Source organism: Mya arenaria, chromosome 12 (assembly GCF_026914265.1).
Source record: "Mya arenaria isolate MELC-2E11 chromosome 12, ASM2691426v1".
NCBI lineage: Eukaryota > Metazoa > Mollusca > Bivalvia > Myida > Myidae > Mya > Mya arenaria.
In genome coordinates this window covers 33,461,742-33,605,920 of record NC_069133.1, presented here as the reverse complement: position 1 = coordinate 33,605,920, position 144,179 = coordinate 33,461,742, and the positions used below count along the sequence as shown (strand labels likewise).

General features: G+C 35.2%; 4 protein-coding genes and 1 pseudogene across 5 annotated transcripts; 3 read left to right on the top strand and 2 right to left on the bottom strand.

The window, feature by feature from the left end:
- The first annotated feature begins 48,990 nt into the window (after positions 1 to 48,990).
- Positions 48,991 to 67,046, top strand: LOC128210623 (antiviral innate immune response receptor RIG-I-like; annotated as a pseudogene).
- Positions 67,047 to 67,341: 295 nt separating this feature from the next.
- LOC128211308 (uncharacterized) lies at positions 67,342 to 98,451 on the bottom strand. Of its 2 annotated transcripts, XM_052915961.1 has the most exons (40): positions 98,038 to 98,451; positions 91,946 to 92,047; positions 91,253 to 91,434; positions 90,300 to 90,444; positions 89,795 to 89,893; positions 89,541 to 89,645; positions 89,011 to 89,219; positions 88,627 to 88,768; positions 88,379 to 88,480; positions 87,168 to 87,812; positions 86,713 to 86,766; positions 86,214 to 86,312; positions 85,899 to 86,003; positions 85,498 to 85,706; positions 85,109 to 85,250; positions 84,855 to 84,956; positions 83,638 to 84,282; positions 83,272 to 83,325; positions 82,097 to 82,768; positions 80,801 to 81,625; positions 80,275 to 80,409; positions 79,854 to 80,047; positions 79,466 to 79,651; positions 78,665 to 78,751; positions 78,175 to 78,367; positions 77,721 to 77,941; positions 77,265 to 77,344; positions 76,477 to 76,540; positions 75,770 to 76,075; positions 75,327 to 75,429; positions 74,841 to 74,916; positions 74,489 to 74,631; positions 74,017 to 74,126; positions 73,560 to 73,700; positions 72,828 to 73,038; positions 72,061 to 72,248; positions 71,635 to 71,868; positions 71,260 to 71,374; positions 70,537 to 70,678; positions 67,342 to 68,149 (listed from the first exon to the last, which is right to left on the bottom strand). In XM_052915961.1, the coding sequence occupies exons 1-40, from the start codon at positions 98,102 to 98,104 to the stop codon at positions 68,035 to 68,037; spliced, it is 7,749 nt and encodes a 2,582-aa protein (XP_052771921.1). In that variant the 5' UTR covers positions 98,105 to 98,451; the 3' UTR covers positions 67,342 to 68,034. The 2 variants fall into 2 exon arrangements, with proteins under 2 accessions (XP_052771921.1, XP_052771922.1); XM_052915962.1 differs by lacking the exon at positions 82,097 to 82,768.
- Positions 98,452 to 105,990: 7,539 nt separating this feature from the next.
- Positions 105,991 to 111,173, top strand: LOC128212509 (uncharacterized). The gene is made up of 2 exons (XM_052917994.1): positions 105,991 to 107,304; positions 110,725 to 111,173. Exons 1-2 carry the CDS (start codon positions 106,176 to 106,178, stop codon positions 110,910 to 110,912), a joined length of 1,317 nt encoding a protein of 438 aa, XP_052773954.1. The 5' UTR covers positions 105,991 to 106,175; the 3' UTR covers positions 110,913 to 111,173.
- Positions 111,174 to 113,144: 1,971 nt separating this feature from the next.
- LOC128210622 (uncharacterized) lies at positions 113,145 to 114,525 on the top strand. Its single transcript, XM_052914974.1, has 3 exons — positions 113,145 to 113,195; positions 113,624 to 113,833; positions 114,371 to 114,525. The coding sequence occupies exons 1-3, from the start codon at positions 113,174 to 113,176 to the stop codon at positions 114,523 to 114,525; spliced, it is 387 nt and encodes a 128-aa protein (XP_052770934.1). The 5' UTR covers positions 113,145 to 113,173.
- Positions 114,526 to 128,408: 13,883 nt separating this feature from the next.
- LOC128210621 (keratin, type I cytoskeletal 9-like) lies at positions 128,409 to 135,477 on the bottom strand. The gene is made up of 4 exons (XM_052914973.1): positions 135,350 to 135,477; positions 133,874 to 134,212; positions 132,338 to 132,535; positions 128,409 to 128,706 (listed from the first exon to the last, which is right to left on the bottom strand). The coding sequence occupies exons 1-4, from the start codon at positions 135,475 to 135,477 to the stop codon at positions 128,409 to 128,411; spliced, it is 963 nt and encodes a 320-aa protein (XP_052770933.1).
- Positions 135,478 to 144,179: the final 8,702 nt, after the last annotated feature.

The following is a 144,179-nucleotide window of genomic DNA, read 5'->3' as shown; positions in this document are numbered from 1 at the left end:
ATGGTCGCATGTGCTTCGTCTCTATATTACAGAAAACCGTGTTCTATATTTATATACTGATATAAATGGGAACAGTTCATTTCAAAACCATTTAAGGTACATATACTTACAAATACGTTCGGATATGTTACTTCAGATAAAATGAATATGCTCGGAGTTGCAAGCTAAATAAAGCACATATTATATCTTAGTTAGTAATTGAACAATTGTGACTCACAACAGTTATCTGATATATTTTTTATAATGTGCCATAATAAATGATTTTCACTGCAGTTTTATAGTTTATTCATGTATCATATGTACACAAAATGACAAAACATAAAATACAAATATTTAAGAGTTCAGTGCACATCCATTCATAAAATTGAATTACAGGAGACTAAAAATACAACAACATATCTTGATATTGTTAATAAAGGATAACAAACAATTAAGTCTATTCTAAAAAAGATAACTACTCTTATTTACATGACTTTTTTAAGCTAAGAAACTATGATACATCTAAAAGGATTATCACTTAACTACTTGTACAAAGCATTGAATCGGAATTCAAGTATATTAAAACAGGTTTTGGTGGTTAATTTAACAATATCTGTATTTGAGAGTAAAAATATACACTTATGTACCTGCACGTATTATTTTATCATGCAAACTGATATGTTTGTCTTGAAGCCTACGAAATATGTGATTGTATATATACAAAAGCTGTCATCTTTTAATGCTACTTAACTGGTCTGGATCTACATAAACATTAATCAAAGGTAAAATATTTTCTTTATGGAATGCGTAAGGAGTGCATGCTGCTGATAATCATTCCATAAATTGAGTTCAAATCGTACAGGCCATTAATAGCCTTTTCTATTTCCGTTGTCAACAAATGTTGCCGAAATCATTAGAAATTTTTTATTGGTTTACAGGTTCAGTTCATATATGCATATTACTTTAGAAAAAGAACGGTTTAAAAAAGTAAAACACAAGTTTAATTCTGTTACATTACTGTTTAACGCGTAATGATGCGTTAATAGTGATGATTAGATGACTGGCTGTTTCCGTGTATTTATGTGTTAACTATTATCGGCGAAACGAACTGCGAAATTATGCATTTATGGAAAATATTTCTTACTCATAACAAGATTATAAACGTGTATTCAGTAGCTAAAACCGTACAAAACCTAAATGACTGGTGGGTCCTAAGATAATAACAGCCATCAAGTAAAAGAAAAAAAGAAAAGAAAAAGAAATACCGTTTTTCCTTTGTTTCATATTACAGACGGTGTCCTTCATTATATTTTTAATTATATTTCTTTATTTTGATAAATTGAAACACTTCTTTCAATTGAGGTTACTCTAATTTGGGCGTGAGAGTGAATCTTTAAATGAGATCTTTTGACCAGTAACTCTTCAACTAAATTTGAAACACATGAAATGTCACAGAAGTCCTCTCTTGCTTAATTTCCAAAGAAAGTCCAATTCTAAGAATACTAAAATATGATTTTTGCGAACATTCAACAGTCAATCGCTTGAATCCTGAACTGTACGACGTAGAGACAACACTAGTGTCCCGTCTGACAATGACTGGCCGCTGACACTTAAACCGAGGAATTCGGACTTCATTGAGTAGTTCCATTTTGTTGTTTGCATTACCACTTCACAAGTAATGCATGAAATATGTCTACCATATGCAAATGAATAGTCTGTAAATGCAAGACCCTTTACTCATATCATGTATGTTTTAGTCGCTGTAAATAACTCATGGATACTTAATTGCCTTTATATAAGGGTAAGTAAGAGTTAACATTTTCAAGAATAGCATAATACTTGTGTCTTAGAGATAGTTGTTTTTTAAATGTTGACAATTAAATGTGTTGTAACCGAGTATATAAGGATATATGTTCATGCAAGTCGTGTTTTATTACTTTGGACACACAGTAGTTGACTTTTAAATTGAAATGTGAAAAACACCATAAATATCTTGAAAAGTCGATTGAATCTCTGAAAATAAATCAGTAGGCGTGATTGTAGGTCAAGGGGGGATTGTGCATTGTAAAAGTATGTGCTTCTAGCTTCTATACCGACATAATGATATTTTTTTCATAACCTTGATATATGCATTTTCTCAACATTTAGGTTCTCAACTATGTGTAATCTTTATAAGAAAAATAATTTGGGTTTTCTTAATTATTACAGTATAGAATATCGGTCACTTAGTGTGAGGGCCTAGACGCGAACCCAAGCAATGCTCTTTTTAAGCTTTATTTAACAGCTGAAAGTGATAAGATTAACTTAGTTGCAACCTTCAGACAATATAAGTCAGAAACCGAAAACTGTTAACTCAAAATGGCCCCTAAACGGTGCCAATATTAAGTATCCAGTATACTATGTTTCCTAGATAAGCAATAGTTCCACTCGGGATTAGGATTCGAAGCAGGGTCTCTTGCGAAACAACTATGCCGCACAACCGCATGGTGAGAATGACTCATTTTTATATTTTTATGGTAATTGCCCCATTTGCATTATCGTCACTTTCAAGTGTCGTGGCACCAACCTCGCACTCACATCTATGAGTCAATGTCTAAGTTTGTGAATAGATACATTTTCAATACTTATCCTTCCGGCCAGCCCTTCAGTGTCAAGCTTGTTTTAAACCTTTATGGTACTTCTGTGGGACTGATCAAACCATTTCTTAAGAGCAGAAGGTGATGCGCCGAAATCTCATTCGTTATGATTACATGTAATTTTGAGCAGACTGCAGACGCCGCACAATTCATCTCAGGATTTCTCATTTCGACACAAATAGGTCTAAAACCCATGAGGCAGTGGACATAAATTATGGTTGATCTTCATATTTTTATCGGTAATGTTTTCTATGAAAACTTATTGAATGAACTTTTTTTATTTTATTTTTTACAATTTCAATGCAATAGTTATGATGTTCAAATTGAAATGAATATTTCAAACCACGTTTTTTCGAAAGATGAATCCGCTCGAAAAAGAATTTCAAAAGTATACACTGTCGAAGAATTCACTTTTCAAACGTTATTTGTGATATGATTTTCGAATTTTAAACAATACGACGAATAAACAGTTATTGTTGCTAAGACTAAAATGCACATGGGCGATATATAAGTTTCAAAAATAATCAGATCGCGTTGTCAGACTTTCTGAATACATGCAATTGCGTTAATATATCAATGCACAACTTTCGTCAATTTGAATTGAACTTACCAGATGTATTTAACAGGGTATTTATTTTTATTTAATCCATGGCGCGATCATGACTCTAAAAAGCGGCCGTATAAATAACTTTCATGTTTGTTTTTTTAGTTTAGGGTTAAAGTCATCATTGTTCATGTCAAATAGGCACTCAAAAAACACCGGCCCGTTTTAGTAGGGCATGCACATTAGATATAATATTTAAAGTATGAAAAAAATATGATTTTTAATGCAACAGTACACACATCCTCATAAAAATCTGATGAATAAGTGTCCAAAGTGCAATAACGGGGTTATAGTAGGTACAACCCATTATAGTTGTGACCTGCTGAATGTCTTTGTCTCACGAGCTAATTCAAATTTCTCGCATGTTTCAACTTTATTTAGTAGTGGCGGGTTTGAATCAATGCTGAAACAGACCCAGACTACTACGTTCAGGAATGGGCTGTGAAAATGTGGTGACAAAATTCGCCGTTTGTGATATTGTGCAAACAATGCATTTTGCACTTCTTGTTTTAACAATCAACCCAATAACAACCATTCTTTGCAAAAGTGTATATCGAAACATTGAAGATGACACTTATTATCTGCTTGAATTGGATTCTTACAACCCCGGACCAAGCAATTGGTGTGCATCATAATATTACCTTGTACATACGTTCAAATCCCCATTACACTGCAATGTTTACAGTAGAACTGCAGGTCTATTTTGGCCGTTATACACATATATTTGTCTTCCAGCACCTTGTTCTCGGATACAAGTGTCGGTCGATATCCGTCACAGGTTAGTAATATTCAGAGTTAAATGGACTATCAGGCGCGTAAATATAGATATACGAGTACTCGGCTGAATCCATATGATATTGACACAAAACAGACAACGTTGCAATACGCATACTTGACTACCTGATGTTTATTTCAAAATACTTTAAAAAATACTAAAAATACTACAAAAGCACCTCAGAACGACCAGAATGAACCAGATTGCACCGTGGTTTACAAATGTTCCGAGGGGGGTGCAAGCACATTCATCAATAGAGGGCTAGCTACGCGTCTGACTATGGCTGTAAACCAAACACTAAGATATTTGTATTGGCATGCTTTTGAACGTGTGTTTGGTTTTACCTAAGATCAAGGCCTTCCCCTAGAAGACACGTGCAAGTATTGGTGGACGAGTGCTGGAGGCGGTGTTCACTCTTCCGTGCGTCAAATTTTTTTCAATGCCAATTTTACAACAACATAAAATGATTGCTTTGTTTCCAAAAATTGGCCTGCCCAATATGTTTCTCAATCACAAGGGCAAGAATTTTGATAAGTTGTATGTAGCCTCATATTTTTGCTGTTAACTAACAAAAATCAAATAATATTCCTTTGGCCAAAGCATGCCTTGGCCTTAGTAAATAGCGTCTGAAGTAAAAAAAAAATAAAGAAAATTTCCTGAAACCTCAAGTCGCAGACCCTTGAAATAAAGTTTTTGACCATGGTGTAATGGTGCTTTACACAGTTTGTTCAAATTAAGGTTTTTTGCTCTCTAGACTGGCCCTGTGTGGTACAAGGATTTCCATTTCCTTTTTTAGTCTTATTTTAAAAATCTTCTTTAAAATTAGGGCCGAATGAACATGCACTCTCACTCACACTCCAACCACAATCCCGTTAGGGACACTCAAGTGATCACTTGAGTTGAATGAATGGAGTGACACTCAAAAGATCTTTCTGTTTTCAAACGCCTCGCTTACACTCCATCTCATCAAATGACCAATTCAGTACAAATACATGTATGTTTTCATGAACATATCGGATTATCTGTTTCACTATGGTGGTGTTTACAGTATTTAATGTTAACATATGTTTTGAATTGTGAATATTTAAAATAACAGTTCCAAAATTCGTTAAAATTCGTTTTCTGTTGTTGTTTTTTTTTAAATATAACCGTTTTCAATAGTATCACGTGATATGGATATGTATTCGAATAGTGTAATATAGTCTGCATAAAGTGGTCTAAGAGTTTGAAAATAAATTAAGACTTTATAAAAAAGCACATTATATGGAAATAATAAACGAATGAATCTACTTTTTAAAGAAAATTACATCTCGGACTGAAAGCAAATCAAGAAATGTAGGGAGCCTATGATCGGATGATGATGACGGTAACAACAACAACAATAATAATAATAATAATAATAATAATAATAATAATAATATCATTATATGATGATAATAAAAATAATAATAGAATAAATCCAACTGAATGTAGGCTGGAAAATACATATTATTTCTCTGACCAAGGTCTGAAATGAACATGTTGCGTAAAACCATGTACGCGAAGTTAGCGGCCTAACAGCATGAAGTTTGAGGCCTGGCGGTCCCGCTTCCTAGCGGCCTAACAAAGTTTCGTATTTCAAAACTTTTAATATGCGTTCTTTTCAACAATAATAAATTAGATGTTTTTATTCAAAGGTCAACGTTCTTACGAACATATTAGCATATTTCCTTATTTTTTAGGCTGCTGGATTGAGTGGCATCGGAATTTTAGACCGCTAGGCCATCAAGCCGTTAGGCCCCAAGATTTACGCTGCTATGGCGCTGGATTGCTCGATCAAGTTTTTGAAACAAATGTTAATAATCGCTCCAGAGTATTGCATTTTGCATAAAAAACAATGGTTTTAGCATTGTTCTAGAAAAAAACCTAATATAAAAATGTTTTGAATAAGAAATAATATAAGGCCGCTATTATAATATAATTGTGAATAAAACATTGATTTATCATTTGTTTCCAATTAAACACAATTTTTGAAGTCCACTTTATTGAAGTAAAATGTACTTCAATGGATTATCCCGGTCTCTTGAATATTATCTGAGAACGAGCGGCCTTGCGGAGTGAAGTTGGTGGCCTAGCGTCCTACTTCTCTACTTCAATGCAATTGAACATTTGTTTCATTTTATGAAAACAATGATTAATCAAAGCATATGTATTCATAGATTAACACAAATCATTTTTATATGTGTTTGCTTCTTAAACAATACTTGTTTACGAAACAATCAACACTCTAAAGCGAGTATAAAACAAATTTGATCACCAATCCATTTAGGGAAAATGCCGGTATTCGCATATTGATTTGTCAATAGGAACATAAGATTAATTATTATTTTAGAAGAAAGCGCATATATAATGTTTTGAATTAGGAAGCAATTCTTCTTCTTATTATTCTTCTTCTTATTATCATTATTATTGTTATTATTATTATTATCATATTTATTATTATAAAAAAAATCCTACATCACTTGAGTTGGTATTCACTTCGATGTGTTATTTTCACACCCGAAGCCGATTCATTCGCTTATTCTGTCCATGTGTTTTCGACTTAACATTTAGTATTTTTAAACGCTAAAAAACAGTTTTTGCAAACAAACAAAAAATAAATTTATACACGAAAACACATTAATTAACGTGATACATTGCATAACGGCTACATATTAAAACACACACACACACACACACACACACACACACACACACACACGTGCATTTCAATGCGTTTTGCATCATTTTGTTTATTTCCAAAATGTTTATTCAAGCGATTGTTTTAAAATATTAATTTCAAATTATAATAGTAATTGTCTTTTATTTGACACCATTTCTAACAATAAGGTACCCAAATCTTATATAAACATATTGTTTATGTTTACTGAAAACACCCCCATAATCCGAAATGATCATGAACAAGTACATGTATTTGGTAATGTATTGGTGACTTAATGAAGTGGAGTGTTAGTGAGGCGTGTGATTACGAACATATCTCTTGAGTGTCATCCCCCTTGTACCACTAAAGTCACTTCAGTGTCCCTTGCGGGAATGTGGTTGGAGTGTTAGTGTGAGCGGCTGTTCTGAATTTGTCCCTTAGTTCCCGAATAATGAACATAGCAATACATATAAGATAGTTTGACAAAATAAATTTTAGTTTTCCATTGCAAAAAGACAGCAAACATTTGCACACTAAGATCTTATAGTTTGTATTTCATTTTCTCAATAAATATCCATGTATTAAGATTGATTAATTTGACCTATGATTAAAGGCTATTCTTTCTGATCAATATACAACTGTCGTACCTGATTGGCAATGCGTTTAATATCAGTTGAATTCTCAATTAACTATACTGTTATCATGACGTGATGCTACGTCATGCGTTATCATGTAGATAAACAGCTATTAACTTTTTTTTGTGAAATAATATACAGTTGTTGTTAACCTCAAAATCAGTATTCTCTATTCTATCGTCTCGTTCGATAATTTATTTTGGGTCAATATGACCTCATATTTCCCAGCTTAAAAGTAAATAAGTATATATTATTATTTATTTATTTATTTATTTATTTATTTATTTATTTATTTATTTATTTATTTATTTATTTATTTATTTATTTATTTATTTATTTATTTATTTATTTATTTATTTGTTTGTTTGTTTGTTTGTTTATTTATTTATTTATTTATTTATTTATTTCTTTATTTATTTATTTATTTATTTATTTATTTATTTATTTATTTATATTAATCCATTCTATTTTTAAACGAGTCGTGTTTTCATAGATATAATTGTCTTTACCTGTTTTGCAGCCTTATTTTCTTCACATGTTACTGTTTTTCCCAATCGCTCCACTCCGACAAGCTGTTTAAGTTTATTTTCTGCAAACATTCAAATTCTTGCTTGTTATACCATCCGCATACAGGATAATCATATTTTGTATTTCAAAGGTAATGCTATTTACATTCATGCATAAGAAACATGATGAGTCCTAGAATGGAGAACTACATAGTTTATTAATCTTCGTGAACATTCATTTCAAGCTTAATAATTTGATGTATATCGTTCAAATACAAAATTAAATGTTTTAAGGACTTATAGCTAGAAATTATATATTTTAATTGATGTTTAAGAATTTCGTGATTAACCTATTCAAATACTATGATATTTTCATCCGGATGGGGAAATCAATTGTCTGCATTCGAAAGGATTATTGGAGTTGTTTTGGTCATGTAATTAGACATTGGATTAGTATTCATTCTCATTCATCAGAGGTTTGATAACGGTATTTCTAACGCATAGCATCAACACTTGGGTAAAGAGATTAGGTTGTTTAAGCTGATTAAGTATGGTTCGTTCTCAAATGGTTTAACACGTTCTCAAAGGTAGATAAACAAACACTGTTATTGATATCTACTGTATAAACATACACTTCGCCATTTTCCCCCAATCATTTAAGATGCTGGTACAGATAAGTTGATACATTTAGCAGTTAGTTTCCTGCTTCGAGTTTCCAGCCTTGCTGTTTTACACATAAGCATCACAAATTTAAGTGAAGTCAGCCATTTTTAGGGTGTTTTTGCATATTAGATATAACAATCGAGAATATTATGTTGTATTTATATTGATTAACTATTATATTAGAAAAAAGTGGTCTAATTGAATGCATTAGAATATTGCTAAAACTAATCGGGTATTGTTTTAATTAAGTGCACAGATCTTTGTTCACAAATCGAATCGTAAAATCAATGTGTTCAAAATCAAGTTTTGCATGCATATTATATTTTATTTTTTACATACATATATAGTTCATTTGTAATGATTTTTCTTGATTTAAGATGTAGAAATGCCCCCTAACAAGTCGTACAGTTGAACAACAAGATTTTCAAAATTACATGCATAGCTTAATTTAAAAGCTAACTTTTGTATCAGAAATAAAATAATCATGCATTTGATTCGATTACATTTTATAACTTAATAAGTTTCTGTGTTTTTTTAATTAAATTAAACATGCAGTTTAATTGGGCAGCAGCCCCTGCACCTTTTATTTCCCAAGCATAATTTATTGTCTAAAAGGAAGCCAACCGTCTGAATTTATCATTTTGTATTGATTTAACTTAATTATTTCAGGAAAAAACCTTTAAACCTCAAACTGAGCTGAAGGTTTAGGGGGTACAAGCGCCACATGAAACAATAGACCCCATTTTGATCAAGTGATGATAACTGATACAAATGAAAAAGATGATAACTACAACAAAATTACTTTAAGTGTCAAGGACCACAAAGTTTTCCTTTATAAGCCAGCGTGTGGATTTTTGTTGGCGGTAAATACTACTAGATGGGGTGGTGTGACGCCTAAAGACTGGGTACCGGTACGTATGGGACATCTAGGGCTAATACTTGGTATAAGCGAATAATGGCACCCAAAGGCACCGTGTCCTGGCTTATTCGCTCAAAGTATTGGTTAAACATTTACCTGTTGAAACAATCGCATTTGTGCAAATGTGAAGAACTAGAAATGCCTCTTAAACTAGTTAGAAGATGGTTGTTATTAGTATGATAAAATATGGAGGAAACGCCATAATAGTAGTATATTATAACCTCCAGTACGCCTGGTGTGATTTTGACGTCCGTATAGGAAGTAATTATTAAACAGAGACCCCTTATGAGTACGCTCTGCTATATTTGGTTACCCACTTCGTTTTAGAAAATGTTAACATTGTTATGCGGACAATCTAATTTTATTTTATTTAAACAGCATTTTATAGCGCCTATAGTGGGTTCAATCTAAATAAGCTTGAAACATTTAAATGCAAATAAATAAACATATATTTGAAGCGTTCATACATTGAAATTCTTATTATCAGGTTAATGATTAAGTCAAATGTATTAGACAAAGAATAGGGAAACCATATCTTTTATTCACAAGAAAAAGCAAAAAAAAAAAAGTTCAAGTTATATTTCAAAATACATATACATTTATAAAGATACATATAACAGCAAATTCACTTTTATAAGCAAAAGAAAAAAAAATGATTTCGAATGCCATAAAGCATAAAAAGTGAACTTGCATAATATAACTTTCATACTTATCTTCAGTGCATTTTTATGGGGATGTATATTGATTTATCGGTTAAGACTTTATACCTCTCGGGGTGTTAACATAGATTTCTTTATAAGAAGATGCATGCCGCATTAGCGGATACGGTTGTTGATTAGTCAGTCCTGTTATCTCGACACCACCTACCGTCTGGTGATCGGCATTTTCACAATCAGCTGGGTTTAATCGTTTATAGCTCAAATATTTCACATTGTTTATAATTGAAGCCTTGATGAAAGCATAACAGTTAGATGGCAGTATTTTGTATTGGTTAATTCATTTTTGATTGTGATCGTTTCTGACCGAAAAGGTTTGGGAAGTCAAATTTATATGATTTAAAGAAAAAAATGCACTGCCTCTTCCTAACAAGATGTCACAGAGAACACTGACTATTATTAAAAAGAACAGAAAACATGAATGTACCAACAACCAGCCATAAAGCATAAGTCTAAGACGGAAAATTACACAAACCTTCAAAGAATTGGCTGGCTCCAGTTGTTTTGCGCAGTCACATAAAATATTCCTTAAAAATGTCGGGCAGCAAAAACAAAACAATGGTAGGGAAGGTGTGTGTTTTTATGAATATCTCATATTGAAATAAGAAATTGTCAGTAATATAATGAAATATAATGAAATAAATAAGACTTATGTGTGATACAGGGCAGTATTATTACGTTACTAAAATGCAGATTTTGCCTTGATGTATTTTTAGGCAACATGCAGAAACCCTCCCAAAGCAGGGAATGTAGTTAGTGAGAAGTATGCCACAAAACACGTTTTGCATATTTCTTTATAAGACTTATTGCTATGTTTCTTAAATGTTGTATGAAAAATGATTTTAGCAAGAGATAAATCAGTGATCGTAAAGCTTTAACGTCACTAAAAGCCAGAACACAAGAAGAGACGCCACAAAAAAGGTGGAAATATATTGACACCTAAGACTACATATACATCGTAACCAAAATAAAATTGATGTTGTTTTAATCTTATACAGACTAAACGAATTATATCTGTATTTTGCATGTACTTTGAATAGCATTTTTGTAATATTTTGTTCGAAATTATCCTTTTTTATACGCCATAGCGTTTATTTTTTGTACGCATTTATACTGGATTTACTTGTACTGCTGTAATAAATAACTTGTTGATTAAATTGTAATTTATCATTTTTAAAAGAATCATATGTCTATGGTGTTTAAACTATTCAAGATCTTTGCATAAATAAACTTATTTCAGCACTTATGTACGTGATAAATAATAAAGACCTTTTATCTAATCGAGCTACTATTTTCTTTTTGTCTTATAATTATATTAATGTGTTGAGATATATATTTCTTGTTAAACCAAAATAATTATCAGTCATCGCTATTCCTAGAAATGTTCATTATTATAAAGCTAAGACTATAATCTTGACACTCGTTATCCTCCTTGCATGTTCAACTTATAGTGTTAATAAGCCGAACGGACGCACTTACGCAAACACTGACGCACCCACGCACGTACGCATCTACACGGACCCGCCTGTTTGGTTTACTCATATCTTAGGCCAGATTTTTTTTTTTTTCGTTTTACGGGAGCGCCGTATCTAAATATTGCAAAACCCAAATAAGAAAAATATTCAAATTCCTAACTTTATTTTTTTTCCGCCGCCCGTTTTTTGATCTCGGATAGAAAATAAAATTTAGTGTGTTTTTTAACTTATTGCTAATTTCACAACAACAACAAATTATCGCGCACAATTTCCAAGATGGCGGAAGCCGGCGCTTCTTGGTTTTGATGTTAACTGAAATGTGTTTCATTGTTTTGTGATATCACATGCATATTATATGTGATGATGAAAATAAAACTTGAAACTTGCTTATTATCATCATCTAAGCGATTGCAAGGAAAGTGGCCACCTTTACGAAATTTTAATGTGGATTTAGTTTGAAGACTGTTGTTTATAAAATCAGTGCGTTTGTCATTTTGTAATATTTATACCAAAGCATAAGATCTCTAAAATATTTCTGTGTGTAGTCAGACCTGTTTACACGGGGATACACTGAGAATTGTAATTTGCTGTACATGTTCCGACTACAGAAAAAGACGACAATGTGACATTGAATTTGGCTTGTTTGTCTAAAGACAATTAAGTTATACCAACATATCGCATACCATTTTAATGGGCATTGGCTCCTCTTTTCATGTCACTCATTTTAAAATGGTTTGTTTGTATGTTGATTAAGAAACTGAAATAAATGGACTCTACTGTGAAATCTGGAAAGTTTGAGTTGCATACCTTGTTTCTTTTCTTGTATATCAAAGACATTAAATTTGTTCAGATGTGTTGTTTATCTCAATATACGATGTACCCACAATGATATTAATCAACATTTTAGACACAAACAATATGCCAGATGCCTTATGTTTTGCCAGTGCAGTTTTAGTGACTATAAAAAGCACGACAAAAGTATATATGCTCATATTAAAATCATGCATATATAATAATTTATGTGTAATTTTACTAATTTTTATTTAATAGTGCAGTGTTAAATACTGTGGAGTTACAGTTGAAGAATATTTTTACATGTGGTGTGAATCAGTTGCCTTGTGGCGTTTAGGGAGTAAAATGAATAACAAAAATAATGTTGAAATAAGTTCCTTAAACGTGCATTATGCACCAGGTTATGAACCAGTCAATTGTAACCACGGCCCCTAGGTCCGGGGGTATAAAGGGGATAACGAGAGAAACGAGCGGTTATTTACCTTCCAGGTGGCCCCGCAGTGCTGAGAGAATGCGGTGGTTTTGATTTTGCGCCGAAAATAGTGGGGAATGGGCCTTACCTCAGGGTGCAGGGGAATTGGCGTGGATTTGACCAGTAGACTGTCGTCTGTCTCTACGCAGGACAGGGTTTTACCAAGGATTAGCTGGACTGAAAGTCAAAGTCTCCGCTATTCTCAAGACCTGGGTTGGGGGAGGGGCTGGTTACAATTCAATGGTGCATGATTGAGGCTACTTGTGAAAACGACTTCTTGTTTTGACATTATTATACAGATCTATTATTCATCAATCGTTGCCTCTGTATATACCTTCTTTAATCATAAGTTTATGTTTAGAACACCTGAATCGTGGTAATGATATTCTATACTTCATAATATTAATATGGTTGTTATTGTGTTCATATATATAACTTTTCCTCATAACTGCATACGATTTTAACTTTCTGCTATTATTAGCATCTTCAAACCAACATAATACGCATTGATCATGAGCACGTTGGATTAACATCTCCAATTCAACTTTCGTAACATTTGCATTATGCTACATATATGTATGTCAAACTCATCTAATAAGCGTTTTACTTGTATGGACAGGTATAAATCTGAAGGTATTTTGATAAGGCGTATTGATGATCAGATAAAAATATTTCGCTGAATGTTTCTCCAAATAAAAGAATTAATACAAATGTCAAATGGTGAGCAATCTCGAGAGTACTCGGTACAACATAAGATATTCGTACTAAATTAGTACCAAGATTGCTTGTTTATTGTTTTCATCTGGATGGGTTTATATTTTTATTACGTGAATATTTTGCATGTATGAGAAACGAAATATCACCCACATGACACTTTCAATCGCAGATGTAGAGCCACAGTAAGAAAATACTAAAAATGCTTGTAAATAGTGTCCAAAGTATTTGGTCAAATCCGACCTTTGGGTAACATCTTGCGACCTTTGGGAGACATTGAAAATTTTCACCAGAAGGTCATATCTTCTTTCGACCAATAGTCATTGTGCGTTATGTGTATGCTTATTCAAGATTACTTTACGTCGTAAGTGAATTATTGATTTGCAAAACATTTATTATCTGCACAGTTTCAAAGGTCAAGTGATAATTTCATTTTTTTTTATATAATTTCGACTTTCTGATTATCCGTAATTGTTAATATAACAATACATAGCTCCCAATTTAGTAGTACTTGTAATTTGCAGTCAATCGTGAAATACAAATGGACTTCGTAGAAAACTTGGCGATACTAAATTTGTGAACATTATATGTGAATATGATATAGTAATTTTAACAGAGACATGCCTATCAGAAAAACATACTATAAATTTAGACATAAGAAATTTTCATTATGAGCCTTTCTTTGGTACTAAATATAAAAATACAAGAAAATCGTTATAATGGGAGGTATCTCCAATTATTTTAAGGATAGTTTTAGAGAAAATATTACAATTATTGAAATACATAAAAATGTTGTTTTGTAGACTAAAATATGTTTAGGTGTCCTTTCAGCATTCGAAGATTTATATGTATGCAGTCTATATTTACCACCAAGTAATTCCACTATTTTAAAACAATTTTAAATATATATATTCGATCTTATTGAACAGGGAATCGAAATATAAAGCACTGCTGGCATAGTTGCATTAAATGGCTATTTTAACGGCCGCATGGCGGATGAAATTGATTTCTTAAATTGTGTTAATTATATAAACAACGAGCAATTTGAACAAATGTTGACAAATATTATTTTTACACCAATCGTGTATAACATGGAATAAACAAACTATTACATTCAATAAAGTGAATACAGTTTCGTGAAGTCAAACGGCATTATTCTTAAATATATATACGAATACTTATGCCTATGGTTTCTTACTAAATGAAGCCAAATGTATAATTACAGGCAATCGCACATTAAGATCAACATAGTATAGAGATTCGGGTTTTATTTAACATAATTTCGTATCATGATAGTAAGCACATAATTATATTAGATTCAGTAGTCAGTACATCATTTCAAAGTTTTATAGAAACCATTGGTTACCTGTAAGAAATCTAGGATCTAATCAACTATTATTATTATTATTATTATTATTATTATTATTATTATTATTATTATTATTATTATACCTGATTTATATAGCACTCTTGTCATATGGCAATATACGTCCAAATGTGTTTTACAATACATATACACAAAATATGAAAACAAACAATTAGGCTACAAATTAAGTTAGCTAAGTCTAGCTAATGCAGAACTAGCTTTAAGACCGACCGCCTGGTAGTGTTCTTGATTTGTATATATGTTGGCTGAAATTTTATCATCAAAGGAATCAAAATAATGGTAAACAACACAAAATGTTGCGTTTCTTAAAACATTGTTTTGAAATCCGTATATTTCAGTTCCAACGTGACACGCCTTCACTGTTTAATATATGCGTCTTACTTATTTTACAATGATTGCGAAAACTGTTAATTTACTTATCAGTAAACTTTACTTTCTTCACAATGGACCATTCAACACTGGTTCAGCAAAACGTCGAGGACTATAAGTTTTGGTAATTCAAGCTCCTTGAATATAATCCTAAATATTGCACCAATTAAAGATAGTTTGACAAAATATACTTTAGTTTTCCATTGCAAAAAGACTGCAAACAGTTGCACACTTGGTGTTTTATTATTCGTTTTTCATTATCGCAATCAATATACATTTTTAAAGATTGATTTTTTGAAGTTTTACTATGATTTTAGGCTATTATTTCTGCTCAATATACAACATCCGTTCCTGAATGACAATACGTTTAGTATGAGGAACATTTTAATTAACTTATATTTAATTTAAAGCATCATCTGATACGAGTAGTATATATAAAATTGGTTCTGCCATAGTGAGCTCAACTTGTGCAGTTCTAAAAAATAGATATAACGTCACACCGATACTTGATTTTGTTGCATATGCAGTCCATTGTGACCGCAAAATCAGAATTATCAATACTATCGGTCAATAACGCAGCTTTCCCGGCTACTTCTAGCATCACATAACAAACAAACAAAACGCAAGTCAATTAGTCCAATAAAACATTTTCAATTAAACAAATCAATCATTTATAAGAAATATGAATGCCCGCGTGTATCACACGCTCGCACACGCGCACATGCACACTCACAGATTACACCATTTTATATCGATCCATCGATACCATCATGTTATCACATAAAATGTTTATAAACTATTTACAGTAAATTAAGGAACACATACAATGTATTCAAGACAGTATATTGATCAATTAAAACAACTATAATATCGTAAATACAATTAAAGGTTATCTTTTAATATGTATCTAACAGAATTTACACAAAAAATCCAATTTTTTATTTGCATCTGATGTTGTAAAGCAATTCTTACATGTTTTTAGATTTATGTTTATCTATTCGTAAAAGTTCTAAACGTTTATTCTACAAGCATGTGTTTCTTCTATTGTTTTGTATGCCTAAAATGAGCGATATCTTCTTCGTTTAGAGACGATGTCCTATGCTGCAGTATAAGACATAGTTATGATTTCTCAAAAATAGCTAGTGTGACGATTTAGTAAGGATTAATATTCAAATGCAGCTGTTTGATACTACTAATCGTTTATATATTGAATCCGTTTTATTTTTTCAAACAATTTTTATTCGCGTTTTAAAGCTGTTATTTCACAGATTGAACGTTGTGACAACTATTTTAGAACGAGTCAAATTATGTGAAAATGCATGTAAACAAGGCATATAAGAATTCAGACAGAAATTGGTCCCAGATATTTTTTTATTTAAGTTCGAAATATGATGTTTTATGCATTTGTTGTAAACAGTTAGTAACACTTTTAGCTTAAATATAAATTTAAGAACGGAACTATGAAAATCTGCGGTCTTTTATCAGCAGTCTTTTATCGCTGGTTTGCAGATATTTAGTACTACGAAAAATTCTGCTCATTTCTGTACAAAAAATAAAAAAGGTTGTAAAAAACGTTAAATATGTGCTGCTAAGCAAAATCTTGTTTGGACCTGTTAGTTAAAGTCTAGTTATTTTCTTCACACGTGATAGCTTTTATTTCCGATACGCACCACTCTGATATGCTGTGCAAGAATAGTTTCTACGTACATTTATTTTTTGTGCATTTACGTTAATTATTTTGATAAGGTAAGACACAATCCATATACAAGACAATCAGATTTTGTATTTCAAAGGGAATGCCTATGATGTATATATATTTATATATATAAAACATGAGGTGTCGCAGAATGGACCCTTGGTCAACTAAAGAGTTTATAAATTTTCCTGAATATGAAATATCAATTTGATAAATGTCGTTCAAAAACAAAAGCAATGTTTAAAGGGATTATAGCAAAAATTCTATAATTTTAATTGATGTTTATGAGTTTCGTGATTAAGAGTTTCAAGAGTTTATTGGCGAATCGGCATGTTTGCCTTTGACCATTTACAAACTATCTAATTATGGCCAAGACACAAAAGTATATTGATTTATAAAGCAATTATGTGATAACATTACATATATATTCAGTGATCAACAAAATCAATTTCTTGGCGTATGATATTTTTCCTGCGATAATTTGAATGGATTATCGGATTTGTTTTGGTCATGTAATTAGAAATTTGGGTTGCATTTATTCTCATCCATCAAAGGTTTAACAATTAATATCTAACGCATAAAACCATCACTCCGTTCTAATAGATAAGGTTGTTTTAAGCTTATTAAGAATGTTTCGTTCTCAAGGGGATACACGTGTTCTGCAAAGTAGATAAACAAATATCTGCTATTTATATATGCAGTGTAAACAGTAACTTCGCCATATCTCCTCAATCCTTAGATGCTGGTACAAATAGGTTTACATATAACATGTCGTTTCCTGCTTCAAGTTCCCTGCCTATTTATAACTGACCAACATTTAAAATTTAAGAGAAGTCATCTATCATTAGTTGATAGTGAATTTCAGATAATGATATAGAATTGTTTTAATGTTTTATTTGTATTGATTAACATATATATTGATGCATTGATTACATTTTAGAATAACATCAAAATGACGAATCCACTATGAGTTCATATATTAAAGTAAGGTACATGTTTTCCATAACAACAAGACGTTTTCTTCATGTCTAGATAAAAATGCTCTGGGTTACTACTAGATAAAAATTTCAGACGAAACACTTTATATAAAACATAACCCGAACAAACGTCTTGTAATCAATTATTCCGACATAAAAGCGGAACTCTGTTAAGCAAATATAATCTATTGTTCAAATGGACGGCAAAAATCATAAAATACGTCGAAATGTGTTATCATGTACTGATAAACCAAAATCAGTTCAGGGTTAAACCTCCTCACCAAAAACAAACATTTTAATCAGATGGTGTATAGTTTACAAGCGGCATATCTAACTAGTTTTCCCCAAATCCTCAAGATCAAATATTGTATCCCAAAATAATATTTTAACATGTAAATGTTTATTCGAAGACAATAAACGTAGTTACTCATACTTAATACCTAATACACGTACATCTGCAATAACCTGAGTCGACTATACTTAAAAAAACAGTTATAATTAATATCTTCTTTCCATCGACTTGAGTGCTTAGTTGCTAAATTCAAATTCATTCTGCGATATCAGTAATGACTAATGTGTATCGCATGACTGTGAGCATCTACAGAAACTTTTAAAAATGCAGTCAATTTATAAATCACTGTAACTGAGGTTCACTCCATGTGTGATTGACATGAACCTTATATAGGCTCTATTTTAACCAACCAAGGATAACGGATAAAAAATGAAAACAATAAATAACGCAGCTTAAAACAAATAACTATGCGGGTTACGTCGAAATATAACAAATATCCAAGGTATTAATAAATAATATTACCGTAACAGCAAATTAGGAAATATTTCATGAAGGCTGATGAATGGTGAATTACTTAACATTCGTTATTAATATAATATAATAGTATATGTTATGAATAATATGGTTCAAAATACTAGAACGATGTGGTTTGACTTTTTAAGACCGGATACTGGTACGAAGGGGACAACTTGAACTACCATCTTATATCAGCAAACAAGGGCCAGCTTAGAGAACCACGTATTTTTCTATTATAAGCCAGTTTGTTGACACTGGATGGGTTTCATGCTATTATAAAGACGCGATGTGGCACCCGAAGACCGGACAAAGGCACGTAGCGGAAATCTAGTGCTCAAACCTGATCCCAACCAATGAAGGCGCTTTGGGTAGATTTACTTTTTGAATAAAAATACATAAATGGTCTTGTACCGCAGATGTTTCTATACCAGTGTGGGGAATTTTGTTGGGAGCTTAAACTACTAGATAGAGGTGATGTTGACGCCCGTAAAACGTTAGTTGGTATTTACCAGTCAGAGATTTTAGGGTTTGTGCATATGCTAACATGTATAAAAGCCTCTAACAGTTAATATTGATGGCCACTATTATGATGAAATATAAAGAAAAGTACGTTATATTATATTATAACTTAAGTACACCGCGTAATTTTGACGTCTTATTAATACGCTCTGCTAACCTTGGTTCCCGTCTTTATTTTAGAAAACGTAAACATTGTATTGTAGACCACATTTTGTGAATTTGAGAATCATTTCAGTGCGCAAACTTTGTCATTTTTAAAGTGCTTAAGGACTAGTTTAAAAATGTTTATCATTATTAACCCATCCTGTGGTTCATGCGTTAATCGCACTGGTGTCACAGTAGGGGCCATTTTCTGTGTACTCGTGTATCGTGTTCAGAGCCATTTAGAGTAGACGCTTTGCTATTAGAAATTGGCATTGTCTTACTAACACATTTAAACAATGTGCTTAGCCAATGTATTTATTAATTAAACCACCTGGAAGTAATAATAGTTATATGACATGTATTTAAATCCATTTTGATTGAATGGTCACCATTGTTCTATCCAAATTGTGACGCATTCCGGTTAAATTGTATAAACGGACTATCTACATAATTCTTTTCCTTATTTAAAGGCATTATGATACAATCATCATTTGAAAGCAACATAAACTAAAAGACAAGATGTATTGGTGCATTTCTATAGCTTCACAGCTCGCCACCTAGATCGGAGAAAAAATAAGCTAAACAAGCGCCTTGGCAATAGTGCATAGTCAAGAGAAGTCATAATTAAGGTTTATATCACGGAATATCAATAGTCTTTCAATAACAAAAGTAATATAACAGCCTTTTAGACATTATTAATAAGTTTGATATCATATTTTCAACAGACACATTGACTTCTAAACATACTTATATTTTTTATTTAAGCATTTAAATTGAAATAAGCGGTGGCATACCAATGTCTTTGTTATACTTCGTTTTTACCCTAAAAACAACAACACAAATGTGCAATACCAGACGAGTTGTTTATTAGATGATGACGTGAAACCAGGTTGAGTAAGTATAAAACGAGCACATGTATTTATGTAGAGCACAACACAATGAAATTCACTGGCGAAGTCCTATGCAGTGCAACCGACCGGCCAGGCAAAACCAAAGACGGTTAACTCTGGAAACCTGTGTTTGTTTGCCAAGTGTCGATCCACAACGTATGAATGTCGAACCTCATTCATTTGTCTTGTTTCAAATATGGATATAAAACAGTGAAACAAAATATTGAAGTGAAAATTTAGGTTACGAAGTGAACTGAGTGAAGTCGACTGGTAGAATGACTCTTCACGCTAATATACCAATATAGCACGAAATCCTCGTGCAAGACTGACCACTACTGTATTCAAATACTATCATTTCGCCAAGACAAATATTTAACGCTATACTAACGAAACGCGTGAAATGAATATTATCATCACAAATCATTTAGCAAATATTTTGAAATTGCTGAGAAAAACCGATAAAGTGACTGTGAACTATTACGATATGATCAATTTGATTGTTTTCGGTTTTGAAAAGGATTACCAACTTAATAAATGTTTGGTTACAGCGGATCTTTATGGCAGTAGCTCTAAATCATAGATTACCTAACATTCGACGGGTAATCAGCTGTCAGATTGTGCTTACATTCCACCACGTGATTCAAAAGATTATGTGCTAGTTACACAAGTTAAACGCTTCATCGAGTTATGTCAATCCAAATTTGATATTTTTTGTTAAACGTCGACTGCACACCGATCAGGTATGGGCGAATATACATTTTTTTAAAAGAATCAATCAGGCGTATTGGATTATTAAATACTTCAGCTTCAAAATATATTTTCTGTTTCAGACTTTCAAATACAAGATCCAAACGAATTTTCGAATCAATCATAAATTGTTTTCGCTTGTAATAAGCAGGTAGGAAAAAATAATGCCAAAAATAATATTAAGTGTAATAATATCAATAATGATAATAAAATTAAATGGAATCCATCCAGAATTGATGAACTTAAAAGTAATTCGTCATTCAAATATAACCAATTGTCTTGATTTGTAGAAAATTAGATTCTATTTAAAAATTGATGGTTCAACGATTTCGTTCATACAGATAATTCAATATTCGTCTTTGTGTCGGTCTGCCAAAAAAAAGAAACAGCTTCTAGAAAATCGCTACCCAAAAAGCCGTGAGAGCCTGAGCAAATCAAACCCTAACGATATTTAGAAATAAAATAAAAACGAATATAAAAAGTCAACCAAAATCTGAGAATCAAAATGCGTCCGAGTTATATGATCATTACAAAACACTATATAGTACTTCTGATTATACTTACAACTCAAAATTAAGATAAACATTTGCGATGAGAATCTTGATAAAATGGTAATATTGGCAGATTAATGAAGCTGTAATGCTGAAATCTATAAAACCATATTCACAGATATATCACCGTTTCTATTGAAACTATTAAATCGTATCTTTACCACAGGAGAATATCCAAGATCCTTTTAGGGGGGATTATTAATACCTGCATTTAAAGGGGGCAATGAAGACGAGCCAAAGAACTATAGAGAAATAACTCTCATTGGTATTTTTCGAACTTTAATTCTCAAATATTTCTTAAAAGACTGATGTGAAGCAGTCTTAATAAAAATATTTAAAATCAATTTCAAAAAGGCAAGTCTACGATTTATTGATATTTTACATTCAATTATGATTGTGATCGAAATAATAACTAATAAGACAAAGAATAATTGACATATATGGAATGCAGATATTAATGAATCGAACAGACTAGAAACATATCGCTGGTGTAAAAATGAACTCAAGCATGAAAATATCTAGACAGTATGCACATGAATAAATATAGAACGGTCGTTACAACATTTCCTCACATGACCTTTTAATCGAAACAGGAAGGCATCATCTCTTTCCAAGAAAATATAGAATATGTAGCTATTGTAACATGAATGCAATCGAGATGAATATCATTTTGTATGTCAAAAACATCATAATCTACGAAATCATTTCTGTAAACCATATGTTTGCTTTTGGCCAACAAAACAAAATGTATTACCCTTTGCCTCAGACAGCGGAAAAAACTATGCCAAGTTAATAGTAAATATTTATAGTATGCATCTTTGCAACGATCGAGAACATTATTAAGTTAAGAATGTGATACTATGATGTATAGTATATTTCTCTATTGATAGAAAAAATCAGAACAAAAAGTTTATTTTTGACGTAAACATAAAAAGCTCATCGTCATTTTATATGAATAGAAAACAAAAATATAGAAAACACACATAAACAATCAAACTATATATAGTTTCATGTATAACACGTTTTAAATGATTTTTTTTCATCATTGACAGAATTTTTAGAAATTACTCAGAAATCGAAAGAATAAAAGAGTAAAAGAATATATCAACCAAGTTACACACAATTCAGTGTGCATGATGGTTGAAATGATATCACGATGATTTGTTTCATATGTTTTTGCATTTTGTCTTTGAACGTTATATATCATTGAACAGAACAGAACATTTATTGTTATCTGTAACATTTACAGTTTATCGTTGTTACAATAACATAACACATGGCATGGCAATAGTTGATAAATGCGAGAGTGTATTAGACATATATACATATATAAACTATCAATGATTTCAACATGTTAAAAGTAAAGCATTATCATTCAAAGCAGTATATCGTAGCTTAAAAGTATGTTTGCAATACAAAGCTAGTTTTCGTATAGACGTGCAGCATTTTCCGAGTTTAGTAATTGAATGAATTCAAACATGCTTGGTCTTGCATAGTAAAATTTAGTAATGTATTTTTTCCTATTGTCATGATATTTCGGACAAATCAAAACAAAGTGATATTCATCTTCGATATCATTATGAACACATTTACGTTGATTTCTTTCAATATTAACATATCTGCCTCTTTCAGCATTTAACACTATTGAACTTAATGAGTTTATATCATTTTTCCACTGTCCAATAAATGAGTCGATTAATCTTCTTCTAAAAAAGGAATAAAATAACCAATATTAATCGACTCCGGATATAACCATACTTCATTGAATCCTGCATTTTGTAATACAGTGCGTACATTAGAACACCAATTGTTTGAATTTGCGTTATTTTCCGCATAGTATCGAAGGCTTTGCAATGTATTGTATAAAATGCAATTGTCTGTTTTAAATTGATACAGTTATAGAACATATTTTACAATTCGTACAGGTCTAGTAACATACAGAGGGTGCCGTTCTAGTTCAACATATATTGCTACTGGTGCTTATTTTTACACTATTTAATGCTGAATAAATGTTATGTAAAAAAGGAACACAGGACAATTGAAAGAAAGATCAATACCCAGAAGTTATTCACACGAGTTTCGGGCCGGGGATCATTTGTCACTAAAAGAAGGTTTGAAATAGGTCTCGAGACATTACAATGATATTAAATAACACATACTTGTTTTGTAGCGTTCATTAAATGAATGCCTCATTGGTAATGTTTTATGATTAAATCAAATGTATAAGACCTACATTAACGGAAACCATATCAATTTTCACAATCAAAAACAAAAACGTGTGCAGAAATGACTTTAATATCGTTTAAGGATTTTATTTTAAATTATGTCTATATTTATAAAAATACCATATGCCCTAAGTATCTAAAATATAACATCAAATTCACTTTAGCAATTGAAAAAAAAATCATACTAATAACTTGCTTATAATTCCTCTCCAAACGTATACGCAAATGCATTTGTAGTATGTGGTTGTGTATTTGTTTATCAGATAAGACCATTAATCCCCGTGGGTGTTTACAGAGGCCACGCGTCCAGTACATTTTTCGATACAGGGTGCTTATCTCTGTAGTGGATTCGGATCGTTGATTGGTCGGTCTTGTTAGTTCGACTCCGCCTACCATCTTGTGATGGGTATTTTAAGTCAGCTTGGTTTAGGCGTTTATAATGGAAGGTTTGCAGTTTTTCAAGAGTGTTTTGATGTTTTCGTTAATAAAAAATGACTCTTATTGTTTTCTGACCGGAAACGTTTAGAAGTATAATTCAAATTATTAATTAAAAACGCACTGCAATGCATATGATTAAAACGAACAACATTAAATCAGTCTTATTTTTTATTTTTACATGTTTATCTGTTGCTGTTTTATCACAAACTGTGTATCTCCAATCTATATGTATCAGGTGCCTTTATATACGGAAATATTGCTTCTGTTTTCTTATTTCATTTTATCTATTTCTGTAATATTCAAGGTTCATGTGTTAAATGATATATTTCGAACATTCTAACTTTCATAGCAACCATCCTGCACACTGATTTGTGTGCAACGTGGTTGATGTTTTTCATTTTCTTTCCATTTTTGAGAAATTTCTAAAAAATCAGTTGTTGATACAAAAATCATTCAAAACGATGTCTAATGTAAATATTTTTATATAGTATATGTATATAGTTTTGATTGCTTGTGTTGTGTGGCGGGGGGTGTGCGCACGTTTGTGCGTGTGTGCGTTCGTGCGTGAGTGTGTGTGTATGTGTGCGAGCGCGCGTGCGTGCTTGTTCTTGTGTGCGTGAGTACGTGCATGCGTGCGTGTTTTTTTTTATATTTTTTTTTTATATTTGTGTAATGTGACGATGACCCGTTATGCTTAAGTCACAAAAATCTGTTCTGTTCATAACTGTTCCAACAGCCAAAACATCTAGCTCTAAGACAGAAAATCACATAAACTTTCAAAACGTTTGACTTTCTCGTTTTATTTTTTTTCAAAACTTTACATCGGCACCAAAGTACTATTGATGCAGTCTGTATTCATTAAATCTTTATTGTGCATGTACTTTAAAGGTACTTTTGTTATAATATGTTCGTCATAATCTTGTTCTTCTTTCGCCATGGCTGTTATTAAACTCTATTGTTTTAATATTTGTATATAATTTAAATTATATTGATTTGCATATTAGATTTACCTGATATTTGTTTTCAGAAAAAACATTCACATCAAAAAAATCATAAATTGAAGAAAAACAGATGTACGTGAAGTTAGCGGCCTAGCGGCGTGAAGTTAGCGGCCTAGCGGCGTGAAGTTAGCGGCCTGGCGGCAGGCCGCTAAGTTCACGCCGATAGGCCGCTAGGCCGCTGAAGTGCTCGATCGACTTTTTTGAAAAAAAGTTGAAAAACGCTTCAGAATGATAATTTGTGCATAAAACCGTAAATTTAAAATTGTTTTAGAATAAAGGTAAAGAAAAATATTCTGAATATATAAAAATTTAAGACCGCTATGTAACTATATGAATAAAAAACCTTGATTTATCATTGTTTTAAAAAAAACCGCATTAACAATTGCTTGGAAATAGAAAAAAATAATTATGCCGCCAGGCCGCTAGGCCGCTAGGCCGCCAACTTCACGCCGCTAGGCCGCTAGGCCGCCAGGCCGCTAACTACACGCTGCTACGCCGCTAACTTCACGCCGCTAGGCCGCTAGGCCGCTAACTTCACGCCGCTAGGCCACTAGGCCGCTAGGCCGCTAACTTCACGTACATGAAAAACAGAGACAAACTGGAATTACTGTTAGCTGTCACACTAGGCATTATATAAGGTTGTAAGAATTCATCATTAAATATGTGATACGTGCATTTGATTTAAACAGTATTTATTTCAAAATAACATTATAATGATCTACACATTTGTAGCATATACAATATAAAATGTTTGTCGGAGATAGTGATACATGGAAGCATTTGATCTGATCATTTTAAAGTATGTTTTCGAGTAATGATGATGAATGGTTCGAGCTTAACAAATACCAGGTTTAGTGTTTGGAAACAAAACTAGAAGTTGAATTTCTGAAAGTGAAAAGTATTAAAGGTCACTGTAAATCTTTTAAAATATCAGTGTTTGCAGGATCAATACGTTTTGATAATTGACAATGCAGTTTTCTGACATCCATCGATTATGAATGAACAGTTCCAAGGTTCACAGACCTTTCATTAGCACAATACTTGACTTACTCGTACTGATGTTCTTGTTTATTTAATGTGTCGATTGAAATGTAATTTATTTTAGACTGATCGTATTTCAGATATTCAAGATATGTGCACAACAACCTTATCTCAGTATTAAAATACGTAATAAGAAATACAACTATTTCTTACTTAATCCATCTTCTTTTAAATTTATTGTTAGTATTGTTTTAAAACAACTTCATTTTAATGTGATTTAAATTTCTCGTTTAACCAAAAAATATATTGGTTTAGTCTTCGATATTTCTATAATTACTCATTTTTGAAAACTAAGTTTATAATCATGATACTTATAAGATCATCAGCAGTATCATTAAAAACCATGTTATTTTCTTTAAATGTCCACCACAGACCACCGCTAAGAAAAACTTTTGGAAAATTGGAGATCAGGTGTAAATGCGAAGAACTTGATATGTTAGAATTGAATGGGTATAAAGTTCATACAAAAATGCTAAAATTTTGATTTAAGCAATTAAAATTCGCGCATAAAATATTTTTACGATTCTAAGGACGCTCGCGAGTATGTTACTATGCGTTCTGGATAAGCATTTTTTTTAAAAAAACCTCTTAATTTCGGGATAATATCGGAATCAGAACTTAAGAATTATATATCTTCTATACAGAAAAAGCCCCGAAAAGCGAAAAGGGTTTGAATAGTGTTGAATACATGTATAAGAACAAATTTGACATAAATATCTCATTGATGAAAACGTGCACGATGATTAACAAATCGCCCACTATATTAGTTTAATAGAATTAGACTTTTTAATGTTGGTTTGAATTCTGGTTTTTATTTATATATTGATGGATTATCTTTTTAAAGTGTAAAAGTTGTTGTTCTAGTTAATTTGTAGATAACAATAACGTGTACATATTTACATCTTAATTACTAGTATTACGTTGGTCACATGCAAGATATACACAGTTTGCAAGTTAATTTAGCGTACATACTTGATAACAATTCATTAAATATTTAAATTCATGTAAAATTGTAATGTTGGCCAAGAACAATAATATCTTGGTAAACAAGATCTCAGATATCTATTATATGGACACACTAGTAGAACATGATATTCTGTTTCGACAGTACATATATATTTTACGTTGTACACAGTCTTACTGCTCTATCGATGCCTCTCTTACTACCTTAATCAAGTTTATGTTAAGAACACAACTGAATCGTGAAAATGCTATTCTATGTTTGATTATATGAATATAGTTAAGATTGGGGTTACAACACTTATTTTCATAAGTACATACGTTTCTAGCTTTTTACTATTATTAACATCTTGAAACCAACAAAGTACGCATTGATCATAAACACGTTGGATTAACATCTCCAATTCAACTTTCGTAACATTTGCATTATGTTACATGTATGTATGTCCAAACTCATCTAATGTGCGTTTTAATGGTAATGTCAGTACAGGTATAAATCTGATTGTGTTTTGATCAGGTGTCTTCAGATAAAAAATTTGCGCTGAAGGTTTCTCCAAATGGAAGAATTAATACAACTGTCAAATGGTGGGCAATCTTGAGAGGACTCGGTTCAAACCAAGCTATTCGCACGTATTCCTACTAATTTAGCATCAAGTTTAGTTGTTTATGTTTTCTATGGATGGGTTTATATAATTTATTGAGTAAATCAATTTCAAAAAGAATCAAATTTGTCATATTGTGAACTGTACGATATGCCCACGGTAATAATTACTCTTGAGGAGATAACATAGCAAACAACAAACAAGGTTAACGAGTCTTTCTTTAACGTATAAATATACACATACAATACGCAAAACCGCTTAGCTCAATATTCGCGAAGCTCGAAGTATTATGGCCAGTCCCTGATATATCGAGCCAACGGGTTTCGATTGTATAGATAATTGTGAACGTCTTAATTGGTACGCGTCAAAGATATTTAACTTGAAGTACCATGTAATTCATATTTGTTTGTTATAATAAACGATGCCTTATTTAAGACATTCTTAAGCAAAGAATTAATAAGGTGTGATGTCTAGGAAATTAAAAAAGTAAAAATCAATTTCAGTCCGAATTAAAACGCGTGTAGCCACTTAATCAGAACGTTGGTTAAAAAACAACAACTCAAATATACTTATCAAATAACAACTGGGATAATAAAACATGTTACATAAAAAACGTTAGCAGTAATATATTATTATTATTATTATTAAACGCGCATTGACTATTAGCGAGAAGAAGAAATGACCTTCTGGTGAAAATTTTCAATGTCTCCCAAAGGTCGCAACGATGTTACCCAAAGGTTGTATTTGTCAAAATACTTTTGAAATTATTAAAAGCATTTTTTGAGTATATCCTTAATGTTGTTCTACATATGTTAATGAAAATGTCATGCCAACGGTGTTCGACTGTATATATAATTAAAAACGTCTTATTTGGTACACGGTTAAAAAATAATAATTCGAAGTTCATGTAAACCACACTATAAATTTGGACATCGGAAATGTTCCCATTGAGTATTTATTTGGTACTAAAAATACAAGAAAAGATCGTTATAGTGAATGTATCTCCATTTATTTTAAGGATAGGGTTTAAGATAATATTACGATCACTGAAAGGCATACAAATGGTAAAACTAAACAGGAAATCAAAATATATAGCACTGATTAAATACTTGCATTAAATTGCGATTTAAACGGCCGCATGGCGGATGAAATTGGCTTCTTAAGTTTTCATAATAATACAGACAACGAGCAATTCGAACACATGTTGACAAATGTTCCTAACATAATAAGTAAAGATAAATGTTTAGACAACCACGGAAAAAGTTATTAGTAAGGATAGTAAAATAAGCGACTTTACTTGCCATAATACTAACGGAAATAACCCGGTAGATTATTTTATCATTAACTATCGATATTTCTCTCTTTTGAGCAAATTGAAATACTTCCTTCCACACAATTCTATGACCACTCGGCAATAACAATATGTTTTTAAGGTATTTGTTTACAAACAGGAATTCAATTACTTGATCAATTGGATATCCGCAGTACACATTGCGTGGGAGAACGTAATCCATTCTTAAATTTACTACAGTCGCACAGTAACGATTAACCGCGTTGTGTGACAATATTTATAATACAAGCATTGATGATTCAGTTAATTCATTTACTGAAATACTGCAAATTGTGCAAAAACACAATGAGGGTGTATAATTGCTAACATGGCAATAAAACAACAAAACAGTTTGGAAAAAATTGAAAACTCAGTACAAGAAAAGTATACCCAGCTCAGAAGGCTTATCTATAGATGAGTTGTATAAGCATTTTAAAAACCTTTTGGTGCTGCGAATAATGAAAAAGAATTCAATGTGCCTTTTAAGGCATATCAGTCGCTAGATGGGATAATATCGGAATCAGAACTTAAGAATTATATATCTTCTATAGCGAAAAAGCCCCGGCAACAATATTTTAATGGCTTTTTAAAGAATTCATTTGCAATGAGTTCCGCTAAATTTGCTCAAATTGTAAAATATAATGTTAAATAACGCAGAATACCCGGAGTCATTGAGAGAGGGTAATAATAACACCAATATATAACTGAACGCGTGGTGACACGAGTGAATATAAAAATTATAGAGGCATAGCGTTAAGCAATATATTAAATAAGGTGTAAAAATTGCGACCCAAACTTAAGTGCAATCGGAAGTGACAAAATGATGAATATGATAGGTTTTCATGTCGGCAGATCGGCCACTGATGCCAATGAATAAAAAATATTCGAATACGTCGAAACTCGGTGTCTCGGTATTGCAAGGTTCGATATCCTCGTTGGCTCGAACAAGATTTAAAGCTTTTGTTTTTTCAATATGTTCATATAAAATTCGATCGGTTAGTTGGTATTTTGAGGTTAAATATTTCTCAACGCTCAATGTCATTTTGCGGTCTCTAGTAAACATTTAACATTTTGTTTTGTTTGTATTACTCGATGTCAGTTTTCACACCTTGATTTATTTGCTTTGCTAAGCTGATCGATTATATTTGCTTGATTGGTATTATAATCATTATCAGATTCAAATGGTTTAACAGTTTGAGAAAACATGCTTTTACTTTAATTTCGGTCTTTAGCTGGCACGAATACAGACGTTCAAAGTATGTCAGAGTCAAGTTTTAGTTTTATTAGCTTAAACATAAAAATGTCATTGCTATTATACATAATACAATTTAAAGACGGTGAACATGTAATTTATATACAAACACAAATGTCAGATTTATGATGTATCATTATGTTTTTTATAATAATACAGACAACGAGCAGTTCGAACACATTTTGAGTAATGTTCCAAACATAATAAGTAAAGATAAATGTTTAGACAACCACGAAAAAAAATATACTAGTAAGGATAGTAAAATAAGCGACTTTACTTGCCATACTACTAAAGGAAATAAACCGGTAGATTATTTTATCATTAACTATCGATATTTCTCTCTTTTGAGCAACTTTAAAATACTTCCTTCCACGCAATTCTATGACCATTCTGTAATAACAATATGTTTATAAGGTATTTGTTTACAAACAGGAGTTCAATTACTTGATCAATTGGATATCCGCAGTATACACATTGCGTGGGAGAACGTAATCCATTCTTAAATTTACTACAGTCGCACAGTAACGATTAACCGCGTTGTGTGACAATATTTATAATACAAACATATTCACTCATTTAATTTATTTACTGAAATATTGCAAATTGTGCTAAAACACAATGAATAAAGATAGAAATACGGTAAATGATTGTAATAATAATATAAATTATTATAACATAGAATGAGGGTGTAGAATTGCTAACATGGCAATAAAACAGTTTGGGAAAAATTGAAAACTCAGTACAAGAACAGTATACCCAGCTCAGAAGGCTTATCTATAGATGAGTTGTATAAGCATTTTAAAAACTTTTGGTGCTGCGAATAATGAAAAAGAATTCAATGTGCCTTTTAAGGCATATGAGTCGCTAGATGGGATAACATCGGAATCAGAACTTAAGAATTATATATCTTCTATAGCGAAAAAGCCCCGGCAACAATATGCTAATGTTTTTTTTTAAGAATTCATTTGCAATGAGTTCCGCCAAATTTGCTCTAATTGTAAAACATAATGTTAAATAACGCAGAATACCCGGATTCATTGAGAGAGGGTAATAATAACACCAATATATAACTGAACACGTGGTGAAGCGGGTAAATATAAAAATTATAGAGGCATAGCGTTAAGCAATATATTAAATAAGGTGTAAAAATTGCGACCCAAACTTAAGTGCAATCGGAAGTGACAAAATGATAAATATGATAGGTTTTCATGTCGGCAGATCGGCCACTGATGCCAATGAATTAATATTCGATTACAGTCGAAACTCGGTGTCTCGGTATTGCAAGGTTCGATATCCTCGTTGGCTCGAACAAGATTTAAACTTTTTGTTTTTTCAATATGTTCATATAAAATTCGATCGATTAGCTTGGTATTTTGAGGTTAAATATTTCTCAACGAGCGATGTAATATTGCGGTCTTTAGTAAAGATTTAGCCTTTTGATTTGTTTGTTTTACTCGATGTCAATTTTCACACCTTGATTTGTTTGCTTTGCTAAGCACTGTATATATACTTTTAAAATTTTAAATTCGCTTGATTGGTATTATAATCATTATCAGATTCAAATGGTTTAACAGTTTGAGCAAACATGCTTTCACTTTAATTGGCACGAATACAGACGTCAAAAGTATGTCAAAGTCAAGTTTCAGTTTTATTATCATAAACATAAAAATGGCATTGCTATTATTCAGAATATAATTTAAAGACGGTGAACAAGTCATTTCTATACTTACACAAATGTACCTATTAATAATGAAAAAACTATGTTGTTAAATATTTAAAAAGCGAACTAGAATAATCTTATTTATCCATAACTTCCCCATTTACACAATAATAATTTATGTTTGTAAATAACATGCCTGACGAAATTATATGGCTTGAATATTGTTGAATATAAGAACAAATTTGACATAAATATCGATTTGAAAAGAACGTGCACGAGGATTTCGTGTTTGACATATCGCTAACTGTGTATGTTTAATGGAATGATACTTTTTAGTGTCTAAATGTTGGTTTTAATTCTGGTTTTGATTTATATATTAATGTATTATCTTTTTAAATGGTAACACTTTACCTTGTTGGTCTAGTTCATTTGTAGAAAACAATAACGTGTACATATATACAATTAAATTATAACGTTGGTCACATGCTAGATATATACATTTTGCTAGTTTATTTAGCGTACCTACTTAATAACTATTCATTAAATATCAAAATCCATGTAAAGTTGTAAAGTTGGCCAAGACCAATAATTTCTTGGTAAACATGAAGATCTCAGATATCTATAATATGGACAAACCACTAGTAGAAAATGATAATCTGTTTCGACAGTACGCATTTTTTTGTTTTGTGCACATTCTCTCTCCACTATCGATGCCACTGAAACTACCTTAATCAATTTTATAAGTTTATGTTAAGAAAACATGAATCGTCAAAATGCTATTCTATGATTCATTATATTAATTGTTAAGATTGGGTTCACATACAACACTTTTCTTCATAAGAATTCCAACTTAATAAGTATTAAGTTTGCTTGTTTATTGCTTTTCTATGGATTGGTTTATATTTGCATTGCTTAAATAAAATGAAGAAAAAGTCAAATTATTTCAAATTATCAAATGTGTCATGTCAAATAACAACTGGGATAATAAAACATGCTACATAAAAAACGCAGTAATATATTATTATTATTAAACGCGCATTGACTATTAGCGAGAAGAAGAAATGACCTTCAGGTGAAAATTGTCAATGTGTCCCAAAGGTCGCAACGATGCTACCCAAAATACTTTTGAAATTATTTACAAGCATTTTTTTTGAGTATATCCTTAATGTTGCTCTACATCTGTTAATGAAAATGTCATGCCAACGGGGTTCGACTGTATAGATAATTAAAAACGTCTTATTTGGTACGCGGCTAAGAAAATAATTTGAAGTACCATGTAATTCATATTTGTTTGTTACAATAAACGATGCCTTATTTTTAACTACTAAGTAAAGAATTATTGAGGTGTGATGTTTAGGAGTTAAGTAAGCAAAAATCAATTTCCGTCCGAATAAAAACGCGTGTAGCCACTTAATCAGAACGTTGGTTAAAAAACAACAACTTAAATATACTTATCAAATAACAACTGGGATAATAACACATGTACATAAACAAACGTATATTATTATTATTAAACCGCATTGACTATTAGCGAGAAGAAGAAATGACCTTCTGGTGAAAATTTTCAATGTCTCCCGAAGGTCGCAACGATGTTACCTAAAGGTTGTATTTGAAAAAATACTTTTGAAATTATTTACAAGCATTTTTTTGAGTATATCCTTAATGTTGCTCTACATCTGTTAATGAAAATGTCATGCCAACGGGGTTCGACTGTATAGATAATTAAAAACGTCTTATTTGGTACGCGGCTAAGAAAATAATTTGAAGTTCCATGTAATCCATTCAATTGGTATATAATTTCGAAGCCAAATGTAAAGAACACATAGCTTAGTTCACATGAGGTCACGTCCCTAGTATGTACCTAAAAGATCGACGTTCAGTTTGTAGAGGTTAATATGTGTTAAACTCACGTCTAGTATGGTCCTTGTTATGCGCTTTTAGAACAAGGTCGACAACTAGCAGGCGGTGGTTTTCAAAGGTTCAGCTCAGGCCCAAGCCGTTCATAACATGTGCCTACTCAGTGGACTATCAGCTGGCGGAGGTTACTATATTTTCAGCCTATTCCAAGGTTATTTATGTCTCTTATATGTGCCAACAATGCAGTTCAGGTATAGTATTTAGCTTATATGTGTATACTAGGGCGACAACCAGTAGGCGGCGGTCACCATATGTTCAGATTAGGCTTAGTATAAGCTAGGGTCCAAGGTTATGCCGGCAGTCACTATACAATCAGTACAGGACTAGTAAGTCTCTTTTATGCATATGCTAGGGCGTCAGGCATAACGAGGATGACACTGTGTGATCCAACTATATTGATTTTCAACAATCTGTTTAGTTCAAGCCTAGTATATCCCGACACTGTGTCTTCTAGCGCGGTAACAAGTAGGCGGATATCATTCTTTGTTCAGTTCAGGACTCATATGTCTTTATTGTATGCCTACCTGGGCGACAACCAGTAGGCGGCGGTCATTAATTATGTGATCAAATCAGGCCTGGTATGTCTTTTTCGTGACGAACAGGTTGACAACAAGTAGGCTGATTCACTAGATGCGCACATGAGGGCGACAACTGGTACGTACAGGCCAATTTATGTTTACTCAGGCCCTGTATGTTCCAATGATAAAGATACTTGTGCATTAAGCAGCATGGCCTGCTAATGTTTGAGTCTGAATGATGACCTTATATATGCCCGCTAGGGCACTAGGACATGCAGAGGCCACTGCGCATTCACTTTAGGTCAAGTACGTCACACTTATGTGTCTGTTAGTGCGATAACCAGTAGTTTGATGCAATTTTATGCCCAGTTCACGTCAAGTAACTCCCTAAAATGAGTAAACTATGGCAACAATCAGAAGTATGGGGTCATTATATACTCTCTTCAGGCCCAGGGAATGTTTTTATAGGGCGCCAGGTCATGATGAAGACCGCTGTTGATTAAGGTAAACACTCGTATATGTTTTGTTCAAGACTGAAATGTCCCTTTTATGTTCCCAAACTTTTGACAACTAGTTGGCTGAGGTCTTCTGGTCTTCTATTCAGGGATACAATGTCGCTATTATGTTCCTACTCAGGCGAGAAATAGTATGGTGCGGTTTAAGATATATGCCATCTGGGGTATCAACCAGTAGATGGAGGTCATTTTGTGTTCAGCTGAGGCTGATTGTTTATATGATTTTTATAATGTCTAAAATATATATAAACCAATCTGATCTTTTGGTAACATTGTTGCAACCTTTGAAAGACATGAAATGATGTTACCAGATGGTCAAATCTTCTGCTTTCCGAAAGTAAGTTTTGTGTTTAAAAAGAATATAGTTTTGCATACTAGATTTTACATTTAATGTTATCGCATTTCTTTCTTTTTTGTGTTTTATTGTTTTGTTGTTGTAAATCCATGGTTTTAATGTTGTGTAAACGCATTTTTTTATAACAGGACATAAAGGTATATCTGATTTTTAACTTCCTAGACATGACATGAATATTTAACCTCTGCCTAAAAGCATTGTTTAGGTCTCAGAAAATCTGTGGTCAGTAACAGTAGTACGTGCCATGCTATACTAAACCAAAAAAGTTATGTTGAAATGTTTTATGCAGAAATATGTGTGCAGCTCGTATATCGTTTTTGGTGCTTACTAGTGCAACGAAATGTAGGCAAAAGTAACTATGTCCAGTTCGGTTCAGGGCGTGTATGTTGCTCTTTTGTGCCTGCAAGTGTGGCAGCCAATAGACAGAGATCGCTTTATGTTAAGTTCAGCTCCAATATGTCCCTGTTTTGTTCGTCCTATGGAAAAAAAAGTTGGCAAATGTCACTGTGTGTTTAGTTCAAATCAATAATGTCCCTTAGATATTCCTTCTATGGAAGAGCGATAACAAGTAGCAGGAGGTCACTCTTGTTCCGCTTAGCCCTTTTGGGTGCTTATTAGTGCAAGAACTACAAGCAGGTCATAATGAACATTTCACGTCTATGATGTTTCTATAATTTGCCTTATAGTCTAGAAATAGTCCGTCCCTATTATTTGCGTTCTATTGAAAAAAACAGTAGGAGCGATCACTATCATGTCTATTCGGTTACTATTTTGAGTCTACGAAGATGAAAACCGGTTGGCGAAAGTCTCAGCTTTTTGTTTTCTTTAATCGAAGTATTTTCCTATTTTGTGCCAGTTAGTGCAACAACCAGTAGGCGGAGGTCACTTATTTTAGTCAGGACTAGTATGTCGTTTTCTTTCGCCTACTATGGCGACAAGCAGTAGGCGCAGTTCACTATATGATTACAGTATGTCTAGTTTGTCCCTACCATGCAGCTGGTAGGATTACAACCAGTTGGCGGAGGTCACCATGTGTTCCGATATGGCCCAGTAAGTCCCTATTATGTTCCGACAAGGTAGATAATAGTAGGCGATGTCAATAGGCTGGTATCACTCTGTTTTTGGCTCATACTTAGTATGTCGCCATCATGAGCCTACCAGGGCCAAAACCAATAGCAAATGGATATCATTTGTTTAATAGGAAAAAAACACCAGTACGTTGAGGTCATAACTTGTTCACTTCATTAATATTATATCCTTATATGTGTTATATGTGTTAACTTGGACGACAGCCAGTAGGTGCATGACAATGCCAATTTATGTTCATTTAAGGACTAACCATTCACTAGCATGTGTTTATCAGGGCGACAACCAGTAGCCGGAGGTCAATACAATTTAGTTCATGTACGGTATGTTCTTTTTATGTGCTTACTATGATGACAACCAGTTGACAGATGTCAATATATGTTACCGTTTGACTCAATTATGTGCATAATAGTGCGACGAGGAATGGCGGACGTCACAATAAACCCATTTGGAAACAAATTTGTCTCTATCAGGTGTCTGCCCATCAACCAGTACCTGGATGTCAATGTATGTCCGGCCTTAGACCAGTTCGTTCATATTAATTCTTATTGCTTTTAACGCTAGCATGTGCGTAACAGGGTGAAGCCAAGTAGGCGGAGGTCAATAAGCAATCAGTTCACGCATATCATGTTCATATTTTGTGCGTACTAGGATGACAATTTGTATGCGGATGGGACTATATAAACAGCTGAATTTGCTCTGTTTTGTGTTTTAGTGGTTGTCACATTATGTTCTATTCAGGACAAGTACGTCTCATGCGTCAACTAGGGCATTGGCCAGTGGGTGCTAGTACTCTTTTGTGAATACGCGGACCACAATTAGTAGGTGGAGGTCACTATTTTGTAAGTTCAGGCAACAGTAAAAGGAAACTAGAGTGTCGACCCCCATCAACTTTCAACATGGTATATGTGAAATTGTCGTGTGTAGAGCAGTAGAGCAACCGTGACCTTTCTAGAAAAAGATTGTAAATCGTCTACGGAATATTTAAACAAATCCGACCTTTGGGTTACATGGTTGCAACCTTTAGAAATCTTGCACTTGTTATCAGATGGTTAAATAGCATGTTGCCCAAAAGGTATTGTGTTTAATAAAACATAATTTGGCATATGGTTCATTACATTTTGTGTAATCCTATATATCTAAATTATAATATAATATATTTTATGTAGTTGCAATGTTCTGATGAGATTTGGATTGACACACTTATGGTATTAAAGGATGGAGAAGATAATCATTTTTACTGCCTAAAAATTAAATGAATATTAACCTCAGCCTAATAGGTTAGTAAAATTAGTATTTGCCATGCTAGAATATGATATATATCAAATAATTAATAATGATTAAAATTTTATCATAAGTTATGGTGCTACAAGAAATACATATTTATGTGGATAATTTGGAACGATTCCAAACGTATCACTCTTTTTTGAGACGTATTGTAATAATTATTAAGATTACCTTTATGCTCATATTGGCATACTTTACAAGTCGGTGGCAAGATATCACTGTTTTTTGCAGAAGTTGGTGTCAACTTGCTGAGATCTTCAGACATATAATGCTACTTTCCAACTGACGCGTTTCTTTTGACCCAAATCGCATAGCAGTTAGATTTCTACACTTTTTCATAATCATTGACTTGCTCCCTCGATAGTTTTTAGTAACTTTATGACAATATATTTCCAATATTTTTATTTTCCACATGTACTATATATCCCCATTATCCTCATATTCTTGTATTTTTCCAAACATAGTTCTTAAAACTCGAATGATATAGATCGCCTACAACACTTAATGTATAGTGGATGTTTACTATGTCCGTTTTATGAGATTTTTTTGCTGCCAGTCATGGCGTATATCCATTTATGTTCAGTTTAGTTCTGATTTGTACTACCATGTCTCGGGTTTGTTTCTACAAGGGCAATAATCGGTAAGCCGATGTCAATATACTCATTTATACACCGTTAATCCTAAGTCGGGATATGGATTGACGGTATGTCGAACAAACAATTTATAGAAAAAAACAGCATGCGCGATTTATTAGTGACATAAAACATAAAGTCGTGAAAATGTGCAACACCTTAACACCGTTATGAATGTTAGTTGAGTGATAGTTCAGTATATCATTATGTCGAAACAGTGTTTAATTAATAACAAATAACTTTGATAATACTTGTTTTATTTGAAATTTATGTAAATCAAAATTTAAGCTCATGCATGCATTCATAATGTAAATCAAGTCCCTGTAAAAATATGACAAGGACATATAAATCCTGAAATGAACATAAAGCGACCTTTGCTTTCTTGTTACCGTCCCAGAATGCACTTAAACGCGACACTGATACTGCCTGTCGCATAAGTAGGCTAATGATAGCGACGGGAGAGGGCCGTAACTGATGTTGGCATATCTCGTGGCCCAATCCCTTTGCATGCTTGATTTTATAATGTCGGTCTAAATATTGTGTTAAAATTTGTATTGATATTGTCATTGTGAAATGTGTTCTCATGCAATAAAATATTATTAAATTTAAAAAAAAAAATAATGATAGCGACATAATAGTTCTGAACTGAAAATAATAACCTCCGCTTACTGATTGTCACCATTAAAATAGGCATACATGTCCAAGCCAAACACATAGTGACTTTAGCCGACCGGTCGTCACCCTAGTAGTCACTTATTAGAATTTGTTGTTTTTAATCAACTATTACGTATTTGACGAGATACAGAGGAAACGCGGTACCAATACCAGACAATTGAAGACAATTTTCGCCGCGAAAACACTCTCAATATCAACTAAACTCGGCCAGTATCAACAAAACTAGGCCAATATGAGTTTCCTCCGTTTTGATTGGCTACAAAACTCGCCTAATATAGGATTTGAGAAATGGGTCATTTTCATTGGCTGTCGAAACCCGTCTATTATGAGAAATATGCTAGAAATCATTTTTAAAGCAGCCATTGTGTTTTCCGTTTTCTGACTGTTTTGAAAATTGTGTGCATCGCATTAACTTATTTTGAATACTTGAACCACTTTTTACGGTTTGATATTACAGTTGTATTTAACCCGTTGGTAGATTTTACGAATATTTTGTGCACACCGACAAAATGGACGACGAAGGTAAAACATTTAATATTTGGCTAACGATTTACGAAATTAAGATAAAAATAAATGCTTTCTTTTAATGTACAGAGCTTTTTTCATAAGCATTTGCAATGTCACTTTAAAGATGAATGTCAAAATCAACATAGTCGATTCTAGAAAAGCAGACACCAGGAATGAGTAAGGGATAACTATGGCTTCAATGTGAATTGGTAAGTTATAAAAATGTTTTTAACAAAAATGGTAAAAGTCAATTAATTAAACATTTATCAATTAGGTGATTTCATAATGGTCCAGTTATTTGTCCGCGGTCAGATGTATTTGCCTTCGCCCTTTTGGGCTCGGGCAAATACATCTAACCTCGGACAAATAACTAGGCCACTATGATAGCACCTTATTGATAATATTATATCAAAAATTGGGATTTTCTATATACTATTCTATAACATTGTAACAAGGCATGCATACATTTGATTATTAATCAACTATTACTATTAGACAATTGCGGTAGCAATACCAGATAATTGAAGAAAATATATTCCAGAACACGTTCCATATCGACCAAACTCTGCCAATATCAACATAACTCGGCTAATATGAGTTTCCTCCGTTTTAATTGGCTACAAAACTCGCCTTATATAAGATTTAAGAAATGGGCCATTAACATTGGCTGTCAACACTCGCATGACGTGACAATCAGTATAAGGAGGTCACTATATGTTCAGATAATGTACATAAGACATAATCTGTTCACTTCGTGTCTATTATGTCCCTAATATGTGTCTACTAGGGCAAACACAAGAAAGCAGAGGTCACTTGATGCTCCTTTCAAGACGCTATCGCTTTAATATTTATATCAGGGCGACAACCAGTAGGCGGAGATCAATATAGAGTCAGGTGATGTGCCAGTTTGTTCCTATTATGTGCTCTATTGGACCACAAACAGTACTTTGTTGTCACACGATGTAACATTATAAGAGGCTCGAGTGTCCACTTTAGAAAATCATAAATTGTATACACAGATATTGTTTATTATTGTTTAATGAACATTCTAACGAAATAGGAATATTTTGCATACATAAAAATTAAATATTTACCGCTCCCCAACTTTAAACATCACATAAATAGCCTAAGGTCATATCTCGTATGTTCCTAGTATGTGCTTATTGGGCGATGACACTTTGTGTACAGCTGAGTACCAGTTTGTCCCCATATTTTGACTACTTTGCCGCGTTGTCATGGCAAAGTACATTAAATGATCTGTTCGGGACATTATGTTTTCTATTAGGTACATATTATGGCATCAACCAAAAACCGGAGTGACTTTATGCACAACTTAGAACTTGATTTGACCTGTTAGGTGCCAACTTGGACCACAAACTGTAGGATGAGGTCACATTCTTGTCACATAACATTATAAATAATATCGACTGTACGCTTTAGGCTGTCGTGTATTGTTATACACGGGTATTTTATCACTATATAGTAAACATTCTAACAAAACAAATGAATAAATTGCATGTTTGAAATTAAAGTAGTTGCCGTTTCCCCGCGTTGAACCTGACACTTGCGACATTTATTCCTCATAACATATGAAGAGCAACAGTGACCTTTCAAGAAAATGACTTTATATAGTGTCCGAAATGTTTAACACAATCCGACCTTTGGGTAACATCGCAACAACCTTTGGGGGACATGGAATTATTTTACCAGATGACAAAATTTTCTTTTGCCCGAAATTTACTGTGTTTGAAAAGAATACAGTTCTGCATACGGGTTTTTATATTTACTGTTATCGCATTTGTTATTATTAAAGGACATAGAAGTAAATTGCCTTTTTAAATGCCTACGCATGACATGAATATTTCACCTCTGCCTAAAAGTAAGTTTTGTTTAGGATCAGAAAATTTTACCGAAAAGTCACTGTGTTAAGAAAAGAATATAGTTTTGCATACGGGATTTTTACATTTAATGTTATCGCATTTGTTATTGTTTTGCTTTTTATTTACTTTTGGTTGTTTTTGTTTTTGTGGGTTCATTATTTCTCTGAGGTGTAAACACATTTTAATATAAAAGGACATAGAAGTAAATTGCCTTTTTAATTGCCTACGTATGACATTTATATATTATCTCTGCCTAACAGTAAAGTTTAGGGATCAGAAAATATATTGTCAGTAAGAGTAGTATGTGCCATGTTAGAATATGGCATATATACATTATTGTCAGTAAAATGTTATCATCAGTTATGGTGCTATAACATATATATGTATATGATTATAATTTTAAACGTTTCTAAATGACTCTTTCATCTTTTAAGCACGCTGTAGATTTTAGATTACTGTTTTCGCTTAATAAGCAAAACATACCAGTCAGTTGCATACTATCACGGTCATCGCAGAATCTCATATTTGGCGGGGTTTGTCCGAGGGTTCAATAGTGATTTGATAATTATGATGATCGTAGAAAAGCGGATCTTAAGAAAAACTGTTGTTTCGGAATGGTAAATTCTGTTCTGTTAATAAAGATTGATCTTATTAAGCCACGATTTCGTAGTGATAATGTATGTACCTTTATTCTGTCTGTTTATGAAGTTTGGACGATCGGCATCCCGCCTAAGTACAAGCCTACAAGCGGTATGAACGCACAGTAATGATTTGTACGTCAAATGTCAAGGACACAATACAAGTTAAATATCAAAATGAATACTGTAAATGGAACTAATTTTGACTGAACTTAGTCCGGGTTGAAACTTTACCATGTATACTAGTATTTTCAACAAAACGTAAGTACACAAGGTACTTCAACTGATCCTGAGCAAACATTGTCCTGGCTGTATTGATCATTCATAGTAGGATTTGCAAAACGTTTTCACAATTATAAGGCGCCGTAGCACACACATCAGCCAGACCTTAAGGTAACACTGAGAGGTCAACATTTGAAACAGTTCTATTGAAACATTAATTAATTGAGTACACAATAAATTGAGATGTTCGAGTTTGTTAAATTTTAAAGTTGATCGTTATCAAATTATATATCATACTAAATATAAATAGTTGTCGTCTTACTGTTGAACTCCATGTAAGCCTGTGTTGCAATAACATGGAAAATAGTCTGACTGTGTCTGAAGCTTATTTAGCAGGCTTGACATGTCGCAACTTGGCGTCTATTATTGCCGTTGTTGAGTTTATAAAGGTCTGCCCGCACTCTATAGAGGCTGCGTTATGGCTTGACTCCGTCACAGCCCCAAGTGAGACTGAAACATTTTTCTGAGGCCGAGGGTTAATCCCATTTGTTTGTGGGAAATTTGCCAAATGAGTAACTGCGGGCTCTACTATAAATGAAATATGTGGTCCCACAGCTCTGACTTTTGGATATGTTTTTTTTTTCATTGGTCTTGACTTGTTGTAATTTAGAAATTGGATAGCAAGCGTGTCTTAAAAATCTAAAAGCTAGAGTACTGTAACTTTGATATTTTTAAAGGATGAGTAAGACTCGTGGACAGTTCATTGGCAAGAGAGTGTTCTGAGATCAGGATGTTTCGTCCACTGTGTATACATATATAATAATGTGAACTGACCTCTTTGTTGTGGAATTCCCAGTTGCCTCACTACTATCTGAATTCTAAAACTTCTTCAATACCAAAGAATATGTTGACATTTCTTATTGATTTATTTTTCTGATTGTTTTTTCAAATGTTTATCTACATATTTATGTTGTTTTTGTTTGTTGTTTTTTTGTTTGTTTTTCTTTTTCAAACGGCCCACGTTCGATTGTTTTCCAATTTAGTATTCAAGAACGAGATAATTATTACCAATACTGGACTATCTAGACATAAACATGTCGCCCCTAGTCCAGCGTATGCTCTTTTTCACTGAATATAATTTATTTTCTATATTTGAATATTTGTTATTGAATGAATTAGGTGTGGGTCAAAAACCTACAATGTACTTGGACCCGAAGCTTTATCAAAATAACACCATCAACTTGCATAGCATACATCACGTATCACTCTGGACTTCTATTAGTACAATGGTTGTGTACAAGCTTTAAATGAGAAGAATTGAAACATTGCTTATAACATATACATTTTTTCCGATATTTTCTTTCTTGATGCGTTCGTTCGTTTGACGTTATGTTTTTGTGGTGACATGTATTTAATAGTTTATGGTTAGACCGATATGTAAAATCATACTCTGAAATACCTCATTCTTTCATGTAAAAACGAAATCAAAAAAAAGAAAAAGAAAAGTTTTGTCACCACAACGTGGATAATACATCATCAAAATATTTGTAATAGTAAGTGTTTGTTTACCGGGCTCGGTAGGGTTAAAAGTTGATTAATATATCGTTCTTTATGCCATGCATAAGTCCATAAAGTTCTTTTCGTTTTATTCCATAATTTCAAACAGTAAAATATATGTGAAACACTGAATATTCTATAAGTTGTTCGATTTAGAAAAAATGGCATCTAGTACACTATATGAATTTATTATAGACTTAAGGACAATATACCTGCCAATGAATGAAACGGTTGTGTCTTAAATACAGAATCATTTACGTTCTTACGTCAAGTTATGCGAAATCAAAGATTGAAGTAAATACATAAAAGTTGATGATATGCTTGTCACAAGATTTTCAGGACATTCGTACTTAAGGACCTATGCAAATTTATATGTCCCAAAAGTGCATTTTTTTTTTAATTTTCAATCGATAATCTCTGCTCAGTGTAGATTATGAATAAAATTCAAACAAATTCAAATATTCGTAAAATTATGTTAATGTTATTGTTTTGTTCTTCCCTCTATTATTTTGCAGGAAAAATGTCCTCTGTAAGCTTCATGTAAATAACGATATGATCTTAAGCGTTCCTTCCTGAAGAAGTAATAAAAATCAATGTATATTGCATGTCGCTTAAACGTATTTCATATGAAATCTCTTTTCCATGTAAACTCAAAAAGGATTTTGTTTAAACCTTGATAATTATAAAACATACGTTTTTATTTCCGACTCAGTTATTTATTCAACGTATTGATTCAGATATATCATTGGTGTATATTTGAGGTAAAAGTCATGTTAAGAAACACGAAGAAACCTTACATAAAAACAACTGTGCATTTACTGCTAGGATGTGTTTGCAAAGTGTTTGTTATGTGTTAATTTGTCTTTAAAACATGCAGCAAATGCCTTTTAATAATATAACAGTGATATACCTCTTCGTCAGTCAAAATTAAACAAAATATTATGTCAATCGAATCAATTTCAATTTAAGCCTCATTATCCCGTTCAAAATTCCGCTTCTGTGACCTCATTCCTTTTGGGTTTTTTATACTCCAACGGTTGTCTCGTCTTCTATCGTGTAACCATAACCTGGGTTTAAGTGAAAACATCAACCCCCACTTTATAACAATATAATCCCACAAATAGTAAAAATATTTGAAACTAAACTAGGTGTCGTGCTACCAATGAACACATTCTTTATATCTGAACAATTAATATTTGCAGTCGGACTCCTCTGGGAGAGACATCGTAAAACGAATGAGTATGTCTGAAAAACTGAAGTTCGATTTGTAATTGAAATACTTTTTATAAATTGATGGGAAAACTATATAAGAACCATTTTTGAATGAATTAAAATGTTCCTAGATTCATTTTGATACATATTTAAACGAATCTTTGAATCTTAAACGTAATGTTCAAAATATCTTATATTTGTTATACATTGTCTACCCCACATTTACATGTGTTATGCCAAAGTTTAAAATACAACAACACTGTTTTAAAACGGTTTGCTGTTTAATACACCACGGTTTAATTTTTCGGACTCTACTTAATAACTGGAGCCGTATAATAATTAAGTATGTAAACCCCTTTTAAGGGGCGTAGGTTAGAAATGGAAAAGAGGGGCAACCTATCTCCTTTATATATAACAAAGAGATCGACACATGGAAGAAGTTGTTCCACCGCATACACGATGGAATCAAGAAAACAACGGTTAGTGGCAATATCAGTTTGCTATTCAATCTAGGGAAGGTTCGTGTGTCGCTTTGTTTAAATGGGCTATAGAAACGCGGAAAGATGATGTGCAGACAGTCTTGGGCTCGCGCCGGGACCTACCGCCTAGAGCGAATGTTGTACCTTCTTATCGTTTATTGTGCATTTTTCACCCTGATGTTACCGCTTTTATACAGTATCAAATATTCAATTATAATTGTCAAGTGCACCTTTAAATTTGTTTTGGAGAGATTAACTGCACTACATTCATTAAAACAAATCATTTTTCTAAGTGGAATTATAATGTATGGTTTCTGGTGGTTGTTTCTCAAGTGAAATAATACGTTACTGATTTGTTTTGTCATTATCTTCTTAGAAAAAGCGTCATATAATTAATTCGAATGGTTTAACAATCGAACAGATACGAGTGAAACTTAATCAAAATGAATATGTACCTATTTTCATAGCATTTCAGCTTTTCAAATTAAAATCATAATAAGTTTACATTGTATATAGATTTCACTCTTATTTCAGTTCTGAAATTATTTTGAAAAATGCACGTGCACTACGTGTGTCCCTTGTACTTTAAGGAATGCCATAACGGTAGATATTAGCAAAGAGTAGTTTCTATTTGTTATTGAAAGTACAGGAACAGTTGGTTTATAACGACACGTCTGTTTAAGTCGAAAAGAAAATGTATGAAATTGCAGACGACATTACACCAGAGACATATATATAATCCAATCGCCAATTCTTCCTCCAAGTATAGGGTCGTCGATGTCTGCGCCTCCATCAGACAATGTCGTTTTGGCATTGGCATAACAGGATTAAGGCATCATACACAACAATTTCAACTTTTCGTATTAAACTATTACTTAAATGAGTCATTCATGCTGCAATGTACATATAGTCATAATAACTTGTATTTTTTATACCCGTTTCATCATTATTGATGTTCTTCCAGCACACGAAAATAAAAAGGCTAGCTGCTAACTACGCTTTTGGATACAGGGGACACGTTTTTGACATACATAATCCCGCCGGAGGATGTATTCCGACAACCATATCATTGCTCACCGGTATCGCCATATATAGGGAGAAAATACCGAAATACACGGTTACTAGCTTGTCAATGTTTTCCGGGTGGTTCCGTGGTCACACTAGTCAATCCAGGGACAGCAGTTTCGATTCCCAACCGCAACATTAATATATTTATCATCTTCAGGGATGGACGTTAATCGGGGTCCCGTGTGACATTCCTGTACTTTGCGGCACGTCAAAGAATTGGATTGGCTCAAACCAGGGCTGTATTGTGTCTGTGCACCATTCTCGGAATATTTTAAATAACTAATACTCTTACCAGAGCACTCGTCGAATGGGCAAGGCCCGAGTGCGAGTGTAAAGAAGCTTACACACCAACGGGTGGTTGAAGCAATTAAGCAACCCCGTCATTACTGCAAACAATGCTGCTTTTTTACAAGAGTAATGCAATGATGAAAACGGCAATAGAGTATGTCATTGGACAAGCAACATGTATTTGGTTTAATAATAATGACATAGATTTTGTTGTTATTGTTTATTAAGGTTCATAAACCTTTGTCTTAGTGTGAGGACAAGATCACAACCTAGCCCGACTTTGAATTAAAATTAACTTCAAATATTGTCATGAACACAGCAAACAAAATGCAAGGAATAATAATTTGATAATATATTGAAAGGATTGAGGAGATGGCTACATAAATCATGGTTACCGAACTGGCATCTTAACGTTGTCAGTAGGACTAAAGTATTAGGTTAACCGATATTTACCGCTTTAATTCGAACAGGGTCTGCCGCGAGACATTCAGACCTCTCTACGGACTGAGTTAAGTAGTTAAGTTACATTATATATTATTGAACCTTTTACCGACATATACAGTACAACCTTTGGGGTACTTAACCCAAAGGTTGTACTTTTTCATGAACATCCGGCGCTTAACCTTTAGGCGACAGTCAAAAATTGTATATTCTCGATGGCTAGTATTTTTGAAAAAAAGCATCATTAATAATGCTTTACTACATTTATATATGCATATTTTATGAAGGAAAATGCAAAGGATATATTATTATAGGATATATAGCATTTAATGATAATGTCTTCCAAAGGTTGTTCTAATTGGCAAAATATCCCAAAGGTTGAATTTGTATATATATATATATATATATATATATATATATATATATATATATATATATATATATTTCTTATAAAAGTAGAGAAATGTTATATAAAATTCAAACAAGATATAATATTTAAAAATATACGAATAAAAGTAGATTTTTTGTTTACTTTGAGCATCAAAGAGTACAAGAACACATTTTTTTTTATAATTCTGACACTTAGAGATCCACATAGGGACCGATTCGCTCGATTCGGTTTCTTCGACTGGCCAAAACTTCAGTCCAAATAACAGGTAACTGTGCCGGCATACACCCGATGTAGTTTTCGATGAAAATTTTTATGTATTCATTTATGTTTTTAAACTCATGGTCAGAAATATTCTTGACTCCGGGAAGAACAAGGGGTGTATTCAAGACTCGATGAATAAATAGGCGATATTCCTAATTGCTTTTCACATTTTAATTCCGAATAAATACCAAACTCAGAGTAACGTCAAAATGCGCTCTTTGATTTTTCTCTATCAGAGAAATAGATATATATAATAAAAAAGAAAAAAAGAGAAAGAAGAATAGACGAACTTTGACACATATTTTAAAATATGCATTTTCATTTACTACTTACACTTGCCTTTCTCAATCTTTTATAACACACGGTTGTCCGGTTAGCGCAATGGGTAGCGCACTCGCTTCTAACCGACGGTTCGATTCCCGGCCTGGGCGCATGTGAGTTTGGTATGTGGTCACCAAGCCGGACAAGTGGGTGTCCTCCCGTTGTTCACCAACAACACAAGACCACACTCTCGCGTAACATCGTGTAAACGAGATTAATTAATATACTGTTGTAATAACTTGTTTCACAATCGTTGTAAAATAAATAAGTTTAAACTATCTTTTTATAAAACAAAACCAAAAACAGATGGAGCATTTTTATTGCCATCGCATCTTAGTTTAAATCTTTAACAAATTGCATAAATTAAGACATAAAGCTTATATTTTATTCATTTTTGTTACATATTAAAAGCAATTGAGATTGTAAAATTTGTAAACCAAACATCGGAAACACATACGTTGCCTGAAGCCATTGCTTATGAATAAGTAGACCGGATGAGACCGGAAAATACGGGAAGACCATATAATAGTGCAACGTGGCCTCTGTACATATACCAAGTAAACAAAATACAATGCACCGCTAACCGAAAACGAAAGTAGATCGTTTCAAAATTCCTGAAAAACCGTTGAATATGCTTTCAATTTTAATTCATTTAAGCGTAACAATGTTTATAGAAGATAACATGCATGCAACAGGTATCTATTTTAATTTTTTTTATTTAAATGGTACATTCCATTGAAAATTCTAGTTCCGCACTTTATTCTTCTTTTGACTTCTGAAGTAAATTTTTTCCTCGTTTTATATGATTTATAATTATATTGGCCTTACGTCGTTTGGTTTTTAGAAAATTGAAGACTTGGTAATGTCATATTGCTCATGCATACCATTTCTTATTATTATCCTAAAGAAATAGTCAAGTATACGTTGTAATTATAAGACAACCAATAATATTTACGCTGGTACCAGCAGCAGTAGCGAACCCAGGACTTGCATAGGCTTCGCTTGAATTGGAAAGCTCGACTGGCCAAAACTCAGGTAAGTGTGCTTAGGAGCACAACTTTGAACAAAATTTATGGTTTAAATGTAGGTAAAACGTTTACGGTGTCCTCACTCAAGAACCTTTTAACTTTATTTTCAGCCTTAAAAGTAGCTACAATATTGAGCGTTCAGGTATACTTATTATTATTTGTCATTGCTTATTTATCCCTCTCGCGAGTCTGCCATAGTCATAAAATCGTCATGTGATTCGCTGACAGCCATTTATGGGCATTAGTCTGAAATGGTGCATTGCGGTGTATTTTTTACCTTTGATATTGAAACAAATAATGTGTGGGTACTCTGATACGTATAATAAACTATAATGATTACACAATTTTATAAGAACCTCGGTCACTATATGAATCTTCATTTTTACTGCACAATAACTAAGCTATAACATGTTGAATTTTAAAAATTTTGACAGGTGTTTCCAACTATGCAACCTATGTAATTAATCAAGTAAGATAAATACATTTCGTTTGTAATGTAAATTATGGCACTTTATTGTTCGACTTAAAACATCTGGATGAAGTTTATATCTCAGCAATTACTTGAGGTATTGCTTTCAAACTTTATACAAGGTCTCCCGACAATACAACCTACTTAATTAATCAATGAGATAACTGTATATTGCATGTTATGCATTTTTTCCCTTTATCTAGTATTTGACTTAGAAATTGGATATTGAGGCTTTGCAAGTTTTTACTCAGCAGCTTCTTGGTTTATTTCACAGAAACTTTTAACATTCAAGTAAACTTAAACTCTATCTTGCATATTATGCATATTTTCCCCTATACTTTTGACATAGAAATTCTGGTTAAGATTTTGCATTTAAGTCAATAAATAAAATAATATATAAATAATAAATAAAAAGTCACATATAAGTCAATATCCCGTCAACAACTTAATGTGTTGCTGCTGTTGCATTGAAACTTTTTGCAAGGGTTTTTCAACCACCAATCATACTTAATTAATCTGACAACTCTATTTTGCACATAATGCAAGTAATGGGTGTTATAGGAACAATGTTGCATTTTGGCATATATTAATTATTTCTATAATGACATTGACGTCACCATGTGTTATAAAAGCATATTCCAAATTGCTACAGACTGTGTACAGGCAGACTTCTATCGGATTTGCATGTCCATCAATGCCAATAAAGTGTAAGCAAAACACCAAAACTGATGTCTGAAGGAGCAACAAGACCAGTGCCCCTGGGGGAGGAATGTCAACAGAATGATCACATGTCACAACAGGAGAACACCATTGGTTTCTACCTTGAGTCCTGTTTTGAATACATTGTTGACCATTTGGATTGGACAGACCTGCTGCAATATGAATACTTCGATATAGGTGGGTAAAGTATAAGAGATTTATGACAGCAATTTATTTCAACTTAATGAAAAAAGAAATGTAGAGTTGTATGATTAAAGGAATTAAAATAACAACTTATTTGATCTACATGTATGTGTCAAAAGTCTGAGCTCTGTTTCCTTTTTATTCTTCAATGTATTTGATAGTTCATTCAGTTAAACTGAGCAATATTGAGTCGATGTCGACGTACTTGTATATGAACTTACACTTATATAAAGTAATCGCAGTTCCCAATTATTGACCTTGTAAAGAAGACCATCACTTCATATACAACATTACCTATTTTAAATAACGTCATCAAGTTCAAATTTGAAACATTTTTGTGATAGTTATATCAGTTCTACTCATACTTAATATTTGTTTTAAAGTTTTCATTTCAAAGAAATTGCGCTTCCATCATCAACTCGCAAATTCTAGGTACAACTTTTGTAGTTGGAATAAGTCTCTTCTACAACATTTTCTCAGGAAAGCATTATTTTATGGGGAATTATAACTTGTTATTTCTCTATGAGAGGACATCCAAAATTTGAGATGTTAGTCTACATTTTTATTTAAAAGACAAACATCACAGCAACAACCATCTACAGTTGAAACCGTGTATATATTCTAGCAACGATACAGGGACAAGCTGAGTAACAAATACACTTAGACTTGGCTTTACCCAATGTACCAAGAACACAGACAGACAGACCACACATGCAACAACATATTTTGATCAGTAAACATTTGGGTCACCAAGATTAAACCCGTCAGTTAAACAGGTTTTTGTTGGACGTTTGCGAATTTAGGAACCTCTTTTCATTTCAGACTTTCTAAGGAAAATGGGAGGTTTGGCGAAAACAGATCCCAGAGCTGCTACTCAGTTGTCGTTGAAAACTATTATTGGCAAGAAACAACAGGACAAATTTTTGAAGCTGTTGAAAGTTGTTAAAGAATCAGGTAGGAATGGGTAGGCGGGTACACATATTTCTTTAATTTAAAACTTGTCGAGCAAGTACACAACGTTAATTGTTGTTGTTTTTTTTTTGTTACGGGGTTTCTTTCAATGTGAAAGGAATAATTTAACATTTAAAGGTGCTTCCAAATCGATATCAATTAGAACGATTTCACGTTCACCCATTACACGTCCAAGAAGGTAGGTCAGCATCAATATGAATTTGCCTACCTTATTTATGATATTTTTTGACAATATTTAAGCTCAAATAGGCTGAACTCTAGTTAAAAGGTGTCGCCTGTACATTAGCACAATTCTACAGCTGTTGTCGTTTAAAAACAAGCTTTATATATTGACTATTCGAAGTAAATGGCAGCTTTACTCCTCACCCAGACAGCGGCCTCACACCTTGGTTAAGTTATGCATGTTAGCACATTTGAGTCAATTTCTCACCACATAAATCAGGTATTGCATTGAAACTTGAGACACATTATTCCATTCATCCCACCTACTGAATTGATCAAGTAAGATAGATTTATCATTCATATAATGAAAGTTATGGCCCTTTATTATTTTACTGAGAAATTCTTTTGCATATAAGCACAAATAAGTCAATATCTCAGCAACTTCATGACGTATTACATTGAAACTTCATAAAACGTTTTTCAAACATCCAATCTACTTATTCATTCAGGTAAGATTACTCTTATCTTTGTATAATGTAAATTATTGCCCATTATCATTTGACTTGGAACTTCTGCTTTGCCTTTGTCTTACGTGATAGTCAAGTAAATAGCTCTACTTTGAAAAATGCCAATTATGGTCCTTTCTTATTCGACTCAGAAATGTTTAGGTCAGGTGTTTCATGTAAGCTGGTACAAGTCAATATCTCGGTAACTATTTGATATATTGTATAAAAACTTAAACTGTACAATGGCTCCAGCCAATCCAACCTTACCTTCCTCAAGCCAGATAACGCTATCTTGCATGATATGCAGAATATGATGCTTCAATGTATTCAACTTAGAAATTATGGTCAATGTTTGGCCTGTAATCAAATAGAAGTCAATATCTTAGCAACGTTTTGGAAGTATTGCATTTAAGCTTTATATAAGAGTTATTAACTATCCAAGCTATGCACTTTGTCAAGCTAGATAAATGCATTTTTCATTTAATGCAAATTATGGCCCTTTTGTTCGACTTTGAAATTAAGGTTAAGGTTTAATTTGCATTTAAGAGTGCATATAAATCTATATATCGCAATTCTTGACGTATTGAATCTACACTTGAAAGGATCTAAACTGTTCTTAACAAATCAATAGATAATTGTCTTGTATGTAATGCATATTATGACCCTTTATTAATTCCTTTAGAAATTCTGGTTAAAAGCGTTGAAATAGTCTCTGTGACATCTCTTGTTTATAATTGAAATTACCAGTCTGTTGGATATTTCAGATTCCTTTCAAAGAGCAAGGTTTAATTTGTACAACTTCATTCTTATAAACAGTTGAAAGTCATCCATAAGGTTATGACATTTATCACAAATACTAGTTTGCGTTTATTGAAATATTGTTACTTTTATTGGGTTCATGTAACAGAGAAGATATATAAATGACCATAGATAGGTGTTAGCTCACTTGACACAAAGTGGTTAAGGTGAGCTATTGTGATCGGTCTATGTGCGGTGTCCGTCGTCCGTTGTCCGGCGTCATCTCCTAAGAACAGAATTCCATGTTGAAATCTGGTTGACTACAAAACACTTCTCTACAAAAACAATGTGGCCTAGAGCATAGATATTTGATATTAATATTATGCCCCTGGGGGTCAAAACTGGCCCCGCCTGGGGATCGCAAATTTCTAACATACTTACATAGTGAACTCTTTAAAAATCTTCTTATCTTAAACTCTTAGGCGGAGACCCTCGTTATTTTGTGTGTATCATCATCATATAGTGGTCCTCTATCAAGTGTGTCCAAATGTGGCACGGGGTCAAAACTGACCCCATCCTGGGAATTACAAGATTCCTATCAACACATTTTGTTAAAATCTGACAGTTAAGGGAAGCAATTAATGCAATATTGTCTCCCTTGCTCTTGAAGCTTAATTTGGGAACTATTGTCTATTTTTAGAAACAAGGAATTAGATTTTATATATTAGGATTCTTAAAAATAGTCACTTCTTATTATTGCTCTTTTTATAGGTTTATAGGTTAAAGTATTTTTTTGAAGATTTTTCTTACTCAAAAATGAATTAAATAATCAAGCTTCTTCGTTGATTTTGACCATTGTTCTGAATTCTACAGATCCTTTATTTTGTTTGGATAGTTAATACATCTTATATAAACATTAATTTAATGCATGTTTAATGAAGGAAAACTATGCTGTGTACGTTTGAGGTAGAGTGACTCGAACATTATTTGTAATTCTGAAGTCTTGGTTCTTATTTATTTTAAATAGCTGGAAGGCTTTTTAATTATTTAAAGTTGTTGACTTTATTGTATTATATATAATTATAGTCAATTACTTTTTATTCTTGAATCACTTTATAAATAGTTTAGGTATGATAAATTTTGAATATATTCTTGTTTGATCAGTGTGCAGGCATCTATACTAAGTCCCTCAGTGTGTAGGCAACTGTATCAAGTCATGTCAACGAAAGAGGATTGGTTGATTTTTAGCTCTACTGGCTAAAGACCAGAAGAACTACGGTATGGCACACTGCTCGTTGTTCGTGTGTCTGTCTGCACACAATTGCTTGTTCACAAGTTTCCTGTAGAATAATATAGGGAATTCTTGCAAATCGTCTTGTCTGAAACCGCTCGGCCCAGACAATTAATATTTGTATACAGCATCATATTTTGGTCCTCTACCAAGATTATTCAAATTATGGGCCTGTGGTCAAACCTGGCCCTGCCCCTTTCGACCTGCTTTTTCATTTTCGAAGCTATAGTAAAGGAAATTGGACCAAGTGCACAATTTTAAAAACAAATATCATGTTGTGCTTGGATGACCTTGACTGTGACATGTTGACCGACTTTCTTCTTTTTGAAGTTACAGTAAAGAAATTTGGACCATGTGCAGAATTTTTAAAACAAATATAAATGTTGCGCTTGGATGACCTTGACTGCGACCTTTTGACCTACTTTCTTATTTCTGAAGCTACTGTGATGTAATTTCGCCATGTGTACAGTTTTGCAAACAAATATCAATGTTGACATTGTCAGCTTACCATTTTTACCCACTTTTTTTGAAGCTACAGCTTGAAATTTGAACCATATCAACAGCTTTGAGAACAAATATCAAGTTACGGTGATAACAAAGGTCAAAAATATTTACTAAGGTGAGCGATTTAGGGCCATTATGACTCACATTTATGCAGAGGTGTTCTTGATGCTAAGGGAAACTTTGTTTAAAACAAGCTCTAATGTAACTTATAGTTAAACATATATTTCAGAAGTAAAATGTTAACTCCTTATTTCTTTGATTCAACACGTAGGAAAAACGTAAAATTTGAAATTTATATCATATATAATATATATGTCCGAGATTCTTAAATAATCAATATACCGATAAAACATGTTTTAGTGATTTTTACAATTTAACTTAGCTGTCTTTTTGTACTAAATTATTAAACAAATTCTCTAAAGTTAAGGTTTAATAATGAGATTAGGATTTAGAGCTTTTAACCTCAGACAATCATGCAGTTGTGAAAATTGTTTGTTTTGCTCATAGCATTGCATAAAAACAGTATGAACTACCCTGACTACCCTGAATGTTGGAAACAATTTCAGAAGGGGATATAAGTCCCTTAACCTTCCTTGGATAACGAATCCGTCATACTGAACAGACCCCCGGCTATTTTTCAGGATCGACGATTATCAGCTGTTAGAACCTTTGTTTAAAATATACAATGAAGTACAGTTATTACTAAAAACATTTCTTTCCCTTTCAGAGAACCCCAAAATAGTGAAGATATTAACGGCTAAGTCGCTCCCACAGAACGCTAACAAAGGGTGAAATTTTATAAGCAAATGTATGACTAAGATCATGGAAAATCTCAAAATTGTTGAAATTCTACCCTCTCTCCTTGCACACGGCGTTATTCTACAACGAGACGCTGAGGCTTTAACACAAAGTCTAGCCGTTGACAGATGGAAGGCAACATTTGAACTTTTGCTAAAGATTCCCATAAGACATGAATTCTGGCTAGCTACTTTTATTTTGGCTTTGGTTGAAAGTGACCACAAAGATAATCATCGATCTCTTGCTAAAGAAATACACGGTGACCTTGTTCAAAGTATGCAATACGAATACCCTGGGCCCAATTGCTCGAAAATCCTTAAACGAAACAAACTTAAGTAGCTGATTTTATCATGCCATATGTCTTGCTTAATATTGATTTGACTAAATAAAGCATAGAGTATCGTGATAATTAAAGCATGTTAATGTTTTACAGAAATTATTCTGACACAAAAATAGCTTAATCCTAGGATTTAAGATGTTTCGAGAAATTAGGGCCTGGTTTTACATTTATTTTTAGCAACACAATGACTATTCCTCGATTAATGTCTTTATCTTTATTGGCGTTATGTTTAAGTTTCTCAAATGATTGTTTTGTTATACTCAAATGATTTCAGTTTATGTCTTTGTTATTCATGGTCTGTATTAAATACAGATAGCTATGCTTTGAAGAAACAGACACTTGGTTTACAGTGATGTTATTTACATTTGTTCCCTACACACTTGGGTTGTTGAATTTAAAATGCTGGTGAAAATTCCATTGTTTTGTCATTCCATAGCTTATACATTCACATATGTTTTGCAGTCGCCGACGAATATCTGAATTTGAAAGAACCAAGGCCGGAATGGAATGACTTTTTGAAGTCTAATGGAGATGTTTGCCTGACTTCACTTAGTTCTGTTGTTTCATTCCGGGAAGCAGGTAACACCCGAATTACGTGCAATCTAATTTCGTTCCTGCAAGGATGTATTAAACGTTTTTCGGCATGATATATATATATATGCATTACATAAACTGCAGCAATTACTAGATTTTTTGGTCATTTTCAATTTGCCAGGAATGATACATTATTGATGCCTGATATGCTGGCATTATTTCAAATTTATTAGGTTATCGATTATATGTTGATTTCCCTGTATTTAAGATGGAAAACGTAGACAATGTCCTCCATCTAAGCACGCCGATGGCACAGCAGAGGTTCCCGAACCCAGGATGCACGAGCTTCACGTTTCCTTTGGTAATTTAAGATTGAAACATTTAAATTAAACAATAACTTAAACATGTAATACTATAGATCACCTGACTATTGTCCTTTTCAATTTGCCAGGAATACTTTATTAATGATGACTGATATTCTACTTGCATTAATTCCAATACATTAGGTTATCGATAATATGTTGATTTCCCTGTATTAAAGATGGAAGACAAAGACAATGTCCTTCATCTGATCACGCCGATGGTTCGGCAGAGATTTACGAACCCAGGGTTGCACGAGTTACGAGCTTCCTTTGATAACATTTAGATAAAACAATTTCATAAACTGTAATAGACCACCTAACTATTACATTTGTACAATTTGTTGAATTGCTAAAAGTATTTAAATTTTGTATCATTTAGAAGATATTTGTTTCGTTTAGTGTCAGAAAGCAACATGTTTCAATGGGTGATCACCGACCTTTATATTGTTCACGACGTTCATGTAATAAGTTTTAACTCACCTTATACTTTTCAATTAACAACCTGAAAGCATGAAACATGCCTCATGCAAACTAAATTTTATATTTTAGATTCTGGTGAACTATCGCAAAATAATCTTAGCCCAGCAAAGTTTGAAGCTGCAGTAAAAGGTATACTGACGAAACAAGAAGACAACTCGTCCGTGCAGTCGATGGACCTGTCGTTTTCCTCGTTGCTGATTGACACAGAAAATACTAGCGAGTCTGGATCACAAGAGACCAGCGGTCGTGCAAGGGATCATTTAGATTCTTCATCCGGTGAGGAAGCTCTAGACAACGCTCTTAATGATCTGAAAGTTCCCGGAAAATCACACCATAACTCTCAGAAGCAGAGTTTTTCATTTGACACGAGCAATGATGGCAAGGTAATTTCATTGCGTTTTTAGTTGCAGATATACTCATTTAATTGCAAAACAAGTGCCCGTAAACGAATTGTTAAAACGGGTGTGAACATTTTTTACTCTAATATTAGAGCAAAGTCATAAAGGTTGTTATATGTTATAAACCATCGCTACATTCCCGTTAATTTGAAGTCAACGGTTCATAGCCTATGATTCATACTAAAGTGGTCCTAGTCAATAGTTGACAGCTCTGTACCTTATAGAGTAAATATTCACGTTGGATATATGTTCTGACGTGTGACGTTCACATACAGAACATTAATTAATAAATAACCCGAAGTCTTGTATCGTTTCATATCGGTTCGTATATACGAGTGTATGAACATTATTTTTATGCCCCCTTTTGAAAAAAGTGGGGTATATTGTTTTGCACATGTCGGTCGGTCGGTCGGTCGGTCTGTCTGTCTGTCGGTCGGTCGGAATACCAAATGGTTTCCGATCAATAACTTGAGAACGCTTTGACCGAGGGACCTCATACTTGGTATGTGTATTGGTCATCACCAGCAGATGAACCCTATTGATTTTGAGGTCAGTGGGTCAAAGGTCAAGGTCAGTGTGACCTTTACATGAAAAACGGTTTCCGATCAATAACTTGAGAACGCTTTGACCCAGGAACCTCATACTTGGTAGGTGTATTGGTCATGACCAGCAGATGAACCCTATTGATTTTGAGGTCAGTGGGTCAAAGGTCAAGGTCAGTGTGACCTTAACATGAAAAACGGTTTCCGATCAATAACTTGAGAACGCTTTGACCCAGGGACCTCATACTAGGTAGGCTTATTGGTCATGACCAGCAGATGAACCCTATTGATTTTGAGGTCAGTGGGTCAAAGGTCAAGGTCAGTGTGACTGTAAGCTGAAAAAAGGTTTTCTGATTGTCCATATTTTATTTAAGTGTCCAAATCCTACTAACAATTCGGCTCCCAAGGGGGCATAAATGTTTCACTAACATCTCTTGTTCACTATTCTGATACTGAAGCATTATGGGGAACGACATGAGGTTTTCTTTAGTTAATCAGAGATACGCGAAGGTTAGTGAATGGATGGTTAGAGAAACCCGAGGACCTAAGAGTGGATTGATAAAATAGATATGAAAGAAAGAATATCTTTAACGCTAAGGAGGTGGAAGTGTTTGCTTGACAATATATAAAAGCTAGACGAAACTATTAGTAACGGAACCGGTTACAGGACTCATTTGGGTTGGAGTGTGGTTTGTACCGTGAATGACGGTTACTCGTGCATAGATAAGACAGCATTGGAAACCGATTGAGGTTGCCATGTAGGAAGGGATTGTGTTTGAGGTCCAGTGAATACGAGCGGCTAAAACAATTCATATCGGAAGTAGGAGCCTTACTTCCTGAACTCAATAGGGTCGGAACTTAGTAGTGTCATGCCGTGCATGTTTCAGGACGATCATGCCGACGGACTTTGTTTGAGATGCGACATATGTTATCCAGACGATAATACGAACTGGTAGTTATAATCACCAACGTCGTATGTACCGCCAAATCAAATTTTCATCGACAAATTGGATTAATTAAGTATGTAACTATCACGTATAATCCATTAAGAAACTCGGGCGACCGATTGAAGCATCCAAAGATCGGAGTTCATTGCATCGTGCTTTCTTCTGGAATATTGATGGTCAATAGAAAAGAACGTTTCATTACCGAAGCAAAGATGAAACTAGGTCGTTACGCCAGACTCCTACAATGTCTTTGCTTGTCAGTAGCATAATCTCAGATCTGCGTCGATCACAACCATGTTTGCGTCTTTCAAATCGGAATGGAATGCCCCTTGAAGTAAATTGAAGTGGTACGATTTTCTTAACGGACGTTACGGACCCGAATTATTTCTTGCGGTCCTGTTGACCATATAATCTGTTAGTTTCACAGATCATTCAATCATTGCCTATGGCCATTTGATTATAAAAGATTTGCAATGAACCATTGTCTACAAAGTAATGGGAATGTAAAACCGTCCCCTACATTTATAGATCTAATAGACAATATTAAACTTGTTTTCAGAGAACTAATGTTCAAGCAGAAAAGAGTTTGAAAGACAAAGATTGCTGTGGGGAGGTTCGAAATATAATTTCGTTTAATGTCAAATATGAATAAATAAAATAATTTATTTTGATTTGAACACACAATCAATCAAATGTATGTATGGTAAATAATTGGCCGATTGTTTAGAAAGTTTTATGATATGCTCATATATTTGCATAAAACAAGTGCATCTGAAACAGTTGTCTGAAATCTTGTAAGAAATACAGCAGATCACAAGTACATCAAAATAAACTTCCAGTGTAGTTACGCTTTTTAAGTAAACACCTAATTTCATTAACAACTTTGTTACTTTTAACAAATTTCGGAGCTATTGGCTTATTGTTAACTTGTCACTTACCGTGCTAAGGCGGTTACCCCCAATTATTACTAATCACGTATTTTGTTTAATGTTATTTGACGTGTAGTGCAGATAATCTTGTCTAGTGTTTGCTTGGACTTTAGCATTAACTGTGCCTTAAAACAGGACTTTAGTTGAATTTTGGCTTCTATGCCTTTTCCTGTAATGTCCATGGTTTTATTTAGAATTGTGCTGAACTACACAAGGTTCGTGAGAAGTCTCGGAGTCCACCGGAGAAAAATATTAACGAGACGAGGGAACTTTATCGGCGATCCCCCGAAGGTTTGAATATCACAGGTAAACATTGAACCGCCGTTATATCCTTGGGTTCATTATTTGAAGAAGACATTACCTTTTTGTACGATATGGTTGTTTAATTTCGAAAAATGTTATATGTTATATGTTGTATATAAAAGCAAGCAGCCAATTGTATAAAACCGGTTATTCCTTTGGTCAAAAATTTCAAAACTTTCTATTAGGTTGGCCAATATTTTTCCAATAATTACTATTAACCAAATCAAATTAGTTCATTGTGCAAAATGGCCAAGAGATTACTTGTGGACAAATTATCAAAGCGGTATACACTTGTCTGCTGTTGATTCTAAATTATCTAAATGTCGGTTGCCTTTAACACAATAATGTGATATAAGTATGTACAAAACAAATCCATTCACTCTTAAACTTCAGAAAATAAAAATACAATTGAAAAAAATGCATGGTCATTGATAATTTTTTTCATGCATCTTAAATTAATTAATATGTTGAATATGACAGCACTGTAATGTTTTATAACAGGAGATATGCCTGATTATCCTTCCATTGAGACCGATTTAGTCGAAGATAAAGACATTGAACTTAGGGATTACCAGTATGAACTTGCTGCACCAGCCATTGAAGGCAAGAATGTCGTCATTGTTGCTCCAACTGGTTCGGGGAAAACCAGAGTTGCCATCAAGATCATACAGGTGACTAATTGTATTTAAGGCAGACATTTAAAACATGACGGAGGTATATTGTTTTAATCATCGGGACATTTTATTTCGGTTTAAATGACATCAATTAACACATTATTTAAAGTTATAATCGTATTAATTTTCATGATTTTAAATAGTATCAGTTCCTTATAACGAGATTACGCGTAGCTGTCTTTTTGTTTGGGTATACATTATGTTATTGTCAGCTTTTCAGTATTGAGACTTTTTAAAGATATTATTAAATTAATCATGTTAAAAAACCTGTTTGTGTGTTAAGAAGTTATTTGACTGAATGACATATGATACTTAGACATTTAATGCTTAACTTATTCCGAACTATTTTGCCTGGGATATAACACTGTAATTTGGACAAAATGAAGAGCAAAAAGATAAATATTTCTCATCTGGAGACTATCTTTGCATAGTCTTGATTTTTGTAAACGATAAACATTTATTTTATTTTAAAAAGCAGTATTTACTACATTGAGAATTATTTTATGTATAACACAAAGAACACATCCGGTCATTAATATTTTCAGGAGCACATTCGTCGACAACTCGGTCATGGTATTCCGAAAGTTATTTTCCTCGTTAATCAAGTGGCCCTGGCAAATCAACAGGGATCCGAATGTAAAAAGCTTCTCCCCAAGTACAAAACCCATACGATCACCGGCGATTCACAGAGATCCAAAAACGAGTTTCTGAAGGACTTCTTAGACAAGTAGATACATGTATTAGTATTATTTATAGTATTTCCCCACAAGCAAAGGTCACTGTTTAGTTTTAGCATTGGTGTAGTCGACGGCGGCCGTATTGTCGTTGCAAAAATATATCATAGCTTTAATCAAAATTAAATATCAACCTTTAATTGACCTTGATATTTATGCATTTAAACATGACTATTGGTGATTTTTTTGACAACTGGTCGTGTTCATATATGTTCCTGGATATAGTGTTTCAAATCTAAATTTTGTGCACATGTCTACTTTGACATTAAGCTTTACAAGTCTCATCACAACGTCTAATATACCCTATGATCGAGAAAAAACAGATGACCGTTCGTAATCGAATGCAGTACTCGTGTGTATTAAATCAAGAGAGTATAGTTTTATCGTAGACACACGTCTATTACAATTGTATTGGTATTTTTTCTAGGAGAGATATATTGATCGTCACTGCCCAAGTTCTGTTGGATTCTTTGGTTAGAAAGGAGATTGAGAATATATGCAGATTCTCGCTCATCATATTTGATGAGTGTCACCATACCCAGTCCAACCACACCTTCAACCAGATAATGGGGTTGTATCTGGATATGAAGTTCAAAAAAGAAGTTGTTAATTTACCTCAGGTCAGATAATTTCTATAGTAAAAAATCACTTTGAACCTTCTTTGTGTTGGTCCTTTAAATCTAAATGTGTGCTTTGGTGATACATGTTTTTATATTTCCTCTTAATAATATATCGTTGGCTTGACAGCTTCAGTCGGTGTTGGAAAATCAAGGGACACTGAAAAAGCCGTTGACCATATAAAACACTTGATGGCAAATTTGGACGCTGAAGTCATTTGCACTGTTGAGAGAAATATCGGCGAACTTCGGGAACATGTTAGTCTACCAGATGAAGGTAAGAAAGAGCTTGTAAATCCAAGCCCTTCTACGATAATTAGGGAATGTGTCCATTTGTTGTTTAAATTCTAGAACATTACAGATAAATGGAGCAAGGGTTGAACACTGTCTTGGGGACCTTCTTACTTAAAAATATACAAAAAAAAATGTAATTATCATATCTGACTGATTTGATGATTGTTTTTACTATTCATGGTTTTAACTCTGATATGGTACTAAAAGCAGCTGCTTGTATTGCCTTGGTGTACATGGCAATGAGTTATATATTGATCTGGTTTGTTATATGCAAATGTAACTACATTCTAAGTATACTACATGACGGAAGTGGTCTGATTTTGCGAAGTTGTATGAATAATTATAATAAGGCCTTTTTGTGTTTTAGAAATAAAGACTGTCCAAAAAAGGGCAAAAGACTTCTTTGGAATTTCCGTTTATAAATTGATGTCAACTCTAGAACAGCGAATGGCAACGTCTTCTTGTAAGTTGTGAAACATATAATTCATAACTGATTGAAGAAGTAATGTTTACTTTATCACTTAAGGATATATTACGTTTTCTTCTGTGTCCATACAGTATGTAACCTTACAATATTGTAATCCATTGTGCGCACTGATGCAATAATGTCAAGAATACCACAAGCTAGAAACTAATATCAGTTTTTTTTCGTATACAAATATACTCGGGGATGTAAATACATTTATACAGTATTTTGATTTTAACTTTATATCTGTATTGACTTGCTACTGCATCAATTTTGGTATATTTTGATTTAGTAATACATTTGTACCTTATTAGTGATTCGTGAAGTTTAATGTTTGTAAAGTTATATAAGGATTTGCTGGTGTGTGTATTCATTCAACTATGTTTAGTGGTGAAAGAAATGTCTGAGGCAGAGAAATTTGAAGGTGCTCTGAAGGCACCGGCAACGAAGGGAAATGCAGCTTACACTCAGTGGGTCAGCAAGTTGTGGCAAGAAACGGCAAAGTTGAAAGACTCGAGGGCGAGAAAGTTTCTTCATCCTATCAGTGCTCATCTTGAGGTAATGTGTAATATGCAATGATAACTCGCTAATATCACGTATGTTGTTTACTCTTAGAAATTTCGAGGACAGGTGCCATCTTAGAATTACTTATGGCTATGTCCCTGATATAAATTAACACGAACATTGAAACTACATTGACGAAGTTATACTGTTTTGTGAATTACAAGATTTGATATTCTTGCGATAATAAATACTCACAATTTCATTTTCAGTGCTACAATAACGCCCTCATAATATACAACGACGCGAGGGTAGATGAAGCATTACGTTACCTTGATGGAGAAATGACAAAATGGAAAGAAAATGCTATCATGGATGAAAACGAGAAGTTAATATACAGGGCTTACAAAAGTGAGTTAATAGAATAACGATTGTTGAACAAAGAAAGACATAGGCGAATGAAATTTGAGAATTAGTATTTGTTCAATTTAGGTCATTTTACGTTTAAAGCTTTTTTAACATTTGTTAGTGCTAAACTTAATTACTCGTGTCTCTGCTGGAATATAACACACTTAGTGTATTCTGATTCAAAATACTTCGAATCAATGTCAAAATTTTTAGATAAATGTTTGCATATTCTGAACATCGAAGTCATTTTTTTCAGAACTCATATCATGCGACTTCAGAGTTAAATGCAGTGAAAACCCAAAACTCAACAAGTTACGAGAAATGATCCTGAAGTCTTACGAAGGCAAAAGGGGTGCTGACTCAAGGGGTATAATTTTTGTTAAAACGCGGGAACTTGCTCGAGCTATTGTAAGCTGGATGAAAGACACACCAGGTTTACGAGAGCTGAGCCCAATTCAGTTTGTTGGTCAAAATATGAGCGCAGACAAAGGAGGTTAGTTAACAATCTTTATCATAACATATATATAAAAAGGTATAAACTTATACTTGAAATCTTGAGACAGGATTTACACACTTACACATGCTATTTATTTGTTTAAAGTTTCCAGTGTTTTATGTAGAAATCATTTATTAAATTCTAGGCATGTCAATGTTAAGCCGGTTAACATAAAGGAATTACTATCCAAAGAGTAAAAAAATAATGTGGGTTCTTTATTCTTTCAGAACTACTTTCTGTAGTATATATAAATATCATTTTATGTTCCCATGCTCCCTTTCATTCAAAAATCTCGACCTTATTGATTCATGAAATATCGTTTAAATTACTTTCTATTTACAACACAAGGTATGACAAAGGTTGAGCAGGACGAGGCTCTAAAGTATTTTCGGGAAGGGAGACACAAGATCATAGTAGCTACTTCCGTTGCGGAGGAGATCTTGGATATAGCCAAATGTAACCTCGTCATACGATATGACCATGTTACCAACGAGATCTCCAAGGTGCAGTCGAGAGGTAAGCGGCTGTAGACAGTTTTACATTGTTAAATAAATGCAGGCATATATTCATATGAGATATAAGGCTGGTAAAAGCAAGTCATTACAATCCAAATCAAATGAACAATGAAAATTTTGAAACCAAAGTAGGTACTCGTGATATTGAATCGATGGCAAGTTCACCCAAACGCATGTATACTATAATCTTTTTTATCCGCTTTGCAGTTACTCGTCAATCAAAAAGGGTAAATTATTCTCATTTTAAGATTATCATCATATCGAGGGCTGGAAGAAAAAGATCTGATTCTGTTCCACTTAACACCTTTCCGCTTTGCAAAACCCTTTATAAAATAAATATCCCCTGTCCATTCAGGTCGCGGTAGAGCAGCAGATAGGAAGTATGTGTTGATTGCGGAAGAAAGCACGGGAATGGCAGAAAAAGAGGAACTAAATATGATCAGGGAGGTCATGATGAGGAAAGCCATTATCTCATTGCAGGTATGTCATAGAATAGGAGTAACATGTACATATACAGTCGGCATTTTCTGTGGTCGTGACGTTTCAAATAATAAAAGGAGAAATTTACTGGTAACATTGATACAAGTTTGTACGAATACTCAAGTGGTTGGTGGGGAATGACGTCAACACCGGTGTATTACTGTAATACTTCAACAGAGATCATTAAAATGTGTGAAAAAATATTGCTTAAAGCAAACCATTAACCACTAAACATCATGTTAAATGTGTGTTTACTTTGTTTTACGGACCAGCATTTGCACTCATCACAAAACTTGAGACAAAACCAAATTCATTCAATTTCAATGTCATCTGGTCGGAAGACGTCCGGGCTTTACACCCAAACGGAGAACATACTTTCATGCATGTAAAAAGTGCAAAAGAAATTATTTGTTTTAGAAGTATAGTATAACCTATAAAACGTGTAAGCGTAAGTCATAACTAAATGTTAAGTAAAATACCCTTTGTTTATTTCTTGACATTATTGTTCCAGTCTAGTACGTAGGTTCCATATTTAAACGACGCTAAATCTATGAGAAATGGAATGGCCTTAGTCGTCACTCAATTTCATTTATTTTCCAAGGCAAATCTTTAATACATACGGCATAACGCTTTTTTAATATTCTTCTTTGTAATGACCTTTCATTGCGTGCTAACAGTGACAATTGGAGAAAATATTAAATCAGTTTTATAACTAAATTCCAGGACTATATTCAACGATTCCCTGAACGTTTTCGTAGTGAATTGAAGAGGTATCAAGAAGAAACCAATTTAGACCGGAAGTTGAACTCGTAAGGGACAAGACGAAAACTAGGAATGAGCGGAATTTGCCAGTTTGAATTGAAATGCTTGAGATGTGACAGCTTCATTTGCATGTCCGATAACGTAAAGAAAGTGAAGGAGGCACATCACGTCGTAGTCGATGAGACGTTGCCGGATCGAGTGGATTTCGTTAATGGAGGGGCAACGAGATATGCGGACGATAGTATCCAATTCAGTGGGAAAGTCATTTGCAAAAGTTGCGGCGGAAATCTTGGAGTCATTTGCATATACCGCAATTTGGAATTTCCAGTTCCAAAAATTGAGAACTTTCTGGTCGTTGATAGAAATGGCAGGCAAAACACGTGCAAGAAATGGAAGGCTGCTCCTTTTGTAGTTGAAAAGTTAAGTAATGAGGATTTCAAGGAAATATTGGAAGCTCGTGGAGCAACAGGTGATTTGTAGAATCACCAACTACCTGTGTTTGTGTTGAATGCATATTGATTATTCCCCAGATATGTTTTGCGTTGTGTTAATATTTCTAATGCAAGTTCTGGTTTCGGTTAAATAAAACGTTGCATGATGATCAATATTGCTGTCATAAATATTATACAAGTATTATATTTTTGTTTTGATTTTTTAAGTAAATTTCATGAGCAGAATATTATGTTTAATAAATGTTTTGTTTATTTAATCAAACTTATGATTTGAGTATTTAAATTGAGCGCTTTATATTTGTTAGAAATAAAACATAAACAAATCTGTTTTATGGTTGATTTATTAGGAAAAGTATAACAAAATATTGACTAAATATCTTTGGTCACTAAATCAATAAGCTGTAAATGAAACACATTATTATCAAGTAGCAAAATTTGAGTAAAATACAGTTTTTGCCCTGTGGAATATGCATGGCATATCGCTTCTGTTTCACTGCTCACATTAATGTACAAAATGTCGTTTTACATTGAATTAAGTAGTTTATAACAATATAATGAATAACAGGTAGTATTATTTTTGATAATATTTGTGTTTTATTGATACGCAATTTTCAAATTTCTTTGATAAAGGTCTTTGCACATTTTTTAAATTGAAAATCTGTGATTATTTAGGTGTTCATACTCATGCAAATAGGAAGATCTATGCCCTTATTGTCTTTTTGCATCTGTTAACTGTTTGACTAGATCTAAAACGACAAATGTCTTCCATGACCATAAGTAAAACATATATCTGACTTAACTCCTATAAAAATTATCTTACAAAGGTTAAACATATCAATAACGACCTTTTTAAAAATAAGATAGCAAATATGTTATAAACAGTACATTTTAAGTATTTTTGTTTCGGCAATATCATAAAACACTATACAATGGGCTGTATATTCTCTTTACACATTTATAAACATGTAAATCCCCCAGATCAACTGGGATTCCCGGTTATATATAGTTCATTGTCATTACAATTTGGCGTCATAAGCCTGATTGTCAACTGCTGAAAATTGTTCTCTGTGCAACTTGTCGTCCCCACTGACTTCATAGGCGCCGAACTCCTTCGGTTTGTTTTTGTTCATCCTGAAAATATATATCTGGACATGAAGTGAATTACCATGACCGTAGACTAGCATTCATTTTGTACCTCTAAAAGGGATATCCGTTCAAAGTATATGTAGGACCGTAGACTAGCAATTTTCCTTGTATCTCCAAACGGGGTATTCGTTCAAATGGCTTTTCCTTGTAGTTTTCATTGTGTTATATTGTATTACGGCTGATATCAAGAACCGACAGTGACAATGAAAGAGGGATTTATTTTACTAAGCAATGGGCCGATTGTTCAGAACGTTGTTAAAGTTAACAACGTTATTAGCGTCATCGTTGTTAACTTTCAAAACAATATTGCTTTGTAACTTTCACAGGTACACTTATGATCTGCAGTATTCCTAACAAGAGGTGAGACAACTGTTTCAGCTGTATTTGTTTTATCTAACTATATGAGCATATTATCAAATATTTCCCCTTTAAAAGTTAACAACGGTGTCGTTAATCCCGTTGTTAACTTTAACAAAGTTCTGAACAATCGGGCCAATATGTTTAACAATATTCATAAGAAAAAACAACAGAAACAAGTCCAGAAGTTGAAAGTTAAAACATGAACCCCTTTAAGTGGCACAGGATCAATGAGAACAGAAAAACAAACATTCACAAACTAGAATCACGGAACAAGTTAACTCAGTTGGTGGCTCATCAAGCGAATGATCCGGCGATTGCCAAGCAATGATTTTTACAGAATTACTCATATAAGATGCAACATCTACTTTATGAAATTAAACAAAAAATAAGGTCTAGTACATTTTGTAAATAATTGTATCATTAAAGCGAGGTTTATTTACAATATCTTCGTACTTTTAACGTATTCTTATACTGATTGGAGAGATTCATTCTCCTCAAATATATCAAAGATTATGAATCAACAAGAATGCATTACAGTTGTTTAGAAAATAAAAGTGTGTGTAAATACGAGAGTCATTTCATTATGTTTGGAGAGAATATTAATAACAGTAGTATCATTTTTAAGAAACTGGAAGAACAAAATATTAAATACATTTTTTCGTATTTATTGGATTGCTTTAACCATCAAAATATATTTTCCCCACATTAAAAAACATCAATATGTAAAAATCTGATCTTGAAATTGATAAAAGAAATGGGAAAAGTCAATCATCAAATCAAAACATGGTGAAGCACAGCCAATTTCCGAAACAAGGTTTCTTGTAATAGTAATTAAACTGTCAAATGCTTTCCACATGATGACTCTACTTTAACGCATGCTACATATGAGAACAATTTTAAAGACGCACTCTTTCTCCCAAATAAGATTTACCACGATTAATTCAATCTTTTTAATATACCAAAAAGAATGAACAGATGTCGAAAACAATGGTTCTTGTGAAGGAAACCGAGTTTTATTTGAAAGAAAGGTGCAGAATACACGGTATTTATACCTTTTGAGACGATAGTAGATCAAAGTAAATCTTTTAACACTCACTAGTCATTTAATATTTTTGCGTTTTCGTCTATTTAATACATGATTATAATCTTGTAATCAGTAATTAATGTTATCCATAAATGCATTATTTAGTAAGTAGTTAAGGGCGTATCACTCAAAATGTATCTTTGTTATGCATGTGTATGTATTGATTTTAAATAAGAGTGTCAGTTTTATTGAAATTATCTGTTTCTGTACCTATGTTACATAAAAAAGTAAAATTAATACTTCAATGTTGGTGTTTATCACATCAAAACGCGAACTTCTTAAAAACAAACCTAGCAAAACAATCATAATTCTTGCCTAATCGTATTTGATATACAGTTTTGATGAAGATTACAATATCAACACATACATGAACTACTTGCAAAACTAGATTTAAAGCTAGCCAGTTACCTTAAATGCACATCGTACAGATTCTCGTTTTTAAGTCGCCTGTCATTAGAAAACAACCAGTTATGACCATTTTCTTTATTGTAGCCTTCAACGGTGTTGGCATTCATCTGCACTAAGTTCACTTTACGCTCGCTCACGTAAACTAATTGTGTTGTATTCCTGCTGTATTGCCGCGCATACATTACAGGCGGGGAATCGAATAACAAACCATGGCCGCAAACTTCTAGAGTTAGCTTTAACTCTTCTCAGGGTAGGTTTACATGAAGGTATAGCTCCAAATTTCAAAACATAATCAGCTTATTACTTTTGAACATTCAACTTTTTAACCCGTATTTTGATAAAGCCGTTTTTCTAAAAGCTCTTGATTGTTCATTTCAAACGTTCCTCAAAAACATTAAGGGTGAGAAAGGGATACGATTCTACGTATCATTAAATCAGTATCAGATATAACACTAAGCTGTCGTCCCTCGAATAAGTTTCTCTCTACTGCATACATTGATAATTTCGTTTCAATACTTACTTTCCCTTTATCAGATAGCACGTGCCAATGAGAATGATGGCGGCAAACACTGCACAGACGACGGCCAGAATGATGACCTGAGTTCGTTCCATCTTGCTGCCCGTCGCTGCCTCAGTTACAGGCACGGCTATACATTCGGTGGCTAAAATGTGTCCGAGGAAATACAAGTGCTTACTATACTGTTTGCTTCAAATGTTTAAGAATATATAAATAGAACTATATAATAACTACATACAACTCAAGATACTAGTTTTCAAGACTGATACAAATCCATGTGTTATGTTATTGAATTTCTCGTTAGCGCATTTAATGTCTCATACGTAAGATAGTACTCGGTCAAAAAATCAATCATCGCTAGAACCTATTCCAATACAATCCAATGAATCTGCTTAAACTCAATTTCTATGTATTTTAAAAAAAAAAACCAGCTGTATCATGAATACCTCAATGCACAATAAATATGTTTAATCATGCCTATTATTTGTTTAGCAATACAGTTAAAATTATTCCGGGGCCGAAGCACATATACGAATTCCCTCCATGTCTGAGTCAATACATATAAAAGATGTGAAATTCTAGTCGACCGAAAACGGCTTAACTATGTTTTGCCTGTAGATTAGTGGTGCGAAATTCTACTAATATTATGACAAATTGAACGGTTTGGAATACGTTTTGCTTGAAAAGGAACAATGAATTGCTGGAGCGTCAAACAAATGAAAATACCTTGACTCTGAGTCCATTGTTCATTGTTGGCAGCAGCTTGGCATGTCTGACAGCGGTCACCGTGTCTGCTCACTCCCTCCTCGTAACAAACACCGCCAATAACACAGTTGGCGTTCTTTAACAGACCAAGAATGATTTAAGTTTTCTTTTTATAATTTTAAATAATGCATGTTGTATAACATGCGCTCATATGAACTAGGACTACTCGTTTAAGCAAGCGTAATCGCAAATTTAGACTCTCGTTGTACATTATATGCCAATCATTATATTGCTATTACTGTTAATCTTCTTTTGTTTTAGAAATTCTTACCACGAATTATTAAATGCACAGAGTTTTGATTTTATACCCCTATGATGACTTATCAAGTGCCATACCGTTCTTGTGCACACTAGGGAGAAAGTAGTGTCGTTGGCTACAGAGCAGTCATGGCACAGCGAGTTGTACACGACATGGGTTGATTTATCGTCACTTGGAGATATGCCATTGTTGCTAATAGAGATGCGGGCGCTCTTCATTTTTGGAAGGACACAGCTGACTTCGTTGATTGACACATACCTCGCAACAGGAACTTTGCCGGTTTCACCGGTTAGTTTAATCGAGTCTGAAACCTTGACACAAAACGATACGATTAGATTCTCACACAAAGTTGACCTATCAAAGTTTCAGCATTTAAGTGAAAATACTGTTTCAGCATTTAAGTGTACAAACTGTTTGCAGAACACATCCATAATTCTATGATAACTACTCAAAAGAGCGTCAACAATAAAAAGCTATGATTTGCTTTATATTGCCGTATTTACCTCGACATATTCATAATGGCAAGTCAATGTGTCTGATTCCACAAAGTTAATGCCGAATATTCTTGCCGCCATGCAATCATCGGTTTGTGAGATGTCACAAAGTATTGGGACCGACGTCACTACCGGGACGGTATCCTTAGATACCTCACACTGTTCGCCCGAGTAACCATCATCACATCTACAGACACCTGCAACAAAGTTAGGATGTTTAATAAACAAGTTCTGGTGAATAACTTATATACATGTATCTTAAAAGCCGATTGTACCATGTAAGGGTGTATTTGGTTTGTTTTCGTCCATACATTAACTATCATATCAAAATGGTCGTAATCGTAAGTGTTTAGAAACTTACGTGCGGATATATCACAACGCTATTACTTTATACTGTATGAGAGTTATTGAACATTGTTATTGACACTATGGCATATCACGGTAACTGCACCCACTTCCCGCATAGTTTCAATTATCGGGTAGGGAGTGCAGTTACTATTACCTATACCATAAATACTAAATAGGTTACTTGGAGCAATATGATTACACTTAGTAAGTATATGCTGTACATAGTAAGTATATTAAGATATCACTATTAACGTATTCAAATTAGTAAAAAGTTGTTTACGAACAGGTAATCGGTCAAATAGGTCCAATTCAAATGTACGTACAATCTAGCTGCTAACTAAATGATCTTGGACATAATTAATTAAAGGTTGTAAAACTTATGTTAATATGTATGCATAGTTTTATATAGATATCAAGAAAGAAAATACCATCTTCCGGTGTCCCATGATCACCACAAGCTACCACGATTGCGTCCTTTACAATAGCATCAAGGTCAAGGTCTTGAGGTATATCCACACCACCCTCAGTTACGTTAGTATTTCCAGACTCGTTTAATGCTTTGATGGCCTTAGCTTGTTGCACACAGTCGACAACAATGTCACTCAAAGCGTCCACGGAAAAGTTGAAGTTGCCAGTAGCCTATTCGAAGTAGAATAAAGGATTTGGAATGGTTGAAACTCTACTTGTACGTGTACATGTATGGACTACTTTTTGAGAAATACGTCATCAATGTATGTGTAGAATATACACGTTTATAGCGCCGTTACTGACATCTGTAAAATGTGTGATCTACGTCACACAGGTTTGTGTATGCCCATGCACAATTTAAAATGGACATCACACAAATGAAACGTACACAACCACGAGAAAAACGTGTGTGTGAATATCAGTGAGCTTAACTTCTCAGCGATTTGCAAACGAATTTATGTACTAATACTAATAATGTTTGACAATTACTATCATATTGCTATAGAACTTTCGTCTGATCATGGCGTTTTCGTAAAGCATTCAACAATGATAAATTACACTCCGTAATGTCAATTTAAAGTAGGCATGTGTAACCTTTAAGAGACATTTTGTGTACACGAAGGTCAAACATATAACATATCACTCCACGAGTATATAATCCAATTGGAATTGAGGTATATCTAGTATCTTACATTATAATCGTCAGCACAGTTCTCAATTTGATTAGAGACGTTGCTAGACAGGATGGGTTCACAAGCTTGTGTTGCGCTGCTCCTAGTGATGTATTTTGTACATTCATCCTTCGCCTCGTCATAAGTAAACTCATTGTCGTCCTGAAATGGTAACATTGTTAAATATGTTTTATATAATGTCACTCGAACAATGAACATGCCACAAAGCCTGTCGGGATATCGGGATATCGGGATAGTCATGTTCATATTTCAAAAAGAAAACTTGAACTCATGAATTGAGCAGAAGCCCCAGACGTACTTAATCCATAACTTCTGCAAGTGATGTTTGTATTTCTATTTCCAAGTAGTATCCGATACCCTCAATTGTTGAATATCAGGAATTTGCACATGTAAATTTTAGATTTGTTTTACAGATAATGGTACTTTGACCAAGGTATAAGAAATATTAAACGCCCACCTCGGGAATGTCGACGGTGACCTCTTCGGCCTGTCTCCTGCGTCTTCCGTTTCCGTGGGTCAGTATTGGGTTCTTAGCCTGTCGGACAAGCGCGGTGGTAATGTCGTATCCTTAAAAAGATTAATGGTTAGTTTCTTTTATTAGCTCTTTACCTTTAAAAGGTGATTGGAAAATCAAAACACCGGTTAAAATGCAATGCGCACCTACTTTCCATGGAAACCGTCGTTGCTTAAACCAAATTAAAAAAAACAACAACAATGAACGGTGTTTCAAGATTATAAACTAAACTTTGAAGAAAACTAATGCATGTATAATGAGTATGGCAACTAGGTTCTGGACATTTTTAGTATTTAGCAAATAATAGTTATTGCAGATCAGCCTTCATAAAATACAAGAGACAAGCCTGGCAGATAAAACAGAACTTTGAGTATGTGCACACGAATTAAAAACAGACGTCTAACCGAACACATACTTGAGTTGGTGCATTTGATGATTCCGAGTCCGTTTGTACAAACGGTATTCCTGTTTTCGATGCAGCTACAGTAAGTGTAGCTTGGCACTGTGTTGGAAGACACCACGCTCACTCCGTAGAAGAAATTGCCTACTCCGTTAATCCTGCAAGATTTGTGATTTTATTTGATGGTAAAGGAAATCTTTGAGATCATCGCATTGTAAAAAATATCAGAGTAGTAATGCCGATTTTAAAATAGAGACATTTGAACTTCAAACCCATTTGCTGTAAACCACTATAACTGAAGAATAAATGAAATATCATTTGCAAAATCAAATGAGATTTTTACTAACTTTGTTGTTTGGTCACTTACTTCCACTTTTCGGAGAATGAATTCACATTTGGGCTAAGATCATTGTGTGTGTTGCCATCATAACTTCCACACAGTCCTAGAAATAAACATTGTAATATATACTTATATTTTTATTTGTGTACAAATATGCATATACACGAAAGTTGTTCAAAATGATGTTCAACATCCTTTATATTTCTAGATGATGTGAAAGATAATATTTCAAGAGCTAGCATTAAAAAAGAATGAGTTATATTCTTATAGAGTGTTATATATATCTTGATAATTAAACTTTAACTTATTTTGTTTCGTCTTTGATACACAAAACATGTTTTTTTCCAAAAAGAGGGCGACCAATAAAATTGTTTAGAGTTCTGAGTCTATGAAGAAACGGTTGTTTTCCCTACCAACAACATATAATAACAATGGGAACTTCTGTAAAATTCCATACTTTCCGGATCTGATACCATTTTATATACACAACCCTTGATCCTAAAAGGTGTTTACCTTCAGTGTTGCCGAAGTCGACGCTAGATGCGGTGATCCAGATGTTGATAAAGGGTTTCCAGCTTTGTTGAACCGTCACTATCATACCAGTTGGCAACTCGATCTGAAGCATGGAACATAACATGTGAAAGTTTTAATTATAAACAGAAACAAAACTCGTTGTAACGGGATAAACTACCACTTGATTTACTTCATTCTTAATGACCAAATAATATGTGACGAAAATCATTCAGTTATTTAAGTTTAAATCAGTTGAGAGTGTACAGACTGTTGTCTCATGTAAGTCTCAAACATCATCATGTTTTGAATTTGAATTCACATAAAAAATTTACATCTTTGACCTTTGACCTGCTTGTAACAAAGGTCATCGTAAATTGTTTGGCCTCTGGGCTTATCCCTGTAGTTTCAATTCAAATTCGTTTCTACTTAAGTTCAATACTCACCTCATATTTCTGTCCACAACCATATCTCCTAATATGAGTTCCAGGAGTAAGTTCCCCGTTCTTGTAAATTTGAATTGTCATTGGCGTTTTCGCCAGTTCATCCTTATCGTGTCCATGCGCATTCCCATGATGACCAAACAACTGTTGGAAAATTAATCCGATTCCGTGACCTTGACCTGGATGACCTCCGGATGTGGTACCTTGACAGCCGGTCACAGTGATGACGTCATCACCGGATTTAACCGCAACCGCACAGTTACAAGAAGCATGTGACCGTTTACTGCATTTGTGGTAGAGAGCTCTTACCTATAACGAGAAAAGTCAATGAGGGACATATTTTATTTAAGCTCCCAAGATTAAGTATCACAGTTCTCCATTACGTCAATGTAACACCTATAACCTGGGCTGTATTCATTATTGGTCTTAATTGGATCTAAGACCGATGTAGCTAATCGGAATATTTGTAATTGATAACCGACCTATAGAGTGAATGTCAATGATGTGTGAGCATGAGATTAACTTAAGTTTCATATGGAATACCAGCCCTGGTTTTATTCTAAATTATCACGGTAAACTTTTGAGTAACTGGTTTTTGGAGAAGTTGGTTCCGATTCGACAAGTATAGAGATAATTAGTTGGCAGCGAAAGTAAATAAATATTATTTTATATTGAAGAAACATAAACATCTCCAATAAAAAGCATCATACCTCAAACGGCAGTGATTTGTGTTTGTAGAGAACAAATTGGCCCTCTTTCATCATGTTGTATCTCCTAGACAAAAAAACAACAACATCAAATATAACTATTTTTGACGGGTATCTTTTCGTTTTAATTAACTTCGAATCAACAATTTAGATAAAGTAATTCAGCAACTTTGTTTAATGAAGTATTTCTTAGGTGTTGAAACATTGTTTGATATATACCCATCAAGAGTTCACCTGCATTACATATAGCAAATACGGTAGTCCGTATTCCACACTACTAAAGTCACTTCGGAACCGTTTTTTTGCCGGATGTTAAAATGACACCATCAAACAAAAGCGTGCGGCATTAAAATTACATTTATTGTAAAAACATGTGTCTTTTAAGTGATTTAACCTGAAATGCATATAATAAAAGAGTTTTTTAACATTTTGTTTTGATCCCGAACGTCGTCTTCAACTCTCGTGTTTTTTGTTTTATTTCTCGGCTAGTCTGCAAATATCCACTCGAGTCGAATACAATCTCTCGGATCAAAACGCAGTACTACTAACCCTATTATATCACCTGTGCTACTGCCTTTAAAACCCATTTCAATTAACGCTTTTTGGCATCATTTTCTATTTAAATCAATGATGCCGCCACGTTTTTCTAATTTCACTTTTGTAAAATCATCATCATAATAATCATTATCATTGGTAATATTAATCATCATAACTTTTATATGACTTATTTGCTGTGTGCTATTAAATAAGTATTAGGCTAGTTCGTGTATAAATGATCAAAGTGAACCTACTGTCCGTCAAACGTGCTCATGTGGGGGTCGTTTACAGATTTGCACTGGTGAAGTCTGTGGTCATTATCCTTGACCGTCGTCTGATATGGACATGGAATAAATCGAAACAAATATGAAGTTACGGCTGTTGTAATTTAAAACATCTTATTTTATTAACCCTATTCTGCTACTCTGTTACACTAAGTATTATCAAATGTAATGTTGGACAACCTTTACAATGAATTTGACCGATATGTGTAAGCCAGCACCAAATACTAATTGAGAAATATGGTGTTAAATTAGTGTCTATGCTGAAAAATGACAACTGGTTTCTCAATGATGCTCTTAACAAGTTGAATGTCATTCTTGGCATTAAAAATTGTCGGAGTAAATAGGGAATATATATGTAATTGATTTCGTGATTTCGTTTTAGGATACGTGTGGGGATTTCCAAACGACAATAAAGGCAATTCCTACCGCTATAGTCGTAATTTTAATTTCGGTGGGTTTCGTTGTAATCTGAACGTTCATTGGCTGGCTGTAGACATGCGCAATAACGTCAAGGTTGATTCTATGGTCGCCGTCTCTAACGAGGTCAATGGTGGCCTTGACCTCAACCTTGGTGTTCTGATTCCAGTTACTCATGGTCAGAGCAAACCCGCAGATTGGACTGTTGTAGTTTACCGGTGTGGAACTTCCTGAACACATGATATATGTTATTTTATATCTTGTATCGATAAATATCTTTTAAATGGTTTTCAGCTGGAACTTATATAGCTATTCTAGTATGATGCTTCCATTTCTTACAAACTATAGTATTATAAAGTGTTTAACTAAAGTTTTGCGTATTGGACTGACAGATGAGTAGTAATGTGATAGTATTACAAACCATAACATAACCAATGGTCTAACAGGCCCCTTCCAATCATACCTATGAGCGCCTGTGAGACATATTTGCTCTCACACTTCTGGAAGCGTCTGTAGAACTGGAAGATGCCAACAATGTGGACCTGGCACTGGCCCTTGCAGCCAGTACAGCAGAAGAACGGCGGAGGGACGTTGGATGTCACTGTGAAATGTTCGCCATGGTGTCCCTCGATGACTAGAAGTTGGTTCGGTGTCACCTATAGGGTGGATGTAAATGTTGTTGAAATGATCGTAAGATGTTAGAATACATGCTTACAAGTTGTATAATGGCATCATGATATAATGATTTAATTAATGAAAAACCTTATAAAGAGAAAGGTGTCAATGCCTGACATTTCTCATCTGAAACGAATGTATTAATGACATTGCAGAAAGCTTTGTTAAATACTAGTATATAAGAATTTATTTGATCTGACTGATATCATTTTAACGCGACTTGATCGGTAAAAAACTAATTCCTAGTAGATACACGTAAATGAGTACCATATACTTACAGTGACTTGGGGCTTAAAAATGTTGCTAACGAACGTAACAGTCGATATAATACTTCCGGTAAAACTGGCGCTCACGTTACACTGGATCTAAAAACAAAAGGCATTGGTTTAGGAACAGAACGAAATAAAAACAATTAGATGAGTGCATAAATATTCGTCATGTGAAAAGTATTCACATTTTCTGCAGTTGGTCAACCGTAAATGTAAGACCCGCAAAAATATCATTCGCAAGACTATTCGGCTATTTTCAATCGAAATTAAAATCGGATATATATGGACGGTTTGCCAGAGTTTTTTACATTTAACTTTGTTGTAAGTAAATCGCGTAGTAATCTCAATTAAGGAGTTACGCATTAGGAATTTACTCTCAGGAATCTTAATTATTTATGCCAAATACTTTTTACTGGACTCTTTACTGGAAAGAAATGTGAACGTAGTAATAAAAAATTCAAACACTACAATGTTTTTATAGTACTATTATAAATTTACGAACTACTTTTATTTATTCATATCCGAAGTTGTCCGAAATTGCTTTCGATGGGAAATGGCCAAGGTTTGTCAAATATATAGGTAAAGCTTTACCGAAATAGAGTATGTCGAGACATGCGTTCTGTGCAAATTATCAGTCAAGGCATTATATAGTTCGTGTTCATATCCTCAAACTATCAACGTATTCACGGAAACAATAAATGTAAATAAATGAAAAATGATAGAAATAAAGAAATTACATTATATCAAAATTAAAGAAATAAAACATTTTCTTGTTCCCAAAATAACTAAAAATGCCGCAAGTAGTCAAACCTGTTTGCCGTAGAGGTACGTGTCAACTTTTGAGATGTGCCACATGACGACCCCAGTGTTCCCACTGACTGTTTGTGTTAGTATCACCTTCCCTTGCACGATCAGGGAGGCCGTTATTTGCACCCCGGTCTCTACGGCGCCCGTAAATGTACACGCCAGGAAGACGTCCGTCTTGTCTACGTGAACCTATACAGAATGAACGTCAAATATGCGTTTTAACAGTTGTGTAAAATTATGTTGGTAGATATTTTATCATTTTTAATGAAGTATATGTATCCTGTGAACGAGTATATAGGTGACAGTTCACTCTTATTTGCGTTCTATGCTCTTTCTCTATAAATAAATTACTCCGCCGTACTACTTTTTTCAAAAGGAGGAAGTCAGGTACCTGAATGACGGGTTTCGTCTGATAGTTTGGTACAAGACTTCTTGTAGTTGTAGGTGCCGGGGTCGTCGTGGTCGTTGTCGTAGTAGGAGCTTTGGTCGTTGGTGCCTTAGTTGTTGGCGTTTTCGTTGTTGATCCAGGAGTCGGTTTGCCGCTGGAGGCAGTGACTGGAGGGAGTTTTGTGGTAGACAGGTCATCTGGTGTATACCGAAATAATCTTTATTGTTTATAATAATTCAAACGTTCTTCCATCTTTCAAGAGAACAATATTCATTAGCATGCTGAATTGGAAACACGAGGTATAACATCTATTAAAAAAAACAAAACACTATTTTTAAGAAAATTTAAATAATCAGAAGACTTACAATTTATCTTATAACCAAATATTTCTTAGTTCTGAGAAGATACATTTATCTTCACTTACTGATGCTGATACATCCCGCGGGGCATTGTTGGGGTGGTGTGCCGGTAACAATAGAAGTGTAAACCGGTTTGGCAGTGGTTAATTTTGCAGTCGATTTCTGTGTTGTGACTGGTGCAGCAGTAGTTGGAGGGGCAGCTGTCATAATGTTCATATAACATTTAGAATCATTTTAATCTGTAGGAAATCGGTAGAGCGATCTTGGTTTACATTCTACTTTAATTGCGTATTTATAATGTATGAACGAATATTCCTTTTGTTTGAAAGACCATATTAAGATTGTAAATGAAATGTTAAATGAACTATATGACTACACGTTTCTTAGAAGTATTTGAGTGATCGCGTGATTTTTTTTTCTGTTTTTCGTGTAAAAGTAAAATGTTTATATTAACTTCCTATCATTTTTTTTTAAATATACTAATAATTTTGTCGTAGCTATTACAAGATCCATAAAAGCTTGTTTGTCAGTTTGATAAAAGGAAAGATGCCCTTTGAATTGAAACTTTTCTTTCACATATATGTTACTTACTAGTCGGGCGAGTTGGTGGTGTGCAGATGCCAGCGTCCACAAGTATGTTGATATGCGCATACCAGAAGGTCACAACCTGGAGGGTGAACTCAACTTGTACCGTGGTAGAGGGTTGCTTGCCAATGAAGATGGTCGTTGCGTTGGTAGATGGAGAAGGTCTATGGGATGATGGATTCTTCGAGCCCTCAATGAATTTATTGTCGACGAAGATCTCTAAACCGATGCTGAGGCTCCATGATACCATGATTGTGTGCGGCTTTTGGGGATGGAGCTCATTTCTTCCGCATGTCGCATACCACGAAACGTTAAACGTTGAAAGAATAAACTGAACCTTGCCGAAGCGATAGATAACCGCGAACCCGACTCCATCAGGAAGTTGACCTCCGCTGGTGATAATGTACGTGTTTTCTTCCAGTTTGTGGAACTGCATGGTGAACTGTATAGTCAAGCCGTGAGTTAGGCAAGAGAGGGGGTTCAGAAGGCAGCTGTTTGGATGGGCGCTGATCTCAATATATGTATTTGTGTTAAAGTTGATGCCTACGTTGTGGATAACATTAGCATTGTGAACGGTAAGGTTGTAATCGACGCCAATGACAACGTTGTTAGTGATGTTGACCAGACTCCAGGTGTACGTTGGAATGGGTGTTGGTGTTGTTGTTGTTGTCGGTGTCGTTGTGGTCGGTGTCGTTGTTGTCGGTGTCGTTGTGGTCGGTGTCGTTGTAGTCGGTGTTGTTGGAACCGGCGTTGTTGTGGTTGTAGTTGTTGTGGTGGTCGTAGTTGTCGTTGTACTGGTTGTGGAAGGTTTTGCTGTGCTCGACACAGGGGCTAAAATAACAAAATAATAATTATTGTATAAGTAGATAAAAGTGTATATTGTATTTGTATTTAGGTATGTTACGCAAACATTCAAGCAACATTAGTCTATGTACACGTGACCAATTAATTCGTTTCTTGTGATCAGGCCAGTTTAAAGTTCTTTCAAAATAGTTAAAAAAGATTTTATTTATGAAAAAGATTCGTTCGTCGTCCTGCCTTTCTTTAGTTGTTTTGTCTGTTATTTAATTACTGTTACTCACTACATGTAAGCTCAACCAAATACTGTTTCTCAAGTTCATCGTTTTAAAATGTACGTATAATTAATGTGTCAAAAGTTTCATGAAAATCAGCCATCTATATAACATCCTTTTGAGAATCCGGTTCTTTAATAGCATAATATTGAGTTTATGTTTCCCGACATGAAAATGCACAAATCTGATTACAGAAGCAGGTAAATATAAAGCAGGATAGTAATACAACCTGGTAAAATTCCGTTATCGACAAGGACTTCTCTATGTATGGTCCATGTGAACAGGTCGCGTATCTTCATACACGAGGTGGTGTTAACGCCAGCTGTTTTCCCTATCAGAACGGCGTTGGTCTTGGCTATACTTGGGCTTGGTGTCCATGCGTTAGTAGATATAACCTGATATCCATCAATCAGGACTGATATGCCTGTTGTTGAGCTCCATGATATCTCATACTTGTACCAAACGTTCAAGTTGAGGCTATTGGTCATGTTGTAGCTGCCAACCCAATGGGAAATTCCTTTCTTCACTCCGAAAATTAGTATTTTATTATGGATATAGATTGCCATACCGCTGTATTGCTCAACATCACCTCCGCTCGAGAGTATGTACGTCTTTTCTGATTCAGTGAGTTTTGTGAACATCAATTCTAGTTTGAATGTAAAACCTTTATCACAAGTTCCCAAGTCCTCTAGGCATGGAATTCCCGCGTCAGGGAGTTCTACAAACTGATGTTTTTCACAGTCCAGAATAAGAGTTGTGTGACTGTCGTTGTTGAGTTCAATGATAGGTTTGTTATGTAAGGTGAAGTTGAAGGCTGGAGTCACTAGAAGGTTACCCGTGATGGTTACAAACGTCATATTGTATTGTTCATAGGGTTTAGGTGTCGTTGGAGAAGAAGAGGCTGAAAGGCAATTGCTAGTATAACAAGCAGACTACAAATAAGCTTGGCTTGTGATCGGAAACATTATAATTACATAACGGAAAGCTTATATGAGTTTGTTTTATACTTAAACTTTGACTGTCTCAAATAGGGCTTGATTTTATATTTGTAAGTTGTGTACCTTTATTTGTGATAATTTGTATACGAAATAACTCAATGAGAATTTACTTTATAACCAACCATTTGTCTTTATAGATCACAAACCAATTTATAACCCGTTAAGCATACCACATATGTTTCCACTTACCAAACATACACTAGGATACCATTATGGAATATATTTTTTATTCGTCTTTCACCAAATTTGGAACAAAACGACACAACTGATAATTTTGATATTATAATACTCTAACCAAAACGCAACAAAACATGGCAGTTGCAAACAAGCACGCAAGACAACGCAGTAACAGAAAACACACCACTCAAGACCAATTACAAACTACAGTCTATTTGAATTTTCAAACCTGATGTCAGGGCTGCTGTCGTAGTTGCCGGTGTTGTAGTGGATGACACGGGTGCTTAAATAAATAAATAAATAAATAAATAAATAAATAAATAAATAAATAAATAAATAAATAACACTGTGAATTAGACATGAACTATCTGTCAGATACATTGATCGTGATTACATATTATACAATTACTTCATATAAAGTGTTTTAAGATTGTTAGGAGATGGAGAAACAAATAACAATTTATCATCTGTTCACAGAATTATAAATAAACAGTATATACCGCGGGATCAAAACGAACGGTTTCTTTTCGTGCTTCTTTTTATTAAATGTCACGTTTCGTTTTCAGCCTTAAAACTGATAAATGTAAACATTTACCTGGCTTTACTCCTGCATTTACTAGCTCATTCCTGTCGATTGTCCAAGAAATAATCCCCGTGACCAGCATATTAACGTTGACTGTAGTTTGCGTATGGCTACAAGCAACACACAGTGGCAATGTTACTGTTCCACCTCCCGGAGCTGGTCTACCGCCTGTACCAAGGGATTGGCCATTGACGAGAACTTCGACTCCGAGATTATGATTCCATGTTATCTCAAAGTGTTGCCATACGTTCAAAACTGGCTTGTAGTTAACGACCAGGGTCCAAGTGAATGTGGATGTACTAACAACGTAGTGCAGCTTGTTGCTGGAGTAGTACAAGGCAACTCCTTTGTGTCCGGGAAGGTGCCCACCACTGTTTATGATGAACGTGTTGTCCAATAGCTGAACAAAGTTGACATCGACACTGAAAGTGAACCCAGATGTGCAGTGGGCAATATCCGTTATGCAAGAGACAGACGTCGTGTTCATCTGAATATAGCTGTTTGTTCCGCTTATGGATATTACAGGGTCCTTTTGTCCCGCTACAGTTTGAATCTGAACGTTGCCGTGGACTTGGAATTGGAACGATTGCGTTGCGGTGATGAGAATATTGTTGGTAATGTTGACGAATGCAAGACTTATTTGCTGAATGTTGTTGGCTGAAAATACAATATAATGTAATATCAATCATTAAAAAACACATTACACTCGATCACGCTTACCAGCTCAACATTTCTTTTCTGTAAGCGACAAATCACGTTGGCCTTCAAAAACCGCAAACTTCGACATTAACGCGCGATTTCGGTTGAAATAAAGAGCAAATGTACAAACCTTAATAACTTTATTTGTGATGTACGATTTGATCGTTTATTTTACATACTAGATACCAGTAAGCAGATACCTTTCAAATGAAACCAAAATGGTGCGAAGTTACCAGGCATAAACATTTAACATTAAGGTCAATGAAGCAATCAAAGAAGTTTAATATTAAAAAATCGGTTTCCTTAATTCGACAAAATGAAATGAAGATTGCTTTCCCTTTATTGATAACATCTTAAAAGGTTCACTCTTGTATTGATTGAAACGAACGGTACAGTGGCACAAATTGAAAATTTAGATTTAGAAGAAATCCATCCTCCTGCGGACAGTAATTTATGTCAAAGTAACAAACAAAACAAAGAGTTCACCTAAGTATGGTTTGGATATTTGTATGAAGGTTTGTTCAACTTACTAGGCGTTTCACATTTAGTCCCTACGAATCCGTGTGGACATTGGCAGATGTTCTCTCCCATACAGGTTCCACCGTTGAGGCAGAAGTTCGCCGAACATAGCTCTGAAAACGTTCAACAGATCATCTCATATATAAACATATCGTATTCATCTCATTTGATAAAATGCAACTTCACATTTTACATGGGACTAATTTATTTTGTTTTGTACCGATTTCATATTATGCAAATGTTCGTATATTAAAAATGTACTTACTTGTTGGATCACATCCCTTCAATTCTAGTTTAAAGCATGCTCGTAGTTCCCAAGCTGTTGGAACAATCTTGATAGTATCTGTTACTATGACAGGACTGGTCATCACCGTAAAATAATGTGTTCCGTTCAATGCTGGGATATTCTGTAAAAGAGTGGAGTCAAACTTTATTGTAAACATGATACCAAGAATCGTTTGCTGATGGATGTATTCTGCCTTGGCCACAATGCAATATTTGGTAATTGTTTTCTTTTTGCTTCTTATATCCTGCATTATCGAGAGCTTAACGTAGAACGAGGGTAGCGGTAATAGATTCCATTATTTTTTTTTGAAATAAATTATTAATGTAAATTTTAAGATTTTCACATATGTTCAATAAGCCTAAACTCACACTTGCAAAGGATCGGAATGATTTGGTCGAATCCAAAGGCGAAATGTAGTGCAGATCAAACTCCTGTATGAATGCTCGTCCTCCGTCGTTTTCATGTCTCTTTACGAAATTAAATTCAAAAACACTGACAGCCATGGGTTTGCTCAGTTTCACCTGAACCCACGGTGCCTTGTCTGATGATGAAGGACACCATCCCTCATTGGTTTGCGCTAGAAATAAAAAAATATACTTTGTTATACATGACACTGTCCGTCAAGATCCACTATTGAACCCAATCAGAAATAACTTAATGGACATTGGCAATGGTTTATCTTCTATTACCATAAGGGCGTGCAATTTCATTCTTGGATGGTTACTGCTACGAAACTCAAAGAGCTCGGAAAAATTAACTGGAAACTTACCATTTCCGATTTGGTCTTTTGTGTAATGTGAATCTTGTGAAGACACACTGACGCTTGCATCCGGAATTCCCCCATTAGACAAACCAAGCGGGAGGGGTGTGCAGTCTGAATAATAATAATAATAATAATAATAATAATAATAATAAACTATGATAATAAATCAAATAAGGTCATCGACTTTTGTAATAAGACCATTTTGTTTTGATAAATATTAAAAACTTATTTTCCAACAAAACTAAGTTTATTGTCATGAAGTGTTTTTGTACCCTATTTTAAATCCCATCGCTTATCAAGTATAACAGACAGCAACATCACCTTTGATTTCACAGTATGTGCCTGAGAACCCTGCGGGGCATGCGCATGCGTTTTCCATTTGGCAAACACCACCATTCATACAACCGCCGGGACACAACTCTAAAACATGGATGTTTTCAATAAAAACATTATGTATCCATCGCTTCAATATCTTTTTACCATGCTGTACCTACAGTTTCATTCGTCATAATTCTAAACATAAATGTTTTGTAGTAAATATTGGTGTCTTGATTATGTGTTCCATCATTATTTCGTTTCGTACCCATTAACCGACCTAATTGCAGGAGGGTCTTTAAGATAAATGAACAAGGAAACAACGTTCGTTAACAAAACAATACTGAATTCTAAATCGTTTCAATTATTTAAACAAAAGAAAACAGAATTAAAAACAAACGCAACAAAACAAGACATTTGCAAACAAGCATACAAGACAAAGCAGTAACAGAAAACACACCACGCAAGACCAATTACAAACTACAGTCTATTTGAATTTTCAAACCTGTTGTCGGGGCTGCTGTCGAAGTTGTCGGTGCTATAGTGGATGACACGGGGGCTTAAATAAATAAATAAATAAATAAATAAAAATAAATAAATAAATAAATAAATAAATAATAAATAAATAAATAAATAAATAAATAAATAAATAAATAAATAAATAAATAAATAAATAAATAAATAAATTTAATAAATAAATAAATAAATAAAACTGTGTATTAGACACGAAATATTTGTCAGATACATTGACCTTGATTACATATTATACAATTACTTCATATAAAGTGTTTTTAGATTGTTAGGAGATGGAGCAACAAATAACAATTATCATCTGTTCACATAATTATAAATAAAGAGTATATACCGCGGGATCAAAACGAACGGTTTCTTTTCGTGCTTCTTTTTATTAAATGTCACGTTTCGTTTTCACCTTTTAAACTGATAAATGTAAACATTTACCTGGCTTTACTCCTGCATTTACAAGCTCATTTCGGTCGATTGTCCAAGAAATAATCCCCGTGACCAGCATATTAACGTTGACTGTAGTTTGCGTATGGCTACAAGCAACGCACAGCGGCAATGTTATTGTTCCACCTCCAGGAGCGGGTCTGCCAGCTGTACCAAGAGAATGGCCATTGACGAGAACTTCGACTCCGAGATTATGATTCCATGTTATCTCAAAGTGTTGCCATACGTTCAAAACTGGCTTGTAGTTAACGATCAGGGTCCACGTGAGTGTGGATGTACTAACAATGTAGTACAGCTTGTTGTGGGAGTAGTACAAGGCAACTCCTTTGTGGCCGGGAAGGTGCCCACCACTGTTAATAATGAAAGTGTTGTCCAAAAGCTGAACAAAGTTGACATCGACACTGAAAGTGAACCCAGATGTGCAGTGGGCAATATCCGTTATGCAAGAGACAGACGTCGTGTTCATCTGAATGTAGCTGTGTGTTCCGCTTATGGATATTACAGGGTCCTTTTGTCCCGCTACAGTTTGAATCTGAACGTTGCCGTGGACTTGGAATTGGAACGATTGCGTTGCGGTGATGAGAATATTGTTGGTAATGTTGACGAATGCAAGACTTATATGCTGAATGTTGTTGGCTGAAAATACAATATAATGTAATATCATATCATCATTAAAAACCACATTACACTCGATCACCCTTACCAGCTCAACCTTTCTTTTCTGTCAGCGAAAAACATATAACAAATCACGTTGGCCTTCAAAAACCACAAACTTCGTCATTAATGCGAGATTTCGGTTGAAAAAAGAGCAAATGTACAAACCGTAGTAACTTTATTTGTGATGTACTTTTTATAATTTAGCAGTAAGCAGATACCTTTCAAATGATACCAAAATGGTGCGAAGTTACCAGGCATAAAAAATTAACATTAAGGTCAATGAAGCAATCAAAGAAGTTTAATATTTAAAAATTGATTTCCTTAATTCGACAAAATGAAATGAAGATTGCTTTCCCTTTAATGATAATATTTAAAAAAAAATCACTCTATTATTCATCGAAACGAGAAGTAAACTGGCACATTTTTAAAATTTTATATTTAAGAGAAATCCATCCTCCTGCGGATAATTATTTATGTCAAAGTAACAAACATAAAAACCTTCCGCCTAAGTATGGATTGTTTGGATAAAGGTTTGTTCTACTTACTAGGCGTTTCACATTTAGTCCCTACAAATCCACTTGGACATTGGCAGATGTTCTCTCCCATACAAGTTCCACCGTTGAGGCAGAAGTTCATAGAACATAACTCTGAAAACGTTCAACAGATCATCTCATATATGACCATATCGTATTCATCGCATTTGGTTAGAGACAAATTCACATTGTACATGGAACTAATTTGTTTCTACCGATTCCATATTATGCAAATGTTCAAATCTTTGAAATGTACTTACGTGTTGGATCACATCCCTTCAATTCAAGTTTAAAGCATGCTCGTAGTTCCCAAGCTGTTGGAACAATCTTGATAGTATCTGTTACTATAACAGGGCTGGTCATCACCGTAAAATAATGTGTTCCGTTCAATGCTGGGATATTCTGTAAAAGAGGGGAGTCAAACTTTACTGCAAACAAATTCCTAGAATCATTTGGTAATGATTTTTCTACCGTTGCCACGGTGCTACAATCGGTAATTGTTTTCTTTTTGCTTCTTAAATCCTGTATTTTCGAGAGCTTAACGTAGAACGAGCGTAGCGGTAATATATTCCATATTCTATAAAAAAATATATTTTAAGTGTACGTTTAAAATTTGCGCATATGTTCAATAAGCCTAAACTCACACTTGCAAAGGATCGGAATGATTTGGTCGAATCCAAAGGCGAAATGTAATGCAGATCAAAATCTTGTATGAATGCTCGTCCTCCGTCGTTTTCATGTCTCTTGACGAAATTAAATTCAAAAACACTGACAGCCATCGGTTTGCTCAGTTTCACCTGGACCCACGGTGCCTTATCTGCTGATGAAGGACACCATCCCTCATTGGTTTGCGCTATAATTGAAAACAATAACTATGTTGATGTATACGATTAAGCTGATATTGTACATCTTTCATGCAACCCAATCTGAACTGTATAACAGACCAAATATAAGTTTACATAGTCATATGAATTATATTTGCATTAATATAATGTAGTGTTAAGTGTCTTGACAGCAGTCGATGCAAACTTAATATGGGACATTGACATTGTTTCATTTCCGAATACTTTTTGTAAATCGACTCAATCAATTTCACATTTTCTTTTGCGTTTTCTCTAGTCAATAGTTTGAAATAGAATAATTATAGGTATTGTAGAGGTAACTTGAAACTTACCATTTCCAATTTGGTCCTTTGTGTAATGTGAATCCTGTGAAGACACAGTGACGCTTGAATCCGGAATTCCCCCATTAGACAAACCAAGAGGGACGGGTGTGCAATCTGAATAACAATAATAATAATAATAATAATAATAATAATAACAATAATAATAATAATAATAATTAAATAATAATAATAATAATAAAATAAATATATAATAATATTTACACTTACCCCCGGTATACTTATACTAATACTAATACTAATACCTTTGATTTCACAGTGTGTGCCCGAGGACCCCGCGGGGCACGCGCATGCGTTTTCCATTTGACAAACACCACCATTCATACAACCGCCCGGACACAACTCTAAAACATGGATGTGTTCAATAAAACCACACTATGTAACCACTGTCAACTACAGTTTCATACGTAAATGTCTAATGTCTAAAAATATGTTGTTGTTGTTGTTGTTGTTTGTAATAAAAAGGTTGTCTTGATGTTTGAATTATTTGTCTGATTATTAGTTCGTTTAGTGCCATTTAACCGATCATGTTTGCAAATAGAGTCATCATTTTTTCGGATAAATTGATTAGGAATCAATGGTCGTTAACAAAACCATATTGATTTTTAAACTGTGTGTTAGTAATTTCAAAGATACATATTTGAATTACAACACAGATGCAAAATAAAGTTTAAGATTTAATTGAATTTTATATAAAAAAACATAAACAAAATCGAGTTCGACACATCCATTGATTTCATGCCATCTTACCATTTATTGGACACCCCAGCAACTCAAGTGTCAAACATGGAGTAGTTCCGGTGAAGGCCGTTACGGTAAACTGTAGACGTTTGACGGCAATTCCTACGCTAAAATTTATCGTAGTTTCTGTGAGTGTAGAATTCAGTTCCAGCACCTTTGTCAAAAACAACGAGAACAATAAGAAAAGAAAAAAGCAGAAGCATTGCTCATACTTCTGAAGTGTTCAGGTTAAATCTTTTCATTTAGACAGTTAAATAGACCGAAAAGACTCTTTTTAGCTTTTGGCAGTGACATGTGCGAGTATATTTTCAGTTCAGTAATGACTTATTCAAAAGGAAAGTTTTATACTTAAATTTGAACGTTGCCAATTTATGGACATTTCTTATTTCTATGGTATAGGCAGTCATTTGTTCAGTCGGGGAATTCATCATATTTTTTAATCAAATTTTATTTTCACCAATTGGCAATCTGTCATATTGGATCTTAGAGGCCAAGTTTAAGCCTTCTATAAGTGCCCCCCCCACACCAAATCGGTGTGAAGTACACAACCTCTGTGTATTGATATCAATCTAATTGCCTGCCGCCGGCTTATCAGATCTCCGTTCTGAGTATCCTGCTGTGCAGTTTTGGAGGTTTTATTATAGAAATGGACCCTACATGGCCCTGAGCCATTCAACAAATACCCAGGAAATTTGCCCCTAATGTGACACCAGTGCAATTAGCAGCAGATGAACAGCAGGGGATTGCCATGCCAAGCATTCCTTAAACTAGGCCTTTAAGCACGTGAACAGACGTGGTTGGTGTTTATTTCTGTAACCAAAGTCCACTTAAGTATTGAAAAGGATGATATCAAAGTACAGTTTAAGTTTTCGATCTCTTATTAAAAAGAATATATAATAATTATGCCCTTTATAATTTAATCATTTTCTGTTTTATCAATTGCAAATAATATACACCCTTACAAGTCCGTTTGGAACCGGAATGTCCTGGATTTGTGATCCCCCGTTGGGGACATATTTGACCAGGACTCGTGTTGGGTAGTTTGTCTGATCCACGCGCTTAACAACAATTCCCTTGATGCCATGGCTGTTAGGGAAGTTGATTTCCAGTACTTTGTCGTCTGGTGAGTTTGCACACCAACCGGCTGTAGAAAAAAATTGTGTGTGACTTAAATAAGTTTATTAAAACGTATTGCTCCTAACAAAGCAGAAATAACGATAACATAAAACAACTTTTACAATAATAATACTTTGAATAACACGAGTTGAACACGTTAGCACGATTAAGTTAATTTAATGCTTAAATGCTATTCCGTCGACAATGGTTTATTTAAATAATTGACAACCGTTAAGAATTGATGTTTTATGGTACATTTTAATTGCATAGCTATATTAAAATATAAACAAATCAACACCATCCATGACCGATACTGCCAGGTATGATAAGTCGTGGATATCCGGCAAAAACTCATTGGATAATGTTTGTTGTTGTTGTTTGTTTATAAAAGATTCCAATATTTGACAACAACCTTATAAAAATAGCAAAACGTGTTGGTTGAGGACTGCTTTGAAAGAACCTTCTTTACTAAACTGGCTAATGCTTAACATTACAGTTAATTACAAGAAACGAGCTTAAGCTGCTCAATTTTAATTCACTTGTGAAAACAGCCGATGTTGAATATCCAGGTTTGTTAGAGGGAGCGGTCACATCCTGGTTGACATTAAGAACTCCGGAAGTAGATACTGGGGTGTTACATCCTGAAACAAATTTGATTGTTCAACGTTAAACAGAACTATTAAATATTTTGCACTGAAGGCATTTAGTTTAGTGGTATATCTAGCACACGACTTCTCTGTTATTTTATTATTTTCAATATAGTCAAACAGTCTCTAAACGAAAATGGAAAAAAACCCATAAAAAACGAAGAATTAAAAACCATCTTATATGTCAACTGGCTTATCTGAAAATCTTATATTTTTAGAACCAATGACATTGGCAATTTTTCTGTTGTGTTAAATCTGGCTTGAAATTTGATCTTTGTCACAATGTCGATATATAGATATGTGACAAGATAGACGACACACACTTTGATAATAACCAATGCCATTAAGAGTGATATTTTCCTATTAAAACAGGGCCGAAATCGGATCCTTGTTAAACTGTCCATTTAAAATCATTTCTTTCTAAACATATGACAAGATACACAACCCACAATTTATTTATTTCCGTTAATCATTTCCAAAATTGTTATATTTTTTTGCTTGCAGAGTTTTCTAAATTCGTTCGATTAGGGCAGCATGATTGCATTGTTCACATACATGAGAATGATTCATAATAAGTGGTAAGCTTAGTAAAAATGTGTCTCCTAGAAGGCAGGAGGCCCCCAATCTGGTTCTATTAGTTTAAAATTATCATTGATGACCTAAATAATGATAAATCGATCGTCAAATGACATATGAAATAAACTATAATTAAGCGACCGGCAAGGACAAACGTGATACGGACACCTGTGGTTTGAGATAATTGGTATAGATCTGTCATTCTGAGATACAATTTCATGAAATGGTGAGCCGAGAGCGAACTGGATGAAGAACGGGGGACCTACTCAAACGCGTATTGTACGCAGAATAGATGGCATTGGAACCAACTTTGTGAGATACTAGGTGAGTTCAATGGAGTGAACAACTAAGGTCAATTGGCCTTGAACTAACTAAAGGCCTACTAAATGAAGGACGGAGGCAAATTGAATGGATAATTTCCATTCGGAACACCTTGGCCATTTTGAATAGAAAACAACCTTGGATGTATGTGATGAATGTCAATACATCAGTAGAAGTAGTTCGTAAAATTTAAAAAAAATATTGTAGTGTTTTAAGGTGTTTTAGTACTAAGAAGTTTGAATTGATAGATCGAAGTGTACTTTTGCATTTATAATTAAGAATCCCAAAAGTGGAGTCATTGAGTTTTACTGCTGAGTTGAAATAACTACGCGATCTACTTGCTGTGTTGTTAAATGTAAAGATTTGTGCCATTGTAAACCGTCCATAAACATCCGATTTTGTTTTCAATGGAAAATAGGCCGAGGTGTTCCGAATGGGATAATTGCTGGATGATACAGATATGTCAGCTATTATCCAAACCTTTATTGAGTAAGCCATGTCTATAAAATTTGTCGTCGATAAGCATTGGAAAGACCAATAAAACAATTAACAACTGTTACATAATGATATTTACGTTAAGTATCAATAACTGAAACCCGTATGATATCACCATGATTTAAACAACTCTTGAGATGGACTTTTATGCTCTCTTCTTATCTCATTTGATGGGCCATAAGTATGCTCAGCCCACGTAAAGATTTGCATATCAATGAAATAATGTTCTAAATCAATGCAACAATGTTATCTTTCAAAATCAAACATGCTGAGCTCAGTTGACACCACTCCCATTAACAAAATATTAGACGAAGGTGTCATATAACGTCTATGTTTGTATTACTTTTTGGATACTAAGTCGACATACCATGCCTGATTTTTCTGAACGAATTTAAATTTAGTCTATGAGAAATATAGTGCGTATTGTAAAACAGTGAACGCAATTAGAAAGTTGTCGATCATACGCCTACTTAGATGTATTTGTTTTACCTTTAAATAATAGGTGATGTATCGATTGAGCATTACGTTTGATCTTAAATGTTTCATTTTAAGATAGACACTATCTTTTGAATATGAGTTGGTCAAGTGGCATACTTAAGGTCCCCGCCAGCAATGATCCGTTCATTTAACCGAAATCGAGCCTAATTTAATGCGCTACGAGCTATCACCTCGATAGGCTTTAAAAATCGTAACAATGCAAAAAAATACTATCATGAAAATGTCATTTAAGTAAAGATTTCTTAAACATGCTCTATTTTTATCAATATAAGTATAAAATGCTTTCATAACGCCATCCAATCATAAGATATATTTATGTTAAAATGGCACGATCGAGACGAGATTTTCCAGCAAGTCTGTAGGTTTTGTTTTACAATCACGGTTGCCTACTTGAGATGTCAAATCAGTTGAATAGGAACATAATTATATGTCTAGTTGGTCGGTGCACTGTCAGTCGTCCGCACCCACTGTACACATTCCGTTAACACTACACGCGCAATCCGTCATGAGTACAAAATTGTTTTTTAAGGGTGACTTAAGCAAGATTTATTCGAACAAACCAAGGACCGTCCACACGGGTGCGTATGTCTTAAAAATAATACCAATAAATCTCGCAAATGTCATCATAATGATATTTCTTCAGTGTTGTATCAGTCCCCCTGTTGAGAGGCCATACATGTTTGATGATGTCTGAAGTATGTGATAACACTATTTTGATACGTTTAACTAACACCTGTGGTAGCATTTATTAACATCTGCATACTGCTATCAGTTTGGTTTAATGCACAAAGTAAACATACATTAGTGGTCAACATTATATTTTGTCCAATGAGAAGGCAGTTTTTTTCCCAATACATTTATTTGAGTAAATCAGCCTTTATGGATTTTAATCAGGTCAAGCAGTAGATATTAACAATTGGGTAGTTTACACAATTTAATGTAGATTGCTAAACATCCTTTAAAATGTTAGAATGCACTTACTCGAAATGAATGGTTATGCGACTGCAATGCATCAAACCGTTTATTTGTGTAAGAACATACTAACAATCTTTCACCAATGCATGGTGTTCATGTTTTTCAGCTTTTGGTGAGCGACCACCAGTTCGAAACATCAAAAACAGCAAAAAATGTTACACATGTAATTCTACTAATTAAGATGGTAGGCTGAAGGCGAACTGAATGGTATCATAAACTGTGCCAACGAACCCAAACGTTAGCAATAGAGTAGCATTTGATTTTTTAAATCTTTATAAAAACAATGTGATAATAATAGATCCCCAAAAAGGACCTCTGATTTGACCAATCAGACAGGTTGGTTAGTTTTGGTACTAGTAAACTTTGGGAACCTCTCTGCTAAAGCCTTTACCAAACCCCTAAAATGCATTATGATATGTAGATGAACGCAACGACTGATTTGGAAGACACCGACTCATGAATTGCCTTCACCGACACATGAGCGTCTCTTAGATACCTTCAACAGTTTGGAGACATAAGAAAGCAAGTGCAGACGACATGACCATCATACATCAGTGTTTTCTGAAAGGCACCTAAAGCCGGATTCAATTGACGAACACGATTAGACGAGTTTGTACAGGATAGATAACACACAATTAGTACAACGATTTAAGAATTGAAATCAACATGTTTTTACTCTCGTTTCAATACCTTGGTAACATATTAAATCTTTAAGCCGAGGACAAACAATAAACCCCATGGAAGCAAAGAAAGGGTCAAGTGACATCGCCCAAAACGCGTTTTGTTTAGAATGAAATGTTAAGGCAATGGACGAAAAAGATTAAGATAACTTTGTGGCCATTGAATTAATTGAATCCATTTATTTTAAGGTAATGCCAGTTTTGACACTGTAACTGTCCACGGGTATTTCCTAATCAATTGTAAATGTAACACAAATGCGTATCTTTCTCACATTAACGATAAACTTATCTTAATTATTTGCTGTCAAAACTTTCAGAAGTTAAAAGTAAATATGGTTTAATGATGACAGTATTTTCCTTATTTTAGACCATTTGACTTCCTAAGTGCACAAAGACTCATTTTTTCAAGACGTAGATTTTGCCACTGTCATCACCGCAATTACATCTTTTTTTGCATGTTTTTATTTAAAAAAAGCAAAAACAATCAAATATTTAAACGGACATCACCTGTGCAAGTTATTAAAGTCCATTTTACACTGAAACATAATGTAAATAATAGCAAAACTGATTTAGTATGTAAATACATTTCCAAATTATTATTTTTGTTATTTTATTCACTGATCTCGTAAAACAATTGTGAACTAATAATTGTCTCAATTTTGTGCAGCTGTGGTTTTATTAAATACATTCACTATCTGTGATTAAATAGTTATATAAGATATAGAAATGAACAACTTTCGTGTGGGCTGTTCACTATTTGATCATGTTATATGATATATATACCTTATTTTTTAAAAAGAGGATCGTGTTTTCTTTATTTTAGTATGTTTAAATAGCATAACATTTCGTAAAACTTAAAATATATATATGCTGTTTCTTTATTGAGAAAAGTTCATCATATATTTTTGTTTCTGTTTGTTTAAAGATCTAACAAGGTGTATACATTTGCGTGTTTCCAAAAACAAAAATCAGAACCCTCGATAAGGCCAGGGCTGGTATATATTGGTCTCAATTGGACCTTAGAACGATGTAGCTAATCGAACTTCTTGTTATAAATAACGAACCAATAGAGTGAATGGAGTCAACGATGTATGACCATAATAGCCCAAGCGTTTATACAGCAAAACCTGCATGTGCACCCAAACAGATCAGAGCCCACGATGAGGTCAAACAGTAATGCTGCATACAGACACGAGACAATTAATTTACAGTTCCAATAAAAAAATCATGATAAATAAAGAGAAAAGATACTGCCACTAAATCAACGGATTGTTGTAATGTGGCATTCTCGTACCAGTGGTTAAATAAAATCACGGCGCAATAGCATTTTTTATACTGAAACAAGCAAACATAACCCATTGCAGTTTATGAACGATCAGGATATGATCATATTATATTTTAAAAACGATACCCCAAAATCCGTACGATAACATATACTTTAAAAAAAATCGAGCTATTGCCTGGTGTCTTAAACTATGCATTTTTGTAAAGAAAATACCCTTTAACGTTGTGTTAAAAAACGAAAAAGGAACTGCGTTTTTCGATGTTAACAGAACGCACAATGATATTTTACGAGGATCATATTCATGAATAAATGGATATAAATTATTGCTTAAATTTATGATATAAACAAGGAAAACCGATACTCTGCATAATGATGTCGTTAAGTATGCATATGGGATCGTCTGTTTTAGTTCGTTACGGAACACTTTAAAACAATTGGTAGACATAAATATTGTTGATCATCATATGATTCACATTATGCTTTGCACTCAGACTACAAAATTAACGAATCACATTTTTTTCACAAGTGAGTGCGATATCCGGTAGTGATAACAAGGGTGGATGCAATAAATCAGCACTACCATCTACACCACCACCACCACCACCACAACAACCACCACCAACAACAACACAATTAATTATTATAATGATTATTATTAGTTTATAAACAGTGTGTTTGTTACTTTTTTGGCTGGGTACTACCTTTGTAGAATTTGAAAATCTAATTTGTCAATTTTACAGCTGGTAAAAAAGGAACTGTATAGATAACTTGGAATCATTAATGCACTAATTGAAATTATACAAACTTTCACTTCTATGATTTATAGGAGATCCGGCACCTTATAAAAGCCTACCGGGGAAAACAAAATCTTCCTTAATGTGTATACCAAGACGTAAGACTATTCCTAAGATAGATATGTGATAATATTACTACATATTAACAACCAATGTCAACTGTGTGCTTAAGTTGCAAAAGCGAATAAAATATTTAAAAGTTTCCGAGCCAGAGCCACTGCCAAATAACTCCGGACGACATCAATGCACATGACTGTTCCATATATGACAGACTATAAGGTTTGCGTATTCGACAAAAGAATATACTTGGAATATACTTATATACACAACTGCTTTAATTTCCAGATAACTATATTTTACCTGCACCGCTGGCGGAGTTTGGCACCGTCGAAATACAAACGGCAGCAAATAAAAGTTTTAACCACATTTTCCAGGTTTTTTTATACGAAGCTCACTAATTTAGAGTTCTGAGATCACTGGATATAAAGTGTTCACGCGCATAAGTTAAATCAATGTTGTTTTATTTATTTTTATTCCTACGATATTGTCATATCTTGATTTAATCTTTGCTGAAGGAAAGTCGGCGGTTCGCTTCTGCGGCGCAACTGATTCTCGTCGAAGAAGGTCCCGTATCTTAATCTGTTTATGTTGCTGATATCACCATGTAAGTTATAAGAAGTTGTAAATATATGAGCACTTCAAAAGCATCTATATTTGTCCACGACGCCCGTTTGGTGACCGATGGTTGAGAGAATGAAGCTAAGACAGCGAGTGATCGGCTCTGAAATGCTTATCAGCAGTTGTTTGCCCGGCCTTTAAAGGATTTAATCATGCTGATATTGAACTGATGGTTTACGCCGTTGAAACGAAATTTTACCCCCGAGGTCTGCATATACGTCATAACGCGTGGGTGCCTTTGCAATTGTGCTATTTGTGTACCTGTGATATTTGGGTGAATTTGAGGCCATGTGTACATCAAAACGCCTACATTGTAACAAGTGGGTCTCAACATGTTTGTTTTATGCTTTGCTAGGCAGGTGTGGTTGACTGACACCATTGATTTATGATATTTGCATTATTATATATTAAGTGCAAAACCAAGTATAATAGGTAACCGTGTGTACCACCAATATAAGTGCTTTATATTAGGATTGTCTCTGAAATTGCAATAAACAAGTTGTCCGTACAGTACTTATGCCATTTGTTGTTAAATTTACCAATACTTGCAACTGTCTAAACAAATAAATTGTTACAATTCTGAAGAAGGATGACAGTCATAAAATATGCAAAAAAAAAAACAAAAAAAAAACAAAACATTCGATTACTTGGCTATAAATTAAGCACGGCAACAATCGGCATACAAAAATGTATGGCAAGCTCTTTCAATCTGGCTAAATTACTGTTAGAATTATGCGAGGGAAGGAAGACAAGGTATTTGTCACTTTTTCAATATCTAAAACTGGTACTGCTGCCCTGGCTGGATTAGTTCGTTTGAAGTTGATGTCTTCATCCGGTCGTTGAGTAATTGAAATAACTATTTATCAGTGTATACGATTAGTTTTACTTTATTCTTCAAGTTGAAGCTGGCTCGGAAGAGACTATATATTTAATGTGCTTATTCTTGACAAATATTGGGTTAAATGTGAAGTCGTGTGAAAATGAACTGGTTCAAACATGAGTCAACTTCATCATTTATTGTTAACGCTACTTTGATGCGTGTGAGGTCTGTACGTAATGTGTGAACGTGGACCTTAGCTTGTGCGTCTTTGTTTCACTACTGAGCTTGTCCCTGTTGTTTTCAATGAATTGTGTTTAAACAAACCAATCGAATAGTCTGTAACATCGGGTTTTAAACAAAACCAACGCAGATTTTACCAGAGTTTTCTTCAAATTTTCATCATTCGATTAGTTAAATTCAAATGAGTCTTTTGTGACGAGTTATGGCATTCCAATCAAACCTGCATTGGTAGTCAACTTATTCATAACAAGGGCGTTGTGACGAGTGAGAGAAATCCCTTTTAATGAATGATATCAAATGTGTTCTCAGTGTATCAACAATTCAGTGGGCGGGTGATTGATTTACCTACTGTTGAGTCTTGGCCGGGTTATCTACTTGGTAGTCTCCACAAAATATTGTATCTTTAAAATTGACATTGCAATATTTGTTAAGTATAAATTTTGAGGGCGGTTAAATGTTAGATATGAGATAAATTCCGTCTTTGTAATGAAAATATTGCCTACTGATATTGATAACATTCATAAATGTTTCATAACCAGTCAGGTAAAAGTGGTTTTAATTTTTTGATCTGACGGCTGTACATACTTTACATATTTATACTTTATTGCATCTGTAATGCGCAGACAGTAAAACAAAATATATAGCGTTGTTATTATTAGTGCCTTATAAATACCCTTTATATAAACTACCCGTTGTATATAGCGCACTTGAGGTTCCGTTTTAGCTGATGGTTTTGTACGATTATCAAGTAGAATAGAAATATCGTCGCTCACAATGTCACGTAGGCGACAATAGGTTGTTCAGCTACAGTACTGTAATTATACATATATTTTTATTCGCAAAATGAAAATAATACATTAACACTAAAAGACAGTAATTCGAAAATAATCAAGAAGTTATGTTTGAAATCATTTTTCATTTCCGATAGTTTTGGCTCCTGGAACGGAGTGAATTTCACAAGAAAATTGAGAAATACAGTTTACCAATATAAATACAGGCGATCAACGGCTTAAAATATTCATCGAAGTATCTTGTCCGAGAGCTGTGGGATTTATTGCAACCTTTGTTTTTTTAAATTTCAAAGGGTTCTTATTTAAAATAATAACCAACTTTATATGCTAAAAAGGATTTGGGCTCCGCGATGCGGCGTCGGCGTTATCTACAAAACATTGTACATATTTTGATTTAATCCTGGACGATCCAATCATGATGGCCATTGGTGAGGTGTTTGTGGACATTTGATCAAGTTTGATTGTGGGGTGACTTCAGAGTTAAAAATAGAAGTTTTTTTATCTTGTGTTGACCATTACTTCAGAATGTATCCAATACATGTAATAATTAAATTCAGAAACGGTGTAGGCCTTATGTCTCGGGCAAGTTTGATCTACCTCAGTAACCTGAAAGTTATGCCCCTTTTACATAACAAAATAGTAGCAGTGTATTTTGTGCAGATAATAACTTAAAGGTGCACTAAAACTCCCAAATAAGATTTACCACATTTAATACAAATGTTTCAATTTACCAAAAAGGATGAATAAATATGGAAAACAATGGGTCTTATGAAGGATGCCGAGTTTAATTTGAAAGACAGGCGCAGAAAACACGGTAGTTCTACCTTATGAGACGATAGTAGATCACAGTAAATATTTTAGCATACACAAATCATTTTTTTTCGTTTTCAACTATTTAATACACGGTTACAATCGTGTTATCAGTAAATAATATTTTCCATAAATGCAGTATTTAGTAAGAAGATAAAGGTCTATCAGTAACAAAATATGTTTGTTATCCATGTGTTTGTATCGATTTTGAATAAGAGTGTCACTTTCAGTATCTATTATAATTATAATGTAAGGTAATGACCAGGTTTGGTTTATGGTTATTTGGTTTAGCTTGAGTGTGAAGACAGCTGACAGCTAATATGTATCACTCTCGGGCTTGTTTCCTGGGCAGACAACAGTACTGTGTTCTTTTTGAGAAGACATGAGAAGGTTCCTTAGGTAGGGATTGAACCCATAACCTCTTTGGTGAGAGGCGAAAACCTATATCAGTAGACCTCTCTCATCCCAGGTATTCGATCGTGGGGAAAATCGATTCAGTGACTACAGAGTTATGTACCTTTTAATAAATAGTAGTGTTTTTTATCTTGAATACATAATAACTTCAACAATCGATAATGACTGAGCTTTAACGTGGTATATATGTTTTTGTTGTTTTACAGCGCTTTTTTAGTGATTACGTGCATTTTGGCGCAAACACTGATAAAACTCCGGAGTTATGCCCCTTTTACATAAAAACAGAAGGTTTATAAACACTCGGTGACAAATTGTGTAGGATTAATTGCCCAACTGACATCATAGTTATGCTCCATTTGAATTAAAATAGATTTAGCTTACATATTGAGAGCGTATGCTGAACGTACAAAGTTCATAATTAATTACAAACTCTCCAAAATAACCATTTAACCAGCAAAGTGTTCGAGATTATTTTTTGTCTACTGAAAGACCTTCTTTTTAAATCTGCCGATTCACCTTATTAAGATCAATAACGGCTTACTGATGAATTACCAAAACAAATGTGTGGCTGATTTGAAAAATCTTGCCATCCCTTTGATAAAAATTATTTTCAACCACTAATAAGGTTACGAGAGAAAAAGTATTTGAATTTTTCGACGCATTTGAGTTCTTCAAATAAGAGCTGTTTGAAGACAGAAAAAGACGTAGATAGAAATGGGGTATACAAATACTATAAATCCTTGGTTTATTAATGGGTGTAACAACGTTCGTAGATTTATGTAAACGTTTTTTTCCCATCAAAACGGATTATATTGTGGTATAATACATTTTTATTAAGGCAATAAATCTGTTCTTTCGTCGTTATCGGATTTGTTTCGAATTTAATTAAAAAATTATTAAGTATGCATTCTCAATGTCTGTCACTTAATGATTTAAGAGTAGAGATGTTTTCAAAACAAAACACTTAATCAAGCCTTCAAAAACAATAAATTTATGACTTCCTTATTCTTCCGAAAGTAACGAATGATAAATTCAACCTTCCGAAACCGAATATATTAATTTTCCTTATGAGTTTTTGCCTTAAAAGCTGCACTCTCACAGATTTGCCCTTTTTGACATTTTTTTATTTTTATTTTTATTTTTTTGTCTTAGAATGAGCCAATTTTTGCGTAATTATCTGCAAACCAGTTATATAAGACTGGTGACAAAAGATCAGATCGCTAATATTCATATTTCGTATAGCTTAACGCGTTAATAACGGTTTAAGAAAAATACATAAATCATCACGTTTTGAACATGAAGATATGAAATCCTGCGATCTGATTTTTTGTCAGCAGTCTTATATGACTGGTTTCCATGCATTTCCGCATAAATTGGCTCGTTCCAAAGACAAAAATTAAAAGAAGCTGTCAAAACGCTCATTCTGTGAGAGTGAAGCTTTAAAAAAATAAAATTAATGATTAACATGCCCTTTGCACCAGAGTCATATCTTTTATGGCAACTCGAAATCCATTGTAAATATTTATCATTAAAATATTCATTTTAGTGTTTGTCCCACATTATCAGCCAATCAGGGACGTTGGATTAAAAAAAGTTTATTTCATTGTTTAAATGTTTCTTATTTGTGGAGAATCGTTACTTATTGCTGAAAACGACTCTTCATGATTAAGCTAATACTATAATTGCGCATGCGCACACAGCCGCGCCTACTGTTTGCATATGCAAATTTGGCTATTTCGCTATCGCATTGTGCCTGTCATGCAATAATTGACAGGTTTTTTTGACAGGCGCACGGCTTAACTTTAAAGCTGACGGAATAAGGGAGGGGCTATCGCTTACTTAAAGTTTATTAAGTAATTTCTTCGTGAATAAGAAACCACGGTCGCTTTGCTGCGCTCCGCTTCCCTAGTAATAGTGGTATGAAGTGAATTCTTAATGATTAAGAATGGGCGGAGTGAGCGAAGCAACTGACTTAGAATACAACATCATTAGTTGATGCATTGTCAACGCATCTGACGCAGGGAGTGTGTATCGGATGATTGGAAGTAGGCGGACCTTAAAACACGCGCGGAAGTTGAAAATCTTGAAAATGATTATTTATTGAATGATTGTATTTGGAGAGAAAAGTTCATCGAGTTAAGTCAAATTGAAATGTGAAAAGAATGTTGTTGTTTTGTTTTTGTTGTTGTTATTGTTGTTGTTTAAAATTGTTTTGCCAATACTCTCAGTAAGAATCCTTCGATGGAGAATTTGTATTTCTCGATTAATATTTGCGAAATGACTCCCAAAGAAAAGAATACTCTAAGTAAAATATATATTATTTATTTGTGCTTTACTTAATCGGGAATTCATTCGGCATTAGAATTGCACAGCCCACCTTCCGATTGTTTTTTGGTAAAGCATAAAATAGATTAAAACCTAGTATTTTCAGCAATTGAACGTTTCATTCAGACAAGAAGGGGAGATCACTGCGTCTGACATTGTTTTTGTCAATGGTAGATTTACCCAAGTCAATATCATAAACCTATTCATTGACAAACAGTCCTACCGAGATCGATGAAACCATTTGGAACAATAAATTACTATAAAATGATCAGGACTTACACAATAATACCTGTCTCGGCTTTTTAAGTGTTATACATAATTACAGGACAATTTTTGTTTTTAATGTTCATTATTTAATGCAAACAATGTGCTATATATAAAGTTTCAAACTAAAACTATTACATCCTTTCGCCGATATATGGATTAAACACCACATTAACGTGTCACCGTAATACTGCTGCTATAAAAACAACCACATCTCGATAAAAGTGCATAATACAACATTTGATGTTACTTTTTTTCATTTCTCCATTTTTTAGTTATACATATGGTGCTTTCTTTTATAAAACATATTTAAATAATTATAACAGAATTTTATCTTCCATATGAACACATCTTGGCCTTAATCAGGTTGTATGATATACAGGAAATGACGTCAACAACACATGACGTCAATGGTAATAGCAACAATGTGAAGTATACATTTTTTCGCAAAATACTGTTAAACCGGATACATAAATATCCAAAATAGCGACAAGCTGAACATTTAAAACTTAATGATTGAAGATAAACCACAGGTTTTTGCTGGACTTTGAAAAGTAACAAACAGTTAATAATATATTATTACGAAACTTTTCCATGGCACCGTATGTAAACAATGGCATTTGACAGCCACCAAGCAGACAACTTTTGCAAAATTAGTACACTCCGCATGCAGTAAACTTTACATATTATATATCCCTGCACAGGTAATGAAATATAAATTTGTGATACATGTATATAGAAAAGTAAAAGTATATGGCTTGTGCATACCTTTCATTTCTGGAAAAACTGTCGATGTAACCGATTTACGCGCAATTTGCACTTTTTTAAAGATGATAATATTCAATTGTTGTTGTCTCTTGTAGTTAGTTCATTGATTTTCTTTGGCAAGTTGTTTTACCCATTCGGAAGTGGCTACTAATTGTTACATTTCTTTAAACACATGACCGTGAATTTAAGCATGGTTATACCATCTTTGACCATTCGCTACCTTTCATATCTATAGGCTTTAATGGTTTGTGATTTCAAAAACAGGCTAAACATGCTGGATCTACTTAATCTTCTTTCTATTTTTATTTTAAATTTTCTCCTTATTACACATACAAATGCTGCAGCGATTGTTTAAAAACTGAAATGTGTTTCGGTCCTTCACACCAAGTTATGCATTGTGGAAGGCCCTTAAGACATCCGATATGATACATGTCTGTATAAAAGTATAACATTTTTTTAGCTATTTCTTTAAGTGTCTAATTTCGAAACGAACAAGTCATCATTAAAGCTATTTCAAATTTTCCAGTTTGCAATCGTCCAATTTATATGGGTATCAAGTTAAGTTGTGTTAATTGATGTTGCACAAGTTGACAGTGAATACGATAGCTCACACTAATCGGTTGAAATTATGATCATGTTATTTGAATAATGAGGACTGTGGGATTAGATTCGGTTGAGATATGCAATCTGTACAAAATATCTCTTCGCTGCATAACCGGGTTACGCTAAAGACAATGGTATAGCATAGTTTTTGACAGTTGTATATAACATCAATAGATAAAGAACAACTGTCAAGTCTAATAAACCTTATTGTTAATAAAATATGTGAAATATTTGGGTGTAATTGCGTGCAACAACATCAGCGATGGTCGCAGAACAATGGCATTTTTGCTTATTATCTGAAAAGACATCAATTAAACAATGTAAAATATTTTTTTTATATATATTTTGTTTGCATTTTGGAAAAAATGTTAAGCGTTTACGAGTTTCAATGTTTAGGTTAGAATGTAAGACAATCATGTTTAATATAGCGGGGTTTTTAGCCGCAACTGCAGTGGTGCGTCAGAAAACAAGGGAAAACCTCAATTTCGTAGAAAAACTCCTAAAATAATTATTGCGAAAATTCCACCTGTGAGAAGAAAGAAAAACACGTCATAGGAATTACCTGTTGACTAGTATGTATTTAAAGAACTTGGTTACTAGCGAAAAGGTTTTAGACAGTTTGACGCTTTTGACATCCTAATTGGAATATTTCATTACACCAAATGAAATGTTTAAAGTTTTCGGCAATAATATGACAAAAGAACATCCGCGGAACTGTTCAATTTGCTTAATCTAACAAAGAGCGGACATGGTTTCTATTTAAGCGGCATGTAATCAACAGAGCAATGTTTGTGTTGAATGTGTTGTTGATGGTGTTGTCAGGCTGCAGCATATTGGGATTAACTAGATGTCAGAAACAAATGCAACTTCTTGTTACCAAACAGAGAACATATTATGGTGGTACATGCCAATTAGATGAAGCAGATACATTTCTTCATACAGGACCTGAGAAAAGCAGCAATGCCGAAACAATATTAACTATATGGGGAACATTGAATGATTTATTGGGAATCATAGATTTTAATGAAGGTCGACTGAACTCAAGTAAGATATCACAAGATAAACTACTAGAGATAGGTCAAGAAATTATCTCTGAAATAACCAACAGAATTGACGTAGCAACTGAACATATTTGGACCGAAATTCAGTTAAGTTTAAAATTAACACCAATATATGATATATCATTTGCTGTTAAAAGTATTCTAACAGATGTAGGGTTTTATGTTAAGGTAAATGGAAGGGAGAAGGATTACTACAGAAGTATTTTGGTTGAACCTGACCCGCATATAATAATCCAGCTACGCAGGTTAGCGCCACGACTTGAAGAAAAAAATACAAATAATGGGAAGACGTTACTACAATGTATTGCAGATGACAACCGGTGTAATATAACAGCGATTAATAAATTTCGTGATTTTTATATAACCCAAATTGAAAATGCCTTGCTGATTGAGACTGTTAAGAAAAAACTGAGGTTTGGAAACATTACTCTCGATGTTGAAAAAAGGTTTTGGAGAAAACAAATAGAAAGAGTTAAAGTTGCTTTTGCTATACAAATCAAACGGTGTGAAGGTGATTTTCCTAGACTTATGAAAGAAGATATTCTGGTTTACGATACTCCTGAAGCATTGCTTCAAGCTACAAGCGCACGATATGCCTGGAAATGTGATGTATTTTTTCTGAAGAACACAAATCAACAGCTCTTTATTCAAGGGGAAACAGAGTTTTTGTTTATGACAGAAGCAAATGGTACGCGAAAAGCCGTCGTATGCGCCAAAACCGCAAGCGGAAACGGGTTTGGGGCAATCAGAGCGAGCAGAAACACTTCCAGCACCAACAGTTCCTTGAAAATCCCTATCGTCTGCATCAAAATAAGATATCGTAAATATGTTGGCCTTGACAAACTGCATGCAGGTAAACAATTATAAATGTGTTTGTTTATCGATTGTTTAAAATGCTTTGATCATTTCTATTTCCGTGTTTTTGACTTAATCTGAATGGTATTAGATTTGATAGTATTCTGCGATTTTTTACTTGAGGTTACTTAAATCGAAGTTGCTTGTTTAACTTCTATTTAAGAGTAATTCTTTAATTGTTAACGACGGAAGCTGTCATATATTCTGTATAAAAGGGTTACTGCAAACTTCAGGCGTATCCAAAGTGAAAAGCATGAAGAGTATAAAAATACTTCGCTGGACGAGCTCAACAGAACCGCGGAAATGAAATTCCATTTTTGAAAGTTATTAGATAAAAAAAATCCATCGCAAATATGCAGTTAATAAATTTTTGACAAAGTTCCACATGAAGATAACCAAGTAGCGAACTGTTTTCATAGTTGTTCTAGATATTGTTCAGTACACTACACGAAACATTACAAAAATATAGAATACTAATAAACGGTGCTAATGAGTATTCGTCCTACGATGACTTTGCAATCATGTACTTACGAAGCCGAAGGCCTAGACATTACAAAATCACTTAACAGAAATCGCATTGAATTGACACTTTTCTGAACGAACACGTTTTAAAGGGAAGACCAGGCCCCAATATCACGAAAATACGTAAGTTAAGTCTCAATCTCAACTCAATTTACCACATAAACGCATAGTATTATTCAAAATCTTGTATGTTTTTATACTAGTTAAGAATATATTTTCTCATAGAAAGATTTTGACAATATTTCAAAGAAACTAATTCTAGAGCCAAAAATATTCTTGAGTAATTGTTAAAAGGCAATGAGCTGTACTCAAGTACATTTTTGGCTGTAGAATCTTTTCCCTTGCAATCTAGACCAAAGATTGTAATTAACATATTTAATGATAGAATGCGGTTTTAAAATGTGATAAATCTACTTTTTTTAATAAATGTTGATGTTAATCTACTTTTTTTTAGTAAATGTTAATGTTTTATGGTAAAATGAGTTGAGCTTGAGTTTGAGATTTGACTTAAGTATTTTCATGATATTGGGGCCTGTTATTCATCAAGCCTTTCTTCGTTTACTGAATTCAATATTTAGCAACGAAAATAAAAAAAAGCTTAAAATCTAGCATGTTAGTGCGATTTTTAAAAATAACTTATATCTTACCCGATCAGTTATCGCCCGCTGTCATTATTGCCGTTTATATGTAAGAAAAAATAAAAATATAAAAGTAAACAGTCAACGATCTCCATCAGCTCAGCAGCAAGATTTCTAGAGAGAGCTAACTTATATCACTACCGCGTTTAACTTCAATAAGTCCTGGATCCATCAAGAAGCTTACTTTGACTCCGTGTGGCACATGGAATTTTAATAAATGTTTTGAAATATGAAGTAAGAGTACCCTGGCTTAAACCCGACCCCTTATACGTTTTGCGTTCTGTCAAACAAGGCAAGTAGTTTGTACCTGGCTAACATTGAGCAACATCAGAAGGGATATGTCTGTCAAGAGAGGTTATCCGTCGAGTGCCATGACATATCACCAATAGCAGTGAATCCCCTTAGTCGACATCGTCTAGTCAATGCTACCGTGAGGAAATCAAAGTTAATGTAAAAATCAAACACAATTGTCTAACAAAACGCCTTAATGCACCACCAATAGAAAAACTTTAAGGCGGCTTGTACTTTGAACAGTTAAATAACGGTATCTACCTTTGTGTCAGACAGGACTGTAATTTTAATATTCCAATCTCATTGAAGAAATATTACAAAAAGCCAGAATCTTAAGTTATTCTATGGCTGCCCAGTGAGTGATTTCCCATGGTTTGATGTATATTGAACTTGATAAGAACATTAGTCAAAGCATTTAGCATTGTACGACTGTGAATAATTGGGCAACATGTCAACCACAAATGTCACATAGTCAATAAGCTTCAACTCTTTATTGTTAGAAAATCAAGGGTTAAATATTTCAACTAGATCCAACATGTTCGAAGCTATAGTTAGTTTACATAAAATAAGTGTGTTTATGAAATAAGAGAACTTATATTTTACACAAACTAATCTTAGGTTACATAACAACTGCACTAGCAGAAATCTGTTTATTCACAGGTATTTATTTTACGTATCGCACGTTTGAAATCATATGTATGGCCTTGTACGTGATATTGGTCTTATTATGTGTAAATAAGTTATACAGACAATTGTTAAGAATGTCATTATGATTCTATCTACGCAACGAACAAAATTCGAAAGGAAGCGTCAAGTAAAAACTGTAAGGTACGCGTCTGAAGAGACAGAATGGGTCACTTTTGTGCTTCATGATTTTCAGTTTTCAGTGTGATGTGGTGATCCGCCTAACTGTCAATATATCTATAGTATACAATGTGTGTTCTAGCAATGGATTTAAAGCTGCACTCTCACAGATATGCCATTTTTACAACTTTTTTGTCTTGGAAAGAGCAATTTTTTGCGTATTTATCTGCAAACCAATGATATAGGATTGCTTACAAAAAATCAGATCGTATTTTTTCATATTTTCGTTCGAAAATTAATGTTTTATGGCTAACGGTTTTAAGAAAAATGCATAAAACATCAATTTTTGAACTTTTATATAAAAATCTGCGATCTTATTTTTTGTCAGCAGTCTTATATAACTAGTTTCCATAGATTTTCGCAAAAAAATGGCTCGTTCCAAGACAAAAAATAAATAAGTTGTCAAAACGTTCAATCTGTGAGAGTGCAGCTTTAAATATAGAACGACCACTATTTCAAGGTTTTGGTTTCACAGTATAAACCCAAGAATGCTGTTTCTGATTAGATGCTTTTCCTAATGATAGATGTGCTAGTACACAATGTAAATGATAACATCTGAGCATCTTTATCACGCACATACTCTGACGGCCTGTCTTAATGGACACAGATGATACTCTCTTTTTACTCAGACTGTTAAACGAAGACGTTTCCTCAAACGTTCGAATGAGTTCATCCACGATTGTGCTATATTCCCTTTAAAAGAACGTGAGACGAGGTGCATGTACTTTATAGTTTTGGCGCGTATATACATGTATCCGATTTATTATTAGTTTTTTTTATTACGTACAATTACCTATAGTTTCTAAATGTTTCTAAATGAATTTGAACGTAATTGAGGGCAATATTATGCGTGTGTTTTATTTCAAACTTGTATCACTTGATTCGATCGATTGATTAATTGATGGATGAATGGATTGATGGATGGATAGATGGACGGATGGATGGATGGATGGATATGGGTGGATGGATGGATGGATGGATGGAAAGATCGATTGATTGATTGATTGATTGATTGATTGATTGATTGATTGATTGATTGATTGATTGATTGATTGATTGATTGATTGATTGATTGCCTCATCAAGTATTCATGTCTTTTTAAGGTAATCTATTATGGGCGAGTTCAACTGACGAAGTGGCTGGTGGATATATGGAGACAACCTTCTTCTTCGACAGAAAATCTACAGAATGTTTTGTGCATACCGAACTTTTCCAGGCATCATACTCGGGAGACATTTGGTTTCAAATTTCGGTTTTGGTTATAATGACTTGCTTGAAATTTGCATTCTAAAACGTGCAAAGCTGTTCTATAACATATATCAATAATATTATATGTATATGAACGGACTATATGTATTTCCACAAAGAAAAGTTTCCCATGTTTGTCTAGGTTTTGAAAATATGCGGTAGTCCAATTTATGTTTCATAAACACATATAAAACTGTGCTGCGTCCTGTAGAAAATAGTGGTTCTGTTTTAATATGGTCATTTTTATCATACTTTTATATCTTTTAAAGCAAAATGCCATTTTGACCACCAAAAACGATCAAATTAAAATTGTCACCAACGGCAGTAAAGTTTTTCAGACACATTTCTTTGTTGTTACGGTAAAGTAAACTCCTGGAAAATCGTGCTCATGGTTTATAAGACGCGGCCCTTAAGGACGCTTTGGGAAGTGTTCAAATGCCTGGGGATATTGAACAATGTGTTATATTCAATTGTTGGAGACATCTAGGCAAGCATTTACACACTGGTTCGAAAGGTTGCTTAAATGTGGTTAAAGAAATGTTTTAGAATATGTGAATAACCAAATTATGAGGGAAACATTCGAATTAAAAGAATGAATTGTATACCTAGAACTGTTACAAAAACCCGGTCCGCCGTACACCGTAAAAATACACATTTAGAAAAACCTTCATTTTAACATCTGGAAATTTACATGATATTTCTATATGTAAACTATTAACAAATCTGCTGAATAACTAAAACAAAAAATACATTAAAGTAGGTTATTGCAGAGTAACAAAAATAATAGAGGAAAAAATAAATATATTAACAAGGAATATGTTCATGAAATACAGTTGGGCGTCAATCATCTTTCTTAGATCAGATATAACACCAAGTTCAAATTGATCATGAAGTTTTCGTCACTTTTCCCGTATATTAATTGTGACCGCGAAAATGTTGAAGGGAAATATAATATTTTTTAAATAATCATGGCGATACGAATGTGCACTTTTAATCATATAACTAACATGTGCAATATCTGGAACTAATAAACATACTCCGAGATGATATAAAGTACGGAACGGTAGTTTAATCCACTTTACACTAAGTGTTCGTGTACGGCAGACAATTACCGGCAAGGAAAGCATTTTCTAAAACTTTAAATATAGTTTATTGTGATTTTTTAGCAAGATCTGATAAATGTTAACCCAAGTACATAACACATTGAAAACAAACATTTTTTAAAGCAGTTAAAAACGTAAAATGAACAAGTGTACGGTATTATGGAAGGCAGTCACGGGTTTTATTATGGAGAGGCAGTCATCAATTTTTACATTTTAATTTTATGTTACATTCACTCCAAAGCCAGACCCAACACGGACCACCCCGGATTGGCATGGAACACGCCGGACCAAGAGGTATTTTGATCCAGGGTGGTCCTGGGTGAATTTGAGTCGACGGTCCCTCGACGGTCTCAAAACATCGGACCAGCCCGGACCCAACACGGCACCACAACGGATGAACACGGACCTACACGGAGCCTACACGGAGCCAACACAGCACCACAGCGGATGAACACGGGGCTACACGGAGCCAACACGGCACCACAACGGATGAACACGGGCCTACACGGAGCCAACACGGCACCACAACGGATAAACAAGGACCTACACGGAGCCTACACGGAACCACAAAGGATGAACACGGACCTCCACGGAGCCAACACGGCACCACAACGGATGAACACGGACCTCCACGGAGCCAACACGGCACCACAACGGATGAACACGGACCTCCACGGAGCCAACACGGCACCACAACGGATGAACACGGACCTCCACGGAGCCAGCACGCACCACAACGGATAAACACGGACCTCCATGGAGCCAACACGGCACCACAACGGATAAACACGGACCTCCACGGAGCCAACACGGCACCACAACGGATGAACACGGACCTACCCGATGAACATTGCCTTACAAGGAGCCTACACGGCACCACAACCGATGAAAACGGACCTACATGGAGCCAACACGGCACCACAACGGTTGAACACGGAGCCAACACGGAGCCAACATGAACCATCTCGGTACAACCAGGGCAGCGCCACGAACTGTTCCGACATGACTCGGACCATCCCGGACCAGCACTGTGTCAACACGGATGACATTCCGGACCATCCCGGATCATCTCGGGCTGTCCCGAACCCAACAGGGACCTCCCCGGGGTGATTCGTTTTCAACACGACATGCCGAATCGCTCAGGATCAACACGGTTTCACTACGAACTTTCCCGGAGCCGGATTGCCACGGATGGAGTGCCATGATATTCTCACCAAGCATCAGTATGCATTCAAGAAAACTTACTCACTCTATACATATATAGTTCATTTGCAAATATATGTATTTTTTAACTTAAATTCATATTGAAAACTTTTTATAAAGCAACATGACTTATTTACAACGGGGCACAAAATACTGTTTCACTTCTCCAGATATGTCTTAGCTTTGTTAATTTGGCGAAGTGGTGAAGGAAGTTGCATCCTTATGCAATCCCTCTAAAGTCCACCCGCTATCACTTCTTTCAATGTCAATTGATTGTATTTCTTGGAGTGGTAGTGTCAAAAGGAATTTCATTCAAATACCTCGAATGGTCTGCACTTAGTATTAATTTTTATTGATAATATTCAATTGATTGTAAACCATGAAGTATTAATTATTATGTACTCTTGTAATAGCTTGTTGTATAAAACTTTAACTATTTATTTACCAGTGCCACCGAGTGTCATTGATGACTCTCTAGCGGTCACCATTGAAGCTAGGACAAGGGGGCAGAGAACAAACAAACTGTTTTGCTTGCTTCACAGAGGGAGAATTACAAGTTCAAACTTTGGCCGCGTAGTGGCTGCTGGAAAGTCCCCAAATCACCTTTTCGCAGATATACTAAATGGATCATCGCTTAACAAGTTTGTGTTGCATAATGGTCTTATATAACAAATAACATGCTACACATTTCAACTGAAGCAAACAACTTTTAGTTAACCTTTATGAAATGCACCAATAAGTTTTTGAATTATTTTGATTTCTTTCGAATTTATTCCAAAACTCACATGAAAAGAATTGGCATAGATGCTGGTGGATGTGTTTACATTATGCAGGTGTTTCAATCACTATTCAGTTATTATAAATATCAAATTAAGGAAAAATGAAATAAGAATTTAATTCCTGCATTTCAGATACAGCAATCTTCATGTGCATGTATAGTGGGGCTAAGACCATGAGGATACTGCCAGGGCAGATTGTATGAAGTTCAAGGAGGCAACAGGGAATCCGGTGGAAGTTTTCGAAACCGGTCTGTATCTTATACCGTATGCCACATATCTCGGGGCCAGTTGTGATGGCATTGCCATAGAAAAGTCTTATGTCAGAAGTCGAAGACTTATTGAACATTCCCTCCTTTTACATGAAGGGTTCAGATTCTGGCCCAGCACTCTGCAAGACACATAATTATTATGCACAGTGACAGGCCTTCCATGGTGTGACTTTGTTGAGTGGACTGGTGCTAAAAAGAACAATTCATGTGTCCAGAGAATTAACTTTGATGCCACCTTTGTTTCTGACATGTTGAGAAAACTAAACGGCTTTTACAATAACTTCATAAAGACATCAGCATAAATTTGAATGGTTTTTATTTGTTATCGGTTATTAATATTTTCCATAAATGCATTATTTAGGAAGCAGTTAAAGGTTTATCACGCAAAATTTATGTGTGATATACATGTGTATGTATTGATTTCGAATAAGAGTGTCACATTAAGTATTTTAATTAGTTTATTGGAATATCTTAATTTGTTAACCAAAATGCTACATGGAAACATTTTGAGGCTATTGGTGCAAGAGTTAAAGGTAACACACCATCAAACAAATGGATTTTTTTACACTTCCTATCTTTCTTTCGACAATGAATTCTTAATTGTGCATTTGCATTTGTTTCAAACACTTCTTGAACGCTAAATTGAAATTTGGTTTTGAAAGGAGGTATATCTAATGTACATTTTCTCTCATTTAATAAGTCACCGATAGAAAATCTTTATCTGCCATGACATTGTCACCTACTTCTAATATATCAAGTATACCACTGTTTCACTGACTGTCAATAACAATTTGGCGGTCAGAAATTCTACAACCCCAAGCTTCAGAAACAAATAAGATCACACCTGAAGATGTTATGCCAATAAGAAATTTTGTGTTATGATGCTTATAATTTGAAAAAGTTCTGATTAATAAGACTAGAAGATCATTGGATGAATATTTATGTACAGTCTAAAATAATTCATACATTTGGAAATTTCTTAAACTTGTTGGCATTGTTTCATTTATAATATTTCTGGAAGGAAAAAAACATTAATAACTTTCAACTCCTCGTGTAATAAACAGATCCAAGTTATAAAGATATTTGAAAAAAATTATGGAAAATCCATCTGCAATGTCCTGAACCAAGAGTCCAACTTTCAGTCGCATAGGCACAGCAAACAGTTGGCCAATCAAAGTCAAACTCGAACTTTGTGGCTTCTGTCTGTCCTTCACTGGAGTGTTGGCGCCATTCCAATATTGCATTTTTGGGCCTTAGGTAGGAGGAAGCTGAAAGGGAAATATATAAACTATTTCATTACATTTGCATTGAATGAAATGGCTAAACTTTGCAATTGTTAATGTCAGTGTTATGCTTGGTACTCTCATGATAGCAAAACATCAAGCATGCAAACCAATATTCACCAAAACATTTGTAATTTTAGTATAACAATGTTAATAATTTATTTTCAACAATTGTATAGTAGATTCATAAGCAGCCACACCAAAAAAGGGTGATTATTCATGGTTTGAGTGATAATTAATGCTCTCCCTTGAATGACTCATTCATTACCTATATAACCACATGAAGACAGCAAAGGTTGGAAGACCAGAATGAAATATTGTGGCCTTGTCATTATCCTTAATTTTGTTGACGCCCCTCTTCATCATCTTCAGCTCTTTCCACAATCTTTCATTCTTTTCCCTCAGCTGTTGGTTTTCCTCTATAAGGGGTCTGTGTCACACTGCATACGTGTGGAATATACATACTAAGTTGAAGGAAATGTACATACATGCAACTTGAAATGTTGTTGTTTTATGTTGCAATGAAATTAATCATACACATTTTAGTGATATTTGAGTTAAAGCTATTATTACTTCATTTTCTTATGACAACAAAAAGTAAGAAGTAATGTAATCATATAAAGTCTTTCAACAATAACACTGTCATGCTGCATCACAGCTTTCCCAGCAGTGTGGATAACCATTCAGATGAGCGATATTAAGGATTGTTTGGATAAGAGTGAGGTTTGTGCACATAAACTGGTTTAAAACCCCTGTAAATTTACATTTTACTGACCGTTCCAAGGCGGTACCAAACAATTCTTGATAAACATACCTATTTTTATATATAGTATGTATGCACTATGCTGTTTGTGGAGTTTTGTGCTGTTCTTCTATGTTTCTTGTTTGTGTTTTTATGTTCTATGTCTTTGGCGTTTACCCAGTGCCACTAAACCGGGTTTATGTTCAAACATTATGCTACTGAGCTTGTTTCTGTAGCTTTTTGCATAAATAATGGTAATGGATTCAAAACATGGCCAGAAATGCTTGTTTCTTACACATTCTAATGAAATCAAACACTTTGCTGTCATAGAATAATCCTTTCAGAAAGTATAATTAATTCATAAAACAATAGCAGTGATTTTAAGCACCTTTATCTTCTGTGAAAGTGATGGCAATATCACCATGGTACTCCATGGGACCTGTCTTGACATATTCGTCAACATAACTCTTGCCATCTCCACAGTATGTGTGCATCGCACTTGACATATGCAGCATGCTGTTTTCCCTTTTCTTGTGGGCCTTTGCAGCAGCTTCAAATGCCTGTATGATAATTCAAACATGAGTTATTTAAAAAAAAACACAAATCAATGTATCCTAACATATAAGGCCAAAATTGTCAATTTTTTAACCATCAACACCAATTTAAAAATGACCAATATTGGCAATATCATGTGAATAAACATGACATTTTCAAAGTTAAAAAAATATTAATTTATAACCATCGAGCAATAACCTTAGATAAATCTCTCCTGAATGCCCTTTCCTGGAGCTTCTCGTCGATGGCGTTCTCCTTGTAGCTAAATACACTAGGAGCATAGTCTGCATCCCAAGCCTCATAACTCTGCCACCCGGAAACAAAGTGTACTGAACAGACAAACGAGTTTCCATTTGGCACCAAGTCCCTTCTGTTCATGGCTTTAATCCAGCTACTTCACTTGTGCGAACGTTTAGGAAACTTGAAGAACCGAACGCCTTTCTCTTTCGCCGCAGAATTTGCGCGATGTGTGCATCCGAAAACAGAGCAACTTTTCACCATTTTGTCTTTTGTTGTTAATGACGCTTGCCATCCCTGATACGTTTTGCGCATGCGCAGGGTTCAGTACCGCAGTTAAGTTCAAAAGGACTATAAAAATTATCAGGGATTTCACTGGCTTAAGGATCCACATTAAAATAATTTCCATGCATTTCACGCATTTGTACATCCTAAAGTTATAATGCAAGAAATTAAATTAATGCAAGGGATTTTTTCCCCTTAACATTTCTGCCGCCGAGTGCATAGCAGTGCCATTCTGGCCGTTGTCTGCGCTGTGTTTACCGCGAGTATTTTCATTGATGCGTGCTATCTAATAGAGGGAAAGTCAGTGTAGAAATGATACTATAATATTTAATAACAAAACGCTAAGCGGGAACGCCGCATTAAAGCCGGATTTTTTATTTGACAATGCAATTTTGTAAACCTAGGATTTGAGGTAGTGACATAGCATTTTTAACCAAAAAGACCCATATTTTTACTTATCTGAGATATCGGTCATACAAATAACCTGATCAACAGAAACTATTCCATTTGTGTGAAGAAAAATGAACATTTTATCATCTAAGATTTAATGTGCACAAATATTTTAAAGTTAATTAAAATTCAAATTTTTGAAAAATATGGGTAGATATGAAATTCATGATTGGGATGTGTATTTAAGGTTACTAAGATATCGTGGAGAAAAAAAACTGTAAAAGTTTCATGAAAAGTTGAGATAATTTTTTATGACATCGGGAAAATATTTCCAAAGATTTGACCTTGTGACCTAGTTTTTGATCTGAGGTGACCCATATTCACAAATGTTTAAGACAACATGCAAACAAATATTCTGACCAAGTTTCATAAAGATTTGACAAAAAATAATGAATTTTTATGACCGTGAAATTCTTTCTCCTAAGATTTGACATTGTTACCTAGATTTTGACCGTGAATGACCCATATTAACAAACTTTCAAGATATTATGCAGACAAATATTCTTACCAAGTTTCATAAAGATTTGACAAAATCAGTTGAATTTATGACGTGGAAAGATTTGACCTAGTGACCTAGAATTTGACCCGGGATGACCGATATAAAAATAAGCAAGATATTATGCAGACAAATATTCTGACAAAGTTTCATCAAGATATAAAAAAATATGTTGAATTTATGACGTGGAAATATATTTTTCCTAAAATTTGACCTAGTGACCCAGATTTTGACCCGGGTTGACTCATATTTAAAAAATATGCAAGATATAATGCAGACAAGCATTCTCACCATGTTTCATCCAGATTTGATAAAAATTGTTGAATTTATTACCGTGAAATATTTCTTCTAAAGATTTGACCTAGTGACCTAGTTTTTGACCCGAGATGACCCATATTCATAAATATTTAATATAACGTGCCGACAAATAGTCTGACCAAGTTTGATAACTATTGGATAAAAACCCTTGATTTTATTTAATAAAATGAAAACTTTAACGCAGAACACGTTATATCAGCTCTTTATTCAATACAACGTTTCGCTTTCATCTTTCTGACTTGTAACTAACAGTATTGAATAAGTTATATGGAAAAGATTTACTGCATAGCTCAAAATCGAAGTGTTCGTTAAAAAGTTGAATGTTCAAAAGGGATACATATTTGCGGCTAATTAAAATGTTGCAAATTATATTTTTCTTCGCAGTGTATGCACTTCATTGAAACAGTTATTAAACAGTAAGCTACCATTAGTGACTGATAGCCTTTACTGAAGTCAGGGCAGAAGCATGACAACTGTTACATCGATGACGACGATAATCAAGAAATAGCCGTAACTCTTCGGGTTTATATAATGGCAGGCAAACAGAAAAATTGTACTGCGTAACATTTGAATCTAAGGTAACTTGGCTAGCTTTAAATCTTGTTATGAAAGTATTTTTGTTATTAAAATTTTCATGAAAAATGTTTTAGAGCTAGTTAAGGGAAACATTATTAAAGTTGTTTAACACCAAACAACCGAAATATCCATTTCACATTAAATTTTAATGTAGACATAGAACCAAATAAAAAAATAAACGTAAGAACTTATTAAAACATCTTATTGTAAATAAATCTCGACCATTAAGAATGTTTTTCTTTAAAAAATATACTAGAACTAACTTTTCAGCATCTTTGCTCAATCGTCATAAAATACAATTAATAACAAGAGTCTCACTGGTAACGATGGATGCCCCCAAAACGCCCACTTACAATTAAAGGTAGAAATGGCTATACAATGTGCTCGTAGAATGTGAATAACATGCAAAATATGTAGAAGAGGAACTTTGGTGGCTTCATTATGGATATTTGATAAAATATATAAGTACAATGTGATGGACAAATAGGGGACTAACTATTAACATTAAATGCCAAGAAATGAACTATATCATCATTAAAGGTAAGAGTGATGTCTGAAGTTACAAACATATATGAATGTGAACAAAGGAGTAATATTCACAAATACAATTATATCGGCTGAAAATGTTGGTTGTATCCCAAGACATTCATGCTCAGTCTTCTTGTGATAAGTTAGATAATAGTGCTAGTCCATCTATCTTCCACATCGCATAAACTGTTTGCATTTTATCAAATTTTGATACTTGATAATTATGATTTTTATTTACAGCTAATATATTTAGTGAGTACAGTCTAGTCAATATAATGTTATACTTTTCCTAACAAAACATCCATCAAAAATATTTTATATTTAATTTATTACAATTATAAAGCGCCTTTATCGTTAAATTAACAATGATAATAATAATAATAGCAATTACAATGACATACTTACAATGTAGTATAATGTATGTACTATGCATAGTCAGTTCACAGACGACCCCCATATGCAATCGATGAATAAAGGAGTAGATGTACAGTACCGAGGGAGACAATCAAAAGCTATGTAATTATGGCATCGTATTATGTTACATAACAAATGATCGAACGACACGATAAAATAAACATTATAATGTCAACAATTTCGTATATATGTTTATAACTATTTACAAATACGTATTTCAAAGCTTTATTAACAATGACATAAACCATTAAAATAATTTATTAGCATGGTAGTCATGATGTTTCAAATAAATTTCCAATGACAAAAAACGTGGCATTATGACAACAAGTGAAACAAACTTATCAACATGGACACAGGTTGATGATTATTCAAGGTTCTATAAATCACGCTGCCCTTCCTTCAACAAAATATACTCGTCCCTGCAACCTCTCATCGACAACGACGTGATGTGCCTCCTTTACTTTCTTTACGTTACCGGACATGCAAACGAACCTATCACATCTCAAGCATTTCAACTCAAACGGACCTATTCCGCTCATTCTAAGTGGGTGTCTTCTTCCTAACGACTTCAACCGCCATTCTGCCTTGGCTTCTTCTCTGTACCACTTCACCTCACTACGAAATCGTTCAGGGTAGCTTCGAATGTAGTCCTAAAGTTTAACAAATAAACTGATTTAATATAATATACCACGAGTCAATGTCTTTTACCATGCAATGAAATGTCATTGCAAAGGAATTATAATAAACAAACTGTTTGGCTACATATGACCTAAACATGAAATTATGTGACGACTAAGGTCATACCAAACTGATTTTTTGTTTAGCGTCTGGTTCCAATTTTGAAACCAACTTACCAGACAGGAAAAAAACAATGTCAAGAAATAAACAAGCGTTTCTTATTAAACTTAACTTCTTGATATATATATATATATATATATATATATATATTATATACATTTACATTATAGAGCTGTACATGACATGTCACATTTTATAAATATTATATATCGTAAACTATAGCGTACTAAAATGTATGTTATTGTTTTCTGAAAGGTTGGACTGCCCTGCACAACGCAGAATATTGGTGTCTCTAGATATTGTTAATGTCCTGCTCAAAAATGGCTGTGACGTACACAAACAAAACAAGGTATACATTGCAATGTAAATCAGTTTCATTGACTTAACAACTTTGCTATATAAATGTTGCGGTGGTTTAAGAGTTCATTTATTCTCACACTCAAGCAAGGCCCTTTCAGCAAGTGTCTCAATAATATTGTTAGTCATACTTAGCTCTTTAGAGCATACTGCACAGACACAATGTAGCCTTTGTAAGATCTATCCATGTTTTTTAACATGCACCTTTGTAAGATCTATCCATGTTTTTTAACATGCACCAGTGTAAAGACTAATTCAAATTGGCGCTCCAATAGGATTAGAGCAACGTCATATAACCAACGATATATGACGCTACAAAAATTAGCTATTCTTTTATCAAAACTTATGTTGTCAGTAGGATTTCTCTGAAAACAAATACTCAATTGCCGAAGATACTGCTTATTTTTTATCGTAATAAATAATTTTATAGTAAGATATCTAGTTCAAGGAGCGCTAGCATAATTGCAAGAAAAAATGTGATCAATCCTTAATTATCCATAAACAAAATTTGGGCAATGGTATGGTTGAATGACAATTATTGTCGTGTTGATTGAAAAAAAAACAATTGGTGACTCTTATGAATCACTTTATTTACATCAACCATGTTAAAAATGATTATTCACAATGACTGTTTGACAGCCATCTACGCTTAAGGATGAGCGTACAGCCCTGCATGAGTGTGCAAGCTCACAAAAAGAGAATGACGTCCAGCTAGGAGAGATAGCATGCTCTCTGATCAAGGCAGGGTGTAGTGTGAATAGCAAGAGCAGTTGCCAGGGGGAGGTAAGTGATTTGAGTTAGAATACTCTATTGTTTCTTGTTTGTCTCCCTTTCATCATGTTTCCTCGTACGACAATATGCACTGTTCAACGCGTTAAAGCTGCACTCTAACAGATTAACAGTTTAGACTCTTATTTTTGGTCTAGAAATCAGCTAATTTTGGCATCAATGCCTATAAATCAGTTTTTTAAGATAACTCATTCAAGACCTGATCTCAATTATATGGAAAACTGCCAAAAAACGTGCTAGAAACGCTTTTAGCCATAAAACACAAATTTACGGAGTCACTGAAAATTTGTGATATGATGTTTTGTCAACAGTCTTTTAACACAAAAACACTGTCAACAGCCGCAAAAAAGGCTTATTCCAAGACAAAAATTAAAAAAAAAGTCGTTAAAACAGTCTGTTAGAGTGCAGCTTTAAGTTAGGTTATTTGTGTAAAAAGTGTTGGCTTGACATGCTACTTACTGAACTGACCTGTACGTTTGTACCTATTCAGTGTGAGTCATTTATATGCGCTGTTAATTCAGTGTGCTCATAATGATAAAAAATATACGGTATGTATCCTCAAATTCCTCTCAGAAATATGAGAAAGGATGCCAACCTGGAAAAAAGGTATTTCGGTATACTTTTTTGAACAATTATTATCATTATTGTATACATGTAGTGATCAATATAAATATTAAACAGAAATGATTTATTAAGTTCAAAAATGAACTGCTTGAGTACAGATTTTATTTTGTAAAAACAAGTCAACAATCTATCATACCATGTGTCGTATCATAAAATAAAAATTTATGGTAATGGAGATTTCATTTATATAAAAAATAGAAATTCTGTATGGTGCTTAATTCTGAATGTCTCATGTTTTAGACAATGCTGACATATAAGGTTCAGCAAACACTTTAATGATTGAGTTCAACGTAAATGATATTGTAAATCTGATAATGTTCGTAATAGGAAAGATGTGCTTGGTGGTTCAGACTCTTGATGATACATTGTGCCTTATCAACTATTTTACAGTATGAAACAAATGGTGGCATTTCCAAAATAATTTCCTGAGTTTTTTTTCGTGAATCCGAGGGACTTTTTGTTTTTGTGCTTTACACCTGCTATTGTCATTTTTAGAAATGTTTTCTTATTTAGTGACTTTAGTTTAGTTATAGAATACATATGTATTAACCTATATTATTTCTACATGTATGCTGATGTTTTGACATTTTGTAATGTTAACGTGTCAGGTTTTCATGTTTAAATGTTAACACTGAAAGGAAACAATATAATGTTTGAACTGTTAATCTGGATATAAAACGAAAGTCATCATGGCAATTAAACAAGAAACGTTTTAACAGCATGCTACGTTAATGTATTTGAATATTACAATAGTTTTAACATTGAGATATCCCGATAAGGCCTAAAAATACATTTGGTTCTGGTTACCAGACCCTACCTACGAAATAGGCACAGACCCTACCGTTTTTATAGTCAGTTGGTTGTCAGTGTATGTATGAATATGGAGTTTAAAACCTTAAAGCTTTATACAGAAGATTACTTTAACATCAACTCTCCAATTATGACAATAAAGTTTTTATATAAAGCCATGCCTACCTACCCTTCCTGTTTTTAAAAAGGATGCAACCCTAACCAAACCTATTTTATTTGACCGAACCAAAATGCTGCTTTAAAGTCCAACATGATGAAGCCTTTTGAAGTTGCCGCTTACATAAGATAGATTTTGTTTTACATCAATGTTTCAGGATATTGAAAATACTAAACTGTTGTGCAATATTATATTTAAACTTATACAGAAAGTGTTGTCATGACATAGCTTGAAATTTATATACATGTAAATATTTGTTTGAAGGGGAACTCTTGAAAAAACAACAATGCTGAAATATGTCTTTACATTTCAAATCTAAATTTGTGTACATGTATTGTGCTTATAACTCGTGGCCAGAATGAGTTATTTTGGAAAGCATGAATCTTTGAAAAGGGACAGTGACATACTATAAACACACGTGTATATAGGGTCATTGACAACGTAGAAACAGACATGTTGTTTTTGCCCTTTAAAAATGATTAATAAACTGGCTGCTTATTTTGATTTTTATTAGGCTCGCTCCACATTTGTAATCATGTAGGCCTACAGTTGTACGGAATTCACACATTTTAGATTTTAGTTCACATTAATTAATGTTCTTATTGATAATAATTATAACTATATATTTTTAAATGGACACAAAGATTGTTAGCATTTGTTTTAAAATCTGTTCTTTATTTTATTTTACATACATACATACTTTTTATCGATCACTTGCCAACATCGTGCAGATACTCATGTGAAAAGAAGTATGTTAATCCTAGCGTAACTCATGCTTTACAGCAAAATATCCTCTGTAATATTTTTTTGATATCATTTTTTATAGCTGACAAAAAAGAGCTCTAATTTAACTTTTGATGATATTTCATCATTGTTACAAGCATTATGTTTGCCTTTAAAATGAAATATGTTTTTGAATGACCTATGAAATGTCAACCAGCAGATTTTGTTTCATCTTTTAAAAATTACGTGTTTGCTTCTCTTTCGCATTTTGCAACATTGTTGATGTGTGCCTTTTCAACTTTTATCACATGCCTGGAAACTGTTTGTAATTCATAGAATCACTATTTGGAATAAAACTGATATGGTGTGATGTTGTGAATGAGTTTGAAATAAAATACAGAGTGAATGGAATTAGACTGAATAGTGTGCTTCCAGAGTTCCCACATCTTCTTTTTCCCACTTTGTTAGTTGAAAGGTCTCCTATTTTTTCCTACTTTTTGGTTATTCTTTCATAAAATTCGTCATAGCTTTGAAAATACATCAACTGTGGCAAAAACATAGTTACATGTGGCCACAACTTTATAACTTGAGGCCTCTGTGTCACCTTAGTTTCCTGGATGAAATTGGTTAAAGTTGTATAAAACACATCTGCATCTACTGAATAATGAAATAATCAGACACCAGCACTGAGAATTTAAAATTATAATGCAATAGGAACACCGAGATCGTTTGTTTCTGTTTTGCTTTACTCGCTAAAGTGAAGTGATCACTCCCATTGGAAAAGACAAAAGTTTTCATGGTGTTTAAAATTTTGTTTCATTCGTTTGTTGGATAACAAATGGTCATTTCTCATATACATGTACAACTAATTCCAGTTTCAGATTTATTCAAAAGAAGGCAACAGTTGACAAAGTACAAATATGCATAATCAATAAAAACATAACAACATACATTTGTATCAGAAATTTGATTCATAAACACAATCAGAAGCAAAAAATACAAGAGCTAAAATGACAAAATTTCAAAGTAAATAAATATGAGAATAGTTTCTAGCTAGACTATTCGAAGAATAAGGAAGTCTTTACTACTAGCCCATGCGTCGGCGTCCGGTTAAAGTTTGAGGGCAAGTTGGGATTTTCACTTATAACTTCAATATCCTTCATCCAATTCACTTCATACCTCACACAGTTGTTCAGGGCCATTACATAATGAGGTTAGATAACTCAATATTATCCGTTATAAAAAGTATTGCCCCTGATTGACTATGGAACTTAGGATATTGTTTTAGGGCATGTTGGGATATTTATTAATCACGTCTATACCCTTCATTCAATAGACTTAATAATTCACACAGTTGTTTAGGACCATCACACAATGAGGTTACACAACTCCATATTATCCTTAATACAAGTAATGCCCCCTGATTGACTTAGAAATTTCGGTTAAAAATTTAGGGCAAGTTAGGATTTTAACAAAACACTTAATACTTCGCCGGTTAATGACGACCATCTTGCAATAAATTCACATAACTCCATTTTAACCCTAAATTATGGCCCTTGATTGATTTTTTTATCTCTTTTTTTTTTGACAGGCACATTTTTATGTTCTTAACCAGGTTTTCATAAAAGAAAATCAAGTTATTAGAGTGACTTGCGTCATTGTTCGGGGCGGGCTGGTGGGAGTGCAGCGTCAAAGTCACCTTATGTATCGAATAATTTTAGCTAGGTTTGACAAAAAGTGACCAAACTTGGTATATACGAAGAGTTTATGAAGACCTTTCATGGGAATGCCTTTGAGGCACCTTGCATCAAGGTCAAGGTCAGTTACTTTTAATAGAAAAATGGTTGGTATTGAATAACTTAAGTAAGGGTCTATATATTAAGACCAAATATATATAGGAAGAGTTTATAGAGACCTTTCCTGAGATTGTGTTTTAGGCCACAAGATAAAGGTCACTTTTGCTATATATAGAAATTTTGTTAGTACTGAATAACTCAACTAAGGGTTGACATAGTGTGACCAAACTTGGTACATAGGACAAGTTTATGCAGATTGGATTGGCTTTTTGCCCCCTACGGTCAAGGTCACTGTAAATAAAAAAGATAACTGTTTAGTACTGAATAACTTTAGTTATGGTTGACGTACTGTGACCAAACTTGGTATGTAGGAAGAATTTAAGGAGGACTTCCATGGTTTGTGTTTGGGCCCTTTAGGTTCAAGGTCACTGTTACAAAAAATAGAAGAAAGCAGTTGAAACTGAATCTCTACTAGCAATCATTAAAAACCCGGTCACATCATGATTTTTTTATTGCTTTTGACAGGTACAAATAACATCGTATTTGTATTCACTTCTAAGTAAAAGCGGGGTTGTCGAGCGAGCTGTCAGCTCTTGTTTTATAAAGAGGTGTTTTTGCCATTAAGTGGTCACTCCCTGTTTTTCAACCAGACTTGTGACTGGCTTAGGTCAGGTTAAACACTTGACAAAGGAGAAGTTACACACCATTACTCTGCCAGCACCCTTAAGAGCCCTCCCAGGCGGGTTATCTACTGTAGAAATCCTAGCGAGGAGTAGTACTGGGCCTCTCGGAACCTTTCTACGGGGCCACACTGGAATTGTATGGGCATAACGTCAAACATGCAGCATTTGGTAATGAAGCAATTGTTTGGCCACATACTCACTTTGTCTATTAATTAATTTTTCACCGTACTTATCACCATCATGAGCACAACCACCACCGTGCTTATCACTATCATGAGCACAACCACCATCGTACTTATCACCATCATGAGCACAACCACCACCGTGCTTATCACTATCATGAGCACAACCACCATCGTACTTATCACCATCATGACCACCACCACCATCGTATTTATCACCACCACCCTGCTTACCACCACCACCATCACTATCTCACCACCACAACCACCACCATCAACACCACCACAATCATCATCACCACCACCACCACCACAATAATCGTGCTTATCACCATCATGAGCACAAACAACATCGTACATATCACCATCATGAGCACAACCACCATAGTACTTATCACCATCATAAGCACAACCACCATCGTACTTATCACCATCATGAGCACAACCACCATCGTACTTATCACAATCATGAGCACAACCACCATCTTACTTATCACCATCATAAGCACAACCACCATCGTACTTATCACAATCATGAGCACAACCACCATCGTACTTATCACAATCATGAGCACAACCATCATCGTACTTATCACCATCATGACCACAACCACAATCACCACCACCACTACTACCACAACCACCACCACCATCACACCACCACCACCATCACCGCGATGACCACCATCACAATCACCATCACCATCATCAACACCACCACCACCACAATCACCATCATGAGCACAACAACCATCGTACTTATCACCATCATGCGCACAACAACCACCGTACTTATCACCATCATGAGCACAACAATCACCGTACTTATCACCATCATGAGCACAACCAACATCTTACTTATCAACGTCATGAGCACAGCCACCATCGTACTTATCACCATCATGAGCACAACAACCACCGTACTTATCACCATCATGAGCACAACCAACATCTTACTTATCAACGTCATGAGCACAGCCACCATCGTACTTATCACCATCATGAGCACAACCAACATCTTACTTATCAACATCATGAGCACAACAACCACCGTACTTATCACCATCATGAGCACAACCAACATCTTACTTATCACCATCATGAGCACAGCCACCATCGTATTTATCACCATCATGAGCACATCAACCACCGTACTTATCACCATCATGAGCACAGCCACCATCGTACTTATCACCATCATGAGCGCAGCCACCATCGTACTTATCACCATCATGAGCACAACAACCACCGTTCTTATCACCATCATGAGCACAACCAACATCTTACTTATCAACGTCATGAGCACAGCCACCATCGTACTTCTCACCATCATGAGCACAACAACCACCGTACTTATCACCATCATGAGCACAACCAACATCTTACTTATCAACATCATGCGCACCACTAACACCACCGTACTTATCCCAATCATGACCAACACTAACACCACCGTATTTATCACCATCATGACCACCGTACTTATCACCATCACGACCACCACTAACACCACCGTACTTATCACCATCATGACCACCTCTAACACCACCGCACTTATCACCATCATTAGCACAACCTCCACAATCGTACTTATCAACATCATGAGCACCACCAACATCGTACTTATCACCATCATGACCACCACTTACACCACCGTACTTATCACCATCACGACCACCACTAACAACACCGTACTTATCACCATCATGACCACCACTAACACCATCGTACTTATCACCATAATGACCACCACTAACACCACCGTACTTATCACCTTCATTAGCACAACCACCACAATCGTACTATCAACATCATGAGCACCACCAACATCGTACTTATCATCATCATGACCACCACTAACACCACCGTACTTATCACCATCATTAGCACTACCACCACAATCGTACTTATCACCATCATGAGCACAACCACCTTCGTACTGATCACCATCATGAGCACCACCATCATGACCACCACGACTGCATCATGAGCACAACCACCATTGTACTTATCACAATCATGACCACCAATAACACCACCGTACTTGTCATCATCATTACCCCTACCAACACAATCATACTTATCACCATCATGAGCACAACCACCGTCGAACTTATCACCATCATGAGCACCACCATCATGACCACCACGACTGCATCATGAGCACAACCACCATTGTAATGATCACCATCATGAGCACAACCATCATCGTAATAATCACCACCATGAGCACAACCACCATCATACTTATCACCATCATGATCACCACCACAACCGTACTTATCCCCAACATGAGCACCACCACCAACACCGTGCTCATCACCTTCATGGCCAATATCACAACCACCGTGCTTACAACCATCATGACCACCACCTCCACCAACGTGCTCATCACCACCACCATGCTTATCACCATCAAAACATCACTACGCAACATCTTCCTCATCACAATCATAATTATGATTATCCACTAACTTGCTCATCTCCATCATACCATCACCATCAACCACCTAGCTCATTACCATCATGACCACCTGCACCATTCTCACTCCCAACATGACCATCACCACCACAACCACCGTGCTTATCACGATCATGACCATCATCACCACCACCACCACCACCGTGCTCATCACCATCATGACCATCACCATCCATCAAAGTACTTATCATTTTCATTACCAATACCACCACTGTGCTCATCACCATTATGACCATCACCACATTTGTGCTCATCACAATCATGACCACAACCACCACAGTGCTTATCACCATCATAACCATACACCACCACCACCACCACCACCACCACCAACATAAACACCACCACAGTGCTCATCATCATCATGACCACCACCATCCACCACCATGCTTATCAACATCATACCATCACTATTCACATCACCATCATAATCATGACAATACACCAGCTTGCTCATCACCATCATACCATCACCATCCACCTCCTAGTTCATCACCATCATGACCACCTGCACTCTTCTCATCACCATTATGACCATCACTACCACCACAACCGTGCTTATCACCATCACACCATCAATATGCACCGACTTGCTCATCACCATCATAATCACCACTATCAATTACCTTACTCATCACCGCCATACCATCACCAGCCACCACCTAGCTCATCACCATCATGACTACCAGTACCCTTCTCAACCACAACACGGCCATCACCACCACCACAACCGTGCTTATCTCAATCATGACCACCACCACCATCTTACTTATCACCATCATGAGCACAACCACCATCATACTTATCACCATCATGATCACCACCACTATCGTACTTATCACCATCATGACCAAAACTACCATTACCACTACCCTGCTTACCACGACCACCACTATCACACCACCAACACCAACACCACCATCACCACCACCACCACAATCACCACCAACATCACCACAATCACTGTGTTTATCACCATCATCAGCACAACAACCATCGTCGTTATCACCATCATGAGCAAAACCACCATCGTACTTATCACCATCATGAGCACAACCACCATCGTACTTATCACCATCATGAGCACAACCACCATCGTACTTATCACCATCATGAGCACAACCACCATCTTACTTATCACCATCATGAGCACAACCAACATCTTACTTATCCACATCATGAGCACCACCACCATCGTTACCTTATCACCATCATGACCACCACTAACACCGTCGAACTTATCACCATCATGAGCACCACCATCATCAACACCTCGACCGACACATGAGCACAACCACCATCGTACTTATCACGATCATGAACACCACCACCACCACTCTACATATCACCATCATGACCACCACCACCACCGTGCTGATCACCATCATGACCACCACCACTACCGTACTTATCACCACCATGACCACCACCACCATTCTACTTATCCCCAACATGACCACCACCACCACCGTACTTATTACCATCATGAGCACAACCAACATCGTACTTATCACCATCATGAGCACAACCACCATCGTACTTATCACCATCATGAGCAAAACCACCATCGTACTTATCACCATCATGATCACCACCACCACCGTACTTATCCCTAACATGAGCACCACCACCACCACCGTGCTCATCACCATCATGACCAATAAAACGAACACCGTGCTCACCACCATCATGACCACCACCACCACCGCCTCCACCATCAACTTGCTCATCACCATCATGACCACCACCATCCTTATCACCATCATAACATCAGAATGCACCACCACCACTGTACTTATCACCAACATGAGCACAACCACCACCGTACTTATCACTATCACGAGCACAAACATTATCGTACTTATCACCATCATGAGCACAACCACCATCGTACTTATCATCATCAAAAGCACAACCATCATCGTATTAATCACCATCATGAGCACAACCAACATCGTACTTATCACCATCATGAGCACAACCACCATCGTACTTATCATTATCATGAGCACAACCATCATCGTACTTATCACCATCGTAAGCACAACCACCATCATACTTATCACCATCATGAGCACAACCACCATCGTATTAATCACCATCATGAGCACAACCACCATCGTACTTATCACTATCATGAGCACAACCACCATCGTACAAATCGCCATCATGAGCACAACCATCATCGAACTTATCACCATCATGAGCACAACCACCATCGTACTTATCACTATCATGAGCACAACCATCATCGTACTTATCACCATCGTAAGCACAACCACCATCATACTTATCACCATCATGAGCACAACCACCATCGTGTTAATCACCATCATGAGCACAACCACCATCGTACTTATCAACCCCATGAGCACAACCACCATCGTACTTATCGCCATCATGAGCACAACCATCATCGTACTTATCACCATCATGAGCACAACCACCATCTTACTTATAACCATCATGAGCACCACCACCATCGTACTAATCACCATCATGAGCACAACCACTGTCGTACTTATCACCATCATTAGCACCACCATCACGACCGTATTTATCACCATCATGAGCAATACCACGATCGTACTTATCACGATCATGAGCACCACCACCACCAACACAGTGCTTATCACCACCATGAGCACAACCACAATTGTACTATCACCATCATGAGCACAACCACCATCTTACTTATAATCATCATGAGCACAACCACCATCACCGTACTTATCACCATCATGAGCACAACTAACATCTTACTAATCACCATCATGAGCACAGCCACCATCGTATTTATCACCATCAAAATCACCAACACCACCGTACTTATCACCATCATGATCACTACCACCACCGTACTTATCACCAACATAATCACAACCACCAATGTACTCATCACCATCACGATCACCACCACTATCACGATCACCATCACTACCGTACTTATCACCAACATGAGCATAACCACCACCACAGTGCTTTTCACCATCATGACCACCAGCACCACAACCACCACCATGCTGACTACCAACATAACAATCACCACCACCGTACTTATCACCATCAAGACCAACATTACCATAATCACCACCACCACCACCCCACCACCATTGTACTTATCACCATCATGATCAACCGCCATCATGACCTCAACCACCACCGTGCTTATCACCATCAACACCACCACCATCACCACCACTACCATCTCCACCACCATCACCACCGTACTTATCAATTTCATGACCACAAACTCCATCGTACTTATCAGCATCATGAGCACAACCACCGTCGTACTTATCATGATCATGAGCACCACCACCACCACCACCACCACCACCACCACCGTACTCATAACCATCATGAACATCACCACCACCGTGCTTATCACCTTCATGACCACCACCACCATTCTATTTATCACCATCATAACCACTACAACCGTACTTATCGCCATCATAACTACCACAACCACCACCGTGTTTGTCACCATCAATACTACGACCACCACCGTGCTTGTCACCATTATGACCACCACAACAACCGTACTTATCACAATCATGACCACCATCACCATCGTACTTATCACCATCATGAGCACAACCACCATCTTACGTATCACCATCATAAGCACAACCACTATCGTAATTATCACGATCATGACCACCATCCCCATCGTACTTATCACCATCATGAGCACAACCACCATCTTATGTATCACCATCATAAGCACAACCACTATCGTAATTATCACGATCATGACCACCAACGCCATCGTATTTATCACCATCATGACCACCACAACTACCGTACTTATCACCAACATGAGTACCACCACCACCACCGTGTTCATCAACATCAAGACCACCACCACCACCACCACCACCGCCACTGTACTTATCACCATCACGAGCACAACCACCATCGTGCTTATCACCATCATGAGCACAACCACCATCGTACAAATCACCATTATAATCACTACCACCATCCTACTTACCACCATCATGACCATAACCACCATCACTACCACCGTGGTTATCACCATCACCACCACCATCACCACCACCACCGTATTTATCAATTTCCTGATCACCACCACCTTTGTACTTACCACCATCATGAGCACAACCACCGTCGTACTTATCACCATCAAGACCACCACCACCATTACCACCACCACCACCGCCACTGTACTTATCATCATCATAAGCACAACAACCACCGTGCTTACCACCATCATGACCACAACCACCATCACTATCACCGTGCTTATCACCACCACCAACACCACAGTATTTATCAATTTCATGACCACTACCACCATCGTACTTATCACCATCATGAGCACAACCACCGTCGTACTTATCTCCATCATAAGCACCACCATCATCACAAACTGGAACGTACTTATCACCAATATCAGCACAACCACAAACGTACTTATCACGATCATGAGCACCACCACCACCATCATCGTACTTATCAACATCATGATCTACACCACCACCGTACTTATCACCATCATGATCACCACCAGCACCGTGCTTGTCACCATCATAACCACCACCACGACCGAACTTATCACCATCATGACCTCCACTACCAACGTACTTATCACAATCATGACCATCATCTCGAACGAACTTATCACCATCATGAGCACAACCAACATCAAACTTATCAGCATCATGAGCACAACCACTATCGTTTTTATTACCATCATAAGCACAACCACCATCGTACTTATCACGATCATGAGCACCACCACCACCACCACCGAACTTATCACCATCATGACCACCACCACCACCGTGCTCCTCACCGTCATGACCAATACCACAACCACCGTGCTCATCACCATCATGACCACCACCACCACCGCCACCAACACCACCAACACCACCAACGTGCTCATCACCATCATGACCACCACCATGCTTATCACCATCACTATGCACCATCTTGCTCATCACCATCATAATCATGATTAAACACTACCTTGCTCATCACCATCAACCTCCTAGTTCATCACCATCATAACCACCTGCACCCTTCTTATCACCATCATGGCCATCACCATCACCACAACCGTGCTTATCTCCATCATGACCATCACCACTACCACCGTGCTCATCACCATAATAACCATCACCATCCACAACAATTCTTAACCCATCATGCCCATCACCATCCACCACCACCACTGTGCTCATCACCATCATAACCATCACCATCCACCACCGTGCTTAACACCATCATGACCATCACCACCACCACCACTACCATCACCTAGCTCATCACCATCACGTACAATACCACAACCACCGTGCTCACAACCAACATGACCATCACCACCATCACCACTGTGCATATCACCAACCTGACCACCACCACAAACACCGTGCTTATCACCGTCATGATCATCATCATCATGACCACCACCATCCATCACCGTGCTTTATCACCATCATGACCACCACCATCACCACTGTGCTCATCACCATCATGGCCACCAACATCACTGTGCTCACCACCATCATGAACACCACCACCACCACCTTGCTTATCACCATCATCACCATCACCATCCACCAAAATGCTTATAACTTTTGGTACCAACACCACCACCAAGCTAATCACCATCATGACCACAACCACCACCGTGCTCACCACCATAATGACCATCACCTTGCTCATCACCATCTTGACCACAACCACTACCACCATCACCATGCTCATCACCACCATGCTTATCACCATCAAACCATCACTATGCACCATCTTGCTCATCACCATCATAATTATCCACTACCTTGCTCATCACCTTCAAACCATCACCATCCACCATCTAGCTCATCGCCATCATGACCATCACCATCCACCAAAGTGCTTATCACTTTCATTCCCAACGCCACCACCATGCTCATCACCATCATGACCACAACCACCACTGTGCTCATCGCCATTATCACCATAAGCCACCACCACCACCGCCTCCACCAACACCACCACCACCACCGTGCTCATCACAATCATGACCACCACCATGCTTATCTCCATCATGACCATCACCACCACCACCACTACCACCATGCTCATCACCATAATAACCATCACCATCCACCACCGTGCTTAACACCAGCATGACCATCACCACCACCACCACCACCACCACTGTGCTCATCACCATCATAAGCATCACCATCCACCACCGTGCTTAACACCAGCATGACCATCACCACCACCACCATCACTGTGCTCATCACCATCATGACCAATACCACAACCACCGTGCTCACAACCATCATGACCACCAACTCCACTGTGCTAATCCCCAGCATGACCATCACAATCAACAACGTGCTTATCACCAACATGACCATCACCAACATCACCACTGTGCATATCTCCATCCTGACCACCACCACCACCACCACCACTGTGCTTATCACTGTCATGACCATCATCACCACCGATCTCATCATCATCATGACCATCACCATATATCATCACGACCACCACCATCACCACCGTGCTCACCATCACCATCACCATGCTTATCACCATCATGACCATCACCAACACCACCGTGCTCATCACCATCATGACCATCTCCACCACCACTGTGCTCATCACCAACATGACCACCAACACCACCGCTGTGCTTATTACCATCATGGCCATCACAACCACCATCACCGTGCTTATCACCATCATGACCACCACAATCACTGTGCTAATAACCATCATGACCACCACAATCCACCACCTAGCTCATCACCATCATGACCATAACCACCATCACCATGATCATAACCATTATGACAATCACCACTACCATCTTGCTCATGACCATCACAACCACCACCACCACCACCACCGTGCTTATCACTATCATCATAACCAGCATCCACCACTGTCCTTATCACCATCATCACCATTACTGTGCTTATCACCATCATCACCATCACTGTGCTCATAACCATCATGACAATCAACACTACAATCTTGCTCATCACCATTATGACCACCACTATCACCATGCTTATCACCATCAACACCATCACCGTGATCATCACCATCATCACCACCACCATCAACCACCGTTCTTATCACCATCACCACCATTACCGTGTTTATCACCATCATCACCATCACCGTGCTCATAACCATCATGACAATAACCACTACTATCTTGCTCATCACCAGCATGACCACCACAACCACCACCGTGCTTATCACCATCATAACCATAACCACCAACCATCGTGCTCATAACCATCATGACAATCACCACTACCATCTTGGTCATCACCATCATACCCACCATCACCACCATGCTTATCACCATCATGACCAGCACCATCACCACCGCACTCAAAACCATCATGACCAACACCACCACCACCACCACAGTGCTCATCACCATCATGACAATCATCACTACCATATTGCTCATCACCATCATGACCACAACCACCACTATGCTTATCACCATCATGACCACCACCACCACCATGCTTATCACCATCATCACCATCATGACAATCACAATCACCATGCTTATCACCATCATGACCATCACCACCATCACAGTGCTCATAACCATCATGACAATCACCACTACCGTCTTGCTCATCACCATCATGACAACCACCACCACCATCACCGTGATTATCACCATCATCACCACCACCATCCACCACTGTTCTTATCACCATCATTACCATCACTACCACCTACGTGCTCATAACCATCCTGACAATCACCACCACCACTGCGCTCATCACCAACATCACCATCACCATGCTCATAACCATCATGACAATCACCACTATCATCTTGCTCATCACCAACATAACCACCACCACCACCACTGTGCTTATCACCAGATTGGCCGTCACAACCACCATCGCCGTGCTTATCACCATCATGACCACCACAATCACTGTGCTTATAACCATCATGACCATCACAATCCACCACCTAGCTCATCACCATCATGACCATCACTACCATCATCACCTTGCTTATCACCATCATGACCACCACCACTACCGTACTCATCACCATCATGATCACCACCACCACCGAGCTCATCACCATCATGACAATCATCACCATCATGCTTATAACCATCATGACCACCACCATCGCCATGCTCATCATCAACATGACAACCACCACCACCATGCTCATCACCATCATGACCACCTACACCATCACCATGCTCATCACCATCCCCACCACCACCATGCTCATAACCGTCATGACAATCACCACCACCACTGTGCTCATCACCATCATGACAATCATCACCATCATGCTCATAACCATCATGACCAGCACAATCGCCATGCTCATCATCAACATGACTACCACCACCACTGTGCACATCACTATCATAACCACCACCATCACTGTGCAAATCACCATCATGACCACCACCACCACCGCGCTCAACACCATCATGACCACCAACACCAGCACCACCGTGCTCATCACCATCATGACCAACACCACCATCACCGTGCTCATAACCATCATGACAATCACCACCATCACAGTGCTAATAACCATAATAATAATCACCACCAACCACTGTGCTCATAACAATCATGACAATCACCACTACCATCTTGCTCAACACCATCATGACCACAACCACCACTGTGCTTATCACCATCATGATCACCACCACCACCATCACCATGCTTATCACCATCATGACCACCACAATCACCATGCTTATCACCATCATGACCATCACAGTGCTCATAACCATCATGACAATCACCACTACCATCTTGCTCATCACCATCATGACAACCACCACCACCATCACCGTGATTATCACCATCATCACCACCACCATCCTACACTGTTCTTATCACCATCATTACCATCACTACCACCTACGTGCTCATAACCATCCTGACAATCACCACCACCACTGCGCTCATCACCATCATCACCATCACCATGCTCATAACCATTATGACAATCACCACTATCATCTTGCTCATCACCATCATGACCACCACCACCACTGTGCTTATTACCATCATCACCATCACTACCAACCACCGTGCTCATAACCATCATGACAATCACCACCAACAATCTGCTAATCACCAATATAACCACCACCACCACCACCGTGCTTATCACCAGCTTGGCCATCACAACCACCATCGCCGTGATTATCACCATCATCACAATCACTGTGCTTATAACCATCATGACCATCACAATCCACCACCTAGCTCATCACCATCATGACCATCACTACCACCACCACCTTGCTTATCACCATCACAACCACCACCACTAATGTACTCATCACCATCATGACCACCACCACCACCGAGCTCATCACCATCATGACAATCATCACCTTCATGCTTATAACCATCATGACCACCACCATCACTGTGCTCATCATCAACATGACCACCACCACCACCACCATGCTCATCACCATCATGACCACCTACACCATCACCGTGCTCATCACCATCACCACCACCACCATGCTCATGACCGTCATGACAATCACCACCACCACTGTGCTCATCACCAACATCACCATCACCACTACCATCTTGCTCATCACCACAACCACCACAGTGCTTATCACCATCATGACCACCACCACCACCACCACCACCACCATCACTGTGCTTATCACCATCATGACCACCACAATCACCATGCTTATCACCATCATGACCATCACCACTATCACCGTACTCATAACCATCATGACAATCACCACTGCCATCTTGCTCATCACCATCATGACCACCACCACCACCATCACCGTGATTATCGCCATCATCACCACCACCATCAACCACGTTTCTTATCACCATTATCACCATCACTGTGCTTATCACCATCATCACCATCATGACCACCACAATCACCATGCTTATCACCATCATAATCATTACCACCATCACTGTACTCATAACCATCATGACAATCACCACTGCCATCTTGCTCATCACCATCATGACCACCACCACCACCATCACCGTGATTATCGCCATCATCACCACCACCATCAACCACTGTTCTTATCACCATCACCACCATCACCGTGCTTATCACCATCACCACCATCACCGTGCTCATAACCATCATGACAATCACCACTACCATCTTGCTCATCACCATCATGACCACCACCACCTCCGTGCTTATCACCATCAAGACCACCACCACCATCCACCACCGTTCTTATCACCATCATCACCACCACCACCACCACCATGCATATCACCATCATCACCATCACAGTGATTATCACCATCATCACCACCACCATCAACCACAATGCTCAAAACCATCATGACAATCACCACTACCATCTTGCTGATCACCATCATGACCACCACCACCACCACCATGCTTATCATCATCATCACCATCACCACCATCACCGTGCTTATAACCATCATCACCATCACCGTGCTCATCACCATGACAATCACCACTACCATCTTTCTCATCACCATAATGACCACCACAGTTCTTATGACCTTCATCACCATCACCACCGTGCTTATCACCATCATCACTATCACCAACATCACTGTGCTCATTGCCATCATGACAATCACCACTACCATCTTGACCACCACCACCACAAAGCTCATCACAATCATAACCACCACCACCACCACCACCACCACTTTGCTCATCACCATCATGACCATCACCATTCATCACCGTGCTCATCACCATCATCACCACCACCACCACCACCACCACCACCACCACCATGCTTATCACCATCATCACCACCTCCACCAACCACCGTGCTAGAGACCACATGACCATCACCACCACTACCACCACCATCACCACCACCCTGCTCATCACCATCATAACCATCACCATCCACTAACAAGCTTAGCGCTATCATGACGAACACCACCACTGTGTTCACCACCATCAACACATCCACAACCACCACCACCACGACCATGCTAACCAACATCAGCATATTCACCACCACTGTGCTCACCACCATTAGCACATCCACCACCACCGTGCTCACCACCATCATCATATCCATCATCACCGTGCTCACCACCATCAACACATCCACAACCACCACCACAACCACTGTCAGTATATCCACCACCACCACCACCACCATCAGCATATCCACCACTACTGTGCTCACCACCATCAGCACATCCACAACCACCACCCCCACCGTGCTCACCACCATCAGCACATCCACAACCACCACCTCTACCGTGCTCAGCACCATCAGCACATCCACAACCACCACCTCCATCGTGCTCACCACCATCAGCACATCCACAACCACCACATCCACCATGCTCACCACCATCAGTCACTGAAACATGGAACCAATGCAGTCAATAATTCCCATAAAACTCATATATAATTGAAATAAATATCATAATTAAAGAGGCAAATATCACATATATTAATAAACATGATTATATTAAACATGCTTATAGTAAAAAATATTGCTTTAACTTAATTTAAAATATGTTAATTACACTAATATATCTACATTGCTGTAAACTGTTTTTCACTTCTTGATTCATGAGTCTTTTCATCCAGTCTATTATAAGCCACGTGCAAATGATTTAGCCACATGTGCAACTTTTTAAATAAAAGTATTATATAGGGACATACACGAATATGAAACAAACCTTTTCTGGTACCCGTGTTTGGTTAAAGAAATCTTGGGAAAGAATGCTGGTGCCTTTTAGCATTTTCACTATAAGATTTAAAAAACCATCAGAAAATGCCTTTTTCAGTTTTCGTGTTTTTCTTAAAAATAAATGTGATTTGTTAATTCGACAAACATTTTAAAAATAATTCAAAACTAATGATTTAATAATAAAGAATTTAGACCAAAAAATGATAAGCTCATGCAGTATGAAGTGAAAAGATTATTTCAATGGAGACTGTTGTTTTTCTCTTTAAAATAACAGCATTGATCCGACATTGATCCAAATAGTGCACATCATTGAACTTTCTCCACAATTTAAATGCATAATAGATTATTTTTTATTTGAACGAATTTTAATACATATCTTTGTTGAACATGTTGTCCACAGCATATTGTGCGAACAAGACTGCCAAAGTAGCAACCATCACCACCATCATGACAGCCACCACCACCGCCATGCCAATGTATCTCCATACCACCAATCTAAATAAAACAAGCCATTTAAAGAGCTTCAAATGTAAGCTTAGGGATAATCATAATTATCATTATCATCATCACCATCATCATCATCATCATCATCATCATATGACCACAATGACAAACAATATGACCACCATCACAATTATCATTGTCATCACCATCACCACCACCACCACGATCACCATCATCACCATCACTAACAACCATCATCATCATCATCATCATCATCATCATCATCATCATCATCATCATCATCATCATCATCACAACAACCACCAGCACCATCAGCATCATCAACATAAAAATCATCATCTAAATGCCATGCCATAATCGCAATCCATTTCATTCTAATTGTATTGACTTTGTTCACCTGGTCAAGTTCAGCCATTGAGTCTTCATTGCCTGTACACTCATAGCCAACTCCACTGCAAGAGGCATCTCTTACGGTTGAATGGTTATACACTTCCAGTAATGCAGTAGCTGAAAAAGTGAAACAGCTTAAGATTAAAACAAGTAGCTTAATCAGACAGTTGTATAACTTTTACGACACCTTTCACCTATTGATTTTGGTGTTTTTTGTTTGCGAAATGTTTTTGGAAGTTTGTCTTATTGACCATCCAACTTCCAGCCCCAGCATGGCTTTTGCAGAAAAACACGGAGGTTTTCAACCTCCCGCGGTAAATTTTGCAGCTTTTCAAAAGCTGGGGAAAAATCCCGCAGGGTTTCAATAATACAATATGCTTCGACACCGGAAGTGACAAAACGCGAAACAAAAAAATATATATTTTCAGTACAGGGTTTTTCTCCTGCTGGATAAAATTCCCAGATTTTAGCACAAAAAAAAACGAAATCAATTCAAGTAAATTTGGTATAAAAAATTCATGTAATTCTCATAGTAAAGTCATCATCATCATCATCATCATCATCATCATCAATCATCACTGATAATATAACGAGGTACTAAAAAACCTTTTATTATATCACCCAATAAATGTTATAATTACATCGTTTTTACATCACCAATTGTGTTCTTTTGTACCCAGTTGGCTCTGGGTGCAAATACTTTCGAACACTAAGGCCAATGAATTACCGATAATAGTAAGTCTCTATTCAACACAAGTGTTTAAATTGTTCCAAATCTTATTTATCTTTAATTAACAAATTATCAAATTCAAATAATGTTCAATATGCTCATAAGGATGAAAACAAAGTGTGTATGAACAATCAACATATAAACATGGCACGTGACGAAAATACTGTCCCTTGTTAAGTCTTGGCTGGTACCAGTAGGTGAGTAGTTCTCGAACACTTTTAGAGGTTTTATCGATAAAGTATCCTTATTTTAAAAGCTATATGATGTTCCAACAAACTTCAGCTCGTCTTCAGTTGAAAAAATGCAAAATCAAGTGAAATTGAACAATTTAAGTCCATTTTCATAAGCTCCGAATGTGGTACTCAAAAGGGGTTAAATTTTGTTCGACAGAAGTACATGTAATTCTCGGACACAGTCCCTTAAATGATCAACAAAACGCTTGACTTAACATGAATAATTTCGTAAGTGCAAAATGTCATCTGAGTATACCGAACTAATAGTTTAACCTAACTGTTGCCCGTATTTTAAGTTGTGCTTTTAGCGCATTCCCAGTGGAGGTAAAATGTGATTTTGTAAACAACTGGAAGCTTTTGGAATTTAACGTCTTATAATCCTTACCTAATGAAAAGATTTGGTACCTGTTGAAACTTTTCAAACACCTGATTGATTTAAATCAGGTGATTGATATGTAACTTCCAAAATAAGGCGAAAATCGCGAGTGTCCGAGAACTACTAGTGTCCGAGAACTACTCGCCTACTGGTACTACTTTGATGCGGTAATATTATAAAACACAGGGTCTCAATTGTCGCCTTTTTAGTGTACAGACTATTTTCAGTGTGCAAAATTAACCTTCGTACCCTGGTAGCCAATGGGGCTTAGTGACATTCATCGTTCTGCAAAGCTCGGTGATTTTGTTTATCTTCGATGAAACACAAAATAATTCGTCTGACCGACACATTCGTCATTTTCCCGTATTGATTACTGTATTTTTTGTTAAACCGGTTTAAACCCACATTCAAGAACCAATAATAAAACAATTTTACGCCATATTGACATGTTAACGTTACAGTACAACTCATTAACGTCACTCATAATTTTCATTCATGCAGCATTTTTAAAGTCGGTTAAAAAGAGGAAGATAATTTAAAAAAAAAGCATCAAGGTTACATTACACTATTTCATAAGTTTCGAAATTAGGCAAATGACCTTTAATAATAACATTTTTTTTTTTAACTTGGGTGTTATATTAAACAAATGAGGTATTTATGTAAAACATTTGATTTGCTTTAAATGAAGTGCAATATACGCGTTTCAATAATAAATTGTCAAAGCGGTTTTTGCTGGGGGTTTTCTCCTGTTAAAAAGACGT

What these genes read in the sequence shown, in the direction of transcription:
- LOC128211308 (XM_052915961.1), bottom strand. Translation starts at nt 98,104, where the DNA reads ATGTGGTTAAAACTTTTATTTGCTGCCGTTTGTATTTCGACGGTGCCA. An exon ending in GACTAAATGTGAAACGCCTA is followed by an intron (nt 84,283 to 84,854) that starts GTAAGTTGAACA and finishes TTGTATTTTCAG; the next exon opens with CCAACAACATTCAGCAAATA. An exon ending in TCACCGTCGACATTCCCGAG is followed by an intron (nt 73,701 to 74,016) that starts GTGGGCGTTTAA and finishes TTACCATTTCAG; the next exon opens with GACGACAATGAGTTTACTTA.
- LOC128212509 (XM_052917994.1), top strand. Translation starts at nt 106,176, where the DNA reads ATGTTTGTGTTGAATGTGTTGTTGATGGTGTTGTCAGGCTGCAGCATA. An exon ending in CCTTGACAAACTGCATGCAG is followed by an intron (nt 107,305 to 110,724) that starts GTAAACAATTAT and finishes TGTCTTTTTAAG; the next exon opens with GTAATCTATTATGGGCGAGT.
- LOC128210622 (XM_052914974.1), top strand. Translation starts at nt 113,174, where the DNA reads ATGATATTCTCACCAAGCATCA. An exon ending in GATATTCTCACCAAGCATCA is followed by an intron (nt 113,196 to 113,623) that starts GTATGCATTCAA and finishes TTTATTTACCAG; the next exon opens with TGCCACCGAGTGTCATTGAT. An exon ending in CAAGTTTGTGTTGCATAATG is followed by an intron (nt 113,834 to 114,370) that starts GTCTTATATAAC and finishes TATTATGCACAG; the next exon opens with TGACAGGCCTTCCATGGTGT.
- LOC128210621 (XM_052914973.1), bottom strand. Translation starts at nt 135,477, where the DNA reads ATGGCGATGAGCACAGTGGTGGTTGTGGTCATGATGGTGATGAGCATG. An exon ending in GATGAGCTAGATGGTGGATG is followed by an intron (nt 134,213 to 135,349) that starts GTGATGGTTTGA and finishes TAAAAACGATAG; the next exon opens with TGGTTGTGCTCATGATGCTG. An exon ending in GGTGCTTATGATGGAGATAA is followed by an intron (nt 132,536 to 133,873) that starts GTACGACGGTGG and finishes TTATGTTGGTAG; the next exon opens with TCAGCATGGTGGTGGTTGTG.